Source organism: Chionomys nivalis, chromosome 13, assembly GCF_950005125.1.
Source record: "Chionomys nivalis chromosome 13, mChiNiv1.1, whole genome shotgun sequence".
In the NCBI taxonomy this organism is placed as follows: Eukaryota; Metazoa; Chordata; class Mammalia; order Rodentia; family Cricetidae; genus Chionomys; species Chionomys nivalis.
In genome coordinates, this window is record NC_080098.1 from 34,988,458 (window position 1) to 35,106,904 (window position 118,447).

A 118,447-nucleotide genomic window follows, 5' to 3' on the forward strand; every position below is an offset into this window, starting at 1 on the left:
AAGCTTCCAAAATCCTCTCCGCAGTCATCCGGGGACCAAGAAGTGAGATTCCCCACACCCTGACCTTGCCTTATTCTTCTCTGAGTACCTTTCTATTTTTAATAAACTCCAGTTATATTTTACACCGGCTCATCCTGAAATTTTTTTGGCTGCTCGACCATACGGCCAAGGATCCAGTTTTTGCCTGAAAAGGGGGGGGGGAGGGTGGCGCTCCAGAGATCTGGCAAGAGATAGCAGGAAGCAAATCTCCACCCCGTGTTGACGTTGACACGGCTAGACCAGATGCTATCTGTGCAGTGCACACCCTGGTCCTCTAGGAGGTGAGAGTGAGGACTGCACGTTGTAAACCAACTCAGCAGGGGCCACGGTCTCCCATCAGACACGTCAAAGCCCAAGGTTCCTAACAGCACACACTGGTTTTCATAGAGCTTTGAACTCACTGGTTCCTCTAGGCTTCATGGATCTGTGTAACCCCTGACCATCATAGAGCTAAAATTGTTGTGGTGACCCACAGATTACCTTGACTCCGTAGTCATGGCAACAAGGAAAGCAAATGATACCATGATAAACGTTTAAATAGCTGTGGCCATTGTGGTGGTAAACAGGACTGGTAATAATACCTCGTAGGAGGGAAAGGTGTCCCAGACCTCACCAGGGATTTCAGCCACCACTCTCTCCTGCTCCACTTCCAGCTGCGTGTGGGCTTGAGATGGAGGAAGGGTGTTAAAGGAAGTAAGAAGTGGAAGGCTGGCTGAGGGTTAGCACTCCAACGATGGAACTTCTGTGGCTTGTCATGCACACCGTGATGGGACGCTTGGTGATTCAACTGCCTTCATGAGGGTTTCTCTTGATGCACCAGGACCAAAAACCGCTAGGAGAGGAAAGGGTTTATTCTCACCGTTCCATGTCACAGTTCAACATTAAGTGCTTTCAAGATAAGAACTCAAGCAGGTCGGGAACCTGGAGGCTGGAGCTGATGCAGAGACCACGGAGAAATGTTGCTTACTGGCTTGTTCCTCATGGCTTGCTCAACCTGCCCATGAGTGGCACCACCTACAATGTACTGGACCTTCTCACATCAATCACTTATATATTGCCTGGCCTACAGATCTTATGGAGGCATTTTCTCAACTGAGGTTCCCTTCTCTCAGATGACTCTAACCTGCCAGCACACTGTCTCTAGTCCTTGAGATCTCCTACGCAACAGTTAGACATGAATAGAATCATATCTGTCTGCTGAAGAGTTACAGACAGTTGCCAATCAAGCACAGAACAATAGAGACTCTTAACTGATGGCTCATCTCTCCAGCTCCCATTTTTTTTTTTTTTTGAGATGGTCTCTTACTGGCTTAGAAATTGCAAGAGCAAACATTAGGATCTTTCTCCCTAGTTGCCACCTCCCTACTGCTGGGATCACAAGCAAGGACCACTATGCCCATCTTCATTTTTTAACTTAAGTTTTAAAAAGAAACAGCGTTGGAGATCAGCTAAGACCCTTGTGTATGCTAAGTGCATACCCTACCACGAAACTGTATCCCTGGTCCACATTTTTTAACAAAGGGTGTATTATGGAATTATGGGTTTAGTTGGTGCAGCTGAAGTTATCAAACTCTTCTTAAAAGCATCATTGATGCCTGCAGTGGTGGTACACGCCTGGATGTACTTGGAAAGCTGAGGCAGGACAGCTGCTATAGGTTTCAGACCAGACTGGGCTACACGAGACTAGAGAGGTCAGTCAGAGCTATATACTATGATCTTGCCTCAAAAACAAAACAAAATTATTAAAGTCTCATATTTTTTCTTGTTTCCATTTTCATGCATGTGTATATATGTTTTACACGTATAGGAGCATATGTATACAGGAAAATATATGTGTGGGTGCATGTGTATGTTTGCACGTGGACATCTGAGATTTTTTTTTTTTTTTTGGTTTTTCGAGACAGGGTTTCTCTGTGTTTTTTTTTTTTTTTTTTTTTTTTCGTTTTTCGAGACAAGGTTTCTCTGTGGTTTTGGAGCCTGTCCTGGAACTAGCTCTTGTAGACCAGGTTGGTCTCGAACTCGCAGAGATCTGCCTGCCTCTGCCTCCCAAGTGCTGGGATTAAAGGCATGTGCCACCACCGCCCGGCTCTCTGTGGTTTTGAAGTCTGTCCTGGAACTAGCTCTTGTAGCTCTTGTAGACCAGGCTGGTCTCGAACTCATAGAGATCCGCCTGCCTCTGCCTCCCGAGTGCTGGGATTAAAGGCGTGCGCCACCACAGCCCGGCAACATCTGAGATTAATATCAGGAAGCATCTTCAATTAGTCTTTCACCTTATTCATTAAGGCAGAGTCTCTCAGTCAAATCCAGAGTGCACTGATCTGTCTTGTCTTGTGGGAACACAGCTCACTCTGGGGAACCTCTGTCTCCCTCTTCAGAGGCTAGAAGTCTAGGCAAGCCACCACACTCAAATGACATCCGTATGGGTTTGGGGGCTCAAGCTTGCAGGCCCTTTAACCTTCTAAGCCACCTCTTGAACCCCTTGTTTTGCTTATTGAGACAGGGTTTCATGTAGCCTACTTGGATTCCTGTCCTGTCTTTACCTCCCACGTGCTGGGATTACAGGTCTATGACATCGTATCTGGCCTATTGAGGTCTTAAACAGTTAACTCTTTTCATGCATACACAGTATCCTATAGCAAGAACATGAATCTTTGCTCCAAAGAGAGGAAAAAAAAATCACACGAGACAAGAGAAAAAGATCACACTATCATAAGCATTTTTGCTGTTTTAGTCCAGGCTGGCACTGAACACACTATTCTGTTGAGGATGACATTGAACCCCTGATCCCCTGTTTCTACTTCCCAAGAGCTGGAAAGACAGATGTGCACCACCATACCTGGCCTTTTTATATATCTTTGGAAAATGCTCAAAGCACAGTTTATGAAGTGAAATTTCCATGATGAAGAGTATAAGAAATATTTGGGACTATAGCTCCTGAAGGAGCAAGGACACAGCCCACAGTGTCCTGACGGGAGACCCAGAAGCAGAAGCACGTCTCCCAGGGACTGGGCGACGTGAAGTGAGTGCAGGGCTATAAATAGTGACAGCCAGTTTACAGTACAGGCTGATGAAGTAAGGGACCATAAACATGCATAAATAGAGCGTGGCTGTTAGCTATAAACACCGGACCAAAATGCGTCTACTGTGGAGAGAGACTGGGGGCTCTGTTTAGGTTGGAGAAACCTCAACAGCTGTGGAAAGGCGAGATGGCATATCAGTTTTGGGGCCAGACAATGCAAGGTTTGAACCCTTGCTCTTTCACTAGCTGTACGAGGCTGGGTGAGTTATCTCCCCGTCACCAAATCCACCATGTGGCTCCTGGCTCCTGACCTTACTAGCACTAGGCGCCATGCTACAGAGAGCACCAAATAGAAGCAAAAAAAAAAAAAAAAAAAAATCCACAAGCAGTGTTTCCCTCACTCTCCCTGTTTTTGCTAGGCCATTATCTTATCCCCCCCCCCCCGCCCTCCAGGATATTGCCAGTTTCTCATAAAAGGGATTATGGATTCGTGGCCGCGGTATCTGACTCGTGGTGCCTTCTCAGGAGCTACTGAGATAATCAGCCTCTCGAAAACAACACGTTCAGATAAAAAAGGTAGACTAGTGTTAACTGGATTATGTGCTCAATGACTAGCCCCGTCTGATTTGCAGGGATGACCTTTTCTCACCCTCGTAACAATTCCTTGATTGTCTCTGCGAATATCCCAATCAAATGAGCGGGATACAGAAGCTTTGCGATCTTGCCACGCTTGTGCGGTGGGGGTGGGAGGGTGGGGGAGGAGGCAGGCTCTGCTCCTGCAGGCACCGAGGGAAATTCCTCCGGCCAATGGGAGTTTCAGCAGCTGTCTGAGCACCAAAAAGGGAGAGAATCTGTGAGACGGATAAGCGCATTCCAGGCACTGAGTACAGCTTCACACACGCGTGTGTGACACGCTTGAGGTGGGGGCTGAAGGGAAAAGAACAGTTGAACGTGGGCAAAGGCTGGTGAGCTCAGTTTCTTGGCCTCCACTGGCCCTCGGTGAGGTAGGGGTTTGTGGGTACTCAGGTGAACCCAGGCCTCTGTATGAAGTGCTGTGACTGAAGCAGGCCAAGCTAAGGCACGGTATCCCAGACATCGGCTAGGCTATGCATAGATGGTAGGGCGCTAGAAAGTATATCTGGGCATATGGATCAGAGAGCTGAACAATAAATTTGACAACATACTGCCAATCAGACAACACTATTCTTCTTTAGAAGGAGGGATATTATAGTAGCGCAGATACAAATTAATGTAGACATTAATGTTTTAAGTGCAGTGTAAACAACACGGGAGGGAGGAGGGGTTTGACACGTATAAAGTCCTAGGTTTGCATCCCCACACTGCAAATAAACTAATAGCCGGCTGGATGTGACGGATCCTACTTGTAATTCCAGTGCTCAGTAGTCTGAGGCTAGTAGCCATGAACTAAGGCCAGCCTGGACTATGTAACAAGACCCTGTCTCAAAATAAAGTAAGGGCCTGGCCAGACTGTTTGCTTAGCCCACTTAGCATGTGTGAAGCCCTGCGGGTTCACCCCCATGCTGGGGAGGAAGTGTGTGTATGTGTGTGTTGTGCAGAACCGGAGAGGTAGGTCAGCTGGGTAAGGTGTTTAGCACACCAGCAGGATGCCTTGTTTTTGTGAACCCAAGAGGAAATATTGCCCACAGAATACTGGATGTCTAGCAAATTTGGGGTCTTACTGTTGACCACTCAAGAGTTTAAATCAAAGAGCACCTCCCCCCAAGGCACACACTAGAGCAATAACTCGGTGCTCAGGAGCCATAGTCCGGTTGCCTCTTTCTTCATGATTTTGCTGGTTCAAAGCTCACATTCTCCACCAGTCACGTCACACATAATTTTCTATTTACTGAGAGAACTAATGGAGGTTCCAGGCCTTTACTTTCATCTGCGGGGAGGAAACAGGGCCATCCTGTTGACCCTTCTGAGGCAAGGATCGGATATCCCCTACTCCCCCGCATCCTCTTCCTTGCTCTCAAAGACAGCCCTGGGTCTTCAGTCTTCAGGTAGAATTCAACTTCATTTCTTCCAGGCTCATTCTTTCTTTCACTGTAATGTCCATTAGGTTAATTCTCCTCTCAACCACGTCACCAGTCACCCCCAGTTCCCACTAAGGTTGTTCCAGTGGCCTCTCCCCCATTTTCATTTAACCTAGTGTCAAATTAATCATCAACAGCTGATTTGAAATATCACTTAAAAGGCCTATGCCTCTTTGTCAAGAACTGTCGACAGTTCTTTGAGTCTTAGGGGAGCTCAGATTCTCAAATTTGTTGTTATTCAGCTCTATTAGAATCACACACACACCCAAATTCTCTGCGGGGAGATGATCAGGTCCCTGGAACCCAGCCTGCTCCCCCCCTTCCACCTCCCAGGACCACCCGGATGAAACTGCACTACCTCCAGAAGACCCGGTTTGATTCCCAGCATGCCACCCGAAGCTTTCTCTGGCCAATGTGTTTTTTATTGCTTGGTGCTCCAGCCAATCTGACTTTGAATTGTGTCCCACACTAGTGACTTTGTCTGGCAGGTGTGGGTTCCTGTTTCCTGCGGAATCCCATAACTTAAGGAATCAGGAATCAGGAACTCAAAAAATGCCCAATGAATGATTGGATGAGCAAAGGCACACACATTTGTAGGGCCTTTTGCTAAATTCCAGCACCCGCCCAGTCTCCCCACTTGGGTGAGCCCTATCCCTGGTTCCAAGTATTGGTTTCCTGGTTGTCCGCTCTCCAGGAATTAGCCTGACTGCAGAATGGTGTTGCAGCGGCCTTTTTTTTTCTGGATGGGAGCCCACCGTCGGATTGGGTCGGGAATGCAGGGAACCAACGCCCACTGTTGCGCCAGGGCCGTCTGCTGCGCTGGGGGACCTCAGTATAGCACCTCTACCTCCCACTCACAGCTATTGGTGGACGGGGAGGGCGGGCGGGTCCTCGCGATAGCCCCTCGGCTCCCCTCCCTTATTTCCCGGGGTGGGGACGCCGGGAGGCGGGAGGTGAGGAGGGGCTGCCGAGGGGCGTCGGGTTACATCTCCGCCTCCTCTGCTTGAGCTGGAGACGCCGCGGTTGCGGGACTACAGTTGGGAAACATGCTGGACGCGAGCGGCTGGAGCCGGACGGCGTGGACGTGGGCGCTGCTGCTGCAGTTGTTGCTGGCGGGGCCCGGAGGGTGCCTGAGCCGTCAAGAGCTCTTCCCCTTCGGCCCTGGGCAGGGGGACCTAGAGCTGGAGGCTGGGGACGACGTGGTGTCCCCCGCTCTGGAACTGATCGGAGAGCTGAGCTTCTATGATCGTTCGGACATCACGTCGGTCTATGTGAGTTAGGGCCGGGAGGGGAGCGATACCAGGGTACGCTGGGGGCGCCAGTCCAGAGAGACAGACGTGGGACCTGGGCGTCACCCGCGGGGACGGCTAAGCTGCCCGGGCGCGGGGCCCTCTGCTGGATCTGTGCGCCTAGAGGATCCCCATTGACGGTCCTGTCACCCAAGGAGCACGCGAGGTCTAGGGTGGCATCGGTTTCCTATATCCATCCATCTCCGCTGCGCCCTTCCTGGACCTGGGGACCTCGGGTGGAGTTTTCCTTCTCTGTTCAGTGTGCCTCTCGCCTTTGTCCCGAGCCTTCTTTCTGGGACAGGTCCCGGTACCCCGCTGCGCAATGACCAGAATTGGGTCGTAGCCTGCGCGCGCTGAGAGACTCTGGGGATGGTGAGCTGGAAAGGACTGGGGAATCGTGCTGCCCCGCCCCGCCCCAGAGTTCAGCTACAGCCCCTACATCTGTGTGCGTGGGTTCTGGCTACGTCTTGGCAGAGATTCTGCTTTCTTAGTTGGGCTCGTTTCAGAGTCCAGAGGTCAGGGCTAGGAACTTAGGGCGCCCCGGTGATAGAATTTCCTGTGGCAGAGGTTGTCACCCAGGGGCCCTAGATGAGGAGGGGGGACCAGCATGACCTTTTAGATCACTCGAACCTCCCCAGTTCCGGCAGGGCCTGGGCTCGCTGTCTGCCTGGTCATGCCCCTTCGTGCTGCTCCGGCACACCATGTGGATTTGATATAAAGCTAGTGTGCATTCCACAAGTGGGGGGGGGGACTCCACAAAGGGTGACTGGAGTCTGTCCTGCGTGGGAGTGGCTCTGCTCCCCAGCCTGGTCTGGGCAGATAGCGTGGGGCAACACCCACGTGCAGCTTGTCTGCTTTGCCTAGAAAGAATGGGTCCTTAGTCACACCCACAAAGAACTCTCACCCTTTGCTGGCTGATTGCCCTGGTCTCCGTGGGAAGCTGGGACTTTAGCATGCTTTCAAAAAACACGATAAATGAAATCCCCCACCTTACCAGTGAAAACAACTTGTTGAAACACATTAAGTTATTTAAAAAATATATCAATTTTTATGTAATATTCAGACTAACCCCTCCTTCCCAGCGCTCCCTCCTCCAAAAAAATTGGGGAGCTGGGGATCAAATCCAGGGCCTTTGCATGAAAGACAAGCACTCTACCAACTGCTTCATCTCCAGCCCATCCTGTCTTCCTTTTAAACTGCACGAAGTGTAGTGGTAGCACCAGCGGTAGGTTAGGGTGGATCTCAGAGGCCATCAGAGGCGTATCTATAGCTATCTGCCAGATTTCACTTGGGGAATGAAGCGAAGCAGAGGCCATGGTAGTACCGGCCTTGAAATCCCACCCTTGTGAGGTAAAGCTAGGAGGATCTGGAGTCAGGCCAGTCTGGACTACAGGGTTTTAAATTCTGTCTTTAAACACCAGGAAATAGCCTGGGAGGTGACTTGGTGGATAAGCGCATTTTGCTTGTCAAACCTGACAACCTAAGTTCATTTCCCCCAACTTTAGGACCTACATAGTTAAAGGAGAAAACAGACTCCTCAAGGTTGTTACCCCCCTCCCCTCCATGATTTTAAAACCTCCCCTAACAAGCAGAGCACCAGACCAGGCAGAGCTAGGGTCAAGAGGCTTTGGCCTGATTTAACTCTGGCGCTAGAAGCCACAAAGGAGTCCAGATGGAGAGTGTCCTGTGTCTAGCAGACGCTAGAACCAACCATCAGGGACAGGAAGTAGGAGTCTGGAGACACTGGTTTATTAGGAGAAAGAGTAAAATAAAGAAATAAATAAGCTGGGGGTGGTGGCAAAGGCTTGGAATCTCAGCACTCAGGAGGTAGAAGTAGGAGGATCATGAGTAAGAATTTGAGGATATCCTGGGATACGAAAACCTTTGTCTGAATAAGCAAGCAAAATTAAGCTGAGTTTGGAGTTCTGGAAAATGATAGCTATCATTATTGATGCCCTGAGGAGGTAGTTTCCTGAATGTGGTCTCAGGACCCCTGAGCACAAGGAATTCAGAAGGTCAATAATTATTTTAAATAGTACTAAGGTGTTATTTGCGTTCTTCTTTTTTCCTTTATTTGTATTTTATGTATGTGAGTGTTTGCCTGCATCTATGTCTGTGTACCACACGTGTGCAGTGCCAGAAGAGGCCAGAAGAGGGCAATGGATCCCCTAGGACTGGGATCCCATCTGGGTGCTGAGCTAGAACCTGGGTTAAATGCTCTTAACTGCTGATCCAACTCTCCAGTTATTTATTTTACTAATTTTTTGTTTTTTATTGGATGTGTGGGCATGTGTACCATGGCGCATGTGCAGAGGTTAGAGAGGTTTTATTCTGCTGCTGTGGGCTGCAGGGATGGAATTTAGGCAACTCAAGACTTCAGGCTGTGAGAGAAGAACCTTTATCCACTTATATCCACTGGGCCACCCTGCCAAACCCAACTGTTTGATTTTTTTTTTTTGGTTTTTCGAGACAGGGTTTCTCTGTGGTTTTAGAGCCTGTCCTGGAACTAGCTCTTGTAGACCAGGCTGGTCTCGAACTCACAGAGATCCACCTGCCTCTGCCTCCCGAGTGCTGGGATTAAAGGCGTGCGCCACCACCGCCCGGCCAACTGTTTGATTTTTGTTTTGTTTTTCTTTTTTCTTTTCTTAACTTTTTTTTTTTTGAGACAGGTTTCTCAGTAGCCACGGAGCCAGTCCTGGAACTTGCTCTGTAGACCAGGTAGGCCTCGAACTCACAGAGATCCGCCTGCCCCTCTGCCTCCCAAGTGCTGGGATTAAAGGCGTGCGCCACCATCGCCCGGCCATGTAACAAATTATTAAAATGTAAGTATTTAACTTGCTCTTGGGTTTACTCTTTCATCTAATAAATGTTCATTACAGTATTTTGGGAATCTTCAAAAACTGTTAAGTGTTTAAAGGGCTCCTGAAACCAAAATGCCCAAGGGCTGGTCATATGACTATCCAGACGTTGAGGAAAGCATGGCTGGGAATTTCTTCCGGAAGAGGCAGGAGCCCTGTTGGATACTAGTGCCCTCCTGTAGGCCTCCGCAGGATCCCTGCTTTGTGATGTGTGAGTCCCCAGAGGAATGCCCTGAATGACCAGTAAATCCAGCTGTTCTCCGGATCCTGTCCAGGATTTAAGCCCCACCCAGAGCACCAAGCCATTGAAATTTCAGAGTCTTGCTGATGAGAGTTTTTCAAAACTGTTGTTCAGAGCAGTGAAAACATTTCCTGCCCTGGATTGGAATGCTGTCTCTATTTGCATGCTGATTATCTTGTTAACTGGGCCACCCTCACCGGGTCTGTAGGGCAATGAAATAATTTGTAGAATGCGATTTTAGTGCTTATTGAATTAATTGTGATTCATAAAGATGGCTAAGTAAATCAGTTATGATCAAACATAAATAATCTAGCTAGGCAGTGCACGCCTTTAATCCCAGCACTTGGGAGGCAGAGGCAGGCCGACCTCAGTGAGTTCGAGGCCAGCCTGGTCTATAAAGGGAGTTCCAGGTGGGCACAGCAGCATGCCTGTGGGCTCAACACCGCAGAGGCAAAGGCAGGATTCTTGGGTCTTGCATTTCTAGCCTAATTAGCAAACCCCAGGTTCAAGGACAGACACTGCCTCAGAAAATAAGGGGGGGGGGGAGGGACTGACTAAACAAGTCAACCTGACATAGACCCCTGGCTTTCACATGCATCTGTCTGTGCATACACAAGTCCACATAGAGACATGTATATACATGTACACACAGAAAGTTGTTGTATGTTATTATCCCAGTGTGCACTCATGCATGAACACACATGTTCACAGGCAGCGTTGCTACCTCCCAGAACATTAACAGACTATTGTCTGAAACTGTTCAGGTTGTTCCAAACACCGGGATTCTGGCCCAGAGAGAGAGCAAGGCAGCTGAATCTATCACCCAGTGCCAACCTGGGACCGTGATTCCTAGATGAAGAAGCCCCTGCTTCTCTTTTTCTCCACGCTTCCCAGTAGTTGAGAAGTGACTATGGTTGAATCTCAGAATCCAAAAGAGTATTAATTCCAGTAGGGGCTGAAATGCAATTGACTGATTATAGTAGCTAACTTATAATTGAAGCCAAATCATTATTTTGATACTTTTTTCTTTTAAATTAAATGAGGCATAGTGGTGCAAGCCTGTAATCCCGGCCACCCAGGAGGCATCATATCCATCTTGGGCTACTTAGTGAGTCCAAAGACAGCCTGGATTAAAGAGTAAGACCTGACTTTAAAATCCCAAAATAAAGACTGGTTATTGCTAATAATTTTAGTTATCCAGTGGTTAACTGTATTTACTTTTTTAGCACATTAATATTATTATTTTGAACCAGGGTCTCATGCTGCCCAAACTGGCCTTGAACTCCCAATGTGTCTGCCAAGGATGACCGTGATACTTGATCCTCCTGCCTCTGAGTGCTAGTATTACAGGTATGCACTGCCGTGCCTATTTTATGTAGTGCTATGGTTTGAACCTAGGGCCTCATGCATGCTAAGCAAGCATTCTACAACTGAGCATGTATTCCCAGCCCTGTGTGTATATGTGTGTGTGTGTACATGCATGTACATGCAATAGTCCAGTGTTAAGATCCATTATTTATTCTACCGATTTATTATTATTATTATTATTGACAGGGTCTCTCCTGTAACTTACTCTGTAGACCAGGTTGGCTTGTAACTCACAGAGATCCTGCCTGCCTCTGCCGCCTAAGTGCTGGCATCAAAGGTGTATGCCCATTTTTAACTAACTTCTTCATACGCCAGGCACTGTGTGAGGCTTATTAAGGCTGAACTTAAGATCAGTGTTCCTTACTCACAGTGTGGGGTCATGAGGGAGGTGACATTCAGCCAATAATCACACCATTGCCACATGCTGAGTGCTCCGAGGTAAAAGTTCAGGGTGGGAACAGACGGAAGCAGGGCCCAGGCTAATGGAGAGCTCCGGAGATGCTCCCCAGCTTAGCCGCAGACACAAGATAATAGAGGTTGGTCCTTGAAAGTGCAGGAGGAAGGGTCATGGTTAGGATGGGGAGATATTGGTCCTTGTGAGATGCAGTGAAGAGCCAGGAATGGGAGCTTCGAATGTTCTGGGCAGGGGCTGACTGCAGTCCACAGCGCTTGTAACTCAGACCTCTTGGGTCCTAACCTCCATGCTTGTCACTTGGGAGTTCATGAACATCACACTGCCCCGGGATGTCTTTACTGCCTCTCCAGGCTCTTAGCTGCCATGCTACAGCCTGCCTCTCTGTGTGGACTCTTATCTCCTGCCTTCTTTCCCTCTGAACCCATTCCATGCAGGCCTTTTAAAATATTTTATCTTATTAAATATTCTTATTGTCTGTATGTATGTGATGTGCATGTGTAAATGTGGGAATGCAATTACTTCTTTTCTTTATTTTTTTTTTCGAGACAGGGTTTCTCTGTGGTTTTGGAGCCTGTCCTGGAACTAGCTCTTGTAGACCAGGCTGGTCTCGAACTCACAGAGATCCGCCTGCCTCTGCCTCCCAAGTGCTGGGATTAAAGGTGTGCGCCACCATCGCTCGGCTTTTTAATTTTTTTTTTTTTTTTTTTTTTTTTTTGGTTTTTCGAGACAGAGTTTCTCTGTGGTTTTTTTGGAGCCTGTCCTGGAACTAGCTCTTGTAGACCAGGCTGGTCTCGAATTCACAGAGATCTGCCTGCCTCTGCCTCCTGAGTGCTGGGATTAAAGGCTGAGAAATCAGGTTTTGATAGTCAGCTTCAAAGTCCTAAAATACAACCCCAGAACGTTCTCTCTCTCTCTCTCTCTCTCTCTCTCTCTCTCTCTCTCTCTCTCTCTCTCTCTCTCTTTATTTATTATGTGTACAGCATTTCTTCCATGTGTGCCCGCAAGCCAGAAGGGGGCGCCAGGTCTCATTGTAGATGGTTATGAGCCACCATGTGGTTGCTGGAATTGAACTCAGGACCTCTGAAAGAGCAGTCAGTGCTCCTAACCATTGAGCCATCTCTCCAGCCCCCAGACTGTTCTCTTATATAACCATTATACTGTGTCCACTCTTAGCCAAATCAGTAATTCCCTACCACCAAAAGTTATGCTCAAGCAACTTTAAAATTCTCGAATATCCCCAATGCTGCCCTTCAGCTAAAACTTCATTAAGTCAGGGACTTAAAACCACCTCACACGACATGTGCTGTGTCTCTCCCTTTGTTTGCAGGCTGCTTAAAGACCCACAGCCTTTTGTCCTGTAGAATGTTCTAGGCCTGCATCCCACCATTTCTTTGTCCTAAAGTCTGACTTGCTATTCCAGTCAGGCATTTCCTGGAAATGGCTACTGATTTCTATTTTGAAAATATTCAGGTTAAACTTTTTTAACCCTTTAGAAGACACATGTAGTTTTGTTTTAGAATTAATTTGGGGGGACCGAGGAGATAGTTCAGTGGCTGAGTGCTTACCCAGCATGCATGAGACCCCGGGTTCAAGTGCCATTGCACAATAAAATAGTAAAATTAATTTGGAAACTTGTAATACATTGAGAGGTCCATTCTTAAGAGCTTTTAATGCAATGAAAAATGAAGTTTTGACTAAGCTGGTGGCCAGAGACCCTTCTGCTGTCACAGGAGTGACAAAAGAGACACCAAGTTAGAGGTAGGAGCTGCCACGCCCAGCTTTTGATGTGGGTGCTGGGGATCTGAACTCGGGCCCTCTTGTTTGCACAGCAGGCATTTTGCCCACTGAGCCCTCTTCTGAGCCCTTCATACATCTCCCTTCCCATGTTTATATATCTATTACACCTCTTGATGTTTTTTGTTTTGTTATTTTGAGACATGGTCTCGTGCTATAGTCTAGACTGTTCTGGAATCTACTATGAAGTCTAGACCATCCTCAAACTTATGGCAATACTCATGCCTTAGCATCCCAAGTGCTTGAGCCACCATGGCTGGCTTCTGTTTTTTTGGTTTTTGTTTTTTTATTACAGCTTTATTGATAGAATTCATGTGTATAAAAATCCATATTGCTTCCCCATTTTTGAGTCAGAGTATCAGGTAGCCCAAGCTGGTACCTAGCTTACTATATACCCGAGGCTGACCTTGAACTCCTGTGTCTATCTCCTTAGTGCTAGGATTACACCTGTCAACCTTTAATGTGATCTGGGCCGTGGGATGTCTCAGCCTGTAGGACTCTTGCCGTCAAGATTGACAGTCTGAGTTTGATTCCTGGAGCCACATGATGGGAGGAGAGAACTGACTCCTGAAAACTGTCCTTTGAGCTTCACAGGCTTGGTACATGGGTGTCCACTCTCCAATAAACAGAGTGTGTGTCAGGGAAGGGGTGGTGGCACACTGCTGTGATCCTAGCACACAGGAGGCTGAGGCAGGAGGAACTTGAGAATATCCTGGGCTATATGGGGAGACTATGTCTCAAGAACAAAACGAAAATAAAAATGCACAATTCAGTGACTCTTACTTAGTCTGTTCAGAGAATTGTGTAGCCACTAGGGATATCTAGTTCTAGAATGTTTTATCAGCCCCAAGGCAAATCCTGTGTCTAGTAATAACTTCCTATTTTCTTCCCCATATCCCTCTACTTTCACTATGGATGTCCCTTTCTGGACATTTCAGAAAAATGAGTTGTCTACTCTTTTGCTGGTGACTTTACAGTGTAGAACAGTGTTTTCAGAATTCATCCATGCAGTAGTATGTATCTGAAATTTATTCTTTTGTATGGATAATTTGCTAGTTAATTTTGACTCAAACTAAGAGTTACCTGGGGAGAGGGAACTTCAATTGAGGAGTTGTCTCCATCAGATTGGCCTCTGGGCCTGTCTGTGAGGCATTTTCTTGATTAATGGTTGATATGGAATGGCCCAGTGTGGGCAATGACACCCCAAGACAGGTTGTATAAGAAAGTAAACTGAGTAAGCCATGGGGAGGAAGCCAGTAACTGCTATTTTTCCATGGTTTCTGCCTCCGGGTTTCTGCTGTGAGCTCTTGCCCTGATTTCCCTCAAGGCCTGACTGTGGTCTGAACTGTGACCTCTACCTGTAAGCCAAATAAACTCTTTGCTCCTGTGGTAGTTTGAATGTAACTGGCCCCCACAATCTCATAGGGAGTGGCACTATTAGGAGAGGTATGACTTTATTGGAGGGACTATGGCCTTGATGGAGGAAGAGTGTCACTGTGGGGGCGGGCTTTGAGGTTTTCTGTGCTCAGGATACCATGCAGTGTCTCAGACTTCCTATTGCCTGAAAGATAGAGGAATCTCAGCTACTTCTCCAGCACCATGTTTGTCTGAATGCTGCCATGCTCCCAGCTATGATGATAATGAACGGAACCTCTGAAACTGTAAACTGCCACCCCAGTTAAATGTTTTCCTTTATATGAGTTGCTTTGGTCATGGTGTCTCTTCACAGCAATAGAAACCCTAACTAAGACACTTTCCCAAATTGCTTTGGTTATGATTTTTATTACTTAGCTAGGACATCCTTACCACCATATTAATTTATTTACTTGAAATTTTTGAGACAGAGTCTCATGTACCCTGGCTGTTTTTGAACTCCATATGTAGTGAGGGATAACCTTGAAGCCCTAATTCTTCTGCTTCACCTCCCAGGTGATGTGATGACAGGCATTAAAGCAGAAGAAGCAAAACTGTCTATGGAACAAAGAAGGTGGGTGAGGGAGGCAAGAGTATGGTGGGGCTTCCAAAGTACGTTACGTAGATGCTGGAAGTAGCCTTAGGTGACCTGCATAAAAAATGATAAAAAAAGAAGAGGCTTTTTTCACCAGCTGTGTTTTCTGTTGGGAGCGAGGCTCCTGGAAAGGCACGAAGCAGAAAGCATCAAGTGTAGAACTCTTGACCCCTCGATGTTGAAGCTAGAATTAAGGACCTCTTGTAGTAATGGGCTCCTGGTGTCTGTACCCAAGAGCTAAGGAAACATGCAACTCTCCCTAGAGATGAGGGCTTGAACAGGGCTTTCTTCCCTGGTCTTCTAGAGGTGAAAGGATTGAGGTAATCTCTCTCTCTCTCTCTCTCTCTCTCTCTCTCTCTCTCTCTCTCAGATTAATGTGTTTTACCTTATGTGTCTGAACATTTTGTCTTCGTGTGTGTGTGTGTGTGTACCATGTGACTGCCTGGTTTCTGTGGAGGTGAGCAGGTATCAGCTCCCCCTGCCTCTGAAACCGGACTTAAGATGGTTGTGAGTTACTATGTGGGTTCTGGGAACCAAACTCAGATCCTTTGGAGGAGTAGGCAATGCCCTTAACCACTGGGTCATTCCTCAAGTGTCTAGTCATCTTTTCTTTGACAGCTAAAATGTAAAGACCTTGACTCTTGGACTTTTGGTTTTCATTCTGTGGTCCAGGTTGGGTGACACTCACTATGTAGCCTATGCTGGTCTTGACCTCACAGCACCCCTCCTGCCGCATCCTCCCTAGTGCTGGGTTTACAGAGATGCACTCCCATGTCTGGCTGAAAACCATTTGTAAGTGTCGGAAGGTCATCCTCGGTAGGGGTTCTCACAGAAGAGATGAGCAAGCGATCCAACATCATTAGACATGAACTGGGTTAGGTTGAGACAAAAACAAAAGAAAACAAAACCAAATGGTGACTGTAACCCAGGGCTGTCCCTGTCTTTATTTGGCAATCCCTTTGTTTCTATTTCTAATTTAAGTCAGAGCCATTTTCTCTGGCTCGTGGATTAATGGAAAACACTTGCAGTCTGGAGTCCTGGCGTGTTCTGCTCTTCTGGTGTCTGGTCTCATTCGAGTGAGGAGCTGATTTCATGTTTCTCTTAAGCCGAGAGTGAGGAGGATGCTCCACTCACCTCAGAAGGTTTAATGAATCTTCAGAGAAAAGACTGCTTCGGACTGGAAGGAGTGGTAACTGGAGTTTTCAGGGTAAAATCCAGGGTGTTGGCAGCCGCAATTGGTGGGACTTGGCCACCTGTTTTAATAGACCAGTAATGGCAGACAACAAAGTGGAGTTTTAGAAGAGGAGCAGGTAAAGGGAATGGTGACCCCAAGTCTTGATGATTGTCTCATGTCTGGATACTTGAAGGTAATCCTAAAGAAGAACTTACTGCTTGAGGGGACAAAGTGCCCCTCAGGAGATCTAACTGCTCCAGGTGGCAGCCTCACCCTCGTGGTTAACCGTCCTCATCTGGGATGGCAGGGGCTGTGTTGAGATGCCCTATTCTGGGAACTGGAGGGGACTGCAGGTTTAGGATAGGACCTCTGTCTCTGTGCTTTGAGCCTTGAAAGGGAATGAGATAGATGGGTTATGTAGCAGAGTCAAGAAGGAATCTGAGCCAAAGTACAGGAGTCAGACATAAAATGAAGACGAGGATGGTAGCTTTCATTCTGCCTTGAATTACTGCGTGGGCCAAGTGAGGAAGAGTCAGTGCTTTGGGGCAGAAGGGTTTGAGGGCCCAGATTTATCTCTGAAATCAATTTCCACCTCTCTTGTAAATAGATTCAGTTATTTCCTGAACTTCTTTTTCCAAGTTTTTTTTTTCTTTTCATAGGCCCTTCCCATTTTCCAGCTTTTTCTATCTGAAAACATGGAAACTCCTCCCCCTCCCGCCCTCCCCCCCCCAGCAATGTCCACCTTTATTTATCCTTGGGGGTCCCTAAACTAAGCAGCTATAGGAAAACATAAAGTTGTCTGGGTATGCCTCCTGCAGATGTGGGCAGTGGCTTCACCCAGTGGCTGTGTGAACATGTAAGTTAAGGACTTGCCAGTTCTCCATTACCTATGTGTGAATAGCAGGATAGTAGTGGGAGGCCCATTACGTTAAACTTTTCCAAATGTGCACAGCCATAGGAAAGGACCTCACACTCAGCACACGCTCTAGACATGTTTGTTCCCTTCTCATTATTTATCCTAAATTATCTTAGCATAAATTCCCACAACCTCCCACCCAGGGAGTTTTGCTTTCTTCAAGTTTCATTGTCTGCCCTGTGTGACTATTTGTGTTACTCCAGCCCTCTGTTTCTTATTTGTGTCTACCTCAAGTGTTGTAACCACACCATGCCAGAGAAGTCCTGGCCCCCAGGGTTCTAGACTGCCCTGGGGGCTGCCACTAGTTGCATTTAAGCCGAGAAAGATGCATGTCTGCGCTCTTCTCCTCTGTGATGTCTGTGGAACCTGACACCGATTTCTGTGCACTGACCATCGGCACATAGACAGCCCTCAGTGATTCTCGATGTCTGTGTGTTCACCTGATGTTGGAAAAGAGACAAGAAATGCTTTTATAACAGGAAGCACTCTTCCATTCCAAGTGGTTCCGACCACCTCCTCTGCAGTTGAGTTGCAACCATTAGACCTAAGTGGTTCCAGCTGTTATCCTTATAGGGTGTGTGTGTGTGTGTGTGTGATGTCTAGGGCAATATCTGCATCCATCGACACACTTGGAAATGATGATTTTCAGTGAATTAGTTTTTACTCCATCATACAAAGTCATCAAGTATCTTATTTAGACAACATTTTGTTAGTTTGAGTTAAGATACCACTGGGATTTCTAGCCCAAGAGTCTGGGCTGCAGCCATCCCCAAAAGATGAGCCACTCATCCACCCGAATGAAAGAGATTATTAATAATGCTAAAAGGGAGAGAAAGGGGGGTTTACTCATTGTGGCCACACAGAGAGGAGGGACAGATAAAGGGGTGCGGTGACCCTCAGTCCACCTTCTAGGTGCTGGTGTCAGCTTTAGATTTCAACAGAGGAAGAATTCGAGTCGGAAGCAGGAGTTTTGTAATTTTTAACAGTTCTGGTATAGGTGTGATCTTGTGCTCACGGTATTTTCTGGTTCTGTGATGTGACCAAGCCCTTATGAAGGAGTCAATCTGACTTCTGACTCCTACCAGATAGATACTCACTCCTCCTGCTCTAGAGCACAGCCTTACCATCATAGCTACCCTCCTGGGTGCAGGGCCCTGTCCTGAGAGGGTCTGCTGTTCTGGAAATCCAGAGGGCTGCAAGAGGAAAGATTAAGGATATTGACTTGCTCTCCGTACCTTCAGACATAGTACAGACACATGAAGGCACAGAGGTCAGGCTTTTCATCCATCAGTTACTTGACCGTAACTAAGTGATTGTTTCAATAATAATAACATTATTAATTATTATTCTGTAATTCAGATGGGCTTTCTCAGAAACATGCTCAAAGAAGGGTATTTGATGTTTTGTTTTTTTTTTTTTTTTAAGATTTATTTATTATGTATACAGTGTTCTGTCTGCATGTATATCTGCAGGGCAAAAGATGGCACCAGATCTCATTATGGATGGTTGTGAGCCACCATGTGGTTGCTGGGAATTGAACTCAGGACCTCTGGAAGAACAGCCAGTGCTCTTAACCGCTTAACCATCTCTCCAGCCCTGTTGTTTGCTTTTTAAAGATCTTCATGTCTGTGTGTATATGCACACATGCATGTTTCTGTGAATGAATGTGGACACATGCCTGCCATGCAGACATGAAGTCAGGACACCCTCAAGTACAGGACCTCACCTCCCAGCTTGAGATAGGTCTCTTGTAGGCTAGCCGCACAGAGAGCTTCCAGATTTTTCTACCTCCCTGTAAGAGTGCCTATGTGGCAAGCACTTTACCGGAGGCCACCATCTCCTAGCCCTATTTTGGGTTAACACAGGGTCTCAGGTAGCTCCTGTTAGTCTAGAACTCTCTATGTAGCTGAAGTCGGCTTTGAACTTCTGCTTCTCCTCTGTTTACCTCCCAAGTGCTGGGATTACAGGTATATATCCCCACACCTGTTTTGGTAGTGCCGGAGTTTAGAACCAGGGCTTGGAGCATGCTGGGTAAACTATTCTACTCACTGAGCTATTTCCCCAGACCCCCATGTAATTTTTGAAAGCAACACAGATATGGTGAACACAACATTGGTGTCGTCTGCACAATGTTTTCATAAATATTGCTTTCTTTCTCGACTCCATAGCAGTGTTGCAGTGCCAATGGTCGGGGTGTCTTTTGATTGACTGTAGTTACTAGGTATTGCTTTTGCCACAATCTTCTGCTCATTAACCCAAGGCAAGTGGCATACATGCCTGACCCCCAGAGTGGGCAGCTGGGAGGGCAGCCTGGGAGGGCTGGTGTGCAGGGCAGGGGTGCAGGCCACTTGTTTGTTTTTGCTTGTACGGCTTGTGAGTTGGGTGTCATGGCCCCAAAGTTTATTGCAAGACTAACGTCAAAGAACTTTTCTTTTTGTTTCCTTTAGGGGAGTTTTATGGTTTCAGGCTTACATTTTTAAGTCTTTAATCTATTCCCAGTTAGTTTTTATGGGTGCCATAAAATAAGGGTCCGTTTTCATTCTTATATATGGGCCTATCCAATTTTCCCTGCTCTGCTCATTGAAGAGAATGCCCTGTCTCCATGGTGTGTTCTTGGCAGGCTTGGGACCTTAGTTGGCTGTGTATGTTTAGGTTTATTCCTCACGCCCCTCCCTCCCCTTCCCCGTTCATTCTCTGTGTCCCTGTGTGGTCCCAGTTTGATGGTGCTCGTCACTGCACACTACATATACATTGTATTTCAATGCTTTTGTGGGTCTATTATACCCATTGAAGCTGAAAAACAAAATATAATCAGAGATAATAGTCCAGGCCCAACTCCTGATCTTCAGCGTTGGCTTATCTAATGAAACCACTTAACCCTAGTCCTGTTAGTTATTGTTGTCATGAAGCAGTTTCCTCTGGGGCTGACATGGCCCTTGCCTTCATTGAGCAAGGACTTACAGAACACCTAACCCAGCCAAAAATCTAAGCGAAACAGTCCAGGGGTCGTTTAACCACAAAGAGGCAGCTAACATTTTCTCGAAGAAGGAATCATTTCTTTAGTCTATTACTGCCCTATCTGAACTCAATAAACATTTCTTTCTTTTTGCTTTATTTTTAGAAAGATTTATCTTGCTGGGTGCTGGTGGTGCATGCCTTTAATCCCAACATTGGGAGGCAGAAGCAGACAAATCTCTGAGTTTGAGGCCAACCTGGTTTACAGAGCAAGTGCCAGGCTAGGCAGGGCTACACAAAGAAACCCTTTCTTGAATAACAGAACAAAACAAAACAACAACAAAAAAGATTTATCTTTAGCCTGGTATGGCAATACAGAACTTTAATCCCATTGCTTAGGAGACAGAGGTAGGTGGCTCTCTGCGTTCCAGCCACCCTAATGTACATAGTGAGTTCTAGACAAGCAAAATTATTTATTATTATTTTTAATTGTGTTTATGAGCATGTATCTGTATGTGGACATGAGCACATGAGTTGGGGTACTTCTGGAGTCCAGAGGTGTCAGATCCCCCTGGAACTGGAGTTACAGGTGGTTGATTCTGGAGCTAAAACTTGGGTCCCTCTGGCAGAGCAGTATGTACTCTTAACCACAAAGCCATGTTTCCAGCCTGTTTGTTATTATTTTTAAATTTGGAACGCTTCGCAAATCATCATGTCCTCTTTGGGCCATGCTAATATTTGTATCATCCCAGTTTTAGTATGTGCTGCCGAAGGGAGCACGCTATAAAAGAGTTTATCTTTAATTAAACGCTCCTTTTGTTTTGTTGTTTCATTTTGGTTTTGCGCGCGCGCGTGTGTGTGTGTGTGTGTCACAGCACACATGGAGGTCAGAGGACAACCTGTAGGTGCCCGTTCTTCCTTCCACCTGTGGGTTCTGCCGGTGGAACTCAGGTCATAAAGCTTGGCAGCCGGTGCTTTTACCCACCGAGTCCTCTCACCTGCCCATGAATAAACTTTTATTTATGTGTCCCCAGGAAAAACCACACAGCAGTTATCTCTTTGGGAAAACAAAGCTTAGTATAGAAAAGTTTCAAAGATTAAAACCTAAAATAGAGTGAACTCCCACATACCCGTTACCCAACTTCAACAAATACCAACCTGTGACTAATCTTGCTTAAATAATAGCCCCAGATATTCGTCACAGTCCTTTGCTACCCAAACTGGGTTATTTTAAAGAATATCTTGCACTTTTTATTTCCTTGTGGATATTTTTGAATGTATATCAAATATTCTTTAAAAAAAAAAAAAGAATAGAGTGTCAGGACAGCTACGGCTGGAAACCCTGTCTCAAAAAATAAAAACACAAAACAAAAAAAGTCAAGAAATCACATTGACGAAATACTGTTTATGTCAGTCTGTCTGTCATCTATTTTATCTCAGACAAGATCTGGTTGTGTAGCTTGGCTGTCCTGGAACTTGCTCTGTAGCCCAGGCTGTCATTGAACTCAAAGAGAACCAGCTGCCTCTCCTCCTGAGAGCTAGGATTAAAGGTATACATCAACACACCCGATTTCTTTCTTTTTCTTTCTTTCTTTTCAGCTGACTGGCTTAAATCAGAATCTAGCCAAATTGCATTTCATGTATATACATCCTCCTTTAGACTTTCCTTTTAAGGACAGGTCTCCTGTAGCACAAACTGTCCCTATGTAGCAAAGGATCACCCCGATCTTCCTGATTCCAGGCCCCAGTTGCTGGGATTACCATATCGGGTTTATGCAGTGCTGGGAACCCTATAGATGGAGACTCGCCATGTGGGTTCCCTTGTGAGCTCTGAGGGACTGCAGGGCGGCTGTTCTCTGGTCTGTAGGATTCAGTGGCGCTCACTCCAGGTGATTTCAAAGCAACTCGCCTGGCCTGCACAGATCTTTCCTGTCCTTAACTGCTGGTCCCTGCTCCATATCCTGGAGGAGGTCAGGAAGGGAGGGGACACAGGCACCAGGCAATATATAAGCCTTGGAGCTATGGTAGTGACCAGGATGGACACAGTCATTGACCCCTTGCTGCTGCCTGCTTAGGGTAGGGGCCTGCAAACGGGGCTTAAAAAACAGGAGGCAGAGATAGAGATCAGAGTGGGGGAGCAGTGAAGTTTAGAGAGGGGCCTGTGAAAGAAGCCTGTCCTGGATGGGGGAGGGGATCTCTGAGGAGCTGCCTGAAGGACAGGATGAGCTGGTCAAAGGGAGGACAGGATGAACTGGTCAGCACAGGGAGCGCGGGGCCTGCAGGGTAGGAGCCAGTATGGTCAGAAAGGCAAAGGAACCTAGCTGGTGACTCAGGCCTGTAATCACGTTTGGGAATTGGAGGCAGGAGGATCAGGAGTTCAGAGTCATCTTTGGCTACATATTTAATTTCAAGTTAGCCTGGGATACACGAAACCCTTGCCAAAAACCAAAAGCAAGACATTTGGGAGGTCCCAAGTGTCCCTATTGCTACAGGTGAAGAGGATGGAGCCATGGCCGGCTGTATGGATTCCTATTTGGTGGGGAGTTTAGTTTCAGGCCTAACTGGAGGAAACATTGTTCCACCAAGCTGGCTATTCGTTGACATATTAATAAAAAAAATAAATAAATTTTGAGGGAGAAGCTCAAAGTTGGGAATCATCTGAGACCAGGCCAGTTAGCTTATTAGCATCTCTCTGAACTTAGCTTTCTTTCTCACAGATGGCTGAGCTGAAGCTCAAACTGGCTAAAGAAATAGCTTTCTCAGTAATAATGCTAAGGAGAGTTATGTGATCTTGGCCTCAAGTCGTCCCCCAGTTTCACGGTTTCCGCATGAAATTTGATTTCTAAGGCCAGCATGCCTTGTGAAAATAGAATCATTCCAGTGCCCAGATTCCAGCCTCGTAGAAGGGAGCTGCCTGTACATGGCCTCCATGGGATCGCTTCCCACCAGCAGCCAGTCAAGGCCAACTCCTGGCGTCTGCTCCAGAAAGTGAGCTGTTTCCCACGCTCCCCCACCACAGTGCAGTTGGGACATTTGTGCTGGGGGAGGCTCGAAGTTGAGAACTGGGCTGCAAGAGGCGCCTTGCCTGACTGCCATCTCTGCAGACGTCAGGGTTTTCTAGAAAAGTCTTAATGTTGCCAAGCGATGGAAAATATGTCATTTGAGGAGTTAATAGCCCATGACATTAATAAAAAGAGATGGTTTGGGGGCTGGGGATGTAGCTCAGTAGGGAGGAGGCTTGCCTGGCATTCACAGAACCCTGGGTTCCATTCCCTGGAACAATATAACGTGGATGTGGTAGTGTATACCTCCCACACTGGGGAGGTAGAGGCAGGAGGATCAGAAGCTCAAGGTCTGGAGACTGGGAGCAGAGCTTCCACACCTGAGTGAGAAGCCCTGGAGTCAGTTCCCAGCACTGCAATAAATAAATAAGTCTATAGATGGATCAGTTAGTTAAAAATACACGATGCTTTTGTAAGTTCTAAAGCTCTATGCCTTCACCAGCCTAGGTTGGAATCAGCGCCACCACCTCCATCAATCCTTCTTCCCGCATCCTGGGAACGGAGAGATCTTGTCTCCAAATCTATAAAGTGGAAAGCAACCCGACCTCTAGCTTCCCCATGCCCTCTCAAACACACGACAGTGACGATACTCCGCAAGAACTAGAAACACTTCTGAGAACGCTATACACACAGTTAGACTAGCCTTGAACTCACTGTGCAGCAAAGAATGACCTCGGGATCCTCCAGCCCCACCCTCCCAGTGCTATGATTACAGGCATATACCACCATACCCAGCGTACACACGGCTGGGAATTGAACCCAACGCCTACAGGCGTATATACCACCGGGCCTGGTCTACACGTTGCAGACAATTAAATCCAAGGTCTTCTGCAGCCGGGCAGACATTCTTACACCTTGGAGTCAAGAACTTTGGGTCAGAATTCCAGCGATGCCAATTAAATAGGGTGACTCTGGACAAGTTAATTACTTAATTTTCCTACTACAAAACATGGGTATCAGTGACATCCAGCCTTCTAATGTTTGCCCAAGGGTTAGTGGCTGCTCGCAATGTGGTGAACTTTAACACCCGTTAGCTGGTGTTTTCAGCTCTGAGCTAGTCACACTGGTTAGTGACACTACCGTAGGCCGCGTGGATTTACTTCTTTTTTTTTTTTTGGAGACAGGGTTTCTCTGAAGCTTTGGAGCCTGTCCTGGAGCTAGCTCTTGTAGACCAGGCTGGCCTCGAACTCACAGAGATCCGCCTGCCTCTGCCTCCTGAGTGCTGGGATTAAAGATGTGCACCACCACCACCCGGCGTGGATTTACTTCTTAACACATTCATTTGCCTGTCACCTGTGTTAGCCTTCCCCTGGGCTGGGGGTTCCTTGAAGGTGGGGCTGTATCCAGCACATTCTGGGGCTCGCCCTGGTAAAGCACAGTCCCCATGTGGAAGACTTTCTGCCTCTGCTGACTTAGTCATTTGGATAACGCTGGCAGTCAACAAGCATTGCCATCATCTTTGTCAGGAGGACACAGGGGGCTCTTGAGAAGTGGGCGACACCCGCCCATACCGTGACAACAGGCGCCCTACAGTCGTGTCCTAGGGTTCCTGGATATTCCCTCTGCCACCTATCATGTCTAGATGTGGACCTGATAGCAGCAGCTAAAGGGAGGGAAGACGTAATAGTTTTCACGAGCTTTCGTTCCATCAAAGCAGGAAAGGTACCGCGGAGCCTCGGAAGCTGCTCAGTCTGTGTGATGGGAGCAGGTGGCAGAGAACGTTTGCATGGTGGCTGACGAGGGCGCAGAGAACAAGGCGGGAGCTGGGGCAAAGGTCTGTTCCGAGTGATCTACTTCCATCAGCCGGGCTCCGTTCCTCACGGTTCCACAAGCGCTCCAGATAGTACAGGGTTGTTTTAAAAGCAAACCCTAATGCTCCCCTTGAGGCGTTTGTCGCTGTGTTCCCTCTATAACCACACTGGGTTCCCTACAGGTCACCACCAACGGCATCATCGCCATGAGCGAACCCCCAGCCAGAGAATCCCACCCTGGAACCTTCCCTCCCAGCTTCGGCTCAGTGGCGCCTTTCCTGGCTGACTTGGACACAACGGATGGCCTGGGGAATGTGTACTATCGAGAAGACTTATCCCCCTCCATCATGCAGATGGCAGCAGAGTATGTCCAGAGAGGCTTCCCAGACGTCACTTTCCAGCCCACTAGTGTGGTGGTTGTCACTTGGGAATCCATGGCCCCCTATGGAGGGCCCAGCGGGAGCCCTGCCCAGGAAGGCAAGGTAAGTGCAAATGGAGATGTAGGTTTCTGGTGTGTTGAACTTCTGGTCTGTGCTTGTTCCGATGGACGTCATGCTTGTGCTCTTGCTCAGACAGGAAGTCTAGAGGAAAAATCCAGTAAGTTTCTTACTGCAGGTCAGCAGCCTCCAGATACTTCTCTATAGGGCTGTCTGAATCTGTTTCTGTGAGTATCCACTGTTGAGAAAGCCAGTTATTTGAGGTGATTGCTCCATGGCAAACATATGCCTGGGAAGTGGTATTCCTTGTGTGTTCCTTCCTTGAGAAAGAATGGGAAGATAGCTTCTAATTATATAGATAATTATTAATATGCTAGGTTCTGATATCAGGTACTCCTGAGCAGAGTAAAGAAAAGTCCTCTAGTAAAGAAGCCATCTTAATAATTTCTTATTGGAACAACTGTCTAAACTCTAAGCTATATCTCCTCTTATCACTGTCCCCCAGTAGGACACATGGCATCCCACAGAACACACTTTGGAGAAGTCTGTGACATGTCTGCATATCACACAAGGCTTCGCAAAGCAGGAAGATTGCCTGGCACAAGAGTATTGAACTCTTGCTTGCTTCCTGGGTCTAACCCGTTAAACCTTCATGTTAACCCCTCCAGCAGTTGTACCGGACGCTTGTCTTTGCCTCGAGCATGCCTTTTCTTTTATTCTGGTGTGTTTTTAACCCACAATATCTTGCACACACTGTCAGCAGTCCTTGTGATGATCTGCTTGGATGCTCAGGCCTTCCCATGAAGCCTTGACCACAAAGGGCCTCCTCTGTCTCCACCCTATGCAGCATGGATACTTCCTCATTTGACCTACATGTAGTACTCGGCATGTGCCTCTGTTACAGTGTCTGTCCTCAGGTTAGGCTGTGTTTTGTTCATATGTAGACTGTACATTCCCCGTTGTAAGAGAATGAGGTGGAATACTGCCGCCTCTCACCGTCTTGTCTACCGGAAGCCCAGTGGACTGTGTGCTTTGAGAGTGTGGTTGTATTGCTAGGTAACTGACGGCTAATTCATCTTCACAGAGAAACACGTTCCAGGCTGTTCTAGCCTCCTCAAATTCCAGCTCCTATGCCATTTTCCTCTATCCTGAAGATGGTCTACAGTTCTTCACAACATTCTCGAAGAAGGATGAGAGCCAGGTGCCTGCCATGGTTGGTTTCAGCCAAGGTTTAGTGGGATTTCTATGGAGCAGCAATGGATACTATACCATATTTGCCAATGACAGAGAATCGATTGAGAATTTGGCCAAGTATGCATATTCCTTACTTGTTTTTCTTCATTAGAAAATAATTATTTTTATAATATGATTGTATATTGTTTTACTGAGCAGAATGTATTAGGTATTATGTTACCTAAGAATGTTCCTGTTGATTTAATTTTTATATAGAGATAAAAATGATGAAATAGTATTTTTTCCTGATGAACTTTAGGGGAAATATTCAGCACAAAGAGATATTTTGTTCATTTGCTTTAACTTTTATTTATGTGTGTGAGTGTTTTGCACCGTATGTCTGTGTTCACGTCCATGCAGTACCTATGGAAAATAAAAGAGGGTACTGGATCCCCGGGATTAAAGTTACAAATCGTTCTGAGCTACCACATGGGTGCTGGGAATTGAACCCAGACTCTGGAGGAATAACCAGTGCTCTTAACTTCTGAGCCATCTCTCCAGCCCCAATAGTTTGTTGTTTCAAGTGCAGCCTCACGCAAAATTGTCTCTCCCTTGTCTCCTATGAGTCTGAAGTCAGAAATGAAGGCAGTTCACACCTGTCTCCTGCTAGGAACCTAAACTGAGGGATTTTCCACCACGCGGATGCAGGACAGTCTTTACCATGCTTATACTCGGTGAAGCCTCACGGTAACGCTGCTCTAGATTTGACAGAAGAGAGGAATAGCCAAGATTAGTGTTTTTGTTTTGCTGCCCCTCACCCCCATCCTGAGACTGAGTTTCTCTGTGTAACCCTAGTGCCTGGGACTCACTATGTAGACCAGGCTGGCCTTGAACTCAGAGATCCACCTGTCTCTGTCTCCCAAATGCTGGGATTAAAGGTGTGTGCCACCACGGCCTGACATAGTACTTCTTACCTTTTAAAACATATGATTTAGAGGGGTGTGTGTGTGTGTGTGTGTGTGTGTGTGTGTGTGCATTCCAGTGCTGAGGATTGAATGTAGAGCCTTGTGCATGCTAGGCAATTACCTGGAATGGCCCTAGAGGGTAAGCTCTTCATGGTGTGGTGTCTATTTAGATTCAAGCTCACTAAATAGTCCCTGCTTGTTTGAGCTCTGTGATGACCACACATGGCAGCTGCTGCCCTCCTGGACACCAGCCCTCACTGAGGATAGACACATGGCATGGGTTTCAGGTGGATACAGGTCACCTGAGCTTTTTCTGCCCACTTGGTCCGTGGGGTCTACTTGTGCGGCTGTGGCCTGTTCTCAAGCTGTCTTCCTTGCCTTTAGGAGCAGCAATGCTGGACACCAGGGTGTATGGGTGTTTGAGATTGGGAGTTCTGCTACTGCCAAGGGTGTGGTGCCAGCAGATGTGAACCTAGACCTGGATGACGAAGGAGCAGACTACGAAGATGAAGAGTATGACCTGGCAACCTCTCGCCTGGGCCTGGAGGATGTGCCCACCCTACCCTTTCCTTCCCACAGTCCAAGAAGGGAACACACTAACCCACACGATGCGCCCAGGGTCCTTTCTCCTAGCTATGAGGCTACAGAGAGACCCCATGGAATCCCTTCTGAGAGAACCAGGTCTTTCCAATTGCCAGTGGAGAGGTTCCCCCAACAGCACCCCCAAGTCATTGATGTGGATGAAGTAGAGGAAACAGGAATTGGTAAGACATCTGTTTTATGGTTTGGAACCTTTCTTGCCTGCTTGGGTTTCTAGACAGGAGTTGGCTCATGTAGATTGGGTCATGTGTTGATGAGGTGACTTTGTGGGGAGCAGATGGCCTGGGGGAGCAGGAACTGAATGCTCACACTGAAGATCAGCTGATGCATAGGTCCAATGGCTTCTGAGTGGCCCAGTGATCTTTTAGGATTAAAACTTTGGTTCTAAACACAGTGGGTAGTGGGGGTATGCCTCATTTCAATATTCTTCACGATGTATTCTGTTTTCAGGAGAGTAGGGGTCAGAGAGAGATGGCTCAGTATTAGGTAAAGGTACTGATGTCCTAAGTTTGATCTCCTGGAGGTCACATAGTAGAAGAGGAATGATTCCCCCAAGCTGTCCTCTGACTGCCATACGCATGTATGTGTGTGTGCACACATGTGCACGTACACGCACGTGCGCGCGCGCACACAAACACACACACACAAACAAATAAACGTATTATTTTTTTTTCAAGACAGGGTCTCATTTATGTAGCTTTGGATGTCCTGGGACTTAACATAGACTAAACTGGCCTTGAACTCATGAAGATTCTACTGCCTCTGCTTCCCAGGTGCTAGGATTAAAAGCATGTACTACCATAATCTGGCTAGTAATTTTTTTGTTTTAAAATGTCATTGCTAGGTGCTGTTTGCCAAACACTATAGAAGCTGAGGCAGGAGGATCAATGTTTCTAGGTACATAATAAGTTCCAGACTAGCCTGAGATTCAGTAAGATCCTGTCTCAAAACCCAAAAGAGAACTGCTGGGCAGTTATGGTGCATACCTTTAATCCTAGAACTTGGGAGGCAGAGAGGCAGGTGGACCTCTGAGTTCGAGGTCAGCCTGGGCTACAGAACAAGTTCCAGGACAGACTCCAGAGCTACTCAGAGAAACCCTGTCTTGGAAAACCGAGAGAGAGAAAAAAACAGAGAGAGATGGAGGGAGACTTTTAAAATATTTTGAAACTCAAGTTTCTTATTTGTGACTTCTGAGATGTATTCACTCACCCACCTGAAAAAACATTCTAGAAGTTTCTTTGGCTCTTCATGCAACTTTTCTTCTACATTTTCCCCTCTTGGTTTTGAAATTTGAACAGTTGATTATTTTTCCTTCTGTCAGTTGCAGAGTTGCTTTCTAAAGAACACAGACACCAGATCCCCTTAAAAAGGTTTCTTCTTCTTCTTCTTCTTCTTCTTCTTCTTCTTCTTCTTCTTCTTCTTCTTCTTCTTCTTCTTCTTCTTCCTCTTCCTCTTCCTCTTCCTCTTCCTCTTCTTCCTCCTCCTCCTCTCCTCCCTCACCTATCCCTTTTTCCTCTTCCTCTTTTTTCTGGGTTTTGGTTTTTCAAGATAGGGTTTCTCTGTGTAACCCTGGCCTCAAACTCAGAGATCTGCCTGCCTCTGCCTTCTGAGTGCTGGGATTAAAGATATGAGCCACCACATATTCATGGCACAGTATGATATACTCTAACAACCATATTGTATCAAGTATTTCCTACATTTTGAGGAAAATTACTTGAGCATCCTTTAAGTATTATGAAACATTCTCAAAATATGCTTGATACTCGTATATAATGGCTGGTTTTAATTAGCAACTTGATACAACATAGAATCACCCAAAAAGAGAGTGTCAGTGAAGGATGTCTCCACCAGGTTGACCTGTGGGCGTATGTGTGGTAGGTTATCAGTGAAGGATGTCTCCACTGGGTTGATCTGTGGGCGTATGTGTTGTAGGTTATCGGTGAAGGATGTCTCCATCGGGTTGACCTGTAGGCATGTGTGTGGTGGGTTATCTTAACTGTCTGGAGGGATGTGGGAAGACCCAGGCTGAGAGTGAATAGCATCCTTCTATGAGTTTGGCAATGCACTGCAGAAGAGTAGAGAAAGCCAGCTGAGCAGTAGCCATGCATGTTTTTACTCCTTTCTGCCCTTGGTTATAGCTGTGATGTAACTGGTTGCTTCAAGTTTCAACGTTGCACAGTGGAGTGTAAGCCAGACAAACCCTCTTCTCCCCCAAGTTGCTTTTCTGTTAGACTTTTAAGAAATCATGGCAAGAGGAAGAAAACTAGGACACCCATCGAGATTCATTTTAAAAAGTTTTATTTATTTTTATTTTCTGTGAATGTGTCTTCTACCTGCATGTGTGTATGTGCACCAGGTACATGCCTGGTGCCTCCAAAATTCAAAAGAGGTCATCAAATCCCATGGAACTGGAGTTGCAGATGGTCGTGAGCTACCTTTCGGGTGTTAGGAATCGAACCTAAATCTTTAAATAGCAGCAAATGCTCTTAACCGCTGAGTCATCTCTCCAGCCCCATCAAGACCCAAATAAATGGAATAGTTATAATCTTTAAATGTGTCTCATAGGACTCTTTACTCTTTCTATTAAGATGTTATTATAAAACTTCCTAGAAACATCTAGCCCATTCCTCTTACAAACTCATTTTTTTTTCTCTGTCCTTGTTCTGGTGCTCACCATGGTAATAGTCATTTCTGTCTGTCCATATTGAATACTAAATCAATCGTCAAGATGGTATTTGAGACTGTGTGCTTACTGCTGAGGTATATAAATGTACAAGATGTCATTTGGTGGAAAGATGAGTTTGTGAGTTCCAGCCTTACACCTCATAAACACTGTTCTCTGGATTTGGGGTAGAGGAAGAGCTACTACCCTCACCTCTTGGCCAGCAACTCAATCTTTGATTCTGTTAATGAGTATGTTTGCTTCTAGATGTTAAGTTTTGAGCTTCATCTTTTTTTCCTATCCTTCCTAAGTATCTGAAATTACCATTTATGAAATTGTCACATATTTACTCCCAACAACAAATGGTGGTTATAGTAGCAAAAGCCTAGACTTGAACTCAAAATATATCTGTGACAGATGGCTTTTTTTTTTTTTTTGGTCCCCTTTCCTGGTTATTTCACTGTTTATTAGAAATATCAACTGTCTGAGGCCTACAATAACATTCTAGTGTTGTTTAAATAGTTACCCTCAGATATACAGAATATAGCAGACCCACCAATGAGGGATTCCTGGCTGAGCTTATGCAATCAGAAAACTTTCAAGTTTACTCAAGTGTCTTTGGCTTCAGTCACCAGCCATCTTTATACACACTGGAAATTCCAAGTATTGGATCCGATACAGTCTATCTGAGGATAAATTTTATTTTGATCTTCATTTATAAACAAGATTATTATTACCTCTAGAAGTTCACTCCTCTTGGGATTTTGAACCAAACAAATTTGCTCTAGCTAGATCATTAAATTTAAAGGCTGGTTTGCAGTTCTAATAAAACAAATGGGTGGTAGAAATTTAAACTAGAGAGAGAGAGAGAGAGATTCTTTTTGATTCTTCTAATAATCTTAGAAGAGATGCAATCAAAGTATTGCTTTTGATAGGCTGATTTTATTTTTATTCTTGAGATTATACAATAATTACATCATTTCCCCTTTCTTTTCTCCCCCACCCCAAGTCCTCCCATGCTTACCCCCACCTTGCTCTCTTTCAAATTCATGGCCTCATTTTCTTTAATTGTTGTTACACACACACACACACACACACACACACGCACGCATGCACGCACGCACACAAGTGCGCGCGTGTGTGTGTGTGTGCATAATTTCTATAATGATCAGCTTTTGAGTATCAGAGCTTTTGAATTACCCCCTGAAGAAAAGGGTAGGAATATATATATACACACACATATATACACAGATACATGTAAAGATGGTTAAAAGGCATTTTTATGATATGTATTTTATCACACAGGGAATTATTTATAAAAAGACTATTTGGGCTGGGGTGTAGCTCTGTTGGCAGAGTGTTTTTCTAGTGTGCACAAAAAACCCCTGAGTTCTAGCACTCCATAAACCATGCATAGTGGTACACACCTGTGATCCCTGTACAGCAGAATCAGGAGTTCATGGCCATTCTCAGTTCTTAGTGAGTTTGAGGACAACTTGGGATACATGGAACCCTGTCTCAAGAAAACAAAAACAAAAAATGGGGTTGGAATACAAGTATATATTGAGGCTCTTAACCAAATGAAGCATCTCCTCCTGACCATATTAGATGGGCACCATCTTAGCATTCAAGTTGAGTAAAAGCACCCTTGTGTTAATTGACATTAATATACATTGTGGCAGTTTTTAAGTATTCATACTTAATGATTCTTGAAGACTTGTTTACATCAATGGTCTGAGTAATGGAGCCCCATCTCTATCCATGGTCACACTCCTGCCATGGACTTTAGTCTGCTGTGGTCAGCTTGGCTCCTTGAAGGTCTTAGGTAGATGGGAGTCCAGTTGGCTCTCGGGCACCTGTGTGGAAATGCCCCTCAGCCGAGAACCTGCAAAGCTTTCACGGGTGTGCCTCTGTTTTCTCCAAACAGTATTCAGCTACAACACAGGCTCCCAGGAGACGTGCGCCAACAATCGACACCAGTGCTCCGTGCATGCAGAGTGCAGAGACTATGCTACTGGCTTCTGCTGCAGGTGCGTGGCCAACTACACGGGCAACGGCAGGCAGTGTGTGGCAGAAGGTAATGTACTTTTCCTCTGCATTTTCAGCTTCGGGGAGAAGGAAAAAGAGTGCCTTTTGGGTCTTGGTGCTTGTTTACAGACATGGCCTTTGCCCTGATCTCGGAATATGCAGTTTTATATGCCATTTTTTCAGATTGTTAGGTGAATTCTTGCATTGGCGCCTGCCCATCTCTTTCTCTGAATGCTCCCCTCTGGATCTTCTTTTACCGGATCAGGTCTCCTTGCCTACTGATGTACCTTCCCAGTGATGGCTCTCTGCAGTGCTAGTCTCCTGGTGTTATAGTGATGTCTCTCCTTGCTTGTTGCAGGCAGGCCAGTGAGACAAAGGAGGTCTCGCCTGCCTACTTGCCCTGAGGATTTGCCCCCAGCGCCAGACAGACTGAGCTGGATGGTGTTATGTGCCCAAAGAGGAAAGGGGACAGAAGGAAGAAGGGTTCTGGATGCAAGCTGGGTGGGACAAGAAGAGAGAGGCAGTATGGGGGGGTAGAGCCCCTGCAGGGAGCCCGGGGAGTATAGGGAGGGGGATGAGGAACTTCAGAGTTCCCTGTCCAGGGCTGCTTCCGCCGCCACTGGTCACAAACTCACCGCCCTGCTGTCTCTCCTGGTGCCGAGATCAGATCTCCGTGCAGGTTGGGTAGTTCGTAAACAAAGCGCCTACCTTGGTTGGTGCAGGCGGGCCAGTGAGACAAAGGAGGTCTCGCCTGCCTACTTGCCCTGAGGGTTTGCCCCCAGCGCCAGACAGACTGAGCTGGATGGTGTTATGTGTCCAAAGAGGAAAGGGGACAGAAGGAAGAAGGGTTCTGGATGCAAGCTGGGTGGGACAAGAAGAGAGAGGCAGTATGGGGGGGTAGAGCCCCTGCAGGGAGCCCGGGGAGTATAGGGAGGGGATGAGGAACTTCAGAGTTCCCTGTCCAGGGCTGCTTCCGCCGCTACTGGTCACAAACTCACCGCCCTGCTGTCTCTCCTGGTGCCGAGATCAGATCTCCGTGCAGGTTGGGTAGTTCGTAAACAAAGCGCCTACCTTGGTTGGTGCAGGCGGGCCAGTGAGACAAAGGAGGTCTCGCCTGCCTACTTGCCCTGAGGGTTTGCCCCCAGCGCCAGACAGACTGAGCTGGATGGTGTTATGTGCCCAAAGAGGAAAGGGGACAGAAGGAAGAAGGGTTCTGGATGCAAGCTGGGTGGGACAAGAAGAGAGAGGCCTTATATGCCATTTTTTAATGATATCATCTCTGTTACATTCTCTGATGATCATTCCTCCCAGGATGTCCTTTTTTTTCTGGTGTGGCATATAACTTTGTTCCCCTGTAGTCCTTCCCTGTTTCTGAGGTGACACCTACCCGGAGTCTCTTTTCACAGCCGTTCCTGACTGCCGCACAAAGAGCCAAGAGTTGAAATGCCGCGGCCAGGACCAGGAGGCGTCCTCCCTCATTTCCCCTCATTTCCTTCACCCACAGCTTTGCCTTTGGAGTCCTCTCAGTTCTTTGTTTCTTTACTTTTGAGACAGAATCTTGCCGCGTAGCCTGGGATGACCTCAGACTTGAGATTCTCCACATGTAGAGTGCTGGGGCTCCAGTGTGTACCCCAATTTGGCTTCAGTCTCTAGCTGAGTGTATTGCTTGTAGATCCCTCCCTCCCTCCATTCCTCCCTCCCTCCTTCTCCCTCCCTCCCTCCCTCCCTCCCTCCCTCCCTCCCTCCCTCCCTCCCTCCCTCCCTCCCTCCCTCCCCACCTTTCTTCCGCATGTCCTTGGAACAGCAGCAAGCCTGTGGTAAGGCTGATGGGGTGGAGTCCTCAGTTCTGGCTTGTCAAACCCAGTGCATGTCCAGCTTCAAAGTGAATTCCATGATAACTGAGGTCAACACTGACCTTTGTCCCCAAAGGGGATTGACTAGTCATAGGAATCTTCAGTGCAAGTCTAAGGGTCCTTGTTATAGTCATTCCTTTGGAGGCTATAAATTAGAATGAAAATAAACACAGTATTTGGCCTTTGTCCCTTCAGAGACCTCCAAATGCCCCACTTCTCCCGCCTACCGTCACAAGCACTTAGTGGAGAGTTTTAGTTGCCTTGTGAACTCTGACCAATTAAAATCTAACTGGAGTTGGTGTGCTGTTTTCCACACTGTGTCATAGCTATCCTGACATCAGTTGTTTTAATTTGCCACACACACCAAAATTGTTTCCTTCTGGGTCATAATTAAGTAAAGTGGGGTTTGCTTTATTTTCATCGGTCTTCAGCGATGCACCACCATGCGGTTTGGCTGGCATATTCATCTGGGAGAATGTTTTTAAGTTGTTTTCTATTTTCTTCCAAGTCCTGTCACCCCAGGGGTGGGATGCTTTGAAGTATTTGTGTTTGTATTTTATACCTTTTCACCCTAGGAGAGGCTTCCAACATCCACACACACGTGATTTCCTCGCTCCTTTCTTTCCTTCCTCCCTAAATGTCTGGGTGCTGGGTATTGAGCCCAGTCCTTGTGTTTCCCAAGCAAGCACTACCAACTGGACCAATTCCTCAGCCCAAAAGCGTATCTTTTTTTTTTTAAATTTTATTTTATTTATTATGTATACAGTATTCTGTGTGCCTACAGGCTGGAAGAGGGCACCAGATCTCATTTTGGATGGTTGTAAGCCACCATGTGGTTGCTGGGAATTGAACTCAGGACCTTTGGAAGAGCAGCCAGTGCTCTTAACCTCTGAGCCATCTCTCCAGCCCCCCAAAAGCGTATCTTAAAGGGCCACCTCTTTAGCTTTCTACCCCCAATATCAGAGCTAAAAATGCTGGACAAATTTTGGCGTTGAACTCGAATATAACAAACTGTTCGGCCACACATTTTGACACGAGCACATCCCGTAATTGCTTTGTGGTTTAAATATTTGTTGGATTCTTGCTACTTTTTTTTTTTTTTAAAAAAAAAAGTAGTATAATCTTCAGACAGGCGTGGTGGCTCATGCCTGTAGTCCTAACACTCAGGAGTCATGGGCAGGGAGATTGCTGTAAGTTTGAGACTAACCCAGGCCACAGGGTGAGTTCTAGGCCAGCTACAGAGTAAGAGAGATCCCACCTAAAAGCGCAGGCCGGGATAAAGCTAACAGAGACTGGCGGAAGTGATTTTATTTGGCTTCCTTAACTTGGCTTCCTTCCTTGTTTCTGTAGTGTTCTTGAAGTGCATTTTTTTAGCATTAGCTTGCAAGGGTCACAGCTTCCCCAGTGTAATGACACAATGGGTGTACAGAGTTACTTTGTGTCAGATGTGTCCTGGCTGGTCGGTGACTCCGAGCACAGATGACCTCTCCCACCAGGAACATGTCTGTGGGAGGAGGGGGTGGAGGCAATGTTCCTGATCATTCCCAGTCTAGGGAAAGAAATAAGATATATTAACAGTTGCTAACAGAGGGCCGGGGTGGAGTTCAGGGGCAAAGCCCTCATTCGATCTCATGGGCTGAAAGAAAAAAGAAAACCTTCAAAGAATTTACTTCTACATCAAATTTTAGCAATGCAAGGTGACCTTTGACTTGTATCTTCCTTTAGTTTTTGTTCTTATTTTGCAGTACAATTCACATGTGTGTGTGCGCATGCACATGTGTGTATGTGTGCATATGTGTGTGTAGTGTTAGTGTGTGTACACTAGTGGACGTAGTAGCAGAGGTCAGTATCAGGTGTATTGCCTTACTTCTTTGAGACGGGGTCTCTAATGAACCTCAGGCTCACCAGCTGACTTGTCTAGCTGACCAGCAAGCCCCAAGGATCCTCTCGTCTTCCCTTTTCATCCTAGTGCTTAGGGTGCAAGTATACATTGCCATACCATGCCTTTTTTTTAATGATTTACTTATTTATTATGTATACAGTGTTCTGCCTCCATGTGGCATTACAGATGGTTGTGAGCCATCATGTGGTTGCTAGGAATTGAACTCAGGACTTCTGGAAGAGCAGCCAGTGCTCTTAACCTCTGAGCCATCTCCCCAACTCAACCACCCCAGGTTTTTTAAATGGGTACTAGTCTCTGGTTTCAGATCCTTATGCCTGTGAAGTGCGGGGCTTCCTAATGCCTGTGATCCACAATTATTGGTATCCATTATCAGTAACATGGGAGAAAGGGGAGGGGTAGGGATCCCTGAGACCTAACTTTCTGCTCATTAGTTCCACATGCAACAGAGGCAGGAACACTGGGGTATCCAGGCTATGGCACACAATCACAGGTACAGGTATTTTTATTTTCCCGAAAGCCATTTCCTGCAACAATATCACCTCCTTGCTTTCCTAATGAACAGACACAGTCTTCTCTTTGGAAGGTAGGGGAAAGCCATCTTCACCTTCTCCCTTTGTTTCTAATCCAGGCTCCCCACAACGGGTCAACGGCAAGGTGAAGGGAAGGATCTTCGTGGGCAACAGCCAGGTCCCCGTGGTGTTTGAGAACACTGACCTACACTCCTACGTGGTAATGAACGATGGACGCTCTTACACAGCCATCAGCACCATTCCTGAGACTGTCGGGTATTCTCTTCTTCCCCTGGCACCCATTGGGGGCATCATCGGATGGATGTTTGCAGTGGAGCAGAATGGGTTCAAGAATGGCTTCAGCATCACTGGTAATTGATCCCCCACTGTAATTGATTAAAATGAATGGGCTGCGTGGTCATGGGGGAGATCAGAGAATGAATGGGTTTGGAACTCTGTGTCTGTAGGCACCTTCTGGAAGTGTTTCATCTGTGGACAAAGGCCCCTTCCTCAGAAATAAGGACATGGCAAAATTCATGTATAGCGTATTCATTAAGGGAGGTTATCTAGAATTGTGTTTTGACGGAGGAATATTTTCTTGATGGGAGTTTCGAAGTCTTCCATATTTGGTGCTGAGGAGATGGCACAGCCAGTAAAGTACTTACCTTGCAAGCGTAAAGACATGTGTCCTGTGTCCATTGCCTTGAACTCACATAAAAAGCCAGCTATGGTGGCGTGTGCTTGTTAACACCAGCACTAGGGAGACTGAGACAGGATCCCTGGGGCTCACTGGCCAAACAACCTAATTGGGAAGCCCCAGATCCCAGTGATCTGTTTTTTTGAGACAGATCCCATACTCTGTCTCAAATAAACAAAGACGATTTTGAAAGAAAAAAACATCCAAGGCAAACCTCTGGTCACCATAAGTACCCATACACACAGGTAGACCCCATACCCACAAACATGCACACACCCTGTGTACAAAGGTTTACATGCACAAATCCAATCATGCCCACACATCTGAACACACAGACAACACCCTTATACACAACAATCTGGCATAGACATAGAAAAGTCTCCAAGGTGGAACAGGAGTTAGCAACTTATGCATCTCACCCATCTAAAAGTGGCATTTCATATCTCTGTATCTGCTCATGGAAAAGAGCTTGACACTTCTGGCTGGTCAGTCCAGCCTGATCAACACCATTCTCTCGAGTGTTAGGAAACTTGGAGACTCTCGAAGGCCATACCCTGTGAGGAAGACTGAGTCTCTCGCATCTTTTGTTTCCTGTCATGTGTGTGCCTTCGCCTTCTCTTGCTCCCCTCCCTCTTCCCTTTAGGTCCTTTCTTCCCCTTTCTACTCTCATGTTTTACAAACATAGTTAAATATAAAAAATAAACATGTAATTTAAATCTAGATTCTGTATAGGAGGGAGGGATACCACACAGTATTTGTGCTTGTGAGTCTGTTCAACATCCAGGGCAGGAGAATTAGTTCTGCATGCTTCTCACTTCATGAACCTAGGACCAGCAGGAGGGTTTACTTGCCAGGCGACAAAGTGACAGGCCTCTCTTGCTTTCCAGGGGGTGAGTTCACCCGCCAAGCTGAGGTGACCTTCGTGGGACACCCAGGCAAGCTGGTCCTGAAGCAGCAGTTCAGTGGTATTGACGAACATGGACATCTGACCATCAACACAGAGCTGGATGGCCGAGTGCCACAGATCCGCTATGGTTCCTCAGTCCACATTGAGCCCTACACAGAACTGTACCACTACTCCAGCTCAGGTGAGTCCCAGACTGCAACTCCCCTGGCATCAGTTTGCACTCTGATGGCCTTGAGTACCTGGAGCGGTGTCCTGGGATCCTCAAAGGGAAACACGCAAACACGCAAGGCTATTCTTTATTTTAATCCCTTTCCCCTAAGTACAGACCGAAGACACATTTGAAGAGATTTACTACAAAACAAGAAAATAAGGTGTGTTTGGACACATCAATCATTCCTGCCCTTGGGAAGCCTGACCTGGAAGAATTGCTAGAGCTCCAGGCAAGCCTGAGCTACACAGCAAAACAAAACAAAAACAAAATCAACACCCAGAAAATGTTATGGGTTGTAGCTCAGTTGGCTGAGGGCTTGTCTACACACACAGAGTGTCTGAGTTGGATCCCCGGCACCGGGAGACTAGATCAAGTGGTACCCTGTAATCCTAGCTTTTGGGGAGTGGAGTCAGGAAGTTTAGAAATTCAAGGACATCCTCGGTGAGTTTAAGGCTAGCCTGGGGCTACACGAGACTGTCTGAAAAGAGGAAATGCAACAACACAAAAGAACTTGGGTGGGGGGGGGACTTTGAGTACAACTTTCAGATTTAAACGTTTTCAACCTTTTCTCACGTGTCTATCATCTGTATTTTTGTCCCATGCCCCCACTGTTATATAATTCAGGATTTTGTTATAATGTATTTATTTGTACTTTTTACACATATTCGCCTTCTGGCATGTGTCTGCCATTGAAAAGAGTGACCGGAGCTTCTACCCGCCACTCAGCTTGCTTAGTTGCTATCATTTGGCACCGTGTTTTAACACACACACACTTCGCCTAACTGTAGAGAAGCAGTGTCTTTGTAGGTTATTTCTGAAGTGCTTCGGATATTTCTTTCCTAAGAATAAGGGCATTCTCTTACACGGCCACGTCATAACTATGAAAGAGGTGGTTATTTTTAAAGGGCTTTGTGGCCCTTACTCTGTCTCCCACTAGAGGCCATTCTCTTGCCTCTGCCTCCCAAGCGCTGGGGTTGTAGGTATGAGCTACCAGCTCAGGCTCTGGGATCTTTAGCACAGAAAAACACAGTATGTAATCTTGGGCATGTCATTTTCATTAGCGCTATCAATCAACTGTACTACATTGCTATATCTTCACCTTTTTATGCACACCAAATCATGAGTATTTACTAGTTTCATTAAGTGGTTTTGAAAGGTCTGTTTTCAAGGAATCTGCCCCCATCCTTCTGGGTGGTCTCAGAAGTGTAAATTGCGTGAGTTTCCCTCTCTCATGCTGAGTTAAAACGACCTCTCCCTTCTCGAATCTTGGCCACATTTCCCTTTGGTTGTTTGCTTACCTGCTGGGAACTGAACTGAGTGCCCCAGGCAAACACCCCTATGCTGAGCTCTCGGCCACATTTGTGACTTTGGCAATACTGGGAATGGAACTCTGGGTCTTGTGCATACGGGACAAATGTCCTACCATTGAGCTACACCCTCAGTCCCTCATTTTGTCTTCATAAAGTTTTAGGTTTTTTGTTGTTGTTGGTTTGTTTGTTTTTTAGTACCTATGAGTTGCCTAGACTGAACTTGAACTCATGCTGTAGCTCAAGCAGGCCTTGAACTTGCAATCCCCCTGCCTCTGCTTCCCAAGTAGCTGGGATGACTATCAATCAGGCCTGCATTATCAGGCCTGCTTTCTGACTCTTTTCTGAGACTCAGTTCCTAAAAACAGAGGCTGAGTCGAATGACAGGAACTTTTTAAAAATGCTGCTGTTCAAGCGCCATCCAGGAAGGTTGGTACCCATGGCCAGGGCTGGGAGCCTATGGAAGGGAGGAGAAACAGCCAAGGGCCCCACACTGCCTGCAGCCAGATGGCTTGCTGGCAGCCAGCATATGGGAGCTGGACAGGAGACAGCGCACACTGATCTTTTATTTCTCCTCTGGCTTTCATGGTTCACAGATGGAGCAGGCTGCAGCAGAACTCAGAAGTAAAAAGGGTTCTTTATGCTTTAAAAAAAAAACAAAGGGAAGTGGAGAGTTTTGTTGCATGGGCTAATTCCCACCCTCTTCTGAGTGGGGAGCCTGTCTCCCCTCTCCTTGGCTGAGGTCCCTCTTGGTCGTTTTTCCAAAGTTGGCTGCTACAAAACATTCCATATTGCATCTTTTAATACCACGGGACTATTTAATCTAAGGTGACTAGGGGCAGCTACTCTTTGCCGATTCCTATGTGAGAAATTCCGTGGAAACCAGATCAAATGTCCCCGATGTAGTAAATGCTTGATTCCATGTAGTTTACGAATGTGATCTCGTCAGACTCTCTCACCCTAGCTCCTTCTGAGAGAGAAGCCAAAGCGAAAGCAGCTAGTACCAGGTAGGTTGGTTACAACCTCAGCTGGGAGGAGTCAGTCCAGGTGTGCCTTTCTTCTGAGTGGCTGCTCTTTCGGCCAGACCTCATCTCTAGTTTTCAGTGACTTGGGAGCTGGTAGAGAGCTTTGATGCGATCAGCAAGGACTGACGTGAGTGTCACCACTGATGTTGCGGGAGAGGAGAAAGCTGCAGGAATCCAAGCACAACACATTGCCTTACTTAAGTTGCCCTAGCGGGCCTGTCAATCTGATATCCCAGTGTGCAGGGTCCGCCACTGAAGCCCTCACAGTCTTTACTGAAGCTCCTCAAATCTGTCTTCCTCCCACACCTCAGTGATCACTTCCTCCTCCACCCGGGAGTACACAGTGACTGAGCCAGACCAGGACGGCGCTGCGTCCTCGCGCACACACGTTTACCAATGGCGTCAGACAATCACCTTCCAGGAGTGTGTCCACGATGACTCCCGGCCAGCCCTGCCCAGCACCCAGCAGCTCTCCGTGGACAGTGTGTTTGTCCTGTACAACCGGGAGGAGAGGATCTTGCGCTATGCCCTCAGCAACTCCATCGGGCCTGTGAGGGGTAAGGCGGACGGGGCTCACGCTGGCATCCCCTGTGTGCCTCCCGTGCATGACTCTGCAGTCACACTTGCCAGAACCTCTGCTTCTTGGATTGGGGATTTTGGTCTCTTGCGCTCAGTCTGTAGAAGGAAATGGTGGTCAGATGTCCTGTGAAAGCATAGTCAGTACTCTTGGCAAGCAGGCCTGCCTTCGTCCATTCAACCAAAGGCCTATTTGTGGGGGTGTCTGGGCTGTTCATTCCTGAGCTTTCAGGGCAGAAGGCCGACCAGCCAAAGACTACTTTGGACTCTAGTGGACATTTTTTAAAAACTCATTTTCACAATTTAAAGGACCACATTAAAAACTGGTCATATTGTGGGATATGAACTAAGTAATTTCACCAGGTATATCTAGTGTGCAGCGCTTAGGTGAGGGCAATGGGCGTGTCACTCCCAAGATATGTATTATTTCTCAGTGTTGAGAACATTCAGAATCTTTACTAGCTATTTGGACATATGTAATTAATTGTTGTCAACTTTAGTTACCTCACTGTGCTATTAGACCTTATCTCGCCCATCCAGCTGCACCGTTGGACATGCCCACCATCCTCTCCCCTTCTCCCCAGCCCCTCCATCCTTCCCCACCTCAGGTAGCCATTATCATTGTTGCTTCTGTGAAATTAACCTTTTTAGCTCTCATACATAAGACTGGGCAGTATTGGTTTTTCTGGGTCTGACTTATTTCAGTCGGCATAATGACTTCTAGGCTCAACCATGTAGTCACATTCGAAAGATGTCCTTTCTTTCTATGGCTAAATAGTATTCTTCAGTGTATCTGTATTAGTTACCTTTCTGTTTTTGTGGTAAAATACCAGGACCAGAGTCAACTTCCAAAATAAAGAGTTAATTTGACCTTAGGATTCCAGAGGAGTAATCCGTAAAGGCAGCGGAGGCACAGCCCCAGGTGGCTGGGGTGTGCAGCTGAGAAACTACTTATATAAAATGGGTCTTGTAGTTGTTTTATGGTCTTAGCCAGCCACAGACATCTCACTTTCTGTCATAGTCTCTCAAAGGTGTTGTCAGTAACACTATAGAAACAGAGAGAGAGGCCAGCGGGGTAGACCTTGGTGGTCCTACCTCAGTGCAGCATGCAAGGCTCTGGTCCCCATTGCTCTGCTCTCTTGTGGTAGCGGCTTACTTCCTGTGATGGGAGGGCTGTGGGAAGGTTCTTGAACACTGTCTCTACCTTCACAGAGGGCTCCCCCGATGCGCTTCAGAATCCATGCTACATCGGCACTCATGGGTGCGACAGCAACGCAGCCTGTCGCCCGGGCCCTGGAACACAGTTCACCTGCGAATGCTCCATTGGCTTCCGAGGAGACGGGCAGACTTGCTATGGTATCACTTTTTGTTCTGTTGGGTGGGGTGATGTCATGCTAGGAGGAGGCATCCAGGTTCTGTAAGCCAGGAAGCTGAGTGTATGTCACAGGAATGAGTGTGTTGGACGTGTGCTATACAAACATACCATGAAATAAAGGCATGCCATGCCTGGACTGTGTATGTTACGCACTTGGCACAACAGAACAAAATTTCTTGTTTTGCTTTTGTTTCTGTTGCAAAACAGGCAGGGTTTCCTTGAGAATCCCAGGCTGGCCTCAAACTCAAGATGGCCCAGCCTCTGCCTCCCAAGTGGTGGAATTATAGGTGTACATTGCCTGGCTGTTGTAAACTACTTTTAAGTGTGCAGTTCAGTGTTATTAAACACACTCATCCCGTTGTGAGGTTGACACAAGCATCTTTGCTAGGAGCCTTTTCATCTTGTATAACAAATTGTGTCTATGGTTATTGGACTACAGCTCCCCGTACCATGTTTCAAGTCCTCATCCCCAACTCTTGTCTCCCACCACTGAATCTTATATTTCTACGTAGCTATTGGCTCTAGAATCTTATATATGTGGAGTAACACAGCTTTTATCCCTTTGTTACTGGCTTGTTTTGCTCAAGATTCATGATTGTGTAGGCAAATGTCTCCTTAAGATTCACTTATGTTGCCGGGCGGTGGTGGCACATGCCTTTAATCCCAGCACTTGGGAGGCAGAGGCAGGCGGATCTCTGTGAGTTTGAGACCAGCCTGGTCTACAAGAGGCTCCAGGACAGGCTCCAAAACCACAGAGAAACCCTGTCTCGAAAAACAAAAAAACAAACAAACAAAAAAAAGATTCACCTATGTCATGTGTTACAGGATCTTTTTTTCCTGGAAGGTTGACCACTATTACATTATTGTAGAAGGTAGGGCTGCTTGTTTGTCCTGGCAGTCCGGCTTGCTTAGCCCTGAAATAATGACACAGATAGTCTATTAATTAAATCACTGCTTGGCCCATTAGCTCTAGCTTCTTATTGGCTAACTCTTACATGTTAGTGTAATCCATCTCCATTAATCTGTATATTTCCACGTGGCAGTGGCTTACCGGCAAAGATTCGGCATGTTTGACTCTGGCGGTTCCATGGTGGCTCTTTGACTCTGCCTTCTTCCTCCCAGCATTCAGTTTCATCTTCTCCGCCTACCTAAGTTCTGCTCTATCAACAGGCCAAGGCAGTTTCTTTATTCGTTAATAGTAATCACAGCACACAAAGGGGATTCCCACATCACATTATGCTGTGCCCTGCATGATACTTTTTGCTTTTCAATCCTTTTAATGAAGGGAGCACTTTCCTTCAGAAGGCAGAGCCAGGTCCACTTTACAGAACCTGCTGGCAGTCCCCTGTGAGTGGACACACTGCACCTACCTTTTGACTGCTGTGGTCAAGGGTGTGATGAACAGGGCTTCTGTTGGACGCTTCTGCTTTCAGTTTTTTGTTTTGTTTTGCTTTGCTTTGCTTTTGTTTTTATATAACCCCCAAAGTAAGTCTGGTAGGTTATTCTAGGCTTGACTTGTTGGAGGGGCTTTCATGCTGTTTTCTATAACAACTGCACCATTTTGTATTTCTACCTACAGTGTGCAGGAGTTTCTATTTTCTCCATTTTTTTTTGTATAAACACACACACACAAATGAGGGTTACTGTATATGTATAAAGGCAGAGGGCATCTCAGGTGTCATTCGATAGGAACTCTGTCTACTTCTTTTGAAACAGGGTCTCTTATTGGCCTGGAGCTGATCAATTATACTACAAGTCCCAGGGGTGTAGGTGGAGTTTTCCTGCCCTAGGAGCCACTTCCAAATTACCACAAAGAGATTTCTATTAATTGCAAATGCTTGGCCAATAGCTCAGGCTTGTTACTAACTATCTCTTACAAATTAACCCATTTCTATCAATCTGTATGTTGCCCTGAGGCTCATGTCCGACTAATTCTCCATCTGGCTAGTGACTCCACTGACTTCGTCCTTCCTCAGCCCATCATTCTCAGTTTGGCTTTCCCACCTAACTTTATCCTGTTCAGCTATTGGTCAGTCAGCTTGTTTGTTAAACCAATCACAGTGACACATATTCACACAGTGTACAGAAGGATTATCGCACAGCACAGGGATCCTGTCTCTGCTTCTCCAGTGCTGGGATTACAAGTGTGTGCCTTGATGGCCCCCTTTCTGTGTGGGCTCTAGGGATGCCACTTGGGTCCTCATGCTGACATGGCAAAAGCTTTGCTGACTACTCTGGTTCCTCAGCTCCAATTTGTCTATAACTTTGTCAGCACTTGCTGTTTCTATTGCTTTTTCTTTAATTAATAGTAACTGAGGCTCATTATTGCGAGCCGGGGGACATTAAAGTGAGCTCACAAAAGTGAGTCAGTGAGTAACTCCAGTCTCTTACTGGAACATCTGTAGTGCACTGCTTTCTGGCGTCATTTGTTTTATTACTCAAAATCTGTCTTCAAAGACTTTCATGTAGACAGCTTGATATTTGTCGGTAACTGGATTTTAATCTATTACCAATGAACAGTTTGTCCATCGCCAAGGGCAAGCGCGTCAGACGCTTTAGCCAGAGCCACTGAAGTCTGCAGTGACGTGCTCACTAACGAGGGGAGGAACAGTAGATGTAGCTTTCCCTGGCAAATGAGGGGTGGGCTCACAAATGTCCACCCAGCAAAATGGGCAGCTGTCTTCACCCTGCATGATTAGACAACAAGCCCTGGAAAGCCAAACGCTTGGGGCTTGGGGATCCCATCTTGGTAGTAAGAGGTAGATCTGGTGTGGAGATTCTGATGTAGGGCATGGTATGTGTTGGAGGGCATTTGCTTTGGAGTGGTCCTTCCCTGCAGGATGCTTGCTCCTGGTACCCTGAAACACTGTCTAGGAGGGTTTGTGCTTCCATGCTGGTGATGTGATGGTCTGGGCGGTATGTTGATGACTTCATGTATCTGGCACTGTTTAGTCTGGTACTCACCTACCTGGTCATAGAGCATACCTACCTGGTCATAGAGGGGACACAGAACTGACCAGCCTGTGATTGTCAGTGATCAGTCCTTCCCCGTCATGAATGGCTACTTTGGTACAGGACAGTTCCAAGCAGCACAGTGCTATTGTATGTGAGTGGAACCCTGTCATGAAGGTGATAGTCAGGGTTGGGGGTGTGGTGGGGATGAGGGATTCCTTTAGGTCTCCATCCCTTCTTAGTCTGTATATGTCACCAGCCACCTACATGTTGATGAAGCATGGTTTATTTGTTGCTTTTCTTGTTGCTGTGATGAAATACCTGATAAGTAACTTAAGGAAGTACAGGTTTATTTTTATTTTATTTTGTTTTTCAAGACAGAGTTTCTCTGTGTAGCTTTGGTGCCTGTCTCTAGTAGACCAGGCTGGCCTCGAACTCACAGAGATCTGCCTGCTTCTGTTTCCAGAGTGCTGGGATTAAAGGTGTGTGCCACCACCGCCCAGCTGGACAGGTTTATTTTTGGCTCGTGATTTGAAGGTGCAATCTATCATGTCTGGAAAGGCATGGCAGAAGTTTGAAGCAACTGCTCAGATTAGTATCAATAAGGAGAGAGAGAGAGAGAGAGAGAGAGAGAGAGAGAGAGATTCTGGTTCTTACTTAGCTTTCTCCTTTTATTCAGTCCAGGCCCCCAGCCCATAGGATGGTGCTGTGGATAGTTAGAGTAAGTCTGCCCACTTAGATGAACCCAGTCTGTTGCTGCTTTCTGTGAGCCTTCTCACGCTGCTCTTGGTGTCTGAGCTTGTCCCAGGGAGTGTTCCTCGTAAGAGTCACCCCCAACCCTGCGCTTTATGCTCTCTGCAGTTGTCCCTGGTGACCGTGCATGCACTTGCTTTTGTCCTTGGTCGGCCATCATTCTGGGGTATTAGCCTGGTGGAATGTGGGGATCTCCTGAGCCAGGGTCCCTATTGTTCTGAGTTAGCAGAACAAGCCTCAGTGTTAATGCATCTGGACAGGAGGCTTTTGATGGGAAATTGCAGCACTGTTATAACCTGGGGAGGCTCCTGAGAGGGGAACCAGGGTGAACCTCTGTGATTTAAGTCTGGGGTGGGGTAGGATGATCAAAGATATGCGAAGCAAGGCTGGTTTTGGCTCCCAGTGAGCCTCCCCGATAATCAGGAAGAGATTTTCAGAGAATCTCACCAGTTATTCACTTGGGGCTCATAGCACAATGGCACCCATGTACCCCTTAAACTGTAATCTAAAGCAGCAGTCCCTATGGCTCACAGCACAGTGGCACCCACGTACCCCTTAAACTGTCATCTAGAGTAGCAGTGACACCATCTCAGTGAATAATTTCTGAGTTTCTAGGAAGCATCGCACATATCAATAGCCTCCCCAAAGGGCCTGGCATTTATAAAAGAAGTAAATTGCAGTGACATTGAAAATGTACCAAAACTAGTCACTTCGGGGGGAGGGGGAAAGGGTCAAAGGATTAATCTAGGACTGATGAGGAGGCTGATGCACAAGCCTGGCAACCCAAGTTCAAGTCCTAGAACCAACACTAAAAGCTGGATATGGTGGCATACACCTGTAATCCCGAGCTTCCTATGGCAAGATGGGAGGGAGACACAGACCGGAGAACCCCCAGGAGGCCCTAGAGCAGGTTAGGTTGGAGAAACGACAGGGAGACCCCTTTTCAACTGATTCCCCAAAGCCGTCCTCTGAAATTGACATGCATGCAGTGGCATGCGCACACTCTCATTCATACATAAATACCACACAGCAACAATAATCTGAAAAAGTCATTCCAAGCTGAGTGTGCGGAACAAACCTGTGAGCCCAGCACCCAGTAGTGGAAGCAAGAGGATTGTGAGTTTGAGGCCAGCCTGGGCTACATGAAGATACCTAACAAAAACCACCACCACCACCAACACCACTAACAAAAACTTTTTCTAAAAAATAAAAATGAATAATTCATGACTTTTCTATCGAGCTAAAAAAGGATTCTCCTCTTTTCAGAGAGGAAGTCGGCCAGGTGTTGAAAATCCTCTTCAAGCCAATGTTATGGGGTACTATGACAGACAGTCACCATGGTTAGCAGGTTACTATTTCCATTAAAGAAAGGGTTAAGGACTTGGACGCAGCTAATAGAAGAGATTTCAATCACACATGGAAAAATTTATAAACTGCAAAGACCATGGGCTCTTAGTGGGGACCCTGCGAGGGTCTTGTCCCTAAAGAAACAGGGTGTCCAACCTGACTTATCCTTATAGACCTGTTAACATGAAGCCGTCTTCTCCGACCCACGATGGGCTGGTTTCTGTCGCCTGCTGTGGCCTCTACAGCTCTTGCACAACATACCGTCCCTCTCTCAATGTTCCCAGCAAGGAAGGGGCTTGGACAAGTTCCCATTGTGACTCGGCCCTGGCTTTTAGATGGAAAACTGCTGTTCTGCTCTGACGCTTTGTTGGGCCCGGGCCTTCAGAATGCAGTCCAGCATAGGGGTACTGGAAGCAGTACGGAGTACAGGTGGTAGGCATGAGAGACTGTGCTCTGTGCTGGAGGAGCAGCAGCTGGCTGATGGACTTATGTGACCCCCACCTCAATCCCAGTTCCAACACAAGCTGTTCTCTGCCCCTCCAGCCGTTCCTAGCGAAGTCCACTTGTCTGAGATCCTGAATCTTAAGCCATGCACGCACGCATGCGCGCACACACACACACACACACACACACACACACACACGTTAAAAAAGTTAAATAGCCTTGTTTTGTGAAGGTATGGGGCAAACTACAGAGCTAATGTTGCAAAATGCTTGTTTTATGCAACGTTGTCCAGTAAGTCCGACAACTTTTTTTAGTGAGAAAGGAAGGGTACCAGGTAAGCTATCCATCCAAAGGTAGACCTAAGATGCTTTGCTTCCTGAGTGTGAACAATTCACATTGGGGAACTTTAAAAGGAAGAGGGTCGAACAGTCTCAGTCCTTATAAAACCCTTTGCACTCCTACCTCAGAAAAGACTATAGACCTTCTGAGTTTGGGACCAGTACAGAAAGTGTCTTACGTGACTACATTCCAACCTGCTATTGGGCTGATAGAGTGATCAGGGGTCAGCACTGTTTTTCATCCAGGCCAGGCCAACCCACTGGTATCCATAGATGACTTCCAAAGTCTGGTGACCATCTGAAAGCTGTCTTCTCAAAATAAACTAGAGTTATAGAATAGATGACTGATGATTATATATCCATGTCTTGAAGGGGCTGAGTACTCCCTTAACCCACATCCCTTTTCTCCAATTCCTGAGAGAATGCACCAGTGAATATTATTATATTTACTTACTAGTTGGGAAACTGAGACCGAGTAGTTAACCTGCCCAGACAACACAATCAGTAACAAAAGGAGACAGGATTTGAACCTAGTACTGTTAAACCACCAGGCATAAGTTTTAGCTCCTCCTTACCCATGGTGATGGCTGTAGTACTATCACATGAAGGCCACCACTCTGTCATCTAAATGATGTAATAACTTACCTTTGAGTCCATTAAATCCTAGGTAACATTAAAGAATTCTCAATTGGCTTTAAGTTGTCTAGCCTTTCTTTATAATCATAACTTAGAAAGGTAGTTTATTTTAAATATTTATTTATTTATTTATACTCTGGGAATCAAACGTGGATCCTCTGTGTCTTCCAGTGTGTTTTGTCTATCCAGTATGAGTGACTTGTTTGGATGGGTGTCCATGTGGTTCCTCACTCAGAAAGAAGCACACATCACTTAGAAAAATTGAACTGAGGGTTGCACTCTACATTATATAAAGGGCAAAAAAACAGTCTCTATTTCATATTTCTTTGGGCATGTAGGAGAATGTATTTCTTCTCTACGGAAAATGCTTTCTATTTGATTGTTTTTTATGAGGTTTAATAAGTCTGAATTTTTATCAACAATTTGCTGCAGATATTGACGAATGTTCAGAGCAGCCTTCCCGGTGCGGGAACCATGCAATCTGCAACAATTACCCAGGAGCCTACCGCTGTGAGTGCGTGGAGGGTTACCACTTTTCGGACGGGGGAATATGCGTAGGTAAGTTCTGCGAGAAATCTTCCTGGGGGGCGAGCTCCATGGGAAAGGCATGGTTATGGGTTTGATCCTGGCGGGGAAGCAGACGCCAGTTTCTGCTGCTAGGCATAGACCACAATGGGGATGAGTTCTACCTTCCACCAGCTTAGATGGTCACAGTTGCCGGGAGCAAACGTGTTCTTGTAATACGTGCACTAGTGCATGCTAGCAAAGCGTCAGTTCACCCGCTATAGACTCTCTGTCCCACTCGCTTCTTATGAGTTTATTTGGTCCATTATCAGCATACATTTAGTGACTCGAAGCCGTTAGCCTTGGTTCTCTCTCATTAGCAGCTGTGGAATTCATGGTGAAGCATCTTCATGCAGTAACTGCCTTAGCTTGAAATCTACCCGAGTTACATCAAAAAGGAAATTCCACTTGGCACCGTTCCATTTATAATCCTAATTTATTAAACCACAAACCGAAGCCTAGCTTTTTAGACTTACTAAAAAGTACATTGATTTTTATCAATGGTTAATTATATTCTTGATTGATGTAAGTGACTGGCCCATGAAGAGCATAATTTTTGATATGTTACCTTCCAGTTCACACTGCCCTATCATATCTAAGATATTTTTGACTTTTTCTGAGACTGGGTATCATATATCATAGGCTGTCCTCAATGTCCTCAAACTCACTGTGTAGTCGAGTGTGACCTTGAACTCCACCTTCCTGAATACTGGGATTGTAGACATGTACCACCATGCCCAGTATATTAGGACTGGGAATGTAACCCATGGTACCACGCATGCTCAACAGCCATTCACCCCAGATTTATCCCCAACTCAAGTTCCAAGAATTGATGCTCAAAGATTCACGGAGATTCCCAAGTCTACAGACTAGTATGCTGAGTGGCACATGTGTGCCTGCCTGAGCTAAAACAGAAACCGACTGTAGCAGTCATTGTCCTGTCCCCATGTGCTCTCTGGCTGTTTACTGGGACCCAAATGCATGCGTCCCTTTGCTCCGTCTCAGAGCTTGATGAGGAGCCAAGGTCTGGATGAGGTGGTGTCTGTAGGGCGGGAAGGAACAGGCAGTTCTCATGATTTGAGTGTGACCCAAACATCTGTGCACCCAAGAGGCCAGCCCTCTTTGTTGCACAGAGCTGAGATTTTAGCTTGCTGTGTTGAAACATTTTTTTTTCATCCTAGCAGAGAACATCAGTTTTCTTGGCCCAATTTTTTTCCTCTGAATTTTGAGCTGGGGAAGGTTCTTAAGTTTGCTTTTATTGTAGTACTATTGACGTCCCTGGTTGGCTCAATATAAGTGGTGGACTGGGAAGAGTTAGATCTCACTGAGATCTCACCTGGTGTCTATGTGGAGACGGCAGATTGGTCTGAGTGTGCCCATTCCCTAAGGTCACACTCACAAGGGCAGGGCAGAACAGAGTACAGGACAGAGGCTATGTCTATGTCTTCTCTAAGACATCAGTTCTCAGCAAGATGCTTAACCTCCCAGGCCTTAGCTCTCCATCTTCAAAATGAGGTAATTGGATGTGATCACTTCCTACAGTCTGTGGAGCCCTTGGAGGTGCTCAAAGAGCTGTCTAGGAGGGCATGGGAGCCACAGGCCAATCCTGGTCCTCTTCCCTGGCCCCAGTCTTCCATTTAACTATAGATCAAATTCTGCATAAGCTGTTTGAATAAAGGATTTCATTGCTCAAAAGTAAGCCAGACCTGGGGGTACAGATCTCTCATTTTAGCTACTTGAGAGGATTAAGTTCAAAGTTTGCTTGGCCTACAGAGTAAATTCTAGAACAGCCTGGGCTAGAACACTTCAGGACCCCGAAGCCCTTGGTACAATGGTGTGGAACACGGTGACTAAAAGGGGTAGTATGATCTAGACCCAGGCAGCACCCAGACCCAGTCCCCTTCTCAAGTCCCACTGAGTCAAAGCTCTCACGTTCAGAGCACTTGGAATGGTACCTCCCTGCTCTGAGACTTTCTTCCAAAGTCATGTGTTCGTTTCTTTGTTCTTAAGCTGCGGTGGACCAGCGACCCATCAACTACTGTGAAACTGGTCTCCACAACTGTGATATCCCCCAGCGGGCCCAGTGCATCTATATGGGCGGCTCCTCCTACACCTGCTCCTGTCTGCCTGGCTTCTCTGGGGATGGCAGAGCCTGCCAAGGTATGTGGTAGCTCTGAAGGGTGTCCTGGGTGGTATTTACTGTGTGCTAATCATCAGTACTCCCTATGTGTAAGGAGGATGTGTTCTTTCTGCTCGGTTGGGCAAGAGCCTTTTCTATCTTATCAGCAACCGAAACTATGCACTTTCTTGGAGGGTCATTCTCATTTGGGACCTACTTGGCTTCCCCTGACCCCAAAGCTTGCTTCATTAGGCAACAGTTAAGATAGTGCTCTTGGCTGGGAACTAAGGCTTGCCTGTTTTTTTTTTTTTTTTTTTTTTTTTTTTGGTTTTTCGAGACAGGGTTTCTCTGTGGCTTTGGAGCCTGTCCTGGAACTAGCTCTTGTAGACCAGGCTGGCCTCGAACTCCCAGAGATCCGAGTGCTGGGATTAAAGGCATGCGCCACCACCGCCCGGCTTTTTTTTTTTTTTTTGAAAATAAAAGCAGTCCTTGCTTGCATGGAGCTTGACGTCCATCTTTGTATGTAATGGGCTTGCTCTTTCCAGCACAAGAAGTGAAGCTCCCATTCTGAAGTCGGAGGAGAAATGACCTCACAGGCTTGGGACCAGCCCATAGTTAGCTGCCTGGGGCCTCGGAATAGTAATTAGCCGAGTAACTCAAGGCGCTTGGTTTGTAGAATTATGCAACATTATACTAAACTTAAGTTCAACAAAGGTTTCTGAGATACCGTGTCTCTGTTATGGACTATGTAATTTTCTCTAAACACTTCAGAGTTCAGAGGTTTATGCTCACAATAAAGAGGGAACATCTGACAGGGAAAACTTTTCCCTTTTGTAAGCTCTGTGTTTCCTGAAGACATTATTGTCACGTGAAACACATTTGTAAGTGTACTAGATAGAAGTTGGGGTGCGAATGTCTTAAAAATTAATATTTAGTGAGTTTAAAGTCCCTGGACTGTAATTAAAAGCAGATTCACATAGGTTTGAGTGCATGGATTAAATTATTGTATCAACCGCAAATTCTGGAAGCAATCTCATGGCCTGCGGCTGTCTTGCAGACGTGGATGAATGCCAGCTCAACCGATGTCACCCCGATGCCGTCTGCTACAACACGCCAGGATCTTTCACGTGCCAGTGCAAACCTGGCTATCAGGGGGATGGCTTCCAGTGTGTGCCCGGAGGTGAGATGGTTGTTAGTTGATGACCCACTGATATGTTCATAAGATTTGGTGACCTGGGGAGAAGAGGATGTGAGGAAGTGGTCCCTGGAAAGTTCTCAGAGTTCTGCAAGTAGAAAGTCAGACCACAGGCTTTAGTGCTGAAACACACAGTGTACAACTTCAGAGAATACTTTGTAGGCGCTGAAGCTATGCTGGAATTTTAGAATGCATTGGTTCCTAGGTCCTGGAGCCAGCAGAACAGGATAAAAACTGGGCATTGGGCTTTACTCACCAGGCGCTCTAGAGAAACAGAGCCAAGAGAATATGTGTGTATAAATGCGTATATGCACGCACACACACACACACTCACACACTCACACACACACTGAATCATGTCATTATGAAGACTGTCAAACCCCGATATTTGTTTTCAGTAAGCAGGGAACCCGAAAAGTCAGTAGCTGTTTAGTTAAAGTGTGGTGGCCATAAAATCAGGAAAGCCCATGGTAGAGTTCCTATCCAGAGGCTAGGAGCCTTGTGACCCCCAAAAGGTTTGATTGAAAACACAGAAGACAACTGGTTTCTGATTTGGAGGCTATTAGATAGGAACAATCTCTCTCTCTCTGTCTTGATAGGGTCTCACTATGTATCCCTACATACCCTAGAACTTACTATATAAACCAGGCTGGCCTCAAACTCACAGATATCCTCCTACCTCTGCCTCCAGTGTGCTGGGATTAAAGCACGTACCACCATTTTTGCCCAAGAGTTCTCTTTTTATTCAGAAGAGGAACGGTTTTGTCTGTGTACTGTCCAGGCCTTTATGTGACTGGACGAGGCCAGGGAGAACAATCTGTTCAGTAGATCATCCGGAACATCCAGGATAATGTGACCAACTATCTGGGCATCCTGCGGCCTAGTCACATCGATGTAAAATCAGTAGAAGACTTGAGAGTATTGGGGAATGGAATGTGTGATGGGGGATGGGATGAAGGACCCAAGTGGAGGGATGTATAACTAAGGCCTTCATGGGATGTTCTGTATCACCTGTTTGTTACCTGATCTGAATGTGTGGCTTTTGGAGTTATTGCTTACTTGAGACTTGAGTGGACCTTCCCTGGCATGTAGGCACCCAGAAGCCCTGAGCCAGGCCTGGATTGAGACTGGGAACTGGTAAGGCTGTTGAACAGATGAGCATAGCTGACTGCTGGGTGTACAGAACCTATTGTGTATGCAGGGTGCTTGTGTTTGCCAATGTTCAGTTGGGGGAACAAAATACCCAAGACAGTCAACTTGAGGAACCAAAATTTTGTTTTGGTTCATGGTGTAAGACCATTGTCAGTTTGTGTTGCTGCTTTGGGCTGGGGTGAAGCAGAACCTTATGGTGAGGAATACGGAGCAAAGCCAAACACCTCACTGGCAACTAAGATGCTGAAAGAGAGGTGGAGTTGCCATGAGATGGCTCAGCAGGTGAAGGTGTTTGTTGCCCCAAGCCTGACCGTCTGGGTTTGGTCCCCAGAAGACATGGTAGGAAGAGAGAATTGACTCTTATAAGTAGTCATTTGACATCCACAGGTACTCTCACATGGATGTGTCTGTGTGCGCGTGTGTGCACCAGATTGCGTGCGTACACACACACACACACACACACACACACACACAGTAAGTGTTTTAAAAATGGAAAAAATAAACCAAGTAGTGATGGTGCATACCTTTCATTGTGGCACTTGGGAAGCAAAGGCATGCAGATCTATGACTTGGGGCCAGTCTGGTCTACAGAGTGATTTCCACACAGAGAATCCCTGTCTCAAAAAGCCCAGAAAGCCTTTTCTTTTCTTTTCTTTTCTTTTCTTTTCTTTTCTTTTCTTTTCTTTCTTTCTTTCTTTCTTTCTTTCTTTCTTTCTTTCTTTCTTTCTTTCTCTCTCTCTCTCTCTCTCTCTCTCTCCCTCCCTCCCTCCCTCCCTCCCTCCCTTCCCTCCCTCCCTCCCTCCCTCCCTTCCTTCCTTCCTTTCTTCTTTCTTTCTAAATAATTCCTTCCAAAGTAGAAGAGGGCTACCTTCTGTTTCTGAAATTATGAGTGGTGGCCCCAGCTCTGCCTACGACTGACTTTTGGTGGTCAGAATACGTAGAGAAGCAGTCCTGGCCTCTTAAGTTGAGTGAGGCATTCCAGCTGCTGTTAAAACAACCATCATTTATTATTTCTGTGGGCTAGTTCACTTCTCCAGTTCAAAGAGAAACAGATGTCTGAGTTTTGTTTTGATTTTTTTTAAAGGTCTGACTCCTTACCCTGAATTTAAGGCTGTGATTACTAAACAGAAACAGATAGACCAGTAGGCTGAGATGGAACGATGGGACAATGATAATATTAATATGAACTGTTTGCTAAGATTGTTATGTATTGTTCTCAGAAGAACTCTAACATTTGGTTATATACCAAGAGGGCACGTACTAGAAGTGTACAAGAATGTTTATGTACATGAAAATCAGAAAACAATCTGAATACCTAACAACAAGAAGAACAGATAGATGAAACTGTACCATGAAATAACAGGCAGCAGGCAAAACAAATGGAATGGAGCAATGGATAAATCTCAAAACATAATGTTCAAAAAAATTGTAAAAGTTTTTATATATAGCTATATATATACACACATACATATCTATGTACATACAGATATGTATATATAGTGTATGTGAGAGACAGATCCTGTCTTTTTTTTTTTTTTTTGGTTTTTTGAGACAGGGTTTCTCTGTAGCTTTGGAGCCTGTCCTGGAACTCCCTTTGTAGCCCAGGCTGGCCTCGAACTCCCAGAGATCCGCCTGCCTCTGCCTCCCGGACAGATCCTGTTTTTATAAAATATGAGTCAGTGTGAAAATAATGTATGTAAGAAAACCAGAATGCATATATGGCAATGAGGAACAATAAACTCAGAACAGAAGTTACCTCTGATGAGAGAGGAGATTATGGTATGGGGTGTGTTACGTGGAGTGTCGTACTCTTAGACTGCTGTAACAGAATGCCACGGATTACGTGGCTTTTAAACAACAGCAGTTTATTTATCATAGTTCTGAAGGTTGAGAAGTCCGAGACCCATGTGCTGGGAACTCACTCTGATGAGGGCCGGTTGCTTATTCTTGGGTTGCTGGGTCTGAGTTGCTTTTCTTGCTTTGTGACAAAACTTACGGAAGGAAGAAGGTTTGCTTTGGCTCCCAGCTGTCTGTCTGTCTTTGAGTCTGCACAGCTTCATGTATCCATGGTAGAGGAAAATGAGTCACCTCACAGTGGCCAAGAAAGCGGAAGGGCAGGCGTTCCTGCCTCCCCTTCAATGACCCGCTGTCTCCATCCATCCAACCATACCTCCTGAAGTTTCTACCTGTCCTTCCTTCCTTCTCTTCTTCCTTCCCCTCTGCTCTGTTGGGGATTGAGGCTGGGATCTCAAATGTGCTAGGCAAGCATTCTACTGGCTCTATATCCCCAGCAAAACAAAACAAATAAACAAAATGTATTTATTCATTTTGTGTGTGTCCATGTACACCTTGTTATCAGGGGGAGATCAGAGGATAACTTGTGGGGTCCATTCTCTTCTTCCACCACGTGGGTCCCAGGAGTCAGTCGCACTTGGATCATCAGGCTTGGTGACAAGCACCTTTCCCTGTAGCGCCATCTCATTGTCTCCAGACTGATTTTGTGTTTTGTTTAGTTTCTGAGACCAAGTCTGGCTATCATACCTAGGCTGGCATTGTAGTCATTCTGTAGCCCAGCCAGGCCTTGAATTAGCCATCCTCCTGCCTCAGTTTTCCAGTAGCTGGGATCACAGGCCTGGCTTAGTTTTCATTTCTGAAATGATGTTTTCTTTTAATTTCTTCTCTGAAATCTGTCGCCTCATTTTGGACCTTCTCCAGTTAGGATTCACCTTTGCTCCCTCTTGCCTCCTTCATCTCCTTATCGTGCCTTTTAATCCTGTTTGATCTCACCTGACTGTCCTGCTGGCAGGCATCTGTTATCCATCTCTCTCATCCCTTTCTTTTCCTCAGTTGCTGAAGGGCAGCGTGGTTGACAGAATCCTGTTCAGCTCTTTTGGTGAAGTGTTTGAAAGTATTTTACCTGAAAACTCAAGCTTTTGAGTTTTACTGGCTCTGTCTCCTCTTAGGCCTAGGCTTTTTCTGTCCAGGGTCCTCACGCTGCATGGTTTTGTACCCAGTCCTTTCTCGTGGCAGGTTCCTGTCACGCAGGTTCCTTCTGAGAGTTCCTGAGAAACAGAGTTTCTAGCTTGTTGGTTTGCAGGTCAGGTAAAGGACGCCTCTCCCCATCCCCGCCCCCCAACTCTCCTCGACCCTGGTTTAAATCTGCCTGCTATGCCTGGTCGGGTGTACCTGTTCAGTCCTTGGGGCCCATCTGTTCCCAGAAGGCCTGTTGCTTCCCTTTGCTGTTTCCCACTCAGACTTGGGAACCAGCCTGGCTTGTGGTCATTGGTGCTGTGACCTCACCTGATTGTGTTCAAGGCTCATAGGGTACATTGTTTCTTTGTAGTGTGTTCTAGCTTGCTTTCCTGTTGCTGTGATAAGAACGATTCTGACCAATAGCAACATGGGGGGGGGGGGAAGGGTTGACTTTAGCTACAGGTTACAGTGTATCCTGAGGAAAGCCAGGGCAAAAGCTAAAGCAGGAACTAAAGCAGAGTCCATGAGAGCCCTGCTTACTGGCTTGCTCCCCTTGACTTGCTCAGTAAAGCTGTCTCATATAGCCTAGACACACATGTCTAGGGATGGTGCCTCCAAATGGGGCTGGATATTCCTATATCAGCAATTAAGAAAATGCCCCCCTCCAAACAAGCCCACAGGCCAGTCTGGTGGAGACAGTTCTGTTGAAGCTCCCCCTTTCCAAGAGTGTCAGGCTTACAAACAAGATGAGCTATCATGTTTCAGCCATGGGCTTTCGAGTTTATCCTGTATTTACCCTCTGTAATTAAGATTCTAGTGCTGGGCGGCTGCCTCCTCCTCAAAGTCTCCTGTGCACTCTCAAACAGCTGTAGGTGCCTTTACCTCCTGCACCCATTCAGACGCTCTGAAGTGGCCCATAATGCACTCACTTGAACACAGCTCAGTTCTGCCTTGAGCAGCAGCACTGGACACAGTCAATCTCCTCTTCTTTCTGACCCTATGCCTTTCCAGTCCAGGAAAGCACAGCTCTGGATTTCCGAATCACTCCAGGGCTGTATCTCCGTGGATACAGTTAGTCCCACAGATGGTTGGTTACAGCTACAAAGGTTTATGGGGTTGCTGATTTGTCACGGGCATCTATCTAGTACATAGTTAGCTATTTCTTAGCAACTCGTTTGTGGCTTCTATTGAACGCGTTCCACGAACAATAGCATCTCCACACTGTAAATGGAAGAAGAAGGATGCCCTCAGTACTAGCGACTGTGAGTGACGATTAGCGGAGTGGCTGGAGCAGAAAAGGCAAGGAAAACATGAGGGGAAGACTAGGCACCTGGCCTTAAAGGACAAGTTGAATTAGAGAAGAGATAGCATTGTGCCTGTATTAGTCGCTTTTCTTGTGGCTGTGACAAAGGCCCCTTAAAGAAGAATTTACCCATCATGGTAGGGAGGAGCGTGAAGGCGGGGGGTAGGGCGTGGGGAGCGTCAATAGCATCTCCAGTCAGGAAGCAGAGAGAGATGACGCTGGTGTCGCCTGCTTTCTCCTTTGTTTGTTTTTGTTTTTTTTTTTCTCGAGACAGGATTTCTCTGAGCCTGTCCTGGAACTCCTTTGGTCGTTTTTATTCGGTCGAGGATCCCAGCCCATGGGATAGTGATGCCCAAGTTTTGGATGTGTCTTCTCCTTTCAACTATCCCAACCTTGAATCTCCCGCACAGTCATGCCTACAGGGGTGTCTCCTAAGTCATTTCAGGTCCTGTTGAGTTGATAGTATTGGCCATCACGTTCCCGATTTCCAACCAGGTCCCTTAGAAGCTTAGAAACCTCTTCGAGCTTGATTCCTGTGGCCCTCCAAGCAGCACATCCCTTATAAATCAGACGCATCGTTGCTGAGTCTCCTTCCCTTCTTTTCCTAAAGATACTCTCTACTCCCAGGTAACCAACTTCTCCGATACTCCGGCTTCTTGACTTCCAGCTCTTGTTGTCATATCCCAAGTCCTCCTGGCTTCGGTCAGAGCCACCGCACCAAAGGACAGGTTTGTCACTCTGAAAGGTCAGCCACACCCTTGGTGGTGTTTCTATAACATCCACACCCTCCCCCCAGCTCCCTGAGAAACAAGTCTCCTCTTCCCTCCCACCTATACGCTCTGAGGCTTTTCACGATGCTCTGCTCAGGGTAGCTTCCGGTGAGTGTTTATAGTACAGATAAAGTAGATAAGTGCTCTAAGGATCTCCCAGGGCTTTTGTCTGGGAAAATCTTACAGCATCATTTCCCACAGTGGCAACAGCACAGCAACTAGAGGCCATTTGCTTTTTCTGGGTGTTTTATGACTTCTTCTATTCCCCCCTCATTGTCCGCCCTTTTTGTGTTGTTTGTTCATTGCCCCTGCCTGAGTTTCCCTCCCATCCTGCATCCTTGGGTTCATGTTGGGCAGGTACTTGAAAAGTTCATGTCTAATGTTATTATTGTAGCTGATGTTCTTAGGAAATTACTAGGGATCCCACACTGGAGATCTTTTAAGTTCTCATTCTGGGAAGCATGGCCATGCTGGGCCGACGTGTCTGTTCAGCAGCTAGTGATGTCCCAAAGCCAGCAGAGAAGGGGCACTGCTCATGGCTCTTGCGTTGTTGTGTTCACAGATGTGTATTGTGGTCGTGCTAGGGTCTGTGTAGTTAATGAGGGTGGTTGGTCCCTACAGGGAGCTGAGACTGTGCAGGAAGCACCTGAATGAGCGGCACCTCCGCACACAGTTTCCCTCCAGTCGCAGATCTTCCCATGGCTGCCTACCGTCTGCCAGAGAGGCTTGGCGTGTCTTACCCAACCCAGGCGCAATGGAGTCACTTGACAGTGTCACGGGTGTGACCGGGAGTAGAATGCAAATCTAGAGATCACAGATGGGTCGCCTCCTTTCTCTCTTCATTTCCTCTCATTTTCTTTTCTGCCATCTCAAGAGAAGCCACCCCGGACTTCCTGCCAGTCCTCAGTTGTCTCAAGGGACCGTGCGTTTCTTCTCCCAGCTGAGACAGCCAGAAGAAGTAGTGCATCTGATATAGTTTTACTGACCAGAAAATGTGTCTTCTTGGCCCTTATTGTCCCCACCCCATCTGCCAGGCCCTTGATGCAAAATTTTCTAGGGAGTTAATCTTGGTACCCCTGACCGCTCCTGCTGCCTGTTTGCCAAGATGAAGATTCATTCCTGGAAGCCTATGGGACATAGCCTTCTATAAACATTCTTCTCTTTCCTGACTCAGAATTGAGGTTTCCTATCCTTATACATTCAAGATATTTCTGAAAGTCTCAGGGTGTATTCTAGATAATTTGAACTTTTTTGTTTTTTCGAGACAGGGTTTCTCTGTGGTTTTGAAGCCTGTCCTGGAACTAGCTCTTGTAGACCAGGCTGGTCTCGAACTCACAGAGATCCGCCTGCCTCTGCCTCCCAAGTGCTGGGATTAAAGGCGTGCGCCACCACCGCCCAGCTGATTTGAACTTTTGAATGTTCATCAGGGTACCAGCACATAAGTCTGTCTGCTGCATAAAATGAAATAACCCTCACCCGCTCACACACACACTCACACACACTCACATATACGTCCATGTACACGTACACACAGAAAGTTCCACTTGATTGGAGACACCTAGAACATTAATCTACTGTAGCTGTCAGAGTGGTTAACGACAGAGATATTGTCAGGAAAACCTCTGGGGGCTTCCAGGCGCCTTCACTGGGTTAAGGAAATAAGTTGTGCTCATCACTTTTCTCATTGTGACAAAATGCCCAAGAAAACCAATTTAAGGAAGGGTTCATCTTGGCTCCTAAGGGCTTACAGGCCATCGGGGAGGGGAGTGTGAAGCGGCTGGTCCCTTTTGACCTGCAGTCAGCAGAGCAGAGAAGACAGGTACTCAGCTCCCTTTCTCCTTCTTATTCAGCCTAGGAACCCACCTCATGGTGGATCAGGAATCCACAGGCTTTGTGGTAAGTCCCTTCCAGTGCCGTGACCCTGGGTAAAAACCAAATTCCTACCACAGTGGGCACGGAAACTGGAGAGAAGGTCAGTAGTTAAGCTCTTCCTGCTCTTACAGAGGACCCGAGTTCCATCCCCAGCACCCACGTGTCAATCATGGCTCTGGCCTCCTGTAACTCCAGATCCAGGGACTAGGACCCCTCTTTTTGCCTCTGAGGACATCCACACACATACCATGCACTCATACGGACATAATGTGTACATATAATGGAGAGTAAGTGACATGTATGTGGAAATGGAGTCAGCTAGCATGGAAACTCTAAAACCCTGAGCAAATGTAAGGTTTTGAGAAAGCAAATAACTTTTATATCAAATAGAATACAAAAATCAACATTTTGATTCTAACCAGATGACCTATTCATATCTTTGTTGGCCTTTTCTTCCTACATCAAGTGTTTTGCTTGCTTGCTTATTATTATTAATTATTTTACATTATCCTCAGGGACAAAAGAAAAGCCCACACAGTTTTTTTTCTCTTGCCAGGTTCAACAAACACTTGCCTGGCAGATTGACTGTCCCTAAGCAAGGGAGCAATTGTGTTAGGCCAGCCAGCATGAGAACTGGCCATACAGATGAGATCGTTTGTGTGTTCTTGGTTGTCACCATGTCTGCCTTGTGTAGGCCAGGTCACAAGTGGATAATGTAAGGTTCCACCCGTGTGTGTTATCTTGTCGTTCAGAGCTGTAGCAGAATACCAAAGGCTTCTAATTACAAAGAACTGAAATATATTTGTCTTGGGATTCTGTAAGCTGGGAAGTACATGGTTAAATGGTGAGAGGCTTCTTGTCACATTGTAACTTGGAGAAAGCCTCATATGGTTAACTTCCCATAAAATAAGGAGCAGTGTCCCAGGGCCACTTATAAATAAAGTTTTGTTGTTTTTCTTTGCTTTGGTTTGGGTTGTTTGTCCACGCCCCCCCCTTCCACCCCCGAGGCAGGGTTGCAGGGTAACAGCCCCGGCTGTCCTAGAACTCTTTTTGTAGACTAGGCTGGCCTGGAACTCACAAAGATACACCTGCTTGTTTCCCTAGGGCTGGGGTTAAAGGTGTGCACCACCACACCTTGCTTGTAAATGAAGTTTTAATGTCCATTAATTTATATATCAAGCAAATCACAGAGTTGGGTAGTTGTGATAGGCAGCATTGGTACACAAAGCCAGAAAGTTGTCACCCCACTCCCGACCCCCACCCCCACCTAAGAGCTGTTTAATCACAATCCCCCAGCCACCCAACAGGCTTTCTGGTGCTTTCCTGCCCAGTGGAGAGAAACTCTCCTATATGTCTCCTTGCTGTGACCCTCTGGCTATGGTTCCCTGAGGGCAGGCCTAAGGATGCTTGTGTGTGTGCACCCAGTCCAGTCTTCAATTCTTAGTAAATTCTTAGTTGATGAGACAGAGAATAACTCCTTCAGGTTGTGGGTCCCTAGAGTCTCTGGACCACCGGGAAGACCTGGGAGCATGCCAGAGACATCAAACCCAGCATGGGGGGGTGGGTTGTGAGAAGTCCTTCTGCAGGAGGATGGACCAGGCAATGGAAAAGGGGTTCACCTGGGAAGTTAAGGGGGTGTCTCACAAAGAACAGCTCATGGAAGGACCCGGAAGGAAGAAGCACTAAGACTTGGATGCATGTAGCTCTCAGCAGTAGTAGCACGGAGAATGGATGCTTCTCATCAATGTCTTTGTGTGGTTCATGCCTCAGAAGTGAGCACTCCGCTGTCCCCGTGGTGGCTGGACTCCAGAGAATGTGAGGCCAGCTGCAACTCTGCATATCTAGGAGTTGTTTATTCCATGTCAAGTTTTGTTTTCTTTTGTTGAGACAGATTTCTTCTTGAACCTCTAATCCTTCTGAGTCAGCACCCCCAAGAGCGGAGACTCCAGGCTTATACTATGACCCAACTTCCTAAAGTTCTTGCGTAGCAGTACTGCCCTGCTTTGGGATCTGAACTGGACAGGTCAGAGGCTAGATTTCATGGCAGACATAAGTCTTCACGGGAAGGAAACACACAGAAGCTGGCGAGTGCTTCCTGGTCTTTGGTCTCTAAATTCCTTGGCTTTGTCTCAATGCAGATCACATGAAGCTTGAGAGGGTAAAAGAAGAGTTTAAGATGAACTTAAAATGCCTCAGAACAAATGGCAGGGCCATCCATCAGTGGAAACATAGTTGAGCAAAATGTGGCTTCTCTGTACAATGCTGTATTATTCCGCCTGTGAAGGGAAAGCAGGTCTGGTGGGCACCGTGGTGAGGATGGGCCTGGAAGATGAGCTCAGGAAGCCAGGCGCAGGCCACATGTCCTGTGATTCCATTTGTCTGGAATATACAAAGTGAGAACGTCCACAAAGGGATGGAGGCTGGGAACGTCCAGGGTGCGGGGGAAGGACACGTGGCGGCCTCTACTCACTAGGCGTGAGGTTTCCTTTTAGGGTAATGAAAAGGATTCAGATATAAACTGCTACCATAGCTCGTCATCACTGTGGCTGTGCCAGATACCATGGGATTGTTCAGTTAGAAGTATTTAATCTTATATTACATCTGTTTTGAGTTAATTTTTAAAAGAACTGTGTAGGAAAGAAAATCTACAGGTATAAATAATATTTTGATTTTTTTTTTGTTACTATAGTCACCAGGTTGGCCTTGAAGTCACAGAGGTCCACCTATTTCTGTCTCCCATGCATGGCATGATGTAGGTTTTTTTTGTTTTGTTTTGTTTTTTTTAATCATAAGCATTATGATTTTTGGAAAGCGGTAGGGACAAGGTCAAGCTAGTCACGAACTCACAGAGCTATGATGACCTTGGACTTCTGAGCCCAGAGCTTGTTGCAGACAATGCAGTCACTTCACCTGCCTCTCATAATGAGGTTTTAGGTTGGAAAAGAAAAATGAACAAACTCCAGTGATGGATGACAGGTACCTTTGCGGTCCAAGTCTGACAAATGGCATTGGGAACTCCGTGTACGGCCCCACTGACGTTCAGCTTTGCTTGTCATTCACAGAGGTGGAGAAAACCCGGTGTCAACTGGAACGAGAGCACATCCTTGGAGCAGCAGGGGTGGCAGATGCCCAGCAGCCCAGGCTGGGCATGTTTGTACCCCAGTGTGATGAGTACGGGCACTATGAACCCACCCAGTGCCACCACGGAACTGGCTACTGCTGGTGTGTGGACCGCGATGGTCGGGAGCTGGAGGGTACCCGTACCCCGCCCGGGATGAGGCCCCCATGTAAGTGGACCGCTGTCGTGTAGACGTGAAGACCAGAATGGCCTTTGTTAGTGGATGTTCTGCCTGTTTTCCCTGTTCACATGCTACCAACCCTCCACCTGTCACCTTCTGCCCTCCTCCCCACCTCTGTAAATGCATTTCTCGTCCATCTCTGGGTATTCATGTGCTCTGTGAGCATTCCTAGTAGGGCCTGTGGCAGACACAGGGAGGCCAGACTTTGGACTGCTGGGCTTTGTGGCAAATCAGGGGTACTTTGGTCCCTTGGTTCTCCTCAAAGCCTTGCTTGCTCTAGTGGAGATGCCTATTTTTTTTTAAAGATTTATTTATTTATTATGTGTACAACATTCCTTCCATGTGTGCCCGCATGCCAGAAGAGGGTGCCAGCTCTCATTATAGATGAGCCACCATGTGGTTGCTGGGAACTGAACTCAGAACCTCTGGAAGAGCAGTCAGTGCTCTTAACCACTGAGCCATCTCTCCAGCCCCCGAGATGCCTATTTTTATCTTTTCAATACATGTTCCTATACAGCTAGGCCCTTGGACCTTAATATGCCCCAGTCTTTTTTTTATATTTCTGAGGCAGGATCTCATGTTTGGGGCTTGTCTTTAACTGACAATGTAACTGTGTTAGCCAAAGATAAACTTGAATTCTTGATCCTCTTACCTTTGCCTAAGTGCTGGAATTACAAGTATGCTCCACATCCAGCCAGCTCTCCATTTAGACAGCTAAAGAGAAGCCCAGACAGGCACATGCCCTGTGTGTACAGTAGAAAGAAGATAGTACCTGGCTAGCCCGTGACATGTGCCATGCCCCCCCCCCCCAGTTGTCCCTTTGCTGAGGGAGTTAGGGAGCCAGCCAGTGTGGTGAAGGTCAGGAGGTCACAACAAGTCAAGGAGGCCAGGCCACATTAGAGGATGGATGAGCCCGCGGCTAGCCTATTGGTTTTAAGAACGTAGGTGGACATAGTTCTGCTTGTGAGGTTGGAGGATGCCCCATCTCAGAGCAATGGCCAGAGTGTGGCAGCCCTCACGGATAACTTTCTCCACCCAGTGTTAAAGATGTCATTCCTTGTAGGCAGAGGAGTCGGGGCTGTTGCTCCCAGCCCGAGCACAATCAAGTCATTGTATAAGAGGGAGCAGGGTTAGCGCTCCACCCCACTGCACCTCTAAAACTAAACTCATGTTGTGCCCTGTCTTCTTCCCAATGCCCTTTGACTGGCTGAAGGCTTTCTGCCTCTAGAGTTTTCAGACACAAAATGGGTGCTGTGTGACTGGCTGTGCTGTGTGCATGCAATAAATGTGACAAGACCTGGGGTATGGGTGACATGTAGATGGGTGCACGAGCACGCATACATGTATTCATATGAACATATGCACATGTTTATGCACGTGTGTGCTCTCACACATGTCCGCATGGATTCATCTGCGTGTCCGAGCATTAGAATGTGCCTGTGCATTTTTGGTATTCCCAGCTCTCATTCGCTGACCTTCTCTTGCCCTCTAGGTCTGAGTACAGTGGCTCCCCCTGTTCACCAGAGACCCGTAGTACCTACAGCCGTCATCCCCCTACCCCCAGGGACTCACTTACTCTTTGCCCAGACTGGGAAGATTGAACGCCTGCCTCTCGAGGGAAATTCCATGAAGAAGACAGAAGCCAAGACCTTTCTCCATATCCCTGTGAGTATTGGCTGACTAGCCCTGAGGACGGTCCCAGCTCTAGAGATGTAGCTGTATATTAGATAGTAGTGTAATACAAGAAAATATAATACAATACAATGTAATTTAAAGCTAATATGATTAATAACTGTGTATAATATAACAAAATATAATACAGCATAATATCAAGACGGTGTAATACAAGACAATGTAATATCAAGATAATAGCTAAATATACTGTAGTATATGCTATTGCATAGTAAAATATCACATGCTATATTATAATATCAGTATAATATCATATACTATATTATAATACCCAAATCATTAATAGCTATGTGTAATATAATATGAAACCAAGATAGTAGGTTTTTTTTTTTTCGAGACAGGGTTTCTCTGGGTAGTTATATTTGTAATCTAATGTAATGCAACTTCCATTTGCAAATAAAATTTAACAGACAAATGAAGTCTAAATGTGCAATGTATTCCCTTTTACGAGCCACTGTAACAAACTGACAAGTGTGGTTCCGTGTTCTGGAATCAGCCGCTCCGCAAGCTTGGCCTGGCGATGGGTTTATTGAGAATGCTGTGAAGATGTTCTCTCATGATTTCTGAAAGGAACACTAAGATTCAGCCTTTAATTTCTTAACTAGGGTATAAGGTCAGCCAGAGGGTGGTGAGGGGAGCCCCAGTGTGTTTATTCAGACGACAGAGCACCATTTGTTAAGAAAACCGTATTACTTGCCTGGCACCTGGGTACCTTTGTCAAAAATAGCACTTAAATCATCAGTGAGAGGCTGTTTCTGGGTGCTCTGGTCTGCTGTGTCAGTCTTCCAGAAGACCTTAGGACGGTCAGTGCCACTCAGTCTTGACTATAGGAGATTTCAAAGTCAGGGAGATTTGAGTTTAACTCTTTGGGCTAATTTAGATTTTTATTTGTTTTGTTTTTTGGGACAGGGTTTCTCTGTAAAGCTTTGGTGCCTGTCCTGGAAGTAGCTCTTGTTAGACCAGACTGGCCTCAAACTCACAGAGATCTGCTTCTCTCTGCCTGGGATTAAAGTGCTGGGATTAAAGACATGTGCCGCCACCACTGCCTGGCTATTTGTTTATTTTTTGAAACAGTCTTATTTTGTAGCTCTGGCTGTAGTCAAAGCTAGCTTTGGATTCCTTGGCTTCTGTCTGCCAGGTTCATTATAGACATGAGCAGACACATTGCTGATGTGGGATTGCCCTCTGTATGCTATGAATATGTTTTATTGCCATTGGTTAATAAAGAAGCTGCTTTTGGCCAATGACTTAACAGAGTAAAGCCAGGCTGAAAGAGATATATAGAGTAGGTGGAGTCGGAGAGAAGCCATGTAGCCGCCTGCAGGAGACAGAAACCTCCGCCTCAGCAGGAGCCCACTGGAACCTTGCTGGTAAGCCACAGACACGTGGTGATATACAGATTAATAGAAATGGGTTAATTTAAGATATAAGAGTTAGCCAGAAATACTCTTAAGCTATCAGCCAAACAGTATTGCAAATAATAGTTTCTGTGTGATTTATTTTGAAAGTCTGGGCAGCTGGGAAACAAACAAGCAGCCTCCCCCAACACATTGCTACTGTTGTTTGCATATTCCTGTCTTGTTTTAAAATAAATTTCTTGTTCCACAGAAAATGAAACAAAACCAAAACAGCCAGCTATGTGTCGTGCTCATCATGCCTTTCTTTAATCCCAGCACGCAGGAAGTAGATCTGTGTTCCAAGTTAGCCTGGTCTACATAGCGAGTTCCAGGCCAGCCAGTGTTACGTCAACAATCAAACATAAGCAAAACAAAACAGCTTGATAGCTTTAACAAAGGAGACACTGAGTCACTGAAACTGATGTCTTAGCGATATTAAATTGCAGAATCCATTAACCTAATTTATCTCTTTCTAGTTCCCTGGGTCATCTTTAATTTTCTCTTTAATGCTTTGTAGTACTCATTGAAGGATCTTGTACATTTGAAATGCTCGTTCTTGGAGCTGGAAAGATAGCTCAGAGGCTAAGAGTGCTTGCTGCTTTGTAGAGAACCCATTTGGTTCCCAGCACCCAAGTTAGTCTGTTCACAAATACCTGTGACTCTGACTCCAGGGGATCAAATATTCTGTTCAGGTCTCCAAGGGTACGTGAACGTCTGTGCTACATACACAGACAGACAGACAGAGACACACACACACAGACACACACGTATAAACACGTGTATTTAGAAAAGAGAGAAAGAGGTTTTTTTCTAAATTATGTAGTTTCTACAATTCAACAATAAAAGATGTGAATGAACAAAACATATTTTCTTTATTTAAAATACTATCTGAGGATATATAGGCACACGGGAAAGTTCAAGGCAACACTAGTTGCTGGGCGAACTGTCCTCAATCACTGGTCTCACTTCCAGGCAAAAGTCATCATTGGACTAGCCTTCGACTGTGTGGACAAGGTGGTTTACTGGACCGACATCAGTGAGCCTTCCATTGGGAGAGCCAGCCTGCATGGTGGAGAACCAACCACCATCATTCGACAAGGTGAGGAAGCGAATAGTGTCCCTTTAGGTGCCGCTTCTAGCAACCCACACTGCTCTGGGCAGGAGGTTGAAGGATGGAGAGGAAGCTGCTTGGTTTGCAAGGGGTGGGTCCTCTGTCTCCCCCCCCCCCACCCTTTTCAGCCCCTCTGAAGTTTGCCATGGGTTTCCTGAGTCATTAAATCAGGGACATCCTGGCTGAGGTTAACTGCTTATCTCAGGATAATAAAACTGAAGCAAACCTGGACCTTTCTCTGGGAGCTTGCGTAGTCCATCATTGTGAATCATGAGACTAAACTCACCGTTCCATTTTGTCCAGTAGCTTCTGAGCCTCGGCCGCGTGCTCCATGAGGGTTTATCCAAGGCAGTGGTTGGAAGGAACAGTCAAGAAACCCACAAGCATACTGTTAGATACTCACCCAGAAGCTGAAGACTATTTCTTTGGTTTTTGGGATAGAATCTCATGTAACCCAGTAACCCAGGCTACCCTCAAACATATTAATAGCTGAGGATGACCTTGAACTCATGGTCTTCCTGCCTCTGTCTCCTAGGAGTTAGGATTATTTGCCAGCACCGCCACTCCGCTTGCTTATTTATTTACATCTTCAGTTTAACACGCTCCCAACTGAACTATTTTGGCTACTGTATATTTTAGCCCAATGTTCAGTAGCCCTGGCTAGCCTGGAAGTCCTGCTTCTCATGCCTCTTCCTCCCTGGTACTGGTTACAACTATGATCACCACAGCCATGCTCTGGAAGTAGCCTCTATTCCCAAGGCCGTGTTGGAGTGAAAGAGCAGTCGTTTCAATGTAAAGCATCTTGGGATGGGGGTAGATTCCCTTCCCTAACTCAACACACCTTTCTTCTTGTTAGTTCCAACCTGGAGTTCAACTCGCTGGGATCGCCTCTCACAGAGAATTCTGTTTTGATTAACTTATGATAAGGCGTGCGTTGTGCTGACACAGCCTGACTTCAGCTCTTAGCCTCATCTAGATGCCTGCTTGAACAAAGAAATAGACGTCATTTTAATACCTTCTTTCAATAAATAAAGTAGCGAGGCCCGCTCATGTACGGGCTACGTGAGAGGCAAAAGGACCACAAATTCAAGGTCAGCCTGGGCGACTTGTAAGGCCCTGTCTCAAAATGGAAAGTTGTAAGAGAGTTGGGGATACGGCTCAGTGCTAGAGCATTTGCATCGCGTGTGTGAGGATCTGGTTCAACCCTCAGTCTGTTCGTTTATTTTTTAAAATCTATTTCACATGAATATGTTTAGTCATTTTACCAAAACCTCCAGGATCTGTAAAAGGTCCCTGTACTGACGTGGTCGAGGAACTTGAGATCGATGCTTCAGTCATGACTCATCGTTTTTGGGAAGGCGTTGTCATGCTGCCATTGGCTGTATGAAGTCCTCCACTTCCTCTGCAAAATATTTAGGTGGAAGAGACACCTTTGAAATGGAAGCATTGCTTTGCATTTCCTTTAACTTGGGAGACAAACGCAAGCTTTCAACTTCTAACTCAGCACGCCTCTGATACACCCCACGGCCATTGGCCATTTCCCCCACCTCCTTATTTCCATCCTTAGAGATAACATGTCAGGAATCAAGCTGAGGCTGAGTGAAATAGCCCTGGCTTTGCACACGGCCCTCAAATCCTTTTCTGGAAGCTGACAGGGTATTTAGATGATATTGGTTAGGTTTCATACTCTGGTTTAACAAAAGAGAACTTTGAAAATGCCTTTTACCTCTCTGTTGAAAATGCTGTTGCTGTTATCTCTGATTTGATTTCAAAATCTAGTTGAAGAGGGGAATAGGCCACTGTCTGCTATTTCCTGTTGCCTTTGGCACCGGAAATCTGCCAAGGGACCTTTGAGTGTAGTGAGGGCTGTAAGAGCTAAAGTGCTTTCGGCTAAGATGGACGTCCAGCAGAGTTCTGGGTAGGTGTTGGAGACATGTTCTTCTCCTCCTGAGGCTTCCTTGCCTGGTATCATACTCAGTGTCCTTTTTACGCAACAGTAAGGGAAAACCTTTCCCCTTGCTGTTTCCTTTCCTTCAACACAGTTGGGGGTGTTTTTCCAGCCCATTCCTCTGCAAAGTGTAGCCCACTGAACTACATTTTCTTGGTTGGAAGGAAAAATGGCTCAGTGGCTCTTGGGAATGAGATCAGGAGCAGGGTTGTGGAGAAGGGGATGATGGTGTGACGTAAGCTCCTCCCAGGCTTCCTCTGGATGCCCCGAGTCAGTCTGGGCAGCCCCTCTTCCTGTAGAGTTTGAGAGCTGCTCAGGGCTGTCCCACAGGACGTGCTCTTTCCAAGTTTTCCCCAGACTGAGTGGCTGCTGCTGGTGTGTGTGTGTGTGTGTGTGTGTGTTTTGTTTGAAAACCACAGGGAGCCCCTGGGAGGCAGTTTCATTGTTCCTGGGCCTCTCATGGTGTGGGAAAAAAACTGTACTTTATACAGCTTTTGGGTATGAATAATAAACCATATGTTAACCGTTGGTGGTTCTGAATCACTGTCCTCTAGTTGGGCTCCCGTCAGAGGGCTGTGTGTGTATGTGTGGGTGGTGGGTGCACGCACATGTGCCTGCCAATATTAGGTGATTACCACAATCATTCACCCTCGCCACTTTTTTTCTTTTTTCTTTTTTTGAGATGGGGTCTCTTATTGAACCTGGAGATCGTTGATTGGTCTAGCCTGGAGACCAGCACACCCTGGTTCTGCCTGCCCAGTGCTGGGATTATAGGGTATTTTATTTTATTTTATTTTTTGATTGAGCTTAGGTCTTTGTGCTTGCACAGCAAACACTATGGACTGAGCCATCTCCTTAGCCTCTGACAGAGACTGTGCTGTTCTCACACTGTGCTCTATTCCAGGAAAGGCTGAGGTCAAAGGTTGAGTTGCCTCTATATAGACGAGAGTGTGCAGAGGTGATTTGCTCAAACACCAGATGCCTGGGGTGGTGCAGCTTGGTGGGTTCACTTCCTGCTCTCACTCCAGCCGAGCTAAACGTCCGCTGCTTAGGACAGGGAAGAATCTCAAGGATGCCATAAATCCTACAATGTCATTCCATATTTTCCACTTACAGTGACTTCCGTGGGCTATTTGTTTCACGGTGCCAACCTGTGTCTTGACTGCTGTTGTTCGGTGGAGACTGTGGGGAGTGTGGTTTGTAATCACCACCACCTTCTTTTTATCTTTACACTCGCGCTCAAGGACTGACAGTGTCATTGGCGATGTTGCTTCCCGAAATGCCTCCCTGCCCCGGAATTACCAAGGGAGGAAAGCTCTACCATTCCATTGTCTCGTCGTGTTTCCCGTTCATTTGTGGGACACACTCTTGAGTTCCTCGCCTCCACCCTCCCTCACTCTCACAGTCTCCGGCCATGTAAAATTACTGGCAGCCCACTTCAAGCCTCTTGTAGTCTTCTCTGGATCTGAAAACACTTACTCGAGACCCTTGTCCGATAAACTCTCACTGGTCCTTCAGGAATCAGCTTCTACAGATACCTACTTCTCCAGAACCCTTCCCCGGTGAACTTAAGTTGATCCTGTATCTATATCTACCCATAGAAACTAGGCCCCAGTTTGAATGGTGGTTGGCTGTGGGCTTCTTAATGGGCATGGCTGCATCTTTGTCACAGTGACCTTCCAGGTGCCCAGTGTGGTACCCACCAGTGGCTGAGGATGGTTGGGTAGCATTTTTGAATTTGTCACTTGGAAAATTGCTCATCTTATAAGCAGTAAGAATTTCATAGTCCCATTTGGTTTCTCAAGGTTTGACCACTATGCCTAAGACAACTGAATAACCAGAAAACTCGTCGGCTAGGGTATGACTCAGTGTTTCCTTCTAGATCTTGGAAGCCCTGAAGGCATTGCCCTTGACCATCTTGGCCGCAGCATCTTCTGGACAGACTCTCAGCTGGATCGGATAGAAGTGGCAAAGATGGATGGCTCACAGCGCCGAGTACTGTTCGACACGGGTTTGGTGAATCCCAGGGGCATTGTGACAGACGCCGTGGGAGGGTAGGTCTGCTTATACACACGTTGCTAGTCTCCTTTTTAGTCTCTGGATTTTTTGCATGGGCTCAGAGGAGGTTCTAATGCCAGCGCTGTTCTCCTGAGAGGTTTCAGCCATGAAAGAGGAAACAGAGTCTATGAGCTGATGAGATGTGGGCACAGTTACCAACAATGTAGACTTCAGGCCGTGTTCCAGTTTCACGTTTTTGTCAAGAGACTTTGTAGGGTGACAGCTCAGAAAGCGAGTAATTTCTGCATAGTGAATGTGAACTGTAGCACAACTAATAAGAACACAGAGACAGTTATTGAAGTTCAACCTGAATACCAGAAAAGTAAAACAGCCCAGCCACTGGCTCTTACCTCCGCCTCAGTCCGAAATGGCGATCCTGCCTCCAGGAATCTCAGAGTGAGACTGAGACTGAGCGCTGTCTCCTCCCGTTTTATAATCCTCTCTAGGGCTGGGATTAAAGACAAGAGCCACTGGGATTAAAGGCATGCATCGCCTGGTTTCTATGGCAAACTAGTGTGGCTGCTGGAATTAAAGGTGTGTGTCACACTGCCTGCTCTGTAAGGCTGACCAGTGGGGCTGTTTTACTCTCTGATCTTCAGGAAAGCTTTATTTATTAAAATGCAAATGAGACACCACTACAGTAAATTAACATTCAATTGGCATGAATGCTACAAGAGCGTTGGGCTGGCCTAACCACGTCCCTGTCACTCCTTCTTGGAGCAGATGTTGCTTGAGTGTCCTGGGGTCCCCTTCCCGAGGGCCTCTTGCAGCTTCCTTTTTTCATCCTGTGACAAGTTCTAAATCTTATATCCCTGGCCCCCGCTCCTAAACATCTTGATGCCTTCCCTTAGAGACAACATCCCTTGTGCTTTGGCCGCAGCTACCTCTCGTATGGCAGGCATCTCCATCACTACCTTGCTGCATCTCGCTTTAGTCAAACCATTTTGCTCCACTGTGGCCTCCTATACAGGTTTATTACTCAGGGTATTACCGTTTGTGTATGTCAGGTCCAAAGTTTATGTGTGCTTGTGTGTTTGGTGACAAACCTTGCGTACCATTCTTCAAGCCCACCTTTTGCACCCTCGAGCAGGGTTTCTCACTGGCCTGTCCCTTCCCAAGCAGGGCCGGCTGCTAGCCAGAGACCCAGTGACCCGTCTACCTCCTCACCAGCACCAAGATCGCAAGCCTCAGTCACCATGCTTGACTTTTTTTCCCCTCCATGGTGCTGGGGATTGAACACAGGTCCTGACTTTCTTTACCCACTGAATTGCCCCCACTCCAGACCTCCACATTTGCTTACTAGCTTTTCCAAGATACTATAAAGGAAATAGAATTTGTTAGTAACAGATAACCCAATTTGAGCAAAGAGTCAAGGTAAGCCTAGAATCCCTCTTAGCTTAAGTGTTTTCAGGATCTTGCCTCCTCATTCTCCCCTGTTACCTCTTCAGGAACCTTTATTGGACAGATTGGAACAGAGAAAGCCCCAAAATTGAGACTTCTTACATGGATGGCACCAACCGGAGGATTCTAGCACAGGACAACCTGGGCCTGCCCAATGGCCTCACCTTTGATCCGTTCTCGTCTCAGCTCTGCTGGGTGGATGCAGGTAACAGGAAGCTTGAGATCGTGTGCTTGTACTGTCTTACTCCCCTTGCTCTAGAGTTGGCAAATCCCATCCACTGCCTGTTTCTGTACAGCGAACAAGCTTGGCATAACTTTTATATTGTTAAATGTTACCATGCTAAGTGTTAGAAATACCCGGTATCATCCTTGGTTTTGTCTTTTGACCTGCAGAACCTGAAGTCATTGCTATATGGCTGAATATTACAAAATGGCTAACCACTATCCTGGTGGGAGGTTCCTGAGGACTGCATGCTATGTCTGCAGAGATAATAGAGCATCCTGCACAGAGTCCCCATTGTGCTCCTGCTTCAGCTGTGCAGGGTGTCCCTCGGGCTTGAGATGAGATGTGGGAACGATGCTCATCCAGGGGCCCATCCTTCATCTTTCCCCATGGAAGTTTGTCCCACAGCTAGTTAGGACAAAGACCGGGGTGTGAACACTTTCATGCTTGTATAAGCATATCCATCCTGCGGGCACTAGTGGCAGTCAGTCCCTAACTGCTGATGTGTTGTAGCTCTTCAGTTGCCCCAGCTCTGGGAAGAAAGGGTCCAGAGAGGCTTAGAGGGGAGGGGCTTGAGCAAAAGCCAGAAGATAGCAGGGTTCCTACTGAGACAAAGGGCTGGCAAGGCCAGAACAGCCTGTGACTTCTCTGCCCTGGCTCGCAGCTCCTCAGTGGGGCCAGGTGTAGGTGCCGGAACTCAGGTGGATGTAGGTTGATGAAAGAGAAAAGATAAGAGGCAGAAATGGGCTGTCAGCGCTGATGAGCCACCCTCTGTGTGGCTCAGGACAGGCCTTGGCAACACTGGGCTCCACCTCCCTTGTCTTTCAGACTCTTACTTTCTGACACAAAAGGCCCATTTCTTGCATGAACAATGACCAACTTGTGTTTGCTGCACACAGGCACCCATAGAGCAGAGTGCCTGAACCCAGCTCAGCCCGGCAGACGCAGGGTTCTCGAAGGGCTCCAGTATCCTTTCGCTGTGACGAGCTATGGGAAGAATTTGTACTACACAGACTGGAAGACGTAAGTAGGCTGTCACGTGGGCAGAACTGTGTTCTCCCCTTTGTCTGTGGAGGCCTTGAAGGCCTTTGCCCCGGGCCTCTTGTCCTAGCCTTTTACCTCCAGCGAAGGCCCCTTTCTTCCCTCTTCCTGGCTGTCCTGAGGCGTGGAAGAAGGTAGAGGAAGAGGGTTTGCAAATCTCAAGAGAAGCAGAGGTGTTGTTGATAATCCCTGAACCTGGGACTTCCTGAGCACAGCTGCTCTTTCCCCGGGAGCTGCCTGGGTGGGGTCACATGGCTGGTGGGCTCTATGATTATGTCATACATCTACATCTATGTAGTTTTAAAACTGCACTATTGCCCCAGCTGCTTCTGGGCCAAACCTTCCTTCAAAGGGAGGGTCACACTATATAGGCCGGAAGAGCCTATATGTCACCTAGAATTTAGAGTAGAGGGGAGAGCTAGATTATTTTGGCCTTTATTTATGTAAAAAAAACCCAAAACAAAACTATGAACTACAGGCTTTACCCGGCCAAGGGGGAGGAAGGATTACACAGAGAGCAAGACACCGCATCTCCTTTTCTCTTCCAAGTCACAGAAGAGGATGAGTAACCCCTTGAGAACAGTTCAAGCCGTCAGATGCATGATCACTATCTGTGCCTTTGTGTTTTGCAGGAATTCAGTGATTGCCATGGACCTTGCTGTATCCAAAGAGATGGATACCTTCCACCCGCACAAGCAGACCCGGCTATACGGCATCACCATTGCCCCGTCCCAGTGCCCCCAAGGTAAACTCATCCTTGCTGCTGAATGTGAGGTCCCTTAGAGTATCATGGTGACTCAGTATACCTCAGAGGCGCCTTCTTGTAGAAAGCCCAACTTGAGCATTCTGAATATCCATCCTAAAGGATCCTTCATTCCATCATTGCTTTCTCTGGGATCTGGGGGGAATCCTGAGGCTCCAAGCTTGCATATTGCTGCTCGTAACCACAGTGGATGAGATGCGGTCACTTCCACCAAGAGTCTTCATTACTGAATGGGGAGCCAGAGGCATAAATGAGAAGCCTGAAGTTATGGCATAGATGTGGTCAGGAAACACCTTGAGTCTCAGGCTGAGTCTTGAAGTGTACAGTCACCAGGTACCACAAAGGAACTCACTGTTGAATCACTGATATTTTTAAACATTCACCCATTTGGCCTAATAAAAATAAAAGTGACTTATAAGAAAAATGGCAGGGCAGGAAAGATGGCTCAGCAACTACAGTACATGCCTTGCAGGCATAAGGACCTGAGTTCAATCCCCAGAATCCACATAACAAGCTGGGTCTGCTTGGTGACATGTTATTACAACAATGGGAAGGCAAAGACAAGAGGGGGCCTTGGGGCTCACTAGCTTGCCGGCCCAGCCTACTGGAAAATTTCAGGCCAATGAGAGCGTTCCGTCTCAAAAGAGAGACAGTGCCAACTGAGGTTGTTCTCTAATCTCCGCATGCGTGCACACATATGAGCACCTACATATGCATGGATATGCATGCCTGTGTGCACACACACACACACACACACAAGTTGTGTGGCTTGGGTATCTTATACATTTCATCTCACGGTTCTGGGTTCCTTTTGTTCATTAGTTCATTTAAGTTGCCTTGTGTGGTTGATGCTCTTATTCCCATATCATGCATGAGGAAATGCAAGCAGTGAGCTCAGAATCCTGCAGCTGCAGCAGCAGAGCTGCAGATGGGTCCCGGTGGCCTGGATCCAGAGTCTGTGTTGAGCTGTGCCTCCTCTCAAAGGCTTCTTTCCTAAGCCGTCTTCTTTCTTGCCTGCTGCCAGTCAGTGGGAGGCCATGGGCATGTTGGAGGGGAAGTAGCTGCAGTTTTGTTTCAGCTCCATGTTGGAGCAGTGTGCCAGGCCTTCTCTCTGACATCTTTTTTTTTTTAATATTTATTTATTTATTATGTATACAATATTCTTTCTCTGTGTATGCCTGAAGGCCAGAAGAGGGCACCAGACCTCATTACAGATGGTTGTGAGCCACCATGTGGTTGCTGGGAATTGAACTCAGGACCTTTGGAAGAGCAGGCAATGCTCTTAACCGCTGAGCCATCTCTCCAGCCCCCTCTCTGACATCTTATTAGTTAGGAGTGCTTAGCCTCGCTTGGGTTCATTTCTGGCTAGCTCTTAATTTGTTTCTCTTTATCTTTTTACTTTTTTCTCTCCTTCTGTATATTTTACTCTCACTGCTTCTTGTGTCTGGCCTGCTGGCAGTTGCCTGGCTTCTTGCCCTGGGTGTGTCCCTCTCTTTCTTTTTCCTCTCTTCTTCTCTCAAGCCTAGATTTCTCCTCCTATTTATTCTCTCTGCCTGCCAACCTCACCTATCCTTTCTCTGCCTACCTATTGGCCATTCAGTTCTTTATTAGACCATTCCGGTGCCTTAGGCAGGCAAGCTGCAACAGATGCAACACATCTTTTTATAATTAAACAAATGCAGCAAAAACAAACGTGACATCCTTACATTGTTAGCAAAGGCAGCAGAAACAAGTGTAACACACCTTCACACAGTTACAGTAATATCCCCAGCCGCGAATAGATGTACACATCTTTACGTAGTTAAACATTCCACAACAGGGTTGGAGAGCTCTCCCCTCCCCGTGATCTGTGGAATAAACGCTGTACAGCCAGCCCTCTGCGCTAATTCCTTTTCTCATTGCTGTGGCAAAATGCCTGAAAAGCAACTTAAGCGGGAAGGATTTTCCTGTGGCTCACAGTTTAAGGGTAGCGTCAACAAGGTGGCGGGAGTGTGAGGCAGCTGGTCACACTGTACCCAGAGTCAGGACGCAAAGAGAGACGAGTGCAGCTGGTGCTCAGCCTGCTTTCTCATTTTTTGTTCATTCCAGGAACCGGTCCATGGGATGGTGTAGGGTGGATTTTCCCGTCTCAATTAACTTCATGTAGAAATTCCTAGCAGGCCAGGCGGTGGTGGCATGCACCTTTAATCCCAGCACTGGGGAGACAAAGGCAGGTGGATCTCTGTGAGTCCAAGGCCAGCCTGGTCTACAAGAGCTAGTTCCAGGAAAGACTCCAAAGCTACAGAGAAACCTTGTCTTGAACCTTTATCCCCCAAAAAAGACAATGAGAAACTCCTGGCAGACGTACCCAGAGGTGTGACTTTGTTGTTTCTAAATTCCACCAGGCTGACAATCCACATTAACCACACTTCCAAATCAGGAATGCATGTTCTTGCTTGTCTTATTTGTGACAGGGGAACAAACAGCTTATCTTGGGCCCTTGAACCTACTAACAGGGAGGCTGCTGTAGATGTCAGGTCGGTCAGAGAGGAGACTCTGATGCGGATTTCCATCTTTTCCAGGCCACAACTACTGCTCAGTGAATAATGGTGGCTGTACCCACCTCTGCTTGCCCACTCCGGGGAGCAGAACCTGCCGATGTCCTGACAACACCCTGGGAGTTGACTGCATTGAGCGGAAGTGATGACAAGAATGCCTTGCTCCCTCTCCAAGAATTTCACAGTAACACACTACTTGAAATAACTTGATCAGAACAAAATAACGGACTGAAAACTGTCCTGCAGTGGAGTGACCACTGGGCCCAGACCTAGCCTACCCCGAGCCCTCACAACTTCCCCTCACCCTCCCCTAAAACAGTCACCCCGAGTCAGTAATGGGAAAGTCTCTACCCCAAATGAGGGCAGGGCCCCCCACATTCCCGGACCCCAGTCTTCAGACAAGATTATAGAGTTCTGGATAAAAAGCCAACATAGTGGTGCGTGCTTGTAACCCTAGCACTTGAGAGGCAGAGGCGGGAAGATCAGGAGTTCAAGACCAATCTTGTCTGTGTAGCAGGGTTCAAAGGCAGTATGGATTACATGATACCTTTTCTCAAAAAATTTTTTCAGTATGAAAGTTATGTGTCCATGAGTCCTAGGAGCTTTTCCTAGTCTTAGGTCCTCCACGGTAAGCAGAGCCCCGACACCTAGTCCTTGTCTGTGGCATTACAAGCTCAGCCATTACTCTGAGGTGCCTGAGAGCTTGTCAGTTTCTCAACACAGCATCCAGGTCCAGCTTAGGCAAGGTTATGAGGCATCCTTTTTCCCTTGGCACTTCAGTCTCTGTCTCTGAGCTCCCATCTAACTACTCCCGCTCTGAACCACCTTCCCCATCCAAGACTGACTTCAGTTAGCATGGTTTGCCATGTGATCAAAGCCTAGAAACTCATGGTATTTGATGAATGGTAAGAAGCAGCCCCTCCCAGATTTAAAAAAATCCCGGTATTTCAGCAATGGTCGCTGATAAGCTAGTGAGTAAGTCAAAGACGTGTCCTGTGAGAGGGATTTCAAGATGTAGAGTCAAGGGAACTTGATGTTTGAGGACAGGGAACTTTGATGTGTCTTGAATTGTAGCAAATTCTTCCTCCTTGTCGAAGTACCTGTATTAGCATCTGGTCTGTGACGCCATGTGAATCTTCAGCCCCACTCCTGGTACCGGTTCCCAAGTATTCTCATAGACAGTCATCTGGGGCCCAGGCTGAGGTAGGGCTTGAACAAAGTGGCTCATCATAGTCCTCTAATTTTAGAATTGTGCCTTTGTTTCTCCCCCTCTCTATGGCTTTTGCTGGCTAGATATTCATCTGAAGGCCCAATCTGGAAAGATCTAATTGGGGTATTTCTATTAGTTGTTCAGACCTTTAATTACTCATTGGTGTAGTTCAAGTTGCTGCCTCCGTTTTTCTGTCAATTATTAGTTTCAAAAATATCCCCTGGCCATATGCATAACTACCATTCTATCTGTCTGTCTGTCTATCTCTTTTTTTTTAACTTCTTCCAAGACACTTAAAGGAATAGAAATTTTGGATTAAAAGCCAAGCATCAGAAGTTCAATTCAGCACAGTGTAGGGTAAGGACAAGACTCATTGGGAATATGGATGGAGAACAGGAATGGAAAACCCAAGAAGAAATGGTGGGGAAGGGTTTAAAGGCAGCTAAAACTAAAACCCTTAAATAACTTCAGAGAAAAATGGCACATTTTGCAAAAGAATGCTTATCCCTGAAGACATAGAAGACCCTGTCTGATACTTTTCCTGGGGAATAGAGCCCCTACCTCCTTTTCTTCTGGCTTCATCACGCTCAGCCTCCAGTCCCATCTCCTCCTCCATCTCAACCTGCTTCCATTGGACTGGGAACCTAAACTGGGAGGGAGTCTTTACTTCAACAATTGGAATTTATATGACAAGATTTAGGGAGCGTGTGAATCTTTCGCGTGGCCTCATAAAGTAGCCTCGGTTGTTTTCCAGTCATTTGTATGAAGCCCTCTCTCACGTTCCTCATGATATCCATCTTTTAGAACTTTTATTCATTTTAATAGATCCCTTCTAAAATGTTTTACACACTCAGTTCTTAAACTGTGGAAACCACGAAGGTGCTTATTAATGGTTCTCCAGATGTATGCAAGTATTGCATGATTCCTTGAGTTTACAGCTGTACAAACATTAGTGCAGAAAATTAAAAAAAAAACTATTAAAAATAAACTCTTATTTTGTCTTGTTTTTGTTGTTTTGTTCCATGGTGACTGGGTGTTTGCTATGTTGAAGCCTCGACTTGACCTTAGGCTCACGGTCCTCCTGCCTCAGATCTTGAGACCTGAGATCAGAGGAATATCCTACCACAGTGTGATGCTGCAGCCAGTTCATGATCGGAAAGCAGAGCCTAGGGGACCCAAGACTCTTACCTAATGACCTGTTGATTAACCACGTAGTTCACAGAAGTCAAAGGCTTATGAATGGCTTTAGAATTAACTATATCACAGACCCTAAATTACCCTTACGGACATTGTTTTTCTCTTTGTTTCTTTTTGTGTGTTTATCTCCTACCTGCACCCCTAACTCCTTTTTATAAGAACTCATACCAAACTAGCCTCTAATTCCCAGTGTATCTAAGAATGACTTTGAACTTCTGATCTTTCTACATCTATCTCCTGAGTGCTGTGAACACAAGCATGAGGCTAGCCTGTGTTACATAACAAGGCCCTATCTCAAAACATTGCAACAGCAAAAAGATTGCTAATCAGATAAACTTAAAAGTGGGCTAGAGTTAAGGATTTTTTTTTTTTTTCTTTTTCAAGACAGGGTTTCTCTGTAGCTTTGGAGGCTGTCCTGGAACTAGCTCTATGTAAACCAGGCTGACCTTCAATTCACAGAGATCCACCTGCCTCTACCTCCCAAGTGGTGGGATTAAAGGCCACCACCACCACCCGCTAGAGTTAAGGATTTATCTGTGAGCTGTAGACTTTGAAGACAAAAGAATCAATGAAGATCGGGCTAGGAGCTTGAGTGCCGGTGTCTGGAAGGACTGGAAATGGCCATTACAGTCTTTAGATTTAGAGTAGTCTGGGGGGCAGAGCCTAGTCACAGGTGCCTCGAGGGGAGGGGCTTTTTCCTCAGGTTTCCATCCCCCCCCCAGGTTTTTGTTAGTTTATTTCTTTTTTCTTATTTGTTTTGTTTGTTTTGAGGCAGGAACTCATCAAATGAGCTAGGCTGGCCGGCCAGCGAGCCTCAAGGATCGACCGGGCACTAAGATTACAAACACGTGCAACTAAGTCAAGCTTTTTTTACATGGATTCTGGGGATCGAACTCTGGTCCTCTTTGCTTTGTTTCGTGTTGGGGATGTACGCTCACTAGCATGTTTGAAGCCCAGGGTTTGATCTTCAGCTCAGGAGGTAGAGGCAGAAGGGTTAGAAGTTCAGGGCCATCTTTGCCTACACAGTAAGTTCAAGGTCAGCCTGGGCAGTGTGAGACCATGGTGCTGGGGGTCCATCCTATGGTTTTGCAGATGCTAGGTCACCAACCACTCTACCAACTGAGGGACATCCCTGGTCCTGCAACCATTCTTTAAGAGGCTACTTGAGCAAACCCATCTGAAGAGCACAGCTCTGAAGAGGAGGTTAGGATCCTTAAGCCAGCAAAGTACCTCTGTCCATTTTCTCTTTCACCAGGATGCGGAGCCTAAAGGCTACAGCCAAAACCTTAGAGGCCCTAGCAAGAGAGCAGGATTCCTGCAAGTGGTCCGTGAGGTCATTGTTAAGATGGCAACGAAATCAAGCCATGGAAGGGCCAGAAAGTTCGAGTACTCTTTGCTTGGCTCCTCATATCAGCACTGATGAGCTTACAGGGCCACCCAGCCTGCTTTCAACCTAGCTGCTCAGTTTAAATCTTGCTCAGTGGTAATCAATCTATGGGCAGTGACCCCTTGGGGGTCTCATATCAGATATTTACGTTATGATTTATAACAGTAGCAAAATTACAGTTATAAAGTAGCAACGAAATAATTTTATGGTTGGGGTGTCATCACAGCCCGAGGAACTGGAAGGTTGAAAAACATTGGTTCTAGCTGGTTTGCCAAGGCAGTTCCAAATAAGGCCACAAGAGGGCGGTCAACGCCGCTGAATGAGTGAGGCATCGCCTGATGACCCTAACTCGTGTTAATCAGCCCAACCTGTAAACAATCAAGGTGGAGTTGTTTTGAAGCTGCTCCACGCCTCACAGTAAGGCTTAAACTCCGGGACGAATTTAAGAGGGACAAACTACATTCACACCACAACAGGTACATATGGGTCTGGGGTTTCCCAAAGTTTCCCTTCCGCCCCCGTGGGAAATCACCTTTAAGAGTGAAGAAGAATTTGAACTGAGTTTTCTAGAGATAAAATGGCTTGGCCTGTGTGAGCACAGGAATCTTGGGGGGCCTCGCACTAGATACCCACATTAACATCTTATAAATACTACCTACTCTTCAAAGTAGAGCGTCTGGACCAACAGTCAGAAGAGCAGGTTATAGGTCTCAAGCGTTACTTGAGAGTGCCCTCAGGGGTACTAAAGCTTGAAGCTGAGGCCTCATGCATGCTAGACAACGCTCTACCCCTGAGCTGCATTTCTGCATCAGATCCTTGATGTTCTTAGTATCAGATAGGACCATCATTTGATGGCGAGGGGCCGGGGTGGGGGTTTTATAAAGATTGTTCAGCTTTTAGAAACCCTCTCCTTCTGGTTGCTTTGACTGAACAGAGTGAAGAAGCTCTGTCTTTTGTTGGGACCACCTGGTCCTTTTCCCCAGCCTGTTTCTCCTTTGTGATCAATATGATAATATCCCCCAGCTGTAGGACAGTCCATATTTCCTTAGGAAAATACTGTAATGCTGTTTGGGTCAGGCCCTGTAGGAGGGAAGGAGGAGAACAGTGTGTGTGGGGGGTGTTTGCGCTCACCCAAAGACAGAGGTTGCTGGAGCACCTTGTGGTTTGTCTTCACAAATCTATAAGAATCTTGTGTTCTCAGCAGAAAAAATACTGACATCTTGAAATTTGCAGGCAGATGGATGGATCAAGAAAACATCATATTGAGTGAGGTAACCTAGATCCAGAAGGACAAATATAATGTGTACTCACTCATAAGTGGCTTTTAGACATAAAGCAAATAAAAACTAGCCTACAATTCACAATCCCAGAGAACCTAAACAACAAAGAGGACCCTAAGAGAGACAGACATGGATCATGGGAAGTAGAAAAAGACAAGATCTCCTGAGTAAATTGGGAGATCATGGGAGAGGATAGAAAGGGAGGGGAATGGAGAAAATATATAGCTCAATAAAAACAATTCTTAAAACAAAAAAAAGACTCTTGTGTTCTACTCCATATAATAATTAATTAATGAAGGTAGCTTATTTAAATTAAGCTCTCATGTGACTCAGTCTAGCCTGGAACTGTTCAGTTGAGGAGTACCTTGAACTCTTGATTCACACACAGACACACACACACACACACACACACACGTTTCCACCTCCCAAGTGCTGGGATTATAGGTATGTGCTGACATACCAGATTTATAATATAGTAAATGTAAAATATCATCTTTGGTTTTTAAGATTACTTTTAAACTGCATGGTGGCGACACATGCCTTTAACCACAGCACTTGGGAGGCAGAGGCAGGTGGATCTCTGAGAGTTTGGGGACAGCCTGGTCTACAAGAGCTAGTTCCAGGACAGGCTCCAAAGCTACAGAGAAACCCTGTCTCGAAAAACCAAAAAAGAAAAAAAAAAGATTTAATTGTGTATGTGTTCTTGTGTATCTGTGCACAGGGATGTAATACTCATAGAGGCCAGAAGAGGACATCAGATCCCCTGGAACTGGAGTTACAGGCGGTTGTGAACCTACCAATATGGGTGCTGGGTACTCATCCTCTGGACCAGCTCTTTAACAACTGAGCCATCTCTGCCATTCATAAAAGTCCATTTTAACTCTTTAAGGTCTGCTGTTGGTTAAATTGTAGTCTTTCAAAAAGATAGGTGTGGCCCTAACGCAGCACTTCAGAATGGAATATTTAGAAATAAAGTCTTTGCAAATACAGTCAGATGATGATGAACCCATAGGGTGGACCTTGACCCAGTGGGGCTGGGGCTTGATTAAACTGGAAAGGTAGTGGACACATAGAAAACTCCATGGGAGAGGAAGACAAATGGAGAGATGCAGATACCAGGCAAGGAAACCCAGGGATACCTGCAGCCTGGGACACATGTTCCCTCCTAGCCTCCAAAGAAATTCACCCCAAAACATCCCAACCCTTAACTCTAACATCAAAAGACGGGAAAATACATGAGTTGCAGTGTTTTGCTACAGGGGATCAATATATCAGCAAAACGCTGGATCTTCAGGGAGCTCCACCGACTTTACCCACAGCTGGTATGCATAGAGGTTGATGAGAAAATATGCACGTGAAGGCACTACAAATTCAAATACGCAGTAGCAGGCTGTGACTAAGCAGTGGAACATGGGGCTGGAGATGGCTCAGCTAGAGAAGTGGCCTCGGGGACCTGCGTCTGATTCCCAGAACTCATATAAAGAAGTCCCTGTAAGCCGGGCAGTGGTGGCTCATGCTTTTAATCCCAGCACTTGGGAGGCAGAGGCAGGTGGATCTCTGAGAGTTCAAGGCCAGCCTGGTCTACAGATCGAGTTCCAAGACAGCCAAGGCTACACAGAGGAAACCCTGTCTTGAAAGTCTTGAAAAACAAAACAACAAAGAAGCCAGAGCAGAGAGGCAACCAGCCAACCTAGCTTACTTGGCAAGTTCAAGGCCAGTGAGTAACCTTGCCTCAGACCTGAAGAAGGACACCAGAGATTAACTTTTAGAGTTCTCTCTCTCTCTCTCTGTCTCTCTCTGTCTCCCTCCCTCCCTCCCTCTCTCCCTCCCTCCCTCCCTCCCTCCCTCCCTCCCTCCCTCTCTCTCTCTCTCTCTCTCTCTCTCTCTCTCTCTCTCTCTCTCTCTCACACACACACACACACACACACACAAAGCCTCTGAAATGGGGATGCCAACTGAGTCAGGAAGACAAGTGACTTAGAATCCTGTGAGGGGCCTTGAAGAAGTCTTTCCATGCCACAGTCTGTGGGAAACACAGATAATCACCTCTACAGCTACTCCAAGTAAATTGGTGTAGCGCAGGGTGTTTTGGCTATAATTCATGAGGATGGATCTAGAAGAAGGGGCGCACTTCTATTTAAGATGGATATTGATCATTCAAGCTCAATCTCCTTGGACACCATGTCTCCAAGGACAGACCACAGACAGAAATGTCCAGAAAATGAGAGCCCTAATGGGTATTTAAATGGAAACTTATTCCTAGGAGAAAAGAGACTTGGGTCCAGCTTTTGCTCAATAGGAAAATGCCAGAACTGGGTTTGTAGTACCAACCCAAGAAGCCACAACAGCAAGTCTGTCAGGAAGATCAGGAACACACTGGCCTTGACCATTGCTTGCAGAGACATACAGGAAGCTCAGACTCTAGGCTGCCTCTCTAACTGGTCCTGTTATTATAGCAAAACCGGAGTCTGCAATTACTACTCTAAGGAGCAGAGTGTCCGTGGAAGGGCTCTTTGTAGAAACAAGCAGAAGCGCACAATCAGACAGGTAAGTGCCGGCATGGAGGGGTCCTGGAGTATCCGTTCATCCCTCTGTGAGAAAAAAAACATTAAAGTTTCAGTCTCATGATGCAACTCTCCTAAACACAAATCTATAAATACCAATTTTAAGGGAAACATGGAGAGAAAAAGGAATATTTGGAATTGGTATCTGTGCATGTGTGTGTGTCGGGGGGAGAGCATGTCTATGTCAGAGGCTGACATTGGTATCTTCCTCAATCACTTCTCCCCCTTCTCTGATGTTCAGTGACAGGTCTGTCATTGATTTGTCTGGTCTGCCTCAGCAAGACCGAGGGGTCTGCCTATGTTCACCCCACTAGTACTGGGGTCACAGGTACGCGCTGCTACACACAGTTTTTTAGAGGGGCATTGGGTCTTCCTGCTTGCACAGCAAGTTCTTTACAGACCCAGCCATTCCCCTACACTCAAGAAGAGCAGTAGCTCTTGAGCAGTTACCACACTCTGGCCCAAATCTTCATTTTATCCACACAGCGTCTGAGCCCAGAGTCTCCTATAAGGATGACATGGTATTGGAGTGCTGGGGTTCTAGGTTCCATTTGTCTGGTAGTTTCTACTTTGTTGTCACTGGTACCATATCCCATGCCCAGGTCAGCAGTAGCTTAGAGGATTTTCTGGGCATGAACAGCAGCCTTAAAAAGAAACTTAAAACTGAGTGACGATGAAAAGGAGAAGGAATCATCTCTGGTGACACTGGAGAATGTTCTAGACACAGAGACAGTTGAGTAAGGAAGTCACGGAATGCTGTCTCCTCTGGGACTTATTTTTGTGCAACCAAAGATCTAGGGCAGCCATGGAAGGAGAGCCTAGAAATTCTTAGGCTGGTCCTCCTAGCAGGGTGCAATGGTGGTGATATGCGTGACCAGGGCTGTGATCTCCCATTGTCTAAAGTCCCCTCCTGTACCTAGGATGTTCCTGTATAGGCACACAATACCCTTAGAATGAAAACCATTTCTAGTTTAGAGTGAGGTGGGGAAAGATTTCCTCCGGACTGCCAGTTAACAGAACTTTCAAAATGGGAAGTTGCTGGGTTCCCCTTCCCAGCCACTGTGGCTGTTGGGTAATATCACACCGTAGGGAAGGAAGGTGTGCACAGATCCACACAGGCACCCAGACTTGAGGGCACAAGCTTGTTCTGACCTCCTCAGGCTCTCTACCAGGTGGCCATCCGCCGACTGTGGCCGCTCTGAGACCAGGCTTGAGGGGATGCCCCTGGGCTTTTAGCCAGGCCTGCATCAAGCATGGCTATTGTGGGCCATACAGCAGTTCCTGTCTGGGGACAAGGTGCCTGTGAAAGTGACAAAGAGGAAGCTGTGGTGACTGGGCTGGTGAGAGGGAAGGGTGGCTCCCTCAGACTTTGTCCTCTGGGGATGGGATGTTCCCGGACACCTGTATAAATGGCTCAGTAGCAAAACTGAGGCTCTGTTGCGTCCACTGGGGATGCAGGACCACCTAGTGGCTTGGCTTGGCCACCTACCTTGTCTGCTCTGGCAGCTCAGGGTCTGCTCTGCCTCTTGGCATTGCTGTGTGACAAGGAGGGGAGTTCCATTCTAAAGTAGGTAGGTAGGTAGGTCCTTTAACAAAGTAGGTGGCTATTTACAGCAGTTCCTGCTTCCCCACAAATAGGGCCCCTTTGCCACTGGGGTTTTCCACTCTGCTCTCAGTGAGGCCGCTGAGGAGACAAGTCCACGTTCAGCTTTGCTCTGCTGCATGACCTTGGCATACTCTCAAAGTCCCCTGCTTGCACACAGCACAGAAGCCCTTTGCCCTGGGCAGAGGACAGGGATGGGGAAAAGGGGCTGGCAAAAGGCCAGAAGGCCTGCCTTTTTTAATAGAACCCTCTCTGTATAAAGTAGCTTGCGTGTGTGTATGTGTGGTGTGTGTATGTGTTTGTGTCTGTGTGTGCGTGCATGCATGCACATGCCCCTATAAGTGCATACATGTGTGCATAGATACCTGCACCTGTGTGTACATCTGCATGCATGCATAAGCAGGTGGAGGTCACAGAGTAGCTGCAGGTGTCATTTTCTCATGCTCCATCCTGTTTTGTTTTTCTTTTCATGAGTACGTTTGCATGTAGTGTGTACATGTGTGTGAGGTCTGTGTCAGGAGTCTTCCTTGATCATGCTTCCACCTCGTTCTTTTAGACAGGTCTCTAAATCAGGCCCAGATTCTGTCCATCTGGCTGGTCTAACTAGTCAGCTTGCCCTGAGGATCCCCTATCTCAGCCTACCAAGGGTGGAATTACAGGCTGGCTGTCATCCTGCCAGGCATTTATGTGAGTTCTGGGGATTTGAACTTTGTGCCCAATACTCCTGTGTTTGGAAGCTGCTCCCGGTGACCCTGATTCAAGGAGACAGCTGGGACACACCCAGTCCAAAATACTGCAAAGTATGGGGTAGGACCCTTTCAGAAGAACAGAGCCAGTTGAATGGATGCAGAGAACCCTGGGGAACCTGTCCTGGGTTGAGTTCATACAAAGGCCAAGAAACTGCATTCTCTCAGGTTAATGTGGCTCTTTAGGTCTCTAGATTTGAAATGAATTCTTCCTAAATCTATGTGTTTGCGGACTTGCCCTGAAAGGCTCCTTCCTTGGACCCTTGTCACCGTGGCTGTCTGGCCTCACAAGGCTGTTCTGGCTGATGTGCCCTAAGGCAAAAGAAAAGCAACCTTGGCTGCTGTCCAAGGGCAAGGCTTGTGTACCCCAGGCCCAGGGCTGTCTCTCTCGTTGGCCCTTTCTGTTCTCCTTGTGTATTAAAAGCTGGCATTCTCATTTTTGTGGTGTATGTATGTGTTTTGTGTGTGCATGTATGTTTATATGTGTGTGTGGCCTGTATGTGTGTGTGTGTATGTGTGTGTTCTATGTGTGCTTGTATATGTGTATGTGGTCTCTGTGTCGTGTGTGTGGTCTGTATGTGTATGTGTGTGTTGTATTTGTGTGTATGTGTGGTCTCTGTGTTGTGCGTGTGTATGTGTGTATGCATATGGTGGGTGTGGTATGCTCACATGTAGACCTGTGCACATGTGCAGAGGTCAAAGGAGGATGCTCAATAAAGAGTCTATAACAGCAAAGCCCCAGCATCCTTCTGATTCTGCCTTCCACAGTACTGGGGTTCCAGGCACAGGCAGAGTCAGGCAGGCTTTTTACAGGCTTGCTGGGGATTTGAACTCAGGACCTTATGCTTAGACAGCAATTTACTGAGTCATCTCCTCCTTGGTTTGTTTGTTTTTTACTGGCAAGATCTGATTATGTAGCCTAGGCTGACCTGAGATCCCCCTGCCTCAGACTCCTGAGTGCTGGAACTAGAGGCCTGAGTTTAAAAACCTCATTCAGTTTTTCAAGCAAAACGGTCATGCTTGAGACTTCTTGAGCCTAGCTTAGCTTGTCCAATGCAGTGACTCCGGAAGAATGTGGCAAGGAGGCCTTTGGTATTTTCCGCTGGGCCTCCGTTCCATCCGGACGGACCCGTTACCCCACAGGACATCATTGTGGGAAGTGGACAGTCTTCTGGTGCCATCTCAGCCTCCGGCTGCTCTCAGGACAGTGGCTGTGCTTCTGGGTTCAGTGAGCGTAAATGAATGCTCAGAGACATTCTGGCTTTGGTTTCAGCAGAAAGAAAGCTCAAAGGACAAGTCACCCGTGGAAATCTGAGGTCTCTGAAGAGCTCTGGGCCTGCATGGTTGGCATGGGCAGATAGCCTGCTGGGAACTCATTTATAGTTTGTGCTTGCTCTCTTTCTCCTCTGCGTAGCCAAGAATGACCTTGAACTTCCTGCCTCCAGCTTCTAAGCACTGGGATTTCAAGTGTGCACCCCCATGCCCAGCTTATGAGGTGGTGTGTGCAGGACACCCATCCCCCAACAAAAGCCCCTCACCTGGGCACACTAGGCCAGCATTCTACCACTGGGTAGTGACCGGAATGAAAGATTAAGATCACAGTTGCCTCCAGCGTGACACTGTGTCATGATACGGCCATCTACAAAGTTCATTCTTGAGGATTGTAGAATCAAGTTTCTTTTTTTTAGACCCTCATAATGTTTTAGTTACATATGTGATTTGTCAATGTGATCACTCTGGTTTCCTCTAAAAATGTTGCAGCAATGTCTTCGCTGTCAGTGACAGAAACCTGGCAGTTGTCTCTACCTGGAGCCACCCAACTGGCCATTTTGGAATCATGGATAGATGGTGCAGGTGTGCCTTCCAGTTTAATGGGTTGCAAACCGGTTCCAGGCTAGAAAGAATGAGAATAACAGAGAGATGTGATTCCTAGTGCCTTCTGTCCACATGTCCCTTCAGGCAGGGGATGTGCCAGCCTGCCCTAAGGACTTACTAAGCAGCCATCACTGGGGCAGAGCAGTGGAAGGCAAACCACGTCTTAAGAATGTCTATGTCAACCAGGCATGATGGCGCATGCATTACATCCCAGCACTTGGGAGGCAGAGGAGGTGAACCTGAGTTCGAGGCCAGCCTGGTCTACAGAGTGAGTTCCAAGACAGCCAGGACTACACAGAGGAACCCTGTCAAAAAAAGAATGTCTATACCCAGGTTTTCTCTCATGTGAGGAATCTAGTAACATGCGTGTGTGTGTGTGTGTGTGTGTGTGTGTGATATGAAAGCAGAAGGGGGATTATAACAGAGCCTATGAGAAGGCTTACCGGGTGAAGGAGCTTGCCACCCATCTTGAAAACCTGAATTCCATTCCCAGGCCCCACAATAGTGGAAGCAGATGATGACTCCTACAAGATGTCATCTGACCTCACACAAGGGCCATGGCGTGTGCACACATACAGAGTGAATAAACGGAAAAGCAGAGCTCCCCCTCCCCAACAAAAACCAAGCTGGGCATCAACTCAAAAACAAGGCCACATGTCAAACTCTGGCCTCCACATTCACGTGTGCACATGGTCACAAGTACCTCTGCACACATGAACACACACAATAAATAAGTTAATAAAATATCATACAGAAAGAAGGGGAAGAGTGAGGGGGGATGGAGACAAGGGGCGAGCAGAAGGGACAGCAACAGAGGCTGCTGGGGGGTGGAGAAATATCACATATTTTCTCTCATCATCGGAATCTAGATTTTAGCTACACCTAACCCAAATGTAACATGAACACAGAAGGAGGGGCTGATTGAGGGAGGGAAGGGGAGAGCATGAGGGGCGAGAAAGGGAGTAGGGCAGCAGGGGGCACAGACCCGAGTGAATACAGTTGACATGCGTGTGAAAATGTCCTGGTGGGAGCGTCAGCTGCCTCTAGGCTCCTTCCCGCCCTCCTCTCAGCTCCCAATCAGCCTCAGGGTATGAGAGGTACGAGTGTGCACTCCACACCTCACTAATTCCAGATTTTTCACAGTTTGTACACAAAGTCTTACAGTAAACTGAAGTGGAACTAGGTTTGCCTGGTGATGGCGCACGCCTTTAATCCCAGCAGTCCGGAGGCAGAGGCAGGCAGTTCTCTGTGAGTTCAAGGCCAGCCTGATCTACAGAGTGAGTTCCAGGACAGCCAGGAAATCTTGTCTCGAAAAACAAACATAAAAGTGGGGCTGTGTTCTCTGCAGCCCCACTTCCCCTCATTGTACACGCCCTGAGGGTCAGCTTGAGCCCCGTGAGACACAGAATGAGACTTTGTCTATACATACTAAGAATCGAACCGTGCTGGAGAGTCGCTGGAAGGCACACCTGCACCATCCATCCGTGATTGCAAAATGGCCAGTTGGGTGGCTCCAGGTCGAGACAACTGCCAGGTTTCTGCCACTGACAGCGAAGAAATTGCCGCAACGTTTTCAGAGGAAACCAGAGTGAGGGTTTGGTTTCCATGCAGGTTGAGCAACTTCCTCCCAGGGCACTCAGAGCTTAACACGCCCTTTCCACAGAGGCAGTCCGGTAACACCAGAGGATGTGACCCGGCTGTGGCACAAACATCTCCAGGCACCTGTGAGAAAACACAAAGCAAGAAGGGCAAAGGTTAACATTCTGAGGCCATTGAGGCTGTCAGGCTGCCTAAGGCCGGGTGACCAACAACACAGGGAACATAGCAGCACACACCTGTGTTACTCATCCTGAGGTGTGTGACTCTGCCTGAGGCGTACACACACTCCCAACAGTGCAGCCGGGCTCCCCGAGCCTGCCTTCCTCTGCTGAAATCCCAGCCTCTGCCCAGCTCGCTGGCGAGCCAAGTGAGTGTGCACATTTGTAAACAGGCATGATATCATACCTTTACCAGACACGGTGGCTGCGATGGTGCCCAGCACACTGCACAGCACCCTGCATGCCAGCTACATTTTTTTTGTTACTTTGTGAAGCTGCACCCATGGTAATTGTTCTTCCTGGTGACTGAATTCCCCTTACGACTGCTGAGTAAGTGCTTTTCCTCCGCGCTACATCTCCAGCCCCCTCTTCACTTTTTATTTGAGACGAGATTCCATCGTTTCCCAGGCTGTCTTTGAACTCACTCTGTAGTATAGGCAGGCCTTGAACTTGCAATCCTCCTGCCTCAGCCTGACAAGCAGCTGGGATGACAGGCTTACACCCTCCTGCTTCTGAGCTATGCCCCTGAATTTAACACTAGAACAGACTTTCTTAAGCTTAACTTTGAAAAACAAAAAACAAATTCTCACAGAAAAATTGCAAGGAGCTGGAGAGATGGCTCAGCAGTTAAGAGTATTGGCTGCTCTTCCAGAGAACTTGGGTTTGATTCCCCGCACTCGCATGACGGCTTACAACTGAATATCTCCAGTTCCAAGGAACTCGCGCGCGCGCGCGCGCGCGCGCACACACACACACACACACACGATGCGCAGACATGCAGGCAGGCAAACATTCATGCACATGTAACTAAATTAAAAGAAGGTTTGTATGGACTCCAAATAGTCTTCAAATTGACTAATGATTGATTAGTTCCCCCTGATTTCTCTGTTCATTCTTTCTCCCAGTTTGTAAACACGGTTGAAACATTTGAGCACTTGACCTCAGGTACCCCTGATACTTTAATCTCTAAGAACAAGAGCGTCTCTCACAGAGCCCTAAAGCCATTATCAGGTGGCAGTCTCAACGTTAATTAGTCCTGTGATCTGAGAGTCAATCCACATACCAGGGATCATAATAATCTTAAACTAGAAGAATTGATGTCTGTCCGTGTCCCATGCCCCCCTCCCCTTCCCTTCAGTTCACAAGCCAGTCTAGGCCACAAGTTGCCATTCATCTGGAATAGCTCTTCGGTCTAACCTTGTCTTTCACATGGTAGGTTCCCTCCCTCCCTCCTTCCCTTATATAGCTGTGTAGCCCAGGCTGGCTTCAAATTCTCAACCCTTCTACCTCCACCTCCAGAGTGTGGGTTATGGGTGTGCACGCCAAGCCAGATTCACACATCATTTCTGAAGAAGGCAGTTGGTAGAATGCTCCTCACATGGGCCAGCCTAATTTGTCTCTTGTGATTAGGTTCAGATTAAATTTGGGCACAGTCGCTACATAAATAACGTGTTCTCAGGGGGTCATGCTGGGAGGCGCATGATGTTATAGCTTCGGGAAGATTCTTTGAGACTGTAAACATCCCGTCTATCTCAGACTGGTTCCAATCATTGGATACTAGAATGATTGGAAGAAGAAAAAAAATCCACCACACAGGTGCCTATTATGCACCTGGAGACTTTCAGCAAGCCTTCTAAGTGCTTCGTCCCATTACCACCTGCTCCCCTGCATTCAGGGCCTTGTGAGCCCCTCAGGCCCTTTCCTTGCCCCCGAGAAGTCCACATGGGGCAGAACCCCACAAATGCCCCAAGACCAAAAAAACAGGAAGATTGTACATCTCCTCCAGGGCAAATGCTGCAACAGTGGATTTCAGAAAGATTTCCTCTCTGGGCATTGGGATGAGGCCTCCAAAAATACAGACAGGCTTTTCAGTCCAGTGGGGAGTCACGCAGAAGGAACTCTGAATGGCTGTATATGCAAAAAGGAAGGTGAGGGGAAGGGAGGGAGGCAGGATGAGGGGAGAGAGATAGAAGGAGGAATTTAGCTTGAATAAACCCTGTTAGTCAGTCAGTCTACTCCGGCCCACGTCTGCATGTGTCCCTCAAGGTCCGCGTGTCAGAGACTTAATCTCCAGGACAAACATTGAGGAGTGGGATCTCTGAGAGGTGATTAGGTCATGAGGCTCAGGCGCCTTCAGAGGATTAATGTCACTACTGCAGAAGTAGGTGAGTCATCACAGAAATGGAATCCAGATACAAGGATGCATTTGTTGTTGCCTGTCTTCCCTCTAGTTTATGGTGTTCTCTGGTCCGTCTACCTGTATCCAGGAAGAAGGTTCTCAGCACACCAGTCATGTAATCCCAGCACGGGGGGAGCAGATGGAACTGGATCAGTACAAGGCTGACTTCGGCCAGGTTTAGACACCAGGTCAGGCCAGGGCTACTTCGTGAGAGTCTGTCTTTAAAAACAGGGGTGTGGGATGGGGATCTGGGAAGGTGGTAGCTTAGTAGCTAAACGCACTTGTGATGTAAGTGTGAGGACTGGAATTTGGATCTCCAGAACCGAAGGAACTTCTGAGTGAGCGTGGTACCCACCTGCAATGCCAACATTCAGAAGGCTTTCTGGAGTGAACTGCCTAGTTAGAACAGCTATGCCATTGAGATCCGTGTTCTACTGAGATACCTCGCCTCAGTGAATAAAGTAGTGAACAATTGAAGAAGACTCCATGTTAATTTGGGGCCTCCACAGTATATGTGAGCATGTGCATCCACACACTGTGAACATGGGTACAAGCACACACATACACATATAACAAAACAAAACAAAAAGAAAGTTCTCACTGGATGTGACCCTTCCATCCAGAATTCCCATGCTTCCAGAACTAAGAAATCAATCTGTTCTTTAAAAGCACCCAGTCTTGGGTAATCTGCAGCCACAGTACTAAGAAGACAAAGACAGTGTTTGTGCAGATAGAGTGAAAAAGATATTCCTCCCACCAAGATACTCCTCATTAAAGAAAGATGAATACGGGGTGAACGTGAATTCCCTCATTTCTGCAGTATCTGTGAGAGCCTAACGCTGCAGCACTATTTTAGGAGCTACAGTTAGAGTGGTGAGGAAAAGTCCCATCTCTCTCAGAACATAAACCCTCGGGGGCACTAGCAGACAGAAATCACCCATACGCGTGTGTGTGCGCGTACGCACGTGTGTATACATTCACCAGAAAGCTGTAAAGAAGGGGGTGCAGGGAGAAACACTAGATTCACAGGTGAGGTGAGAAGGGATTCTAAAAACAGTCAGTTGAGGTAGTGGTATAGAATGAAGTTGGTGGCACGGTATCGTGTGGCACATACAGACACACCCGCTGCAGCTGTCGGTGCACACTTGGTGTGTGTCTGTGTCAACGCAGAACTCATGGAGTCTAAATGCGGTAATGTGCCAATGTAAGGTGTCAAGGTGGAAGTGTGGCAGGGGAAAAGCAAGAAAAAAAAAGGGATTGTACGGATGATTGACAGGGAACCCAGGACTGAGGTGTCGTATGCATCCTTGCATGCACCTGAGGTCCTAAGCGCTTCTTTCTCCCCACAAACTCCTGGGGCCATGCTCCTTTCTGTGTCCACAATCCTACCCCAGGACGGCATAGCCTGGAACATGACATTGCGAGAAGCAGTGAGTGAGTGAGGTGGCAGGAGGAGACAGAACCCCATCAGACTGTGGGCACCTCCCCTTGGACACCCAGGCCTAGCTCTCATTTCAACTCCTTCACCAGTAGGCACATGATCTTCGAGTAAGCTGCCTTATCTCCCTAATGCTCATGTTTCCCATAGTGCATTGGGAATATTGCCAGGAACCACCACGGGGGTGACCCTGTGGATTCAGCCAGTCAGAGCATGCAAGCCTTCAGCACAGACCCAGGGGTGTGGTGTGTTCTTAGAAATCCTCGTCTATTAATACCATTCTAACAGAATTGCCAAACTGGCTTAGTTCGAGAACATCTCTACGTGTTTGGGACCCGCACCTGGGCTGGATGATGCCAACAGCTTTCATTTTCCTGACACAGCAAGCGGGCCAATGGACTAGGCTGAGAAGCGCCGACGCAAACCTCATGCTGTAGTTCTTGTTAACGAGACACATACCTAGACATATCTGGGAAGGAAGAATCTCAGCTGAAGAATGGCCTCCACCAGACTGGCCTGTGGGCAGGCCTGTAGAGAGGGCCCTATATACTATGGGCAGTGCCATCCCTGGACAGGTGGGCCTGGGTCCTAAAGGGAAGTAGCTGAGAAAGCCATTGAAAGCAAGCCAGCAAGCAGAGTTCTTTCATGGCTTCTGTTGCATTTCCCTACCCCCGGGTTCCGGTTTTGAGCTCCTGTCCCAGATTCACCTGATGATGGACAGGAACCTGTAAGGTGAAAGAGCACCTTTCCAGTCCAAGTTGCTTTCGGTAATGTTTATCCCAGCAACAGAAACCTAACTGGGTCATTCCACCTGGGCGTATCTCTGTGTAAGAACAGGAAACCGAACCCTTCCCTGTCCATCTCCTTATGGGAAGCTCTTGAATTTCTCGTGACTGTTTTCCAACGTGTTGCTTCCCTGTTCTAGAAACCGGGCATGGACGTGTAGAAATGATTCTGGTGGCGTGCTTACATGAGCGTGTCTGCGCATATCTTTGCAATGCACACAAGATAGGCACACGTGTGTGCATGTGATCGCATCCTAGGTGCCTGCTGAGTTCCTTTCTTTGACTTTCATTTCATGGCTCCTTACTCAGTGCTCAGCTGGGCCTGGCTCGTTCACTTTGGCAGGAATTAGAAGCCCAGTTTTGAAATAGGTCCTTATCAGATGGCACCAGGTATCGTGTGGCAATAATAACAGGACAAGCCAGAGTTTCTCTGGGACAAAGGGTGGAGCAGCTTTCTGTGGTCGATATTACAAAGCCACCCAGACTGTCCCACCCTCTTTGAGGTGGGGAAAGGAGAGGACATCTGGCCCTGAGAGCAGCAACCGCTCAGCTGAGAGCGCCCACTGACCCCATTTCTATCCTCAGAGGACACCCCTGGGCTTCTCCCTTAGAACTTTGCACCGGATGCCATTCTGGGAACTTCTTGGGCTCAGCCTCTGTGCCAGATTCCTCCTTCTCCCAGGCTTTAACCTAGAGCCTGGTCCAAAGAAGTTGTTCATTAGTTTCAAAACAGAATCAAAGATTGAGGACATTTAATGACAATTTAATACAAAAAAATAGCTGTCACATGTGTGGAGTGGGGCCATCTGAAATGAATACCTTTTGGAGGTGTAGCTCGGCGGTGGGGCACTTGCCTTGTATGTGCAAAGCCCTGAGATTGATCCCCAATACTGCAATCTCTCAACCAATCAATTGAACATTAGAGTTTCTGTGTACACGGGCATCTTACTGCCACATTCTTGGCTTCTGATACCAGTTTTCTTTATCCAGAAATGTAGATTTTAATGTCCCTGGGTCTCATACACATCAACACGCTTAGCGCTGTGTTCCTGTCTGCAGCTGTAGAGTGCTTGGGGCCTGTGTGTCATTTCAAACTTCCACACCATCGCTGTCCCCGAATCTGCTTTTGGATTCTTCCTCCTGCCAGCCTTTTCTGGGCCCTGAGCCATAAGCCTTGAAGCTATGTGGGCACCTGAGCAGCCATCTTTGTTTACACTAATGTTCTGACTGTGTAGCCTACTGATACTCTCGCCTTAGGCAGAACTGATGTTACCTCCAGCAACTTTCCATCTTCTGGGTTCTCTCTCTTGACCTTCCAGACGAGGTAATTCTAATTCTCAGGTTCCTTGGGAGCACAATTCTTTAGCTGGACTTGGTATCGGTGAATACATGTTCACACACACACACGTGAATATATAAACAGTCATTTTTACATCATTGTGCTCATAGTATCTGAATAAAAGAAGATGAAATATTTATTTTGGCTCTTGGTTTCAAAGGGACAAGTCCATCCTGGCAAGGAAATGCAGACCAAGGTGGCTGAGGCAAGTGACAGATGCTGATGACATCATGGCAGATTAGTAGGAACCAGGGTTCTGACACAGCTTTCTAGTAACACCTCTAGTGACCTCTTTTTTTTTTTTTTTCCAGTGACATCCCGCCCCACTTAAGGTCCCATAGCCTCCTAAGACAGCACTAGCAGATGGAGACCAAACATGAGCCTGAGGAGATGGCTCAGTTTGTAAAGTGCCTGCCATACAATCATGAGAATCTGAGTTCAATACCCAGAACCTATGTAGAAAAAAAAAGAAAAGAAACGAAAACAAAAAACCAAAGCAAAACAAAAGAAATGACAGCAACAACAAAACCAAGACATGGTGACACACCCTTGCAATCCCAGAACTATGGAGGTAGAGACAGGTGGATCTCCGGTTCATTGACCAGTCAGTCTAACCTACTTGGCAAGTTTCAGGCCAGTGAGGGACCCTGCCTCAAAACAAGATAGATGGTTCCTAAGGAAGGGTATCTCTGTCTGGCCTCTGGCCTCTGTGTGCACACATGAACACCCTCATATACATATATATGTGCACAGGTGTGTATGTACTTCTGGGAAGGGTTTGTTTGTAAGATGCCATATGAGTTAAGTGGTGGCATTTCCAAATGGCCTCATCTCATGCTTGAAGCTTGGCAGTGAGCATACACCTCCTGGCTCCTCAGACCAACAACACCTCAGAATGTGTCAGAGAAAGCTCTTTTCAATGTCTTATCTGGTCTAGCATGCAGGACTACCTTGTCCATTTTGGGGACAGGGATCCTGAACTCTGGATATGTCACCAGACTGAACCTACTTTGGAGGCCACTGCCAGAATCGCAAGTCACTAACAACCAGGTGCGAACCTACTTGATGCACTTTAACAGCATCAGGCACCTTGCCCTACATTGAAATAGCAAGGTATTGCCATCCCAACACATAGAAGAGAGAATCAAGGCCTTGGGGGACTGGGCAGCATGTCCAGGAACTAGAGATGGCCAGGTCTCTCTATACCCTTGCTTCTGAGGATGTTCTTTTCAGGCTTGGGGCCCTGTGAATTCTGTGTCTATGGCAAGATTTGTGTTTACATTACATTCAGACACCCCTGCCCAAAGTCTCTCTAGGGTCCCCAATCCTATCGAACTCCTTACTCTGGACACAGATGGTCTCTGCACAGGACTGCCTGTCATCTGAGGGGCAATCATTTGTGGGTTTTGTCCCCCACAGTTGAGTTTTCTAGAATGTGGCAGGCCCAGGTCTTGTTCTGGGCTTCCTGTGTGCTCATCTGCCAGGTGGTTTAGCACTGGAGCCTTAGACCCACAGTTTGGAACACCAAGGTCAGAGTGTGGGACTGGAGGGTCATGCTGAGGCCGTGTCTGGATCTGCTACAGGCCTCCGTCTCTGGCTTGCTTCAGTATCCCATTGCTGTGGTTGCATCACTGGGGAACCCCTGCCTTCGTCTCTGTACAGCATTCTCCTTGTGTGCCTGTCCCTGAGTACAGTGTCCCCTTTTTATAAGAACATCATAGTATTGGAAAGGGCCCTCCCTAATGACCTCATTTTGATTGTCTCTGCAAAGATACTGTCTTTATATTTTGGATAGTGAGGTAAGGCTCCAAGAGAGGCAGAGATCAACTCTTAATATCTAGTAACCCTGGTTTCAAGACTGAGAAAGTAAGTGAACCTCGCAGAATCTTGGTGTCTTCAGCTATGGAATGGGATTTAAGGAATCCCGCCATGAAATGGAGACTTTTTCCTTCTTTTTTCCTTCTTTCTTCTCCCCCCTTCTCTGGGGCAGGGTTTCTCTGCATCACCCTGGCTGTTCTAGAACTCGCTCTGTAGACAAGGCTGCCTTCAAACTCATGGAGAGCTGCCTAACTCTGCCTCCCTGAGTACTAGGATTAGAGACATGTGCCTCCATTGCCCAGCTAAACATTTCTCTTTCTCTTTTCTTTTCTTTTCAGGTGGCTTTTTCTTAATAATAACTATCAAATTAGATAAGGTTCACAATACATCTAGTTGCTACAGTTTGGGTTAAAAGAGGTAGACAACTCTTCACCCACTACCCATGTGTGTACACAGTGAACAATATGTATAGTGTATATACATGCATGTAAAGTGTCGTGTGGTATGTGTGGACAGTGTATGTGTTAGGTGTGGGAAGAGTGTGTGTTGAGCGTTTGTGTGTGTGTGTGTGTGTGTGTGTGTGTGTATAATTGCTGGAAGAGGTGGTGTCTCTCATTTTGAGGAAATGCTCGATTGTTTTTCATCTCTACCACACCATTCTGCAGCAGCAATGCATAAGGATTAAACAAAGCCAATGCCATATAGACTGGATGTGTGGTGTGTATGTGTGTGTATGTGCAGTTAGTGTGTGTGCTGGCTGGTTTTCTGTAAACTTGACACACAAACTAAAGTTATCTGAAAGGAGATATATTGAGAAAATGCCTCCATAAGATCCAGCTGTAAGGCATCTTCTTAATTAGTGATTGATGGGGGAAGGCCCAGACCATTGTGGGTAGTACCATCCCTGGACTGGTCGTCCTGAGTTCCATAAGAAAGCAGGCTGAGCAAGTCAGGGGGAGCAGGCCAGTAGTCAGTACTGTTTCATGGCCTCTCCATCAGCTCCTGCCTCCAGACTCCTGCCCTGTTTGAGTTCCTGTCCTGACTTCCTTTGGGAATGAACAGCAATGTAGAAATGTAACTTGCTTTTTGGTCATGGTGTTTCATCGAAACAATGGTTATCCTAAGACAATGTGAGTGTTGTGTCCAGTGGGCATAGGGTATATGTATGGTACATGGTGTAGTTATGAATGTGATAGATGCATATTCATAAGTATATATATATGTCTGTCCAGCATATGTATATGTGTAATGTGTGGGGTATAAAGTATGTGTATGAGTGAGATGCATGTGAGTGTGTAATGTATATATGTAATATGTGTATGTGTAGTGTGATATGATCAAATATATGAGCCTACAGTCTTCTGGAGTGAAAGAAAGGGTTGAAACTAGAGGAAAATGGTTATACAATGTGGAATGCTTTAAATGGCACTGAATGGCACCTTTTAAAATGGTTCATTGTGTCATTTGTGGCTACTATGCAGGGTGATGTTTCTCTGATTTCTTTCTCAGCCTGCTTATCATCTGTATAAATGAGGACTACTGATATTTTTTGAGTTAATCTTGTATACTGCTACATTACTGAAGGTGTTTATGAGTTGTAGGAGTTCTCTGGTAGAATTTTGGGGGTCACTATGTAAATAGTAAGAATTTGACTTCTTCTTTTCTGATTTTTAGACATAAAGCAAAGAAAAACCAGTCTACAACCCCAGAGAAGCTAGACAACAAAGGGGACCCTAAGAGACACATACATGGATCTAAGTAGGAAGGAGAAAAGACAAGATCTCCTGAGTAAATTGGGAATGTGGGGGTCACCAGAGAGGGTAGAAGGGAAAGGAGAGAAAGGGAAAGGAGAGGAGAAAAATGTATAGTGTAATAAAAACAATGTATAGTGCAATAAGAAAGAGAGAAAAAATTAAACTTCTATACTGTTTTCAGAAAGCCTGATTAAAAAAAAATAGTACATTGTGTCAGAGAGAGTTCAACAGAGAGAAGAGAGGAAGCCTGGAAGAGAGGGAGGAGGTATGTTCCATAAGACCTTTAAGTTTCCCCGAGTTAAAAAAAAGAAATCATGTGACCACTTGAAATGGAGCAGTCTGAGTCCATGGCCATAGGCTGTCCGCTGAGGTCTGGCAGCTGTCATTTGGCCTCTGATACGGAGTCATAAGCTTTGGTGTCAGCATGTGATGCGATACCAGTGCTATGTCTTTGGCTTTAAGGAAGCAGCCCCTCCAGTGATGTCCCAGGTAGGCATCTTCAGAACAGAGTTCTCTGCTTCCATGGAAGTCTCAGACCCAGATTTTGGTGAGCCACCTCAGGGCTGGGGCATGCTGAACCCAGAATGGAAGAGTGTGAACAGCCCTAGGCTACAAGTTCAAGGGTGCATGCAGAGGGATACCTTTCTAGAAGCTCTTAGGAATGCAAGTCATAATTTCCTAGTTCTTGGCAAGGTTAAGATGTGGGTTAAAATATATATAGATACACAGAGTCTGGAAACGTGACTGGCTCAGTTGGTAGAATGCTTGCCTGGTAAACACAAAGCCCCAGATTTAGTCTCCTACAATGCATGTCGTTTGGTGGTTCATGTCTGTAATCTTAACGTTCAGGAGGTAGAGGCAGGAGGATGACAAGTTCAAGATCATCTCTGACTACATAGCAAATTTGAGGCCAGTCTGAGATATGATATCTTGTCTCAAAAACAAACAAATTAGGCATGGTGGTACCCGTCTCAGGACTGTCTCAAGAGTCAATAAGCAATCAAATAGACAAAAGCCCAGGCATGGACAAAGACTAGCGCTGCAGGTGAGACGCACAGGTTGCTGGTTTCCAGGCAGCGTCTGGAAGGGTCTCAGCACATGTCCTTTGATGCCACTTTTTTTTTTCAAGTATAGCCTAGTGGGTAAGTCCGCAGCCCTGATGGCTCAGATATGCCATGCTGATGTCTCCAGCCTGGTTTTGCCAGTGCCCGTCACGAGTGACATCTCATGCTTCTTGATCAGAGCATCAAGTGATTCTGTCAACATCACTGTGCTTGTTGTTTTCCTGCCTATCACCCCTCCGAGGCCCACTCCGAGCTTCCTGCCACTCCTTGGCTCTTTTCCAAAGGCCTGACTAATTTCCTGTGCCAAAGGCCCAGCCTCCTTATCAGGGGAGACACAAGTTTAGAGAGTCTGAGTCAGTTTCAGAGTGTCCCTTCCAAGCACTTTGCCGCTCCAGGTTGGCTGAGTACTGTGTGTCTCTGTAAAAGTCAGAACCATCTCTGTTTCTGTAGAATGGCAATCATGAACAGGAGGCCAAGGAAGGAGTCCTGGCCTTAGACTCCTGAAGCTACATCCAGCTCTGAATTCTGCTGGCCCTGGCTTGCAACTGACTCTCAAGTAGGTCTGTAGAAGTCTTTTTACTGACTATAAAAAAAAAATGGTCAAATTTGCCAGGCAATGATGGCGCACGCCTTTAATCCGAGCACTCAGGAGGCAGAGGCAGGCGGACCTCTTTGAGTTTGAGGTCAACCTGGTCTATAAAGTGAGTTCCAAGACGGCCAAGGCTGTTAGACTGAGAAACTCTCAGATTGGCCTTGGGTTTACTATGTAGTTGAGGCTGGCTTTGAATTCCTGATCCTCCTGCTTATGCTTCCTGAGTACAGGATTACAGGCAAGCACCACCACACCCAACTGGAACAAAGCCAGTTATTTATTTTGTGTAGATGTGTGGTAGTGAGGGGTTTGAACCTGTGGCCTTGTGCATGGTAGGCAAGCGCCCTGCCACTGAGCTGCATCTCTAGCCACTCCTACCCCATGCACTTTGATTTGATTTTTTTTTCAACCTTCAAAAAGTTGGATAAAAACTACAAAAATCATATGGATACACTTTCTGCAGTTTCACCTGTTATCAACATTGCCTTTCATTTGCTCAAGGATGTTCTCTCTTTCTCTCTTTCTGTCTCTCTCTCTCATCTCTTTACTAGCAATTTTTTGAACCTTGTGGAAATCAGCTCCAGATACCATGGCTCCCACTCTAAGTGCCCTGGAGTAGAAGACAGGCTGAAAGCAGTGTCTGCTACATTCCAGTCAGCACTGGGCCTAACCCTCAGTTTGGGCTTTGACTGCAAAGCTGCATCCTGAGGTTATAAACACCTTACAGTTTCCCCATAGTCCTGGAGTTGAAAGGCTGAGGCCAAGGTGTTAGCCAACATGGTTCTGAGGAAGGCTCTCTTCCTGACTTGCTCATGGCTCTGTCTTGCTGTGTCCTCACATGCGGGGCGGGGGTGGGGTGGGGTGGGGGGGAGTGGGAGGAGAGGAAGGGAATAGACAAAAGAGGGAGAAATGGGAAAAGAGAGGAGAAGAAACAGGAGAGAAATAAATACACGCATAAAAGGTGGGGGGAAGACGAAGCTTTGAATTCTCTTACACCCTTTGGTGGACGACAAGGACAATCCCATGAGGATCCAACCCTGCAGCCTCATCTAAGACCTTTTCCCTCTCAGCGGCCTCACCGTCAATACCATCACATTGGGAGTTGAGTCTTCCTTTGGGTAGACAGAAACATTTAACAATCCATTACCATAGTTGAAATAATAGGATCCCAAACCCAGACTGTACTTAAACTCTCCAATTATCTCATTATCTTCCTCACAGACACTTCATTTGGTTATTATATCTCTTTGGTTAGTTTTCGTCTACTTTAAAACCCTTGAAAGTTGACCAGTCTGACAAGATCTTCTAGAATCTTCCGTGTGTCATTTGTCATGTGGACTCCCTGAGCCATTTTCCATGCAGAATGCCCTTCTATGTGGAGTGGTCTGTTTGTGTCTAACTAGATCCTGGTTACATCTCTCTGACAAGAACGCAATCTAAGTGTCACGGATACCGAGCAAGCAGAGAATGGAGCTGGTGTTTATCCCAGCACTGGGGATCCAGGCTGATGGTTTGGCTATAGTGGCTCCTCCCTGCTCCAGTCTAAAGGTTTCTCTCTGTCCTCCCTGCCCAGTATCCCTTAGGACACATAGACATCCTGCTTTAGCATCCTTTACCCAACGGCTCTTTTTAGATGGTCTTTACTGCTCTCAATCGTTCATTAACATCAGCTTAACTTTTCATTTTAACTCAGCAGCTTGACAGTTTTTCCAGTTGCACGTTTCTCTTGTTAAAGCACACAAACAGCAATTCACTATTTTAAAGTCTCTCACTTTTTTTTCTTTAGTCAAGGTCTTACATAGCTCAGACTAGCCTCGAACTCCTTATACAGCGAGGGATAACGTTGAACTGTTATGTGTGTACACAATGTGAGGGCAGGTATGCAGGTGCCAGAGCAGCCCTGTGGAGGTCAGAGGCTAGCCTCCAGGTCAATCCCTGATTTCTGCTTTGTGGCAGTCTTTAGTTTGATGCTGTGTAAACACCATGCTAACCGGCATCTTCACTTCCCATCACAGTATAGGAGCATGGGGATTACAGACACTGTTTTGCTTTATGTGGCTTCTGGGAATCCAAACTCAGGTCTTCACCCTTGTGAGACAAGCACCTTGCCCTGAGATATCCCCCTAACCTCTGACCTCTTTGTGTTGTTGTTCTTTGCTTGTTTGTTTGTTTGCAGGCTGGTCTCCAACTCACAGAGATCCTCCTGCTCTATCTCCAGAGTGCTGGGGTCAAAGATGTGCACCACTGCTTCCGGGGGTCTTTGAACTCTTGATCCTTCTGCCTCCATCTCCCAGGTGCTGGGATTATAGATGTGCACTACCGTGCATGCCTGGTTTATCTAAGTCTCATTATTTCACTGGCTCCGAGCTTCATTGCACATAATGTAGAATACAACGTAACTTATTTACTCTTTACTGATTGCTATTTAGGTTCTTATTAAGGATGGTGTTTATTTTGGTAATACAAATACCGACTGCATGACAGTCTTTGTACCATCCACCCGCCATCCCCTCCTCTGAGAGACATTCCTGGAAGTGTACATTCAGTTCTGTTTTTCATGCATGCAGACAGACTGCTCTCCAGAAATATCTCACAGTTCACACCTTCCGTGAATCAGCTGTAAGGGAACAACACACACGGAAACAGACCAGTCCAGATGGCAGGGCATTTTGCAAGAGAGCTGTCCCAGACGCTTCAGAAATGTTCACATTTCAAAGACCTACATTTGTATGCACCCACATGTACATTCATGCGTGCATACACATATCACATACGAGACATAGGATTAAATAATTTCCCACATAAGCCAGAACTCCAAATAAAAGGTGTCACATTCTCAATTTTATCCTTGATTCATTTTATTTTATTTTTTAAGAGACAGGGCCAAGAAGAGAGCTCGCTCTATAAAGTACTTGTCTTACAAGTACAAGGACCTGAGTTCGGTACCCAGAGCCTATGTAATCCAAGCTTGGTATGGCGGCACATGCTTATAAACCCAGTTTTAATCACAGAAATAGGTAGGTGTAGACAGACATATTCCTGGGGCCTAGCCTGCTTGGTGACATCCAGGACGATGAAAGACTCTAGCTCAAAAGCAAGAAGAACAGCATCTGAAGAATAACCCTTGAGGTTGTCTTCCAACCTCCACCTGCATATGAACACCTGTGCACAAGCACCTGCACACACCCATGTAGCCACACACGCATGAACACTCACATATGTCCTAATTTCTAATTCTTTCTATGTCCTAATTTCTAATTCTTTATAATTAAGAAGAAGAAGAAGAACTCTGGTGGCAGCTTACCACGTGGCCTTGTGCCTCAGCCAGGGATAATGGACACAGTGTGGAAAGCACCAGTTGGATAGTTTTTATTTTTTTTTATTTATTTTTTTGATTTTTCGAGACAGGGTTTCTCTGAAGTTTTTGGTGCCTCTCCTGGAACTAGCTCTTGTAGACCAGGCTGGTCTCGAACTCACAGAGATCCGCCTGCCTCTGCCTCCCGAGTGCTGGGATTAAAGGCGTGCGTCACCACCACCCGGCTCTCTCTGGGAGCTAAGAAATGGACTCCCATCCTCTTCTCCACCTGGGTGGCGGGGTCCCCTCTTCACAGACCCTCCCCACCTTGAACATCTTTTCATCTCACGTTTTCTTTTGCCAACTTAAGTCAATGACTCATCCTGCTTTCCGTAGTTCATCTACGCTGCAGTGAGAGTTCGCAGGTGAATTAGTTGCTTTCGCATCTTTGTCCTGAAATACCCGACAGAAACAACGGGAGGAAGGGAAGATGGGTTTGCTCATCATTCTAGAGGGTTCATGGTTGCTTGGCCTCTTGTGCATGCCCTTGAGCATCATGGCGGGAGAAGCGTGCGGTAGAGGAAAGCTGTTCTCTGGCAGAGAAGAACTAGAGAGATACCAGGAAGGAGCTAGGAACAAGCGATCGCCCAAGGACTCACCCCAGTGATCTGACTTCTCCAGCCAGGTCCCTCCTGAATTTTCCAGACCTTTTCGAAAACAACCCTATGCTGGCTAGTTTTATGTTAAATTTGACACAAACTAAAGTCATCTGAGAGGAGGGAGCCTCAATTCAGAAAATGACTCCATAAGACAGGGCCATAGGCAAGCCTGTAGGGGCATTTTCTTAACTAGTGATTGATGAGGGCGGGACCAGTCCATTGTGGGCGGAGCCACCCCTGGGCTGGTGGTTCCGGGTTCTACAAGAAAGCAGGCTCAACAAGTCAAGAGGATCAAACCAGTAAGCAGCACTCCTCCATGGCTTCTACATCAGCTCCTGGCTCCAGGTTCCTGATTGACTTCCTTTGATGATGAACAGCAATTGTGGAGATGTAAGCCTAATTAACCCTTTCCTCCCCGAGTTGCCGTGGTTGTGGTGTTTTCTCACAACAACGGTAACCCCAGCAAGACAAACTCCACAAGCTGGAAACCCAGCATTTAACACATAAGTCTGTGAGGACCTGTCGCACTCAGACCATAACAGTGGGCAAACAATATCGTCTAGTGCAGACTCTGACAAGAGACATACCTAGATTGCCCATCTAAGCTATGTGGCTTACATCATGTTACATAAACTTTTTTTGCCTCTGGCCCCTGGTCTCTGGAATAAGGGCATTAACAATCTCACAGATTTGTGGCAAGAATTCAAGGAGATTGGTGCATAAAACATTCTAAAACCATGCTTTGAAAAACAGCAGCGTCTTTGCTGGCTCCGTCCCTGCTCTGTGGGGATGGAGTCTGGGTTTGAATCTATGACACCAGAGGAAAGGAATCGATAGGGGATGTGCTTGCCCTGAGCGGTACCTCTGGGTCCTCAGGTACCATGAAGCATGTGGCCTGTGGACAGTGCTAGGAATGAATAGCTGTTGGGGGCAGGGACATCTCATAGACAAAGCTCCTAGTCTCTGAGACTGCAACTGTCCTGGCAGGAATGAAGATGTATTCTAAAGACACACTGCACCCCTCCCTTTGGCTACCAGACTATTGAAACAATGAACCCTAAAAACAGGAATCTCCCCAGCAATCTCATGCTTAGACCACTCAGAAGAAACTGGAGCTGAGACAGGAATGGCTCAGAGATGGGCAGGATCACACATTGATTAGGACCGCTGAACTGTCTGCCCTCTACTTTAACCCCAGCCTTCTGTCTGGATCCCTAAACGGTGTTGGGGGGATGAGTGGGCCTTTGTTCTTCTTCCCATTGTGGCCACATTGGAAACATCATCTTTCTCTGCTTTTCACTATTGTTTGTCTCTCTTACTGGCGTGATGAAGATGCGTGCCTGGGCCCAGCTTGTTAGGGATGCCAGGGCCCAGGATTTGGCCCTGATAACTTCAATAGCAACATCAAGAGTGAAGTAAAGATGTGTTCTGTCTTCTGGGAGCTTAATCAAGGAAGAGACGGGAAGAGAGGGAGAGAAAAACACACTGGAGATGCCCTGGCCAGACATGCTTTTTGCGTATACTGTAAGTAGCTACTTGACCTCATTTGCTGCTGACTAGGTGACCTCTGTTCCATCAGGTCCTTGTGGAATCCTGGACCACTTCTCCAGGGATGATGCCTGCCTTCCCTCAGGCTCTCTATTTTCTCTGTGCTCCTTGAGGTCCCCATTGGACCAGCCTCTTGCACAAGGGACACGTTAGGAGAGCTGGGAAGATGGCAAAACTCTGACTCACAAATGCAATTGGCCACTGTGTCATGGAGGATGCTCATTTCATCGGAGCCTAGTTTCTCATGAAGTATCATTTTTCCTCCTGGAATCCTCGTCCTCTATGTGTGAAATCTTACTGTCAGTGAGTTCTCAACGGAGAAGGAGAACTGTAGTTTTGTGGGGGAAACAGGAAGTAGCTGACGATAAAGGGGAAGAGCATCAGTGACTTAGTGAGAGCATCTCAACATAGAAGGTCAAAAGAGGGCCAGGAGCACAGCCCAGGAAGAGAGGATCAGCCCCAGGGAGAGCTTTTGCCTCACCTATGGGTTTGGTCCCTAGCACCACCAGAAAAACAGCACACACACACACAGAGAGAAGAAGGGAATTGTTGCATGTCCATACGAAAGAGAAGGGCTCAGAGGCTATAATGGGCGGACTGCAAAGGTCAAACCGCCATGGTGTGTACGGGTCTGCAGGCCAGCACCAGCCCGAGAGTCTCTTCCTCATCTGCCCACTAGAGCTCACCTAGCAATGTGTACAAACTGAGCTCAGTGAGACTGGTAACTAGGAAGTGGACAAATGAGGGCCAGTGAGATGTAAAAAGGCTCCTGCCACCAAGCCTGACCACCTGAACTTGGTTTTGGGGATTTCACATAGAGGAAGGAGAGAACCGACTCATTTAAGTTGTCCTCTGAACACCACATGCGAGCCATGGAGTATACATGCATGTAAAAAAATGGACAAATGGGGCCTGGCAGTGCGGTCCTGTTCCAGCTATAGGGGAACTGAGGCAGGAGGATTATAAGTTTAATGCCAGTCTGGACTGCAGAATGAGTATAAGCCAAACCTGGGTAACTTCTCTTGAAAGTCTGTCATAAAATAAACAGAAGTAAAAAGACATCAGGGAGTGTAACTCAGTGGTGAGGAGCCCTAGTGTGTGTGAGGCCCTTCATTCAAAGGGAAAAAAAGAACAAAAGAAAAAAGAGGAGGAAGAAAGCAGACAAGTGATAGGAACAAATAGATCATGGGAGAGGCACGAATGTCCCAGAAGGTAAAATATCAGGTTGGTATCAACCAGGCTCCATCCATCAGTTTGTGACAAGCGACAAAACTGAGAAATATTGTGTAGAATAAAGACAAAATAGCTAAGATGGAGCCTTTTGTCCTGTTCGCTTCTTTTCCTGACTTTATCCTGATAAAACAACAGAAATCTACAAGTGGAATTTTAAAATGATTTTCGAAATGCATTTATTGTGCTAAGCACTCTGTTTAGCAGTGAGGGGAACACGTGAGGCTGACCTCTGGCTTACAGGAACACACAGACACATAGACACCCAAATGCATGTGCGCAGGTACGCATGCACACTGACTTTACTTTCAGTTTTATGCAGCTCAGGCCTATCCTATGCTGTAAACTCAAAGTCAGGACATGACCCTGGACTGTCAGAGAATAGTGATTCTAGAAACCTTCAAAAGCTACCTGGGGTTTGAGGGAGGGAGACTTCCTCAGCCTTGGGAGGATAATCAGATGGAAGCCCTGTGACTAATACCCACTTTCAGAGCTTTAAGAGCTGCAGGGATGACTCAGCCACCGAGACAGACGCTTTCTCTGATGTCATGAAATAAGTAGGACTAAATCCTATTAGCCAGCCCTTGAGTGGCCCTGGAGGACAGATGGCGTCAGTGTCTTTCAAAACTGGATGAGCACAGTGTCTGTCGCTGTAACCAGTCAGAGTCTCCTCTCTCTGGGAAACCTGACTTCCCTGCCTCCTGCAAACCAAAGGTCTCTGAAAAAAAAGAAGAGTCCCACCTGTGTTAAAGACCGTTACACAAGGAGGCTATGGAGATGGCCGAGTGGGTAGAGTATTTGCAGCATAACCGTGAGGATCCATGCTTGGTCCCCTGTTTAAGAAGTTAGGCATTTCAACTAGAGAACCTGATAGGAAAATCCCCGGGCCTTGCCTGCCAGCCAGTCGAGTACAGACTCAGCGAGAGACTCTGTAGCAAAAAAAAAAAAAGATGGACAGCAATTGAGGAAGACACCCAACCTTGACCTTCAGCCTCCACATGCGTGTCCACACACTTTGTATGCACACAAGGCCCAATGACTGAACTTCATGACTGTGGAGAGTCAGAATCAAATCATCCTAGTCTATGTTGAGTCCTTTGGAAAGCCCATTCATTGCCCACGCTGTGTCTGTCCTGATATCACCACGACTACCAGAAGCTTTAAAATGTAGCTTCCACCAATCTAAAACTCAAGAATGTTATCTGATAACAGCTGTTTCCTCCACCTTGCTGTGACCTGCCTACCGAAGGTCCCCAAGAATACACTTGGCAAATGCCTTGATTTATCTTCTTTGTTCTGTAACCAATAAGATCTCATGGAATCACTTCCATGGTTCAATGTGTTTAGAGGCAATCTGAATCCATGTTCATGGGCCATGGTTACTCATAGTTGGCTCAAGAATAAATGATATCTTATTCCCTTGGAGCTGAGAGTGCTGCCTTGCTTTGCATGACCCTGCTTTTCCTCTCTTCCTCAGGGGAACTCGTCTGAGCAGAGGTTTATCATAATCTGGTCCCTTTGGGCAGGAGCTGGGCAGCCTGAGCAGCCTAGAGGCTTCTCGGTGCCCTCCAGGGCCAATGTCTCTACCTCCTGTTATGCCACAGTTACTCAACAGCACAGAAGGTGGACGGACATTGGATGCTGACTAAAGGCACCAGACAGAAAAGGCAAGGACCCAGCAGCCACTACACCTCTTTTAGCACTGACACACAGTAACTGGTTTCATTATGACATTTTCCTACATGTAGCTAATGTATTTTTATCATATTCACCTCTATTACTCTCTCATGCCCCCTGTCACTCATGCTGATCCCCTTCCTCTCCCTATTTCCTCTTTTAGTTTCTTATCTTTTTCTTTCCTTTTTTCTTTTCCTGTGACCCCAGGAGTATCATTAGGGTTGCTTATGGAGTATGGATAAGGGGCTGTTTGAGTTGTATGGGTAACTATGGCTCCACCATGGAGGAAAAGGTCTCTCCCTCCCCCAGTAAATGTTAACTGATTGCAAATCCTCAGGGAGGGTGGGAGCTCATGAGTCCCCTCTTCTCCCAGTCAACACACCGCTTTTATTTTGAAGCAGACACTTCACGAGGATGTCTCTTGTCGCTGATGGAATCAGCCTGTGTTCCGTCACTGGTGTGTGTTGCCTTTTGCTAATGAAAATTTAGGCTTCTTTTAGCTTCTGAGAAAAGGAAACTGATGAACCCCTCCTCATTTATAACTTGTCAGAGTTTCTCCTGCCCCGGGGTAAAATCCAAAGTCCTTCCTGGTCCACCCTGCATCTTAACCGTACCTTTTATTGTGGGAATTACTTTTAAATTGACAGATAAAAGTGTATGTAACTATGGCTTGGATGGCTCTGGCCTGTCATCTCAGCTACTTGAGAGGTGGAGGCAGGAGGATCAAAGACTCAAACCTGCCTGGCCTACAGAGTAAACAGAAGACCAGCCTAGGCACCTTAGTGAGACACCGTCTCAAAATTCAAAGGGCAAAGATGAGTGTGGAAGGAGCTCAATGGCAGAGCGCTTGCCTAGCATGCACAAAGCCCTCAGTTCAACCCCCAGGACCATAAATAAATAAGCAAATAAATGATATTATTTACCCCATAGTTACCACAGATGCCTTGAAATACTTTGTATCTTTCAACATGTTCTACTTTTTCTATCCCCAGCTAGGTTACAGGCCAACTTCACTATTACATGGAACCTCCAGTGTCTTGGTGAGCTTAGGCCATCTCCTGGGCCTTGAAAATCCCCACCATCACCTCTCTACCCTCACCTGAAGTATGCTTTCCATTCTTCTAAACTAGGCTACTTTCTTCTAGAAGTTTCCTTCACATTTTCTGCCACAAGCGAGCATCTCATTTTCACATTCCCACAGAAGTGTCCTGCTGTCCTCACAGTGTATCTGAGCTCAGATTTCCCTGTCCCCTTCTCCAGTTGCCCATCCTGGAGAGGAAGGTCAGGCCATCTCTGTCCCTGGGTCCCCAGCACTCTCTTGTGTTGTCTGGCACATAGGAGATGAGTGACAATATTTGTGACTGAATGTTCTTCATGTCCTTAGGATTTGGATAGTTTTTGCTATTTTAGATGTAGTTGTCTGCTCCTCCTTTTTATACCCTTTCCTGCCTACTGAATGCGGGCAAGTGACTCATAGTTCTTCCCACGAGAAGCTGCCACCCACGTGTGCCGTGCACAGGCAGCCTCCAGTCCCCCAGCCCTCCGCACAGGAGCTGAGCCTCAGTGATTCTGTGTCGGAACCCGAATGTGACACAGACACCTGGACTTTGCCATAAGCAGCATGAGTGAGCAGAGGTGTGTTTAGGACTAAGAGGCGGCAAGGGACAACTCTGTGTAAGGATGAGTGTTCCTGTGAGGTCTACATGTGAGGGACGGTGGTGAGAAAAACTTGAGAGTTGACAGACTACGTAGAGAACTAAGATGATGGACAGGAGTGGACTGGAGGGACCAGGTGTGAGTGGAGAAGCGGGACTTGGATGTTGATGGAGGGGCAGAAGAAGCCGGTGCTAAATGTGCCACTCCAAGTGTGGCTGTATATACCTGTAATCCCAGCACTCGGGAGACTGAGGCAGGTGGACAGTGAATTTGAAGGTTATCCTGGCCAACATAATCACCTGTCTCAAAACAAACAAATAAAAAACATTACAAGGCTCCAAGATGATTCAGACTCTCGGCTCTAGAACACACGAGTGCAGTTGGCACTGTTAACAGGAATAGGGAAGGTTAGACGGATTGTGAGAGGTGCCTTGTTTTGTTTATTTAGGGAGGTGAGCTGAGTATTGGATTGGCTAGCAGACTCATTCAAGTTCTGAAGTTCAGTTATCCAAATAAAATTGTAGCTGACGTTGATTGTGTGGTTACCATAGCCAAGCACTTCACATAGCTAACTTCCTAAATGCTTGCTGTAAAACTGGAAGGTAGAGTCTATTATTCTCCCCCTTTTATAGATAAGAAAACTGAGACCCGCATCACTTGTCCATGTTCACACATCTGCTATAAATGAGAGAAATGGGGTTCAGCCTGGGACCTAGGACCTGGTGCCCTTGGCATAGGAATGCTGGCTTAAGAAAGGACTTATCACTCTTAGTTGGCTGCATAGGGGGCCACACAAGGATGTGATGGGAGCCTTGAGACTGGATGCAATTGTCAAGGGTGGTAACATGCAGAAGAAAGAACAGTGGAGTGTGGGAATGGAAGGGTGAGAGCAGGCAGAACAGAGCAAACATTAGAGATGGTAACGAAGCCCAGCAGCCATGGAGAGGGAGTGGGCCCAGCCAAGCATCATGGATTAAAAATGCAAAGGAGAATCCTATGCTGCATTTGCGAGGTAAAGAAAGCAAGCAGTTTAGAGCCATGCAGTGGTTAATTATTTATTGATTGAGCTACTAATATGCTATTCTGCATATAATTAGGCATCTCTGGTACAGGAAGGAAAATGTCAAAGAAGCAGCTGGGATGCCAGCAGCACCATTCATAGAGCTGTGCTGAGGACCTGCATACCAAGTAGAAGGAAAATCTGTGCTGTGGTTTCTATGCCCCAAAGATGCGAGGCTGTGACGTACCAGTACCATCACTGAGACTGCATGAAAACCCACAGGCCATCCTTCTAGCACGGCAGAAACCTCAGAACCACAAAGGCCCACAAATGGCCGTTTCGTTTGAGTGCACCCTCTGTGACAGCCCTGGTTCTCTAGCATCTTGGGGGCACCAGATCACCTGCCAAGGATCTAGATCTTACTCCAAGGTCTTCTTTCGGTCTCCAGCACCTGACGACATGTACAACCACAGTGCTGGCTGGGTTAATGTCACAAGTGAATGTCATCAGAGAGGAGGAGTTTTGGATGAGAAAATGCCTCCTCTATAAGGCCAGGCTATAGGCAAGCTGGTAGCTGATTTTCTTCATCAGTGATTGATGGGGGAGGGTTCAGTTGAGTGTGGGTGGGGCCATCCCTGGGCAGGTGGTCCTGGGTTCTATAAGAAAGCAGGTTGAGCAAGCCATGAGGAACAAGCCAGGAAGCAGCACCCCTCCATGGCCTGCTCCAGGATCCTCCCCTGTTTGAGTTCCTGTCCTGACTTCCTGTGGCAATGAACAGCAATGTGGAAATGTAAGCCAAATTAACCCTTTCCTCTCCAATTCACTTTTGTTCATGGTGTTTCCTTACAGTAATAGAAACCCTATCTAAGATAACCAGACTGGCCTTGAACTGGAGATCCACCTGCCTCTGCCTCAGGAGTGCTGGAATTAAAGTTGTACACCACCACCGCCTGGGTGGAATTTAAGTCTCTTAGCTCTTTTATGCTCTTCAGAAAACAAAAAGTTCCTCCGTCTGCAGGTGTTTGTTCTGTGTCTTACTTCCCTGTATTTAGCACTAATGCCACTTGCATAGATTTATGCCTTAAGCAACAGGAGACAGGCAGACACACTTTTTAAAATATAGCAAACAAACACCAAGAGAGAATGAATCAACTTTAGGGAAAGGCCCTTTTGGATCCGGACTTGTTCACAATTAATTCCATTCAGGCTTCATTACAGTATCATCTGAGGCACCCGGCAAGCTCTTGCTCAAGTTCAATGTCACTTCCTATTACAAACCTAGTGGTTTACAACACAAATTTTTATTCTCTTGCAGTTAGTTGCAGAAGTCCACAGGTTATCTTCAGGCCATACCAGCTGACGGCAGGACAGTTTTCTCACCTTTTTCTGGCTCCTAGAAGCGGAAGCCACCTGTATTCCTTGGTGCATGGGCCTCCCTCTTCTCACCAGTCCTCTTGATTTTGTCCCAGCAACTCCTAGTACTCACTGGACCTTTTGTCTTTTGTAGTGCGTGTGCATGCGTGTACACGGATGTTGTATATATGATGTGTGTTCATGTGTGTGAGTGCAGAAATGCACAAGGAGAACAACCTTGGACACTCTTGGTCTTTGCTTTCCATCTTATTTGAGGTACGATCTCCTTTTTGCAGATGTATACAGCAGTCTAACTGACCTGTGAACTTCTGGGATTCCTTCCATGTCTACCCCGTCTTGGTGTTGGAGCCCTGGGATTTCACACTCGTGATACTGTCTGGCTTTACATAAATTCTCAGGATTGAAATTCAGACTCCCAGGCTTGTGCAACCAGTACTTTACCTACTGAGTATCTCCTCAGCCCTGACCTGGCCTTCCTATTTCCCTCTTAGGAGGGTTTACATGTGATGAGACCAGGCCCGTCCAGATCACCCAAGGCCAACTCCAGCTCAAGATTTGTTGCTGTAGTTGTTGTTGTAGTTGTGAACTTTAAAAAAAAACTGTTAAGAGTACAAAATAATGGGCTTTATTATGGCATTTTCATACATATGTCTTTGTACTTGGTTCACAGCGCCCTTACTAACTTCCCTGTTCTTCCTCCCCAACAATAGCCCCTTTCTCCCAACAAATAGACACCCTTCCACTTTCCTCTCTCTCTCTCTCTCTCTCTCTCTCTCTCTCTCTCTCTCTCTCACACACACACACACACACACACACCACATACACAACTAGAATCCATATCTGAGGAAAACATTTTTTTCTCTTTGCACTGTCCTTTCTTCTCCCCCTCTCTTCCCTTCCTTTAGACCTCTTAATAATACCAGCAAAGTCCTTTGTTTTTCTTGTTAGGTAATATAGTCATAAGCTCTAGCAATTAGGACATGGGCATCTTTGGGGACCTCCTCCTCATTGTTGCTCTTCTTTCTCTTCCTCTTCCTCTTCTTCTCTCTGTGATGATCAGAAATAACTTTGAGGATAATAAGTTTCATATCATAATGCTTAGACATCAATCAGTTCCTGTAAGGCAACTTCTCTGAGAGTTGTAGATGATGTCAGAGTCTCCTCCTGTGTGTGCCCACAGCCACCTGTGCTCGCCTCTTATTGGAGACTGATGCCATACCTCACTATAGTTACTTACCAAGATTGTATCTTCCCCGCTCTGTATAGCTCTGGAAAGCAGGGACTGTGCTCTGTTTATTTTTATGTCTCTTCCTGATACCAATACATTGTCTGACACTTGGCAATTACTAAAAAAATATTTTCTGTCCTGAAGATAAGATGAAACCATATAGTTTTCCATTTAGCTCAAGCAAATATTCAAGAGATGGAAAGGCTGTTGTTGTTGTTGTTGTTGCTAACACCTACTGTGTCCAAGAAGTTAGGAGACTGTCTATGACTGTCAAGTAAACATCTCTACGTTCCCTGATGCTAATGGGTGTCTTTTCCTGCGGGAGATATAATGGAATGTCAATATAGGTAGAAAAGGCATCAACAGACCAAAGAAAGGATTCTATTCAAGTCCAACTAGGTAAGCCAATAAGTTTATTGGGGTGAGTGAGCAGAAACATGGGTGACTCAAAGGGAGCAACACAATTGGGAAGTCCCCTAGGCAACTTACAGGCAGTGACACCACTGAAGACCCCCACCATAATCTTAGGGAGGGGTCTTGTGAATACCTGGTGAACACCTCATGAAGAGAGCATGAGCTTCCTGAGTCTGTGAACCTCCTCCATGCCACCATACAGAACTGTAGTAGGCCTGATCTCTCCTGAAGGTCTCACATGGGCCATCACAGTTGGTAATGGACACATCCCACCCTGAGGAGACAGCTATACCCCAGGAACTGGTCAACTGCTTTCCTTCCAGTATAAAGACAAAATGCTCATGAAGAGTGAGAAGCAAAACCATGGTCCACTTCTAAACTTTGCTTTGTCCAGCTGTACATTTCCTAAAAAACAAAACAAAACAAAACAAAAAACGGAACACTGACCTCCAGAGGCCCTTGGGACAGGAGTAGGTGCAAAGGTAGACATTCACTACCATTAGAGTTAATACTGAGTGTCGACTTGACACCTAGATCTAGAATCACCTGGGAGACAAGTTCTGGGCATGCCTGTGACAGGGTTTTTAGATTGGGTTCATTGAGGTGGGTGGATCCACACTAAGTATAGGTAGCACCATCCCGTGGACCAGGATCCC

At 46.6% G+C, this 118,447-nt stretch overlaps 1 protein-coding gene and 1 pseudogene across 1 annotated transcript; one reads left to right on the top strand and one right to left on the bottom strand.

The window, feature by feature from the left end:
• Window positions 1–6,110: 6,110 nt before the first annotated feature.
• Nid1 (nidogen 1) lies at window positions 6,111–81,241 on the top strand. Its single transcript, XM_057787868.1, has 20 exons — window positions 6,111–6,386; window positions 25,129–25,428; window positions 26,468–26,694; window positions 27,906–28,285; window positions 32,711–32,860; window positions 37,196–37,447; window positions 38,661–38,856; window positions 41,530–41,780; window positions 43,012–43,155; window positions 50,077–50,202; window positions 52,219–52,368; window positions 53,385–53,507; window positions 64,655–64,879; window positions 66,384–66,556; window positions 68,953–69,079; window positions 72,922–73,093; window positions 74,546–74,703; window positions 75,621–75,744; window positions 76,395–76,507; window positions 79,087–81,241. Exons 1-20 carry the CDS (start codon window positions 6,162–6,164, stop codon window positions 79,206–79,208), a joined length of 3,738 nt encoding a protein of 1,245 aa, XP_057643851.1. The 5' UTR covers window positions 6,111–6,161; the 3' UTR covers window positions 79,209–81,241.
• LOC130886317 (U6 spliceosomal RNA) lies at window positions 20,818–20,911 on the bottom strand (annotated as a pseudogene).
• Window positions 81,242–118,447: the final 37,206 nt, after the last annotated feature.

What these genes read in the sequence shown, in the direction of transcription:
- Nid1 (XM_057787868.1), top strand. Translation starts at nt 6,162, where the DNA reads ATGCTGGACGCGAGCGGCTGGAGCCGGACGGCGTGGACGTGGGCGCTG. An exon ending in GGATGGCAGAGCCTGCCAAG is followed by an intron (nt 52,369 to 53,384) that starts GTATGTGGTAGC and finishes GCTGTCTTGCAG; the next exon opens with ACGTGGATGAATGCCAGCTC. An exon ending in GCCCGGGATGAGGCCCCCAT is followed by an intron (nt 64,880 to 66,383) that starts GTAAGTGGACCG and finishes CTTGCCCTCTAG; the next exon opens with GTCTGAGTACAGTGGCTCCC.